Source organism: Castor canadensis, chromosome 6 (assembly GCF_047511655.1).
Source record: "Castor canadensis chromosome 6, mCasCan1.hap1v2, whole genome shotgun sequence".
In the NCBI taxonomy this organism is placed as follows: domain Eukaryota; kingdom Metazoa; phylum Chordata; class Mammalia; order Rodentia; family Castoridae; genus Castor; species Castor canadensis.
In genome coordinates, this window is record NC_133391.1 from 71,319,421 (window position 1) to 71,447,069 (window position 127,649).

Below are 127,649 nucleotides of genomic sequence, written 5' to 3' on the forward strand. Positions count from 1 at the left end.
AAAACCTTTAATTAAATTGTCTGTTTAAAATACCCACACATAAGGATCCATTTTTTTACTTCTTCACTGTAAGTAAGCCTAATTTTATCAACAGAGAACAGTTAAAGTTTTGTAAGGAAAATACTAATGATTAATTAGTACCATTAAGTTCTCCTTATCTAAGTATGTATTTAACACTCATATCCTAGTGTAAAAAAATGGCATTTTATTAGGCAGCAGCCACTGGAGCTGGTACCGTTAGCTTGTAGCAGCAGAAGTGGACTCTGCAGGCTGGCTGGGTGGGGCTGGCTCCCAGGCACACCTTGATGCTGCTGTTGCTGTCTGGGTGGGTGCTCAATCCTCCCAGGATCCAAGCTGAGGCTCCCAGGCTCATACTGATAGGCAGGGCCAGCTACTTGGTGCACAGGCACATCCCGGGTTCCTCTGAGAGGTAGTAGGTAAATGGCAGCCACAAGAATCACTTTAATTTAAATTTCCAACTCCATTAATCTCTATGTAAACTTAGTTATGCAGAGCCCCAGAAGTCATCACAGGAAATTCTAAAGTTAGCCTAAATTCACTCTAAAGCCTAATTCACTTTTTATCCAAGAACAATCCACATCTTAAATAACTATGTTTGGAGCAAGGAAGTTTCACAAGTGAATTTAAAAAAAAAAAGGCAAGCTATGGAAACAGCCAAGATTCCCCACAACTGATGAATGGGTCAAGAAAATGTGGTGTTTATACACAATGGAATTTTACTCAGCCAAAAAGAAGAATGAAATTTTGTCATTCATAAGAAAATGGATGGAACTGGAGAACACCATCTTGTTATGTGTTGGTGTCAAAGTGTTGTAGGCCGGGGTGGAGGTCCTTTCCTTCACAAGCCAGGGAACTGGCTCTTGAGGCAGCTGAATGATGAGCCAAAGCTGGTTTGTATAAAGTGGGATTTGTTAGAGAGAAAGGAAAGGCTATAGCTAGAGCACTGCAGTGGAGCCCAGAAGCTGGTAACTCGCTGCACAGGTGAAGGCTGGAGGTTTTCATGGATGCTTTAACTCCAGTTTAGGGTATAGTTAGGTGGATTTTTTTCTATTGGCCATGTATTTGCATGTGGGCTCTCTTAGATGAGCTGGTCTGTTTGCCCCTTATTGGGGGGGGGAACCTTGAGAGCATTTTGTTTATCAGCCCTGTGGCAGATTTATGAGACCCTGTATCTCTTTCTCAGGGTGTAGAGCTCAAAGTGTTCTCCCTGGGGGATGGGCTACTCACTCATCTGCCTTAGGTCTCCAGACCCAACAATCTTAAGCTAGTTAGTCAGGCTCAGAAGGCCAAAAATTGCATGTTCTGTCTCATATGCCGATTATAGACCCAAAACAAATGCAGTAATATTACTGGACATGGGTCACACACTAAGGGCAGGACACGCACAGAAGAAATAGGGAAAGGAAAGGAACTTAAAGCTTGAATGTGGTTGATGTGCTCCCAGTTGAGGAGCAAACAAAGTAATCTTAAATTGGCAGAGGCCACCGTGGGAAGGTGACCAGGAAGTAGTGAAGATGTCTGGTAGAAATGAACCAATGTGGGTTGCAATACACATATGCATGGAAGCAATGCTAAGCATCTCTGTATAGCCATCTTTATACTAAACTAGCAAAAACAATATGTCTTTCTTATTATCTCTTATGTCTTCTATTTAATAAAATAGGAGAAGAAGAGGGCAGAAACAGGTTCTGCCTAGAAGTGGTGGGTGGGGAGGTGGCACAAACAATGTATACACATGTAAGTAAATATAAAAATGATAAAAGGAGAAAAGAAAAAAAAAAAGCCAAGGAGCTAAGCAGAGCAAAAGCTAGGAATTTCACCCAGAAATTCTATATCATTAGAGCAGGAGCCAATTGATTACTCAGTGTCTCTCTTAACAAGACAATGACCCAAACTCAGAGAACCACCCAGGGCCAAAAGAATTCAAAGCTAAGAGTTTCTTAGTAAATATTTTAACCTTCAAATCTGACCCCATTGTTCTCACTTTAAAGATAAGACCTGAGACTGGTCAGGTGGGGCATGCCCTGTTACTCGCCAGCATGGCTACCATGGCTGGGAATTAGAAAGGGAGCAGAGAGAAGGGAGAAGGGTGAGGGGAAGGGTGCAGATACATGGCAGCCACAGGAAAGAAGAAGCGGCTACCAAGGACAGTAACTTAAGGCCTTATGGGCAGTCCTTACTGCCCTCTCCAACTGGACCAGATAGTGAACTTGTGCCCTGCAGCACTGGCCACCTTTGCAATTCCACCCTTCCCAGCTGTGTTTCTATCAGAACATTGCCATAGCTGCTATGAGTGCAAGAAGGCCCAGCATGCCTCATGCCACACGGGGGTGGGCTAATACAGCACATCCCAGCATCTCCCAGCAGCATGCTCTGGGGGAGATGCTGATGCATAAGGGGCAGAGAGAAATGGCTTGGAAGTTAAAAAAATCAATAATCATAGTGGTTTGTGCTGGTGTTGAGGATGTTACAGGCCGGGGTCGAGGGTCCTTGGCTTCACAGGCCACAGAACTGGCTCATCTGCCTTAGGTCTCCAGACCCAATAATAGCATTTTACCTTTTTAACTCCTTGGCTGGCTTCTCCAAAAATGTTAGGTGTTGGTGCAGTCTGTGATCAGAAGACTTCCAAATTCTTTGTATCCCACCAGGAAGAATCCTGGCAGGACATGTGCTTATAAGTGGAGTTTATTAAAAGTTAGGGAAAGGGAAATGCAAAGGGAAGCATGGTGAGGCCCAGGTGGAAGCCAGAAGTTGGGAGAGCGTGTTTCTGCCTTTCAGGTACTTTTAAAACCTATGATAACTTATGGGAAGGGGAGAAGGAGATTCCCAGTCATGTAAGTCTGGTTCCTGAGCCAAAGCACGCTTAATCTAAGATGCAATGTTTTTTTCCTATGAGTCTCTAATTTAGTCTGCCTCATTTTCTCAAGATAGAATCTTGCTACAACTCTCCAAGATAAGTTAAAGGAACAACAGAATGTCTTTAAGCAGCCCCTGTTTGGAGCAGTCATAAAATCCCCACACTGGACTTAAGGCTTTCAGGAGGTGTGGGCTTATCTTGTGGCTAGAATTATCAGTCTGTCACCAGGGTCATCAAGCTTACCTTGGTTTATGCCTTTGCCTTCCCCTACCTGTCCTGAGTAGCTGAGGATGTAGCTTTTGTTTCCAGAAAAAAATGGTTCTGAAAATTACCTCAGTTCTTGCATCCAGCAAGAGAATTCAAGCAAGATACAAAGATTCAGTAAAAGTAACAGCAAATTTTATTAGGAAAGGAATATACTTCCAACAGGTGGGTAGTGGCTTGTCTCTACAGTGAGAACAAAGGGGTGAAGGGGAGAGAAAGAAAAAGAGACATTTCCTGTTCTCCATGTAGGAAATGGGAATAAAACCTCAAAATGGTGGTCCTTATCTCTCAGTTTTATAGCAGAGAGATGGGGGCAAAAGATAATTGGTCTGGGTGGCTGAAATGGCTGCTAAAACAGGAAGGCATCATTTTGGCCCCTGGGATGATTTCCTGAGTTTGGGTCATTGTCTTGTTAAAGAAATATTAGCTACTTCTTTGAATAGGTCATAAAAAGGAAACATGAAGAACAGTGTCTAAAAACAAATATAACTCAACAAATAATATTTTGTGTTTCATCCTAGCAGAAGAGGATTATATAAAATAAAAAAGTGGATAACTAAAAATAACTAGAAAGGAAAAATATGCATGTAAGTAAACTAAATGAAGACCCACTCCCCAAAAAAATTATAAATCTAACACACGATTTAGAAACACATTAAAAAAATTGGTGCTGAAAGAAAATCTTCACATAAGTTTTTTAGGCAGATACCAAAGCAATCAGGAAATGATTGTTTATAGAAAATAATGTTGCCATTTTGTGAATCTGTGGCCATTTCATCCTCAGGCTTCACTTCTTGAGAAATGGAGCCACCCCAGGCAGCCCCACCCTTAACAGAAATTCCCATGGTCTAAGACAAACTCCACCCCGATGGAGACTTCCGCACATGCGCTAGCTTCCTTAACCCCCCCTTCTATAAAAGCCACACCTAGCCCAGCGTCTGCTCTGTGCCATCTTTCCCTGCCAACCTGGCAGTTAGAGCCTGCCATTAAACTTTGCTCTTTCACATGAGACTTTTCTTGTGAGCTTTCTTTGTGAGTGGCGTTTTTCCTAACATTTTGGTGCCATGACTCAGATCTAGTGTGCTCTCCCACCTCCCCCCCCATCCCGCCCTCTCTCTCTCTCTCTCTCCAAACTCCCATTCCCTTCCTCCAGGATCTGAGCTGCGTTGCCTGAACCCCTGATCCTAGAACATGCCCTCACTGCTCACAGGGAATTTCCTCTGCCCCAGCGTGCCTCCAATCACCATCCACGACTGGTCAATCCTCCCTCAAGGTCCTATCTCAGTGAGTCCTCCTCCCACACAGAGCTGTGATTTCACTTTCTCATTTCCTCAGAATCCTAGAGCAAGGTCTTGGGTTGCTCTCGTCCCTGGGGACAGGGTCCCCTAGGACTATGGGCTCCCTGGTGATGGAGACATCCCTCCCGGGATTCCCACCTCTACTCTCCTGAGGAACCAATATCTTGGGGCTTGTCATATCCTTTCCTCAGTTGAGGCCTCACCATTGGAGTTGGACCATCCCAAATTCCCTCAGACTCCCCAGTGGAATGTCTCTTGGCCAACTTTGGGCCCCTTCACCTCATGCCTGATCTTAAGTCCCAAAAGCTCATTTTTCTCTGTAATCAGGCCTGGCCCCAATATCCATTAGATAATGCTTCCAAGTGGCCAATTAATGGCAATTTCAATCCCAATATTTTAAGGGATTTATACAATTTCTGTGAGCAAGTTGGTAAATGGAAGGAAATAGCCTACGTCCAATCTTTTTCCTATCTCTGCACCAAACCCTCCCTCTGTACTTCCTGTTCCCCTGGGCAGGTTCTATTAGCCTCTAAAGCAGTCTCTAAACAAACCAAATCCTCTCCCGAACCTCCTCCTTCCCCATGTAAGCAGACTTCCTTGCACTGCTTGCCCTGCCTGTCTCTTCCTATCTTCCTGAGGGACTTTCCCATCATGGTGTCAAGCCAGCTGCTCCTTGTCAACTCTGGCCTCACAGTGATTCTGGCTCTGAGGGAGCTCATGCTCCCTCCCCGTGGGCCAAGACTAAGCCTAGGGTTTATTTATTTATTTGGTTACGCCTCATGCTATTTTGGGGGAGTCCTGATTGATTATGGCATTTGATGACTTCTTCTCTTCCCTCCCTGTCTAATGCCCCTTCTGCCTGAGACAGTGACGAGAGAGTGGAGGCTTTGTGTTGCTGAAAGTGTTCCAGTACCAGTCAATGGGAGCGACCTAGAGGCACAGGTGATCGCTAATCCATCAGGCATGTGTCATGCCTCCAGGCTCAGCCTTCCCCTCCCTTACCTAAGATGTCAGGACACCTTTTCTGCTTCCTCCATGGTCTCAGTGCATGTCCTTTATCTCTGTCTGCCTTCCCCTCCCTGGGCTTACTGAGACCCTGGCCTCCCATGAAAAACTTACAGAATGGTACCTTATGACTTAAGTTATTCCCACTAGTTTGTCAGCCCCCTTGGTCTAAAGCAACTTTAAATCAACTGCTAGGCACCAGTGAAGGCAGAAGGGCTTACAAAAAAAAAAAAAAAACAAAAAAACCCAGCAGCCACCACACTCGCCCTAACTCCACCTCTACAAGGGGAGGAGGGAAAACAAACAGGAGCGCTCGTGCACAGGGGTTGCCAGCCCCTGGGCACAGCAGAATGCCTGCCATAGCTAAGAGAACCCATAGAGAGGACCCAACACACATCCTAGGCTGCCAGCCTCACTTCCCCTAGAATAAACATGCACAGGTGTGGGTACACAGGAAGGCGGGAGGGGTGACAGGCTGCAAGATCAGGCCTAGGCAGACAGGGTTGCTTGTCCTGGATGTATGGGGGGGAGAGGTGCCTTGCGCAAGCCCCACTCCCAGCCCCACCTCATGCCTCAGGCCCCCAGATCCACCCCTTGTAAGCCAATTATTAGCTCAAGGTTATAGTCCCAGGAACAGCAAAATGGGCATTACTGTGGTCTCTAAACTTCTCATTTTCATTTCTGGGACAACCCAGATTGGCTCCATAATTGCTATTTAGGTACTCAAATACTGGCCATTCTTTGTAAGCCACAGGATAAACCTGGGGAAGGAGGACCAAAAAAGCCCCTTATCAATGACAAGGCCCATCCCTACTGCTCCACCCTCTGCCTTACCTTCTAAGCCACCCTAATATTCAGAACCTCCTAATGGGTGCTTCCCTCTTCAAAAGGTAATGGTAGGAAGAGGGTAAGCTTTATGTCCCCTTTCAGTTATCAGATCTAAGGGAAATTAAAAACTATCTATACTGATGCCCAGACAAATATATTCAAGCCTTTATCTCTGTGATCCAAACCTTTGAATTGACATGAAAGGATATTATGCTTCTACTAGACCAGACTCTTTCCTCATTAGAAAAGCAATGTGTTCCGGCCCAGGCCACCCAGGTTGGAAATGATTACCATTTACAATGAGCCCCAATACTAGTGGCACCTAAAAATGTGCAGATAAATGTGCCTAGACCTACAGGGGCACAGGCAGTCCCCTTGACAATCCACACTAAAAGGGGCTGGTGATATGGCACAAGCAGTAGAGTGCTTCTTTGCAGACATAAAGTCCTAAGTTCAAGTTCCAGTACAGCCAAAGGAAAAAGAAAAAATATTTGGGTATGAGGATGTAGCTCAGTGGGAGAGTGTCTGCCCAGCATGTGCAAAGCCCTAGGTTCAATTCCCCAGCATTGCTAAATCAAAAACAAAAAAATGGTAAGGAAGATAAATGTCACTTCATCCATCTCAGAGTGGAAAAAGTAGTTTAACCTAGACCAGATCCCTCATTCTTCAAGTGAGGAAACTGAGGCCCAGAATGGTTCAGAGACCTGCTCTCCAGAGTGTCAGATGTCAAGGTAAAATAACAACTTTGCTTTACAGCAATGTCCTGAAAAAAACCCCTTACCTTTCTGTAGCATCTTAAGGACACTATCAGAAAGCATATCACAGTGGACCCAGAGTCACAGGTGAGAGAGGTTCTCCTCAAAGATAAATTTCTAACTTAGTCAGCCCCAGATATTCATAAAAAACTCAAAGCCTGAGGCTGAAAGGAAAAATGTCATTGAACCAAGTAATACAGCTAGCCATGTCTATAAGTATAGCTATGTCTGTATATCTGTATGTTTGGGACCTTACTAACAGAAGAGAAAAAGATAAGAGACATCATGACCTCATTGCTGCTCTCAGAGAAGCCCCCACTTGACTGGGGCTTGCATCCCGAGCTTGCTACCATTGTGGAAAGGAGGGGCACCTCTGCAGAGAATGCTCAAGGGGGACAGCCCAGGAGACAGCCCCGCTCCCAGCTGGGACCCTGCTCTCTCTGCAAAGGTAACCACTGGAGGCCTAAGTGACCCCATCTCCAGATGGAAGACAATGTGCCACCTCCTATGGATTGATGGGACCAGCCTCCTATCCACGTTCCACCTCTTGGCATCAATGTTGAGGAGCCCCGGGGTAGCCATAATGGCAGAAAAGCAGAAGGTCATTTTCCAGCTAGACAGTGAAGCTTATTTCTCTGTCTTACTTTTCTCTCCCACTCCCTGGTCCAATAACAAAAGTTATCATTTGGGGCAAATCTGGCCAGCCCCTAGAGCACTATTTTACCCAGACTCTGGTCTGCTCTTTGGGAGACTTCCTTTTCTGTCATTCTTTCCTCATAGTTCCTGAAACTCCAGTGTCTCTGTTGGGATAGGATTTACTATCTCAACTAAAATCTCAAATTCTCCACCCCCCCAGGCAGTTATCTCTGCTGCCCCCTCCTTCAGGAACAAATAGATTCCACAGTGTGGACTGATGGGGTGAGTTAGGGCTAGCCAGGATGGCCCTCCCTATTCAAATAAAACTCAAAAATCCCTCACAGTTTCCACACCAAAAACAATATCCCCTCAAGCCTGAGAGATGATGAAGCCTTATGCCTATCATAAATTTCCTTTAAAAAAACAAGGGCTACTAATTAGTTGCTCCAGCCCCAATAATAAATTTAAATTCTTATAACAGTTAATTTCAAAATACATGTTACAAAGTAAACAACTAAAAGTATATAGATAGGTATTGAATGTATTTTTTGAGAAATTAAAGGAAAAAGGAATGGTTTTTTGGATGAGAAAGGATTTTGTAAAGAAGGGTTTGTCCTAAAGATTGTTTCAAGTATGGAGAGGAGGGATAAGGACAAACCATCAAAAGGTTTAAAATGTTATATGAAGGTCTGAGTAGTTTAAAAAGTGTACAATAAAAAGCTTCAGTGTGTGAAAAAGTTAAAATTGGCTAAGAGTTGCCCAAAAGATTTTTAGGGTCATGTCAAACTAAAATCAAATTCTCTATGTCTATAAAATAACAAGGTTATCTTAATATTGTTCTGCTCTGAGTAACATCTACAAAAAACTGTTACAGAGAAAGATCTTATCAAATAAATTATTTGTGTTTTTTGCTGATCTTGTCAAGCTTTAACTATTACTAAATCAGAGTTCATTTATGTATTTGCTCATGTGTCTTAAATGACCACCTTGTAATAGTGTTGTGTCTATACTTTATCTAAATATGGTACAAACATTTACAAAGTTATATAAAAAATGAGCTGGAGCTCTCTTTTATCCAAGAATGTTACATTTAACCTAAATCCTGACAGTCAGCCCCTGCCTCCCACAGGTCACCTACCTAGGTGTATTCTTAAAGGGACAGACTCACTCCCTCAGTCATGAGTGAATCAACCCAATCCTCCATTTCCCATTCCCCCATACCATAAAACAGCTTAGAACTTTCTTGGGAGTTACAGGATTTTGCAGAATCTGGATCCCTAGATATGCAGTCCTTCGCAGACACCTTTTTATGCTCCTTCTAATATTTCTCTTTGGGTCTTACGTAATAAATGCTCTCAAGACTGTTTCCCTCACCAATAAAGGTGCAAACCAAACCAGTTCACCTGAGAAAGCCCGCGAATCCCTGGCCAAGGAGAAAACCCCCCATACCAGACCACCCTCTGAAGCCCTTCCTTCTTGAGCCCCTTTGAAATAATGTATGACCACCTATTTCTCTTAAGAAACTTGCCTCCAACAGACCCTGCTCCTCTGGCTGACAATCTACCTTATCTTAGCCTTCTCAGCAAACTTCTCAGACAGCATGCAGACAAGATCCTGCCCCACCCTATAACAATTTCTGTTAAACCGAGGGATCTTGTTCTCCTAAAGGATCTTCGACCCTCTTCATTGGGACTTTGGTGGACTGACCCTCATCTGGTTATTCTCACAACATCCACTCCTGTCAAGATCAATGGGATCCCCTAGTGGCAGCACCTCTCAAGGAACATTTAGAAAAATGGAGAAGGGAGTTGGAGGACTCTTGGAATCCTCTAGGGAACAACATTTCACAGTGGTTCTCCTGGCCAATGCCAATCCTAAAGCCTATGTTTCTTGCTCTCCTATTCTTAAGCTTCCTCCCTTGTATTATAAAAACAGTACAAAGATTTCTCTTAGACCACATGTCTGCTATTGCTAATCAAAAGTTTAACCAGTTGTACCTCCAGGAATATCAACCTCTCCAAAACCATCTGGAGGACTGCTGTGAGAACTCCTACCAGGACACAGGAGTCTGAGGGTCTCACCCCATACAACGCCCCCTCCCAGCAGGGATCAGCTAAGTGGCTGACGCTTTGCCCCAATTCCTGATCCTCAGCCCTACCTCCATCATTATTAAAGAAAAAATTGGGGAATGATAGAACAATAATGTAGCCATTTTGTGAATCAGTGGCCATTTCATCCTCAGGCTTCACTTCTTGAGAAATGGAGCCACCCCAAGGCCGCCCCACACTTAACAGAAATTCCCCCACTCTAAGACAAGCTCCACCCCTGACAGAGACTCCTGTGTATGTGCTAACTTCCTTAACTTCCCTCTTTTATAAAAGCCACACCTAGCCCAGAGTCTGTGCTGTGCCATCTTTCCCCATCAGCCTGGCAGTTCGAGCCTGCCATTAAACCTTGCTCTTGCACATGAGACTTTTCTTGTGAGCTTTCTTTGTGAGTGGCGTTATTCCTAACAATTGTAAACAAGGATAGTCAAATGCAGTGCAATAAAAAGAAGGAACAACACAACAGATAAAGTAGAGGGATTACTCTGAGAATAGTAATGACTTTTTGCAGCAAATCATGTCCCAGAAAAACTGACATGCTAGAATTAGCAATTAAATATGCACTAGTCACCTGAATACACTTAAAGATTAAAAATTAATTATTGCTACTTAAAAATTATTCACCATCTGTAAGAAGTAACATAAGCCTCTATTACCACACTGCATTCAGAGTCTAAGGTAAAAGACTTAACGTATCATAAGAAAGGATTTCACATTTTATACTTAGCCAAGCTATGCTCTGAGAAATGAATAAAACAGAATCATGATTAAACAAAAATAATAATGAAGAGAGGACATCTTAGGTTATCTAGTTAAAGGAGAAAAAATGAAAAATAATGAACAAGACCTATAGTAGTTATGCGAGAGCATCAGCAAAACTAACCATTCCACAGTTAAAATTTCAGAAGGAAAAGAGAGAAGGTCCCTGAAAGCATATGTAAGGAGATAAAAAAACAAAAAAATTTTCAAATATCGGGAAGCATGAAAACATCTGTGAAGCTTGGGGATTTCCAAATTCAATCCAAAGAAGAGTTCATCGAAACAAATTATAACCTATCTACCATAAATCAAAAACAAAACATTCTGAAAGCAGCAAGTGATTTTTATGCAGACTGAAATTAAAGGGATGGAAATATGATATATCATGAAACTGGAAAGCAAAAGGGCAGAAATATAACACTTGTCATACAAAATAGACTTTAAGTCAAAAGCTGTTGAAAGAGATAAGAACGTCACTACATAAGGATAAAGTGGTAAATTCACCAAGAGGATATAATTGTACATATATATGCACCCAAATGCAAAGCTCTTACATATATGAAGCATTTATTATGTTACATGAATGGTGAAATAAACTACAATGCAATAATAGTAGGGCTCTTCAATACTCCATTTTCAATGATAAACATACCATCTAGACAGAAGATTGCTATGAAAACATTGGACTTGAATTATATCTTAGAACCAGTGGTCCTCACAGACATATAGAGAACATTCTGTCCAACAGCATAACAACACACATTTTTCTCAAATATACGGTAGCAGTCCCATAACATAAATTAGCCCCATGACATCTTAGGAATGCAGAAGTCCCTGCAACCTGGGAGAAGCTGAGGAATCCTATTGCCGGATGACCAGGAGGTATTGGAAACCCGCGTGTGCCAATAATGGACGTATAGAATTCCACTTTGAGCTTTTCTTTAGGTTAAGGTGAAAGCCTTATATATATGTATGCATACGTATATGTACTCAGGGGGCACCCAGTTTCTGGATCCTGCTGTGTGTCTTTCCGCTCAGCCTTTCTCTATCAATAAAGTTTCTTGCCTGTAACTCTGGTGCTCCAGCCTCTCATTCTTGAGAGTGTTCTGAGAGCAAGAACCCATTAGCATGTCTGTGGATTCCCCCATGACATCTCGTACCTGTGACATCTTGGCAACCATGAAGGGACCCTCTTCTCTCCAGGGTGAAAATTTGGTATTGGCTGTGCCTAACCAGGGACAGTTTGCCTGGGAAGTGACTGTGATTATCCAGCACCCCTCTGAATTCTGTCTACTGGGAAAGTGCCCTGCTGTGGAGTAGCCAAAAGCAGAACTCTCTGGTCACCCTTTCCCTTCTTCCCTCTATCAATAGGGAGGTTTCTCCTGAAAGCAGAGAGGAATTTCTCAAGTCCATTAAGGCTTCCAGCAGAATCCAGTGCATCCCTCTTTGGAGTGCCACACACTGAGCCTGTCCCGGGGTTCATACTGCCACAGGGGTGAGTCTGAACCCCTCTGATTCCAGGTTTCTCTCTTTCTCTCTCTCTCTGTCTCATTTCTGCACTATGACGCAATGGCCGTTTTGCCCCCAACAACATTGGATGACCTTCCTCAGGGTCATATGGGAGGACACCATGCCTTCATTTAGTATGGAGATAATAAAGCGTCTTTGCCCGCAGGAGCTCCCTTGTCCTTTTTGCTCCCCAGCTTTTCTTGCATGATGTATGCCCCTCTGACTGAGTGCCAATTTTGGGGACTTTTATGACACCTCACCATGCACTGCCCTCCCTTGCACCCCAGCTGCCCTATCTTTCTCCTTCAGGATTGCCCTAGGGAATGTTACACTGTGGTTGTGACACACGCCCTTGGGCCTTCTGTGCCCTCATGTCTCTCATTGAGCTCTTCCTTTCACGAGTTCTCGTTGAGCTGTACACCTTCACTAACTGGAGACATTATAAATATTTGGGCTTTAAGGCTGACAGAATCACATGTGGTTGAGGCCATGCCACTAGGGTAATTACAACCCTGAAGCCTTCTCAGTTTTTCTTTTGGTCTTAGTCACAGATGGCAGAAGAGACAAAATGGAGGGGAGAGGATGTCTCCCCTGGGAGGGATTTCCTTATTGGGACACCTGTAAATGGGAATGCTCCCTCCATTGTAGACCACATATTTTTTTTCCAGACAGGAACTTCTTCCTCTAGAGTTCCTGATGGGTCTCCCCTTGCCTGTAACTCCAGTGTTCCAGCCTCTCATTCCTGAGACTGTTCTGAGAGCAAGAACCCACTAGCACATCTGTGGATTCCCCCATGACATGTAAAGATACTAATGTTCATGAATTAGAAGAGCCAACAGTGTTAAAATGGCCATATTACCTAAAGTGATCTATAGAATTAACACAATCCTCATCAAAATAGCAATGTATTTCTTCAAAGAAATAAGAAAATCAATTCTGAAATTTATGTGTAATCACAGATTGGCCCAAATATCCAAAGCATATTTTTTGGACAGTACTGGAATTTTAACTCAGGGCTTATGCTTGCTAAGCAGGTGCTCTACCACTTGGGCCAATCTGCCAGACCTTTTTATTATTGGGTATTTTTGAGGTAGGGTCTCATGAATTATTTGTCTGAACTGGTTTCAAACATCAGCCTCCTGATCTCTGCCTCCTGAGTACCTAGGATTACAGGAGTAAGATACTCACATGCAGAAGAAGGAAACTAGACTCCTCCCTCTCACCAGTTACAAACATCAATTCTAACAATTAAAAACTTAAATATAAGACCTCAAACTATGAGATGACTAAGAGAAAGCACAGGGAAATGCTTCAGGACTTTGGCATGAGCAAAGACCATTTTGGCTATAATCCCCAAAGTGTAAACAATGAAAGCAAACATTGTCAAATACATTACTCCAAATTAAATAACTTTTGCATAATAAAGGATATAATAAACAGCATAAAGAGATAACCTACACATTGGAATGAAATATTACACTCTACATATCAGACAAGGAGTTAATCTCCAGAATATGTAAGGAATTCAAGCAAATCATTAGCAAAAAAAAAGAGAAAGTCCTTCTTAAAAAAAAAGAGCTAAAAGTTTGCCCAGCTATGTGGCATTGCATAAGTAGGAGGATTGTAGTTCAAGGCCAGTGGGAGCAAAGTTAGTGCAAGATACTATCTGACAAACAACTAAACGCAAGAAGACTGGGGTTGCAGCTTAGGTGGTGAAAGTGCTTGCCTAGCAAGTTTAAGGCCCTGAGTTTAAACCCTAGTACCACAATCAATAAATGATTGATAGATAGATAGATAGACACATACATACATACATACATAGAAATGCTGACAAAGATATGAAGAAGAGAATTCATTTACTTTTGGTGGGAATGAAAATTAGTATAGCTATTATGAAAAACAGTATTAGTTACCTTGAGAGACAAAAATAGAGCTAACATGCAATCCAGTGTGGATGGACCTGAAAGTCATTGTGTTAAGTGAAATAAGCCAGACACAGAAAGACAGATACAGCATGATCTCACTCATACATAGAGCCAGAATGCTGATCTCATAGAAGTGGAGACTTGAACAGTGGTTAGTAGAGATAGGGAGAGAGGGAGTCAACACATACACTATTATAGTTAGACAGAGGAACAGGTTCTCCTATCAAGTATAAAGCAATAACTAGAAATAGATCAAAGACCTCTATGTAAGACTTGAAACTTTAAAAGTAGAAAAAGATGGAAGAAAAGTTCCATGACATTGGACTTGATGCTTTTTTGTGTCTGAATAGTATTTCATCATTTATCCACATTTTCTTTATACATTCATCCACTAGTGAATATTTAAATTGATTACATATCTTGCCAATTATGAATAGTAAACATGAAAGGACAGGTATCTCTTTGATGTGATGATTTCATTTCTTTTGGTTATAATATCAAGTCATGGGATTGCTGGATTGTAAGTTCTTCTTTTCTGAAAAATTTTTACATATGTGTATTTTTTTATATATGTGTGTACACAATGGAATGCTGTTCAGCCATAAAGAGAACTTGTGTCTTTTACAACAACATAAATGAAGCTGGAGGTTATTGTGTGAAATGAGATATACCAGGCAAAGAAAGATAAATTTGCATGAGCTCATTTCCATATGGAATCTAGTTAGATCAAACTCAATAGTAGAGAGCTATAGGCCAGTTACCAGAGTCTAGAAGATGGGCAGTCATGGAGTGATGTTAGAGAGCACCAAGTTTCAGTTAGACAGGAGTAATAAGTCTGTAAGGTCAAGTGCATAGCAATATGATTATAGCTAATACTATTGTATTTCAAAGTAGGTAAGAGTAAATTTCAAAAGTCTCACACAAAAAATAAGTGAAGGACTTGGCTGAGCATGAAGTTACATGCTTATAATCTCAGCTACTCGAGAGGAAGAGATTGAGGGGTTTGTGGTTTGAGGACAGTCCACATTAGTGAATACAATTATGGTTTGATATAAATAAATAAATTTTAAATTAAAGAAAATTAACCACGATGTAGGTTTTTTTCTTGTTTGCATGTCATTTCTAATAACAATGAACCTTTTTTGGCTACCTGCATAAGCCCATACTCAAGTAATTCCTAACTTTTGTTTGGAAAAGTTGTGCAAACCAGTTTATTCAAGTCTATCCCTTCAAATTAACATATTTTTGCTAGTAAAAAGGATTAATCAGAAAAGACAATGAATGCAGAATTAGAAGAGTAATGTTGTATCTATTAGTTAGTTAGTTAGAAACATTCTATTAGTCAGAAAACTTCTGTTTGAATAAAACATTTTCCAACTCAATGCGAGATCTGAGTAACAGCTACACCTGGTGTATGTTAGGCGATTTCACCTTCCTGCAAAGAAGGATATCTGCGTCTTACAGGGTATTAGCAACCTGTCTCAGACCACAGTATTGATAAATGTCAAGCTGGCCAAACATCCTGTCAAAGTTCTTCATCTAAACAATATTTTACTGCCACCTTATGGGCAAATGGGGTTTATTACAAATCCCACAAGAGTTCATTATAGTTGAAGATGCTCCGTAGAGTATCTGTAGAAGATCAAGAAAATGTCTTCCAAGTTATACTAAGATATTAATTTGTATTATAACTCACAAGTAATAGTGATTTTAACATGTATAAATGATTATATAAATGATTATAGGATGGAAAAAGAGTGATGGTTTTAGAATGAAATATAAATTCACTAAGGATGGTCCCCACTTGCTGCTTGAACTGTAACATCTGTGATTCCCAACCCCATACTCCAGTCTCTCTGGTGTTTAACCAGTGGCTCAAGGTGGAGTCTTTCTCACTGATATCTACCTGGATGCCTCCTTTTACTCTCAGGTTAGATGTCTGTGTCAGAGAGGTTTTCACATTGTGTGCCATCTCTATCCCAATTAATGTTCTCTGACTTAACATTCTTTTTTTTTTCTTTTGTTACCTTTGTTTATTTTCTGCTCTTTTGTAAGGTTTTAAGGAAGAAAGGAATTTCTATCTTTTATTCCATAATTTATCTTAAGGCACAACTCAATAAATATTTTCAAAGAAAAATTTTAAATGAATGAATTTGTTTCTCTTTATCATGGATGAGCAAATGGGGCTATTCCTGATGCAGAAAACTTCTGGACAGGGGTAATTCCTGGACCAAGTCTGCATATTTTTCTGCTAGAACTACACCTTTCTCAGGTTTTACACTCTGATCAATGGGTCTCTTGAAGTCCAAGCTGCCCTCCAAAGATTTTTCTCATTATTCAACTCATTTACTTTTTAATGAAAAAAATGGAAAAGTAATAAAGTAAAATTTAAATTTACTAATGAAACACAACTTAAATTGCAAGTAGTTCTAAAGTGAAGGAATAAAATTATATAATTCTATATAAATATAAAAAGAATACTGTCTTGTTCATCCTTGACTTCACTTACCATGCATTTATCAGCGTCCCAATATATGAAATGCTCAGAGGGATAAGCAAAAAGTGAAAAGAACATCTCCACTTCACCTTCATTCAAGTTGCAAACATAACGCCGAGATCTTGTTCTGAAGGTTCCTGTTTCTTTACATTTTCTTGCTTCTGAATCCGAGAGACTGATGTCCCTACTCATAGCTCTTATGGAAATTCTTTGCACATCTCTGCACTTAGCAACATTTGCTTTAGCTATTTCCTCTGAGCTTGAGCTCCTTGAGAGCAGGAATCATATTCACGTCCACATCTATGGAACTTGTCACACCCCTGGAAATTTCTGGCAGTAAAAACTTTTTCAGGCATTTTGGAGTCATCTCTGGTGCATATATGACACTCTTATGTGACTAGACTTTGATGCATGTCATGGATGATGTGCTACAGTAATTTTGTTGTTTCAAAATAACAGAAAAGAATCAGGTTAGAACTCAGTCCTGGAAAATTTAGAAGATAACATTAATAGTTCCATATTCTGGCCACCAGATTTGAAGGTCTAAAACTGGAGAATATATGAAAATAGTTACAAAATCTAATTACCGGTAAATCTATTGGCAGAATGAAAGAATTTTAATTTATTACAAAGGAAGCTTGCAATAATTGAAAACACGACTTTACTAATATACGAATTCATTCATTTTTTTAAAAATGTGGAATAACACTTCTATAAATAGTCATCAGAGAATATCAATTCATCATCACTCTCATAAAGGTTGTCAGCCCAGATTACGAAATAATTTCTTATTAACACTAAACAGTGCATGAAGGGATTCAGAGCTGGTAGCCAATATAGGAAAGAAATAGGAAATGTTAGAACTTTGTGATCTTTGGCCCAGTCCCCATATTTTACAGATGGGGAAAAGATGCTTTGTTCGGTAATACTCAGAAACTCATGGTAGGTATGTGAAAAATCAAGATCTCCAGTCCTTGAGCCTAGGTCTCTTCATGACTCCCTACATGACCTCTTCTCTTGAAGAGTCCACACATATCACGATCCCTTCAAACACATAGTGAAGTATTTTAAGAAGCTCTGAACTCTTGAGGTGTGCTCAGGTGTAGCCATATTGCTAGTCATTTTTACATGCTGCTTCACTGAATTACCCAGGATGTCTTGTGCCCATGAGTTAGACTTATAATCTGCATGTTATAGATGGGAAAACTAAGGCACCTGCTCATTAGTACAGTGCCTTTCGGACAACACTCCATTCTCTTTATATATGTAATGTATATATATACACACAGAAATACAAATTGATATATAGATGTAGATACATGTCTGTGTATGTATATACATAATATATTTATAGGAATCTTCTTTGGTTCAAAGCATTCTCTTTCAGATTATAATGTCAAAGCCCACAGAAACCTTACATCCTAACAGGACTAGCCAAATTACTCACCAGAAGGCAACACCAAATGTACCATGATGAACAAAAGTGATCACAGTACCAGCAAAGATTTACTATATTTCCTACTAGGGTGTCCATGAAATAATGTTCTGAGATATCATTTGCCTCTAATACAGTCAAGGAAGTTGAGGTAATCAGAAGATTAAAATTACATTAAAATGAACAGCTATCTCTAGTCAGCCCATTGTAACCACGGTACAGTGCATGTGGAAAGCTTATTCCACTCTTCCTTGGCAACAAATGTTTGGGAAAAGTTAAACTTTGATTAATCATCTCAAACACTAAAAGACTGAAGTTATAGAGCTCAGTGACAGACCTGTAAATTCTCAGAAAATAAAATAGGAGTTATTCTATGCATATTATTTTATTACTTTAGTGTGGAGATATTTCAGATGTCTTGAAAAGGTAACTCCTTACCTGAAGTTTCACTCCATTTATTTTTGAGAGGATCCAAAGAAATAATGGGACTACTAGTGCTCTTCTCAACAAGGGGAAGTAACTCTATTTGCTATTGAAGCAAAAAGCACTTCCTTGTTTTTGTTTTTGAGTGAAGTGGGAAAATTTATTGAAACAGAAAAGTAGCAAACAGTAGAGTTCTCAGAGCTGGGAGGGGTCCCAAGACAGGGTGCCCAGAAAGCACTTCTTTGGATCAAGACAAGAATTGCTGATATTATAGAAATGCTTGACTTTTGGTTTTTCTATGAATCTTCCAACATTTAATGTTACCCATTCTATGCATCTCATGTGGGCTCCAAAACCATTTTAATATGGACACAGAAAGCGAAAAGTCAGTGAGCAAATCCTCTCAAAGGGGTGACTTTTCTTGTACCAGTATTTCTGACTCCAGACAATGGTGTTTACAGGTTCCAGTCTGTCCAAGGACAACCTTTAATTCTCTGTATTCTTACTCCCGCAACAGTGACCTGGTCTTTCCTGTCATAAGTCTCTTTAACTCTGCAGCATGTCAGTAGGTAATTTATGTAAATTCATTTCTTATATGCTCTAGTGGGATAGGTTGTTATAGAGACATTACAAAGTCTCCAAAATACCTCACTCCCCAGAATGATTGGAAGTTTTTGGCACAATGTCTAGATTGGTTATGCTGACTTCTCTGAGATAATCTGGAACACCCTAGTTTTGCTGAGCACTCCCATCTCATCCCAGCATCTTCCCTAGATTCTTGTAGGAATGGAGCAACCTCAGTAGGAACTAGAAGTGTAAAGCACAATGCCAGAAGTCTCCTCTTCCCTTCCCTATGCTACACTTGACCCACATTAGAGAGAGGGGAACTAGGGAAATGTAATGTGCTCTTTTATGGTTGGTATCTTCTTCTTTAAGATGCACATGTTAGGGCCTCCAGAGAGGGCAGAGGAGCTGCATAAGAGAGAGGAGGCACTGAGGCATTGTATCCTGGGTTATACAGGTCCTGGAAGGTCCATAATTCTGGTTGAATCAAGATCAAATTCTCAGTATGGGGTGCTGTAGAAGACTTGATGGGGTGAGAAAAGGTCATTGGAAGGGATAGCCATTGATAGACATCTGAGAGGGGCAGCACTGTGAAGACTCATGTTATAGTAGGAAGGATAACAGCAGAAAAAACCATACAAGCTCCACAGAGCTAGTGCTTTTCAGCCAGAGTGAGAAATGTGTGGAAATGCATAAGGAAGACTAAGCTGGAATAGGAATTTACAGTGATGCATGAAACCTGTGGATGCCATATACAGTGGGTGCAGCTTCTCCCCTGTGGAAATCCCGAATCTTTGCTGTTTAAACAAGGAAATTCTATTACCAAAGCTGAATTGCTTTGTTACCAGATTTTATTGCCTCTATCTTCCTTTCTGTAAAGATCAATTTTTCTTTTATAAAAGAAGTACATGTTCATTTAGAAAAACTGGAAAATAGAAATATTTTTAAAAGCCATGAAGTCTCACAAATCAGAGACAAATGTTCAACATATATTGAATTATATTATTCCTATTTGTTAAAAACATATACATGTTTTTCTCTGAATAGTCAATCACATTTTTGTAGTATATATGGTTTTTTCTTCTTTTTTGTTCCATTTAGGAATATATCATTACATTTTCTTGGTTTCAACTATGGTGATGTAAAATGTAAATTTAGATAACTTAGGTCATGTTCTATCATATACATAAATTATAATTATATTAATATTCATTTGTGGCTGATTAGAGTAATTCTGATTTTTTATTATAATTAAATGAGGAAATAGTGGGTTTTTATTTATCTCAGTCAATTAATTTTATAGTTTCTTTTTATTAAATGCCTATAAGTAAACTTACTGGAAACTTCCAGAAAGTACATGGTATCATCTAAAATATGAAGGTTTCTCTCTAATTTGTGGGCTCTATACTTGTAATCTAGTATGGAATACTTTGAAAATATCCTGTCATATTTTCCGAGTGAATAATTTGTTTTCTAGTGCATAAAATGTTCTGAATATAAAACATATCTGGATATAATGTTTTGTCAACTTAATTTCTTACCTCTGAACTAGCATTTTCCATTTGAACTTTGGGGTAAACACACCTTCAACAAAGAGATCCTTGGAGGTTTAATTTCATTAACACTTAAACAGCTTAGAAAACTGTCTGACCTATATTAGCCACCATAAATGCTATTTTATTTTGGCTGCTTCTTAAACACGAGTTACTATGCATGTGAGTGTTGTTGACTCAGAGCTACAAACTCCCTTCATTACATAAAAACTAAAATTAAATGTGAAATTGCTTCCCTCCCAAGAACTAATAATTTACATTTTTCTGTTTTGTTATGGATTTCATCAGCAACACAATCATTTGTAGGTGACTTCCAACCACCTGTATAACCTGAGATTCTGATGTTTCAGGAACAGTGACAAGCACTAGAAATACAAATTTGACTGGCATAATCCTTTCTCTAGTGGAACTCACACTACAGTAGCAGAAAGTCATTAAGCAAATAATTACTTAAGAAGGTAACTTCCTAGTTTTTTGAATCTTGTGAAATTTAGGTCTTAATGGTGGCCCTTGTGTTTCTTAGCCACATTGGCGCTGAGAAATCAAACAATAAAATTTCAGAAATCTAATATATTATCTATGCAAAGGTAAAGCAAAATATTATAAGATAAATGTGATTGCGTGTTATTACCACAGGACTGTATTTAATAGGAGAAAAATGTGACAGAAATCTATGAAAATTATTTAATCCTAAAGTACACAGACAGAAGAAAAAGCAAATGTTCTTTGAAAGAAATAAGTTCAAAATACCTTCTGCATTTTCGAACTGTCCCAAATTTCAATTGAGCTAATATTGTAGAAGGAAAATAAATTTGATTAAAGGATCACACATGCCCCCAGGAGATTTTTAGTTTATAACCATGTCTATTACACTCATGAACTGATCCCAAAAGCTACAATATAAAGATTTCTCACTGGATGCCAAGCTCAGGATCTTAGCTATGAAATAATTCAATTTATATGTTCCAATGTCACCTCAAACAAACATGTTTAAAAGCAAAACTCCTCCTCTTATGATGTAATGTAGGTTCTTATCATGTTTCAGGGTGTGAAACTCTTCTAGTATCACAAGATCAAGCTAAGACTCCATTGTCCTCCTGTAGAAAGTCCCATCTCCACTGCCCAACCCACAGTACTTTCACAGTACGGACCATTCTACTGACCAATTGTATTTCCACCACAATACTCAGCTGCTTTCCTTCAGATTCCAGCAGCTGTCTTCTCCCTCACAGAAAAGTCACTGACTACCACAAAAATGTAGAATAAAACCTTTGGCTTCTCAAGGATGCTATGGAAGTCCCAGAACAGCATTAGCCAGACTTATATATTCCTCTGCGCTGGTCTTTACCATTGATTTATATAAAAAGAATTTGTGATTGAGCCTGTTCACTGGAATGACCAAGATGATCTTAATGTCCTAAACATTCCTTTGGGTGGACTAAGTATTAGGCTGGCTTCTTTTTGGTTCTAGGCTTCTGACCTCTTTTTTCTTAGAACATTTACTTTAGAACTTATAACTACATTTTAAAATTTATTTATTCCTTTATCTATTTGTTAGAGTTTTTATCTTTTCATGGACACATGAAAACATAAAAATTGTACTTATTTATGGGATGCCACATGAAGTTTTGATACCTATATATCATGTAATGTTTAAGACAGGCTTAAATGTAACTGTCACCTCAAATATCATTTCTTTTGGCTGAAAGCACTCAAAATTCTTTCTTCTCAATTTTAGAAATACTCAGCGTATTGTCTATAATCATCCACCTGTGCAAGAGTGCATCAGAACATCTTGTTTCTGTCTAACTGTAATTTAGTACCCCTTGATCAACTTCAGCCTTGCCTTTGGCATCTTTCACCCTCCCACACACTTTATGAGACTCTGGTAATCATTATACTCTTAAATTTGAATTGAAAATTCTTTTAGAAACCTCAAGTCAGTTTTCCAACCCAGAAACATCTTTGTTAGGGAAGTGGAAGCCATCTCTTTAAAATGTAATCATCAGTGAAAACCGTAACCCTGTTCTCAGTCTCTGTGGGATGGTATGCACCTGCTTCGCATGGGAGATTGGTTTCTATTCCAAGTTACAAAATAACCTCCTCCCATTAAGATATAAAACTTTTATTTTCCCTTTGCATAAAGCAAATATGGTAACTTATGACTTTTCATTAGCTTACCCTAGCACTTACAAACCCTTTCCACTACCTTCATTTTAGCAAATTGAATTTAGACTGAGTTCTGACCTCTCCCCTATGGCAATATCCCTGAATAACATCTTCCTTGCCTGTTTAAGATTGTTCAGAACAATTTTTACTTTGATAGAACCACTTCACGTCTAAAATTAAGAGAATTTTCTTTTCTCTTTGGGCAGCATCACTATTTTGTTGTTGATCTCTCCAGGTCATCCCTCTTTCACATTCATGTCTATCATGATTGTCATTGTCATCGTCATTTTCAGCCTAGGTTCTAAAAATGAGTGAGAATATGCAATATTTGCCTTTTTGAGCTTGGCTTACCTCTCTTAACATGGTGATCTCCAGTTCCAGTTCCATCCATTTTTCAGCAACTGACATAATTCTATTTTTCTTTATAGCTGAGTAATATATAATAGTATATGTATATACATTCACACATATTATATATATATATATATATATATATATATATATATATTATATATATATATATATTTTATCCATTAGTATTTGGAGACCTCGAGTGATTATGATTACATAGTTCAGCTATTGTGAACAGAGCTGCAATCAACAAGGTTATACTGGAATCTCTCTTGTATATTGATTTATACTCCTTTGGTATGGTGGGGTCATAAAGTAGGTCTATTTTTAGTTTTTTGAAGACACATCATATTGATTTACTATAGTAGTTGCACTAGTTTACATTACCACCAACAGTGTATGGAGGGTTCTTTTTTCCTCTTATTTTACCAGCATTTGTTGTTGTTTGTTTTCTTGATGATAGTCAATCTAACAGGAATGAGATGGAATCTTATAGTTTCGACTTGCATTTCCTTATGGAAGGATGTCAAACATTTCTTCATGTATTTATTAGTCATTTGTATTTCTTCCTTTGAGAATTATTTATTCCATTCATTTTCCCACTTATTAATTGGATTATTTGTTCTTTGCCTGTTTAGTTTTTTGAGCTCTTTGTATATTATGTTTTATCTGTTGAATAGCTGCAAAGACTTTCCTCCATTCTGTAAGTTGTCTCTTGATTCTGGTAACTGTTTCTTTCAGTGTGCAGAAACTTTATAATTTGATGCAGTTCTATTGGCTAATTCTTGCTCTTGTTTCCTGGATAATTGTGTCCTATTCAGCAAATAATTACCTATAGGTCTATAACTTCCAGAGTTTTCCCTATCTTTTTCCTAAAGTAGTGTCAAATGTTCAGGTCTTTATTAAGGTCTTTGACCCATTTGGAATTGATTTTTGTACAGGGTGAGAGATAGAGGTCTAGTTTCAGTTGCATGTAGATAATGAGTTTTTTCAACACCATCTTTTGATGACACTGTCTTTTTTTTCCAGTGTATGTTTTTGACCCCTTGGTCAAAGATCAGATGGCTATTGTGTGGTTTTATTTCTGGAGCTTCTATTAGGTTCCATTGGTCTTTATGTCTGTTTTTATGCCAGCACCATGCTGTTTTTGTTACTATAGCTTGGAGTATAATTTGAAGTCTGGTATTGTGATACTTCCAGTGTTGCACTACTTTGAGCACATGATAAAAACGGGAGCACACAAGGGAGGGGTGAGGATAGGTAAGACACCTAAAAAATTAGCATCATTATGCTATTTATTTTTTGTTGTTTGTTTTATGTAAGCACTTATAGCTATAAACTTTCCTGTTAGCACTGCTGTATTCCATAGGTTCTGGTAGGTTGTGTTTTCATTTCCATTAGTTTCTAGGAACTTTTCGATTTCATCACTTATTTCTTCAATGATCCAGTGGCCATTCAACAACAGTTCAGTTCTCCATGGGTTTGAGTATTTTGTGTAGTTTCTTTTATTTTTGAGTTCTAGTTTGATTCCATTGTGGTCTTAGAGAATACAGGGAGTTATTTCAACTTTCTTATATTTTCTAAGGCTTGCTTTGTGTCCTGAAATATGATCTACTTTGAAGAAAGCTCCATGGGCTGATGAGAAGAATTAAGGAGAGTTTATTGAATGAAATACTCTGTACATGTCTGTTAGGTTCATTTGGTCTACAGTGTCATTTAATTCTGATGTTTGTTTGTTGATTTTTTGGTCTGGATGGCCAATTTATTGGCGATAGCAAGATACTGAAGTCTCCTACTATCATTGTGTTGGGGTCTTTCTTTGCTCTTAAGTCTAGAAGTGTTCATTAATGAAGTTGGTTGCACCGATATTAGCACATATGTATTAACAATTGTTATTTCCTCATAATATTACTTTATTAATATGAGGCAATCTTCTTTGTCCCTCCTGATTAATATTTGTTTGAAATCTACTTTATCAGATATGAGTATTGCTACTCCTTCCTACTTTGGGGGTTCATTTGCTTCAAAAATCTTTTTCTTTTATTTTTGTTGCTCAGATGTGTTTCTTGTGGGCAACAAATCTTTGGATCTTACTTTTTAATCCAGCTCACCATTGTATGTCTTTTGGTAGGGAATTGAGATCATTAACATTCAGTGTTAATATTGAAAGGTATGTGGTAATTCCTGCAATTTTGTTCCCATTTTTAGTGTTTGATTCATCCTGACTCTTCATTTCTTAATCTTCTTGTCTGGTGAGATTTATTTATTCCTATGCTTTCATGACTATACCTTCATCTTCTCTGTGGAGGTTTCTTTTGAGTATCTTCTGGAGTACTGGTTTAGTAGTCATAAATTGCTGGAGTTTTTGTTTATTGTGGAAGTTTTTCCTCCTTCAATTATGAATGATAGGTTTTCTGGGTAGAGTAATCTAGGTTTGCAGTTATTTTCTTTCAGCACTTGAAATACCTCATTCTATATCCTCCTTGCTTTTAAGGTTTCTGTTGAGAAATCTTCTATTATTCTGTTGGGTTTTCCCTTACACATGACTTGGCACTTCTCCTTGCAGCTTTCAATATTATTTCCTTATTCTCTGTACTTAATGTTTTAACTATAATAAGCCATGGAGATGTTTTATTTTAGTTATCTGTTTGGAGTCCTAGAGACCTCCTGAATCCAGATGAGCATCTCTTTCTCAAGATTTGGGAAGTATTCTGCATTATTTTGTTGAATGTTTTCCATACCTTCACCTTGCACTGCTTCTTCTTCAATGCCCATGATTCTGTAATTTTGGTCCTTGAATGGAGTTGCAGATTTCTTGTATATGCCATTTGTATTTCTTCATTTTTATTCTATATATTCATCTGATTTTTCTGTTATATCTTCATCTTCAAACTCTAATATCCTGTATTCCACTTATTTCAGTCCACTAGAGACTTTCAATTAAATTTTTATTTGTCTTAAAAAGAACTTTCCATTTCCTGAAGTGCAATTTGATTTTTTTCAGGTTTTCTACATCTTTATTGAATTCCTCTTTCATGTCTTACACTTTCTTCCCTATTTCATTTAGCTGTTTATTTGTATTATCCTTGAATTCATTCAGTTACTTGTTTGTAACCTCTTGGAATTCATTTAGTTTTTTCTTTGTATTCTCTTTGTATTCATTTAGCTGCTTATTTGCATTTTCTTTGATTCTATTGAGCATGTCTTCTTTCATCTCATTAATTGTTCTTACCATCATTTTTTTGAACTTGGAAATTGAGATTTCACACTCTTCAGTATCAATTGGGGTCATTTGTTGTGTCATTGTTGACTTTTTCAGGAATCATAATTCTTTTCTTTTTCATATTTCTTGTGCCTCTATTTTGATATTTGCTTATCTGTTGTCAATTAGTTGATTGGAGGTTTTATCAACAAAATCTTTCCCTTGAATTATTCTCTATGTTCTTGCAGGACTGTTAGTAGCTAGGTTGTTATGCAATGTCTGACCACTGACCAAGAGATATAACTCAGCAATGAGAATTTCACCAATTCAATACCAAACCAGATATTTATATGGAGTAAAATAACATTAGCAGGATTATATATACATGATAATGTCATATAATATGGAGAGTAGTAGTAGGGGGTTAGAAAAATAAAATTTGTTTGCATAAGAGTTCATATTTAGGTAATAAAAATAAGGGTGTTAGGAAGGAAATAAGGAAGAAGGAAGATGTAGAGAAGAGGAGTGAAGTGTGAGAGCTGTAGTTGAACAAAATTCTAGTGTGTAGGGATATAGTTCAACAATTGTGGGGAAGGACACTATTGTCAGGGGTTGCAAAAGGATAGAAGATTGAGGGTAATAAAAGGAGATAGAATAAACCACCAGTAGAATAGTTTGCAAACGAGATATGAAAAAAGCAATGGAAAAGAAAGGAAAATACCAATATAAAAGAGAAAAATTAAAACTTAAAAAATTAAGTCAATATTTCTTCCTTTTTGTGAAGAAGTGTGAATGTCTCTGGGCTCTATCAGCACACACAATGCTCCCCTCCAGTCTCCATTCTTCAGACTTTTGTCTGCATTTCTCCTGTTATGTTTACTAACATGTCCCTTGAGGACCATGGATTGCCCACGTGTAATCTGGGATGGGAGTCTCTGAGTTGTGTGAGATGGGGTAATTCCAGGCATGTAGTTTAACAGTTGGATATGGGTGGTAGAATCCCAAGCACAGGTAGTGGGTCAAAAGCACTTTGCCAGTGTCAAAGCCTTGCTTTTGCTGTTTAGGGAGTCTAATGGCTGCTCTGGCTTCTCCACGATGAGCTCTTTTCCTGTTTTATACCTGGGCTTCCAGTCTAATGTTTCAGTTGGCAAGTGAGGGGTAAATAGCTTTTGTCACTTGTGTATATGTATTAGATGCTGGGTTTAGCAGTAGGTTAAGTGTTCTAGCTAGCTGGCCAGCTCACTTTGATGCCCTCTTTGTCTTGGGATAGAGACATCCTGTTTGTTCCCTCCCCCCCTTCTTTTTGATAGAGACCCTGGGCTAAGTGGCTAAGTGGCTTCATTTGCCTCTGACAGGACCAGGTGTGGCATCCCTTTATCGGCTTGCTTAGCCAAAAGTTTTCCATGGGGTCAGATGTGTTTATGTGCACTGGACTTGGCTGAGCAGCAGCCCTTTGTGGAAGTACTGGTTGTAGTAAAATTTGAACAGCTGTACCTTCTCCCCCACTGGCATGGAGTCTGGTCTGAGAGCCTTTAATCAGTCTGCTTAGCCAAAGGATTTCTTGTGAGTTTGATGCATTTGCACTCCACACACAGAGCAGACCGTGTTGTGGCACTACAGACTGAAACCAGTTCACCCACCTGGTTGGTCTTCCTGCTCAGGTGGCTGGACACAGACTTCAGTTGGCTTCTGTCTGGTGACCTGGGCATGGCCTGCTGACCTGCTCTTAGAGCTTCATGAAATTTTCTTCACAGGGTGGCCCTCATGAGTGGCACTTGCAGAAATTCAAGTTCAGACAGGAAAGAAAAGACCTAGGCTGGGAGGGTTGTGGGATGGAGCAGGTCAGGTCCACATCTTTGTACCTGTAGTGGATTTGCACTCTTAGCAGTTTAATTAGAGATTGGTATCTCTATCTACTATCTGTCCTTAGACTGGTATACCCATTTTTAGTACCCTAATTTGCTCACTTCTCCTTGCAGCTATGTACCTGATGTTTAATTTCAGATTCATGGAGACATGGAGAAGTGGTGCCTGTCAGCAATTGTTTTACTTTTGTTTCCTGTATTTTTGATGTCTTATCCAAGACTAGAAAGACCAATGTTATGAACCTTTTCTCCTAGGTTTTCTTCTAGTAACCTTACAGTTTCAGGTCTTACATTTAAGTCTTTAATTCATTTTGTGGTGTTTTTTTTTTCTGTGTGATAAAATAAGGGTGTAATTTTATTCTTCTGCATATGGATAATGAGTGTTTCCAAAACCTTTTGCTGAGTGATGTCAAGGAGAACTCTTGCAGGTCACTCTCTTTTTCTATTGAAAATTTTATTCCTTATCTTTTGCTTACTGTCCTAAGTACTCAAACTTATAATAGTATTTTCTTGTCCAACTTTATGCTTTTGCCAAGTTTAACTCAAATATCCTCTAGGGAAAAAGTACATAAATTTCTTCTGACAGCTTTATTATAAGAAGTGAAAAATATAAGAAAAAGTAATGAATAGCTTTTAAATATTGCTTTCATTGTCAATGTTGTGTTACTGTTTCTTATTCAACATACTGATATCAAAATGACTGTATTGAAATTCCATTCTTGAGCTGAGGCATGGCTCAAGAAGTAAAACATCTGCCTCACAAACACCAAGTTCTGAGTTTAAACTGCTGTGGTCAAAAAAATACTAAATCCCATTTTTCCTCTGGGATATCTTACTTCCGGGTAAGACTTAATTTGAGGGTAGGCAGCTCCATAAAAAATCTTTCAGTAATCCTTATATTATGAATCCATCCAGCTGCCAACATCTCTTCTGAGTGTGCAGCAATGTTGTCTGTATGGAGAAGGATGTGATGTTTCTTAGTTTCTCTCTAGCATCTGTCTACAACCTGAGCATATATCCTTTGTTGACACAAAGGATCAATAGCTCACTTCAGAGACCTTGTAGCCTTAAGAGACAGTTACAGAGAAATGAAGAATTCTGTGCTAGTGGAAGAGAAGAAATAATGGAAAGTTTTTCTTTCTTTAGTTCCTGGTTTAGGAATTTAGGGCTGGTTTATAAAGCTTTAATGAAGCGGATCTGGTTTTCTTTTGCCTCCTATCTATTAGGATGGAACTCATGAAGTAATTCAAAGAGTTTTTTATCTGACATTTAATGCAGCTATTTTTGTAATGATTTTTACACACATGACTTTTTATATACAGCCCTAGTTTATGCATCCAAAAAGAAATTAACTTTCAGCCTTCTCTAATCCCAAGTAATGTGTTCAGCACATTCACACTTTTAACCCTGATCCTCACTCCACCCTTAAATTTATTTCCTTTGCCCCTTAGCCCATCTCTGCATTTTCATCTCACTCTTGAGTCACACCTGTGAAGTCCTTGGGCTTCTTCCTATCCCTGTGTTCATACCATTCTGGGCCACCATTCCCTCCTCTGCACTCTGTCTCTGATCCACACTCTATTCCTGGTGCTTAGAATGATTATCACAGGTTAGTTAAGTCTTAAGGGTGGGATAAGATTTTTATGCATATTACACAATACTGTGGAAAGAAATACAAAGAGTTTTTCATTTAGATATCAGCAAAATGTTCAAAATGACATGACAATATATCTATTTCTCAAAAAAGCTTATGTCTTAGTCACGAAAAGAGTGTCTCTAGATTTCCTAGATAGAAGCAGGAAGGAGATACAAGTTTTCCACAGAATCTCAAAACTCATCCCATTCATCCTGAGATTACCAAAGAAAATGGTTCCAATAGTATTTTCTTATTTTTTTCACTAAAATGACTCCATATTTTTCATTCTTAAAAATGATTAACATTTTTTCTTTTTCTTAATGATAACATAGAAAAAATAGCACTTTTTTTTAAACAGCAATTTATGCAGCTGTTGGCTGCCTGGCAATCCATATCATCCCACCTCTCCTTTAGTGCTCCTTTCCAACTCTGATAGCAATTTGAACATAATAAAAAAAGATCAGTCTCTGTCTATAAGTGGGCTTAGCAAGACAAAAGGTACAGTTTATCCAGCTTCTGTGAGAAAAAATAAAAAAGGCTCTTATTATCTAGGTAGTGACAAACAAATCCCAAAAAGGGTGTTCTGCTGAGTTTCTACTTTTATTCAACAGGCAGTTGGACAGGTAACATTATGATCAGGAGACTTTCAGAGCACAGACCGGATGGAGACTTCTCCATTCTCTCAGACCATAGTCTAGGAGGAAAATAGATGGAAAAAAACTGAAAATCAGTGAGTCCAATCCCAACATCTCTGTATTGTTTTCTATAGTAAAAAGACAAGCTCTGAAGAATTCTTTGTATACACAGGTGATAAAGGTAGGTGGTTCAGAATCTTTTTTCTCTCATGTCTTTCACCAATCCTTGCGTCATTTGTCCTGAAAGAGAAGATGTATAGGTTATGTACTAGAACTCAAGGACACTGAAGAGATGTGGCTATACACTTACAGCTGTATAGTAACCAAAGAAATCCATAGAGCCATGCATTTTGCCAAAAGTGGGAACTTTAAATCATGCTCATCACATTTTATCCAATGTGATCTCATAAGTTTGAGCACCTAGTATGTACTATCTATGGAGGCAGAAACAAGAATGAACATGACTCAGCTCTGCTCCTGAATACATGTAGCCCTCATGGTAATAAAAATAAAAAGACAGGTGGCACTAACACCACGAATATCATTTCATAGACAATGACATTGAGATTCAGAGTTTAGTAAGTTACTAAGTTCTCAGATTAGATCAAGATGAATCTGATTCCTGTAACACTAATGCTTTTGTATCATAGTTTGTTTTAGCAATTAGAATATAACCAGCTGTTTTCCTTGCCTGGTTTGCCTATGCTTTCAAACACTCTTTTGAAATCAATATTTAAAACATTAAATCAATATTTACAAATCTTTTAAAAGGGGGCAAGAACTGTAGGAAGTTTTCTTCCATGTAAATGTATATTGTCAGCTAGCACCATCTGGAGTATGAGTAGCACAGTTGTTCCTAACTGCAACATCCATTTTAGTGCCCATATCAACTCCACAAACTTTGATCTGGTTTGAAAGGAGCAAGGCATGGTTATGTTGAATCCCTAAAACATCTGTGTCACAAAGTTGAGAACAGTCATTTATATTGATATTTCTCTTAATATAAGAAATATTTGGGTACAGATGTTATTGATGGGTGATGGAGTAACATTGCTCTGATGACTATTATGGTTGTATATCCTGAGGTTGGAACCTGCTTTTTAATATAGCAAATCTTTTAATTGTGATAATGCCTTTTCTAGAGCCTTTGGTTTTTAGAGTCTCTTAATGATTAAGGGATAACTCAGATATAAGAAATGAAGTCAGAAAATCTACATTGGACACAAGATATAATACTGAATAACTTTAATAATGACAGAAGTTTCCCCAGACTGGTTGTCTGTAAAATGGCAAAGAATCCCTTCCCTAATCACATGACTATTGTGAATATGCAGAGGAGATGCACATACAACTCTAAGGAGCTACATAAATCTTAGTAGTCATTCTACAAGGGTTGTTTTATGATAAAAGTACTACTTAGATAATAAGGAAAAATCTGGGTTTCATATCCTTGACCTACTTTTTTAGGAAAGTTGTGACTGCTGGCTTTGTTCCATTCTTGGGACATCAGACTCTCTTAGAGAAGTACACACATTAGAATAAAGCTCAGGCAATCTGCCCCATCCTCCAGAAGATAAAGCCATAATAGTAATCAGAGCCTTGCTGATCCCTGTGCCACATGTACTACCTGTAACCAAAATCACCACACTGAATTATAGAGAGGGATCTGAAATTTCATCCACCCAGGACATGTTTTGTTTTGTTCCACGAACCAACATAATAAATGATTTCTGTCATTAATAATTCCTTCTGTAGAATTTTAGGGAAAGAAAACACTCAAAAATGGAAAGGAAAGAACACCACTGAAGTTTTTAAATGTGACACCCTGGCAAGATTATTTATTATTTGAAGAACTATATCTTATCAGTACAACCTTAAGGCAATCTAACCCATAAGGTAGTTAGACTAGAATCATTGCTCATAAATGGTCTATTAAAAATCCAGTAAATCATTTAAAATGTGAAGTACATCTCCACATATTTCAGTAATTAGCTTCATAGTAAAAATGTGATTAATTATGAAGTCACCTGATCTTCTATAACTTTTTTAGCATCACCTGGTGCAAGAGAACAAAAACAGAACTACCTACTTCTAACACCATAACTATGAAGATCAGTGTACTCACAGATGCAAGCAGGCCAGCAGGTACTGTTTCTGGAGTACTGTTCTCCTCACAACTCCCTTTATGACGTATGTGTATATTGGTTTGACGCATCCTAAAACAGAACAGAAAAGAGGCTTCAACAATAGGAAAACATAGTTTTAATGAGAAAAAAATGAGGTCAGTGTGGGTGACGCTGAACATCAAACCAAACTCAAAATAGAGGGAGGGCCTGGGATCTACTTTGGACCATTTCCCAGTAGGCATCATTTAAGTTCAGTCTCTGCCTTTTATCCTCTAGTTCTGAATCTATCCATCACATTTCATCCACTCATACAACTGCTGAATACTGGAGATCATCTTCTCCAAGAGCCATTATTTGGTGTATGGGAAAGTTATATCCTAGAGAGAAGTCTGACTAATGTGAGTATTTGCAATGTAACTTTGGGAATAGAAAATATTACAAGACATAATACTATGGCCTGAATTTTAAATTTTGAAATAATCACCAAAATTAAGAATTTTAAGCCAGGTATGATGGTTCATGCCTATAATTCCAGCTACTCAGGAAGCAAAGATCAAGAGGATCACAATTTGAGGCCAGCCAGGGCAAAAAGTTAGGGAGATTCCATCTCACCAAAATGCTGAGCATAGTAGTGTATGTCTGTCATCTCGGTTTTATGGGAAGCTTAAGTAGGAGGATCAGATCAGGTGGTTCAGACACCAGGGAAAAATGTGGGACTGTATCTCAAAAATAATCAAAGCAGAAAGGGCTGGGAGCATGGTTCAAGTGGTAGAGTGCCTCCCTAGCAAGCACAAGGCCCCAAGTTCAAACCTCAATACCACCGTTTCTTATTTCCTTAGCATCCACTTGTTTGCCTATGTTGATGGGAAATTAATAGTCAATTAAGGCAGTGAAATTCATCTTTGGAATTGTTTAAGTTGAAATTGCTGCCCTATAACTTCCTCTAACAACATAGAAACCAATGTTGGTCCTCCTTTCTTGGGACAGTCTAAATCTTCTCTTTTCTCTAATATATACTCCCAGCTTTCTTAGCCAAACAAACTACCATAAGGCATGCTTTTAAAATATTTTCATCATTTGAAAATATAGTTCCTTGGAGTAGAGGATTACCTTTCATGTGTCTACACAGTTAAAGGAAAATTTGATAAAATTATGTTGATACTTTGGTCCCTGACATTTATCACAAAGAGGAGTTAAAAGATTTCTTGCCCATAGTTATGACATATATGATAACTGAATTCCTGGACAGCTAGTTATATTTATTCCTTAAATAAGTTGTGGTTAGATTTCAAGTAGTCCAGGAGCCCATACATATTACATGCACAAATTGTTCATATATCACATCATTATTTTTTCTGTTCTTAAAAAAGGCAACTTTCTTCATACTATCAAAGGAATCTTTGGTCCCACAAATGTACATGGAACCACTGCTTTGGAGATAACAGTAGTACAGTGAGGAAATAAAACCAAATCAAAAGGTTAAGATGCTGTCTAATCTATTCTTAGCTTTGCAACTTTTAACAAATTACTTGAACTCTCTGAGCCTGAGTTCACCCTCAGCACAAAGACAATAATACCACTCCATAGTAGATTGTGGGGATCCACTGATTAGATATAAAAGTGCTTTATCTAAACTACACTTTCCTATAGATGCAATAACATATAAGCACTTAATTCATATTTTATGCTTTTAAATATATGACTTGAGGAGTGACTTTTTCTTTTATGAGTTAGGTCATTCAAAAAGAAATAAATGTAAATTCAAATATTTTTCCAGGATTGAAAGGCAAGATACTAGGGACTCCTATCCTCACATCCTGAACCTTGTTTAAAGTGTTCTAAGAAGGATGGAGTAGTACTTGGACTGCAGTGTAAGTCTGGGGTGTGGCAGGAAGGAAAAACCAAGACTTGTCACCATGCTCTCTCTCATTGAAAACGGGTCACCTGAAGGCTGGGAGAAGGCGAGGAATGTGTATAGAGACAAGGTGAAATTATTACCAAAATCAAATAACATTTGAGTGGAAAATCAACAACAAAAATAAACCAATAAAAAGTCTAAAATAAATTCTTTGTGTTTAATTTAAAATACAAATATTTTCATATCTACACAATAATTTGTGAATTCAGCTGCTTATAAGACTGCCTGTGTTTCCCTAAAGTAGATAGTGAGCCTCAGAATGATGCCGTGATGTGCCCACCCCACGACACACAGGTAGTCATAAACCTGAGAACAGACACCAGATGTGCTACTTATTCTCTTGCACTTTGTTTTGCATGTACCACTTCCCTCAAGAGAAAGGCTTACAGAACACAGGAAATCAGTGACTGTGTTGTAGTCATAGAATATTTTAGGTATGGCTAACTCCATGTGACAGTGGTTCTCAACTGTTTTCCTCTGTTATGTGCAGGATGGGTGATGATCACACTCTTACAAGTGTACACAGATTTGTAGAGATACTCCATAATCATTGTAACTCCACTACTTTTTCCTTTCTCTTTTACTTGGTAAAGTAGATAACAATGTAGATAAGCAAATTTACTAAAGGGATAACATTTAAATCCTTTCTATTTTACATATAAGAAAGATAATTCATAATTCTGTATTTTTAATGGTGGTATTAGTGTTTGAACAAAGGGTCTTGGGCTTACTAGGCAAGTACTCTACCATTTGAGCCATGCCCCATGCCCTATGCCCTTTTTGATTATTTTTCAGTTAGGATCTCATGCTTGTTGCCCAGGGTGGCCTTGCATTGCAATTCTTCTACTTACACCTCCTGCATATATGGAATTCTAGGCATGTGTCACCATGTCCAGTTAATTTGGAATTTTTAATGGTTATGATTAATAAACAATTTGCTACACAGCTCAAACTGATATGGGCATACTACTCTAAGTGATTGTTACAGTTGGGAATCTCTACACTTTGTATACTTACAGGTTTTCATGACAAAGCATGCAGGGATTTCTATATGTCTGGCCATCATCACCACAGACAGGCTCGAAATTCTTTGAGCAAATATAACCCATCCTGGGCAATATTCGGTACTGTTTGCATATCTCAGAATCCTGAATGAGCAAAGCATAAAACAGATTTGTATAACAGCATCCAAAGACATGGATTTGGGAGAACTTCTTGGTTTTCTCAATCACATTTGAATAAATGATTAGGAGCAGTATTGTGATATATGTTATTCAAACTCACACATTTATTTCACAAGATAAGTTTCTAAAGAAAGAAAAAGAACAAAACAATAAGAAAGAAGAAATTCTATAAAATATGAGGTATGATAAGCTGGAGTATGCTTACAGGAAGAAAGTAAGATGATAATTATGTCTGAAATAACATTCATTTTTAAATTAAGGTACTGGTTCTATACATCTTAGAAAGGAAAGACTTGGAGATAAATACTAGTGAATTGCCTGCATTTGGGAGTCCAAACTGCAACAAGTTAGAAGCGTGATTTTTCTTGCTTTTTTGAGGCTTTATCTTATCACAGGAGACACATGAATAATAGTCACTCCTGCATTACTGCCTTTCAAGATTTAATAGTGTAGAGCATTTAACTCCATACTTGACATAGTGTCTACCACATACCAAGTTCTCAGTGAGTGGTAGTTGTCAGTATGTTCCCCTAATTAAAAACTTTTTTTCTAGTTGTGGGCATGGCTCAAGTGGTAGAGCAATTGCCTAGCATGTACAATGCCCTGAAGTCTGTCCCCACTAGCTAAAAAGCAAAATCCACATAAAAGATCAAACATAATTGCTTTTTATAGCCTTTGGGAGTATGAGTTCAATAATAAATAATACAATAATAGCAACTACAACTTTTTCTGATTAATCAGAAAAAAGTCAAAAGGTAGGACAAAAGAAGAACAGATTTGAAAGCAAATAGTATGAGGAAAGTCTTAAAACTAAGACTATCAGGCATGTCGCTGAATATTAATAAATAAGTTCTCCAGTTAAAAGACAGAAATTGTCAAGCTACAAGAACAAAAGGACCCAACTATTTGATTTTTACAAGAAGTATACTTTATATGTAAGGAAGCAGGCAGGTTGAAAGTAAAAGGATGAGTTCCATCTAACTTATGACTCAAAATCATCACAGTAGAGCTTAGAATAAATGACAATGAAAGTTAAAATGACCAGATCCCAGCGGCTAAAGCAGAGGTTAAAGAGAAAGTTGTGAGTATACACATACATGAGAATAGAAGAAAATTCTAAAATCAGTGAGTTACACTACCATCTCAGGATGCTAGCAAGTGATTAAACCCACAGATGACAAGAAAAAGGGAGAAACTGATGAAATGGAAAAAACAGAAGAAAGTCACACGTTAGTTGTTTGGAAAGAGAAATAAGTTGAAAATCTTATTTTCAAAGTTAACCAAGAATGCAGGAAAACACATATCATTAAAAATCAAAAAACATTACTATAGAACTATAGATATTAAAAGGATAATGTGGAAATATTATGACTAAGTATATTCCAATACATTTGACAACTTAGACAAAGTTAATCAGTTCTCTGAAAACTAATTTCTGAAACAAACTCCAAGGAGAAATAAAAGTTTTAATAATATTACATCTGTAAGTGTTCATTTCAGAGAAGTCAAGCAGTAGTTGTGTGCTTGTTCTTTTGTTTAGATAAATCAAATATCTAAATCTACTGCTTCATATTGTGGTGAGTTCCATACTGGTACAAATATCTAAATAGGCAATGGTATGAATCTCCGGCAAACTATGACTGAACTAGGTATGCCAATCATATTTTTCAGGCAAATACTGCTGCAGTGTTCAGTAAGTGCTAGCATAAAGCACTGCAAAGAAGCAGCAGATAGGGCTGACGGAGGGGCTTAAGGGGTAGAGTGTTTGCATGAGGACCTGAGTTCTGTACCCCAAGTACAGAAGAAGAAAAGGAGGAAAAGGGGGAGGAGGAGGAAGGGGGAAAAAGAGGGGGAGGAGGAAGAGGAGGAGAAGGAAAAAGAAGAAGACGACAAATATAGGTGCCAGGTACTTCTCTTTTCTTCACGTAGTATATCAACTCTGGACAAGTTTGATTTGACTCAGCCTTCAAAACAGAACTGGTATGCAACCATCTCTCATGAGCTCCAACACTTCCACTGTGTTCAAACCAGCACCATCTCTTCTGTGGCTCCCTGCATTGCTCATGAGCTGTGGGGTTTCTGCCCTTGCCTCCCTGTGGTTCTTTTCGAAAGGGCTCATCACTCAACTGCCATTCACTTAAGTTTGTGTTTTGAGAGACAACTGAGAGATGACTGGATCATAGAAGGCAAGTGAGTGGAAACTGAGTGATGAACCTTTTAGATCTGCCAACATCACAGAGATTGAGGCATCAGACCATATATTCCACCACACGAGAGAGTCACACTCACCGCACATCCACTTTTTAAAGTTTCAAAATGCACAAACTGAATCAGAGCTAATAATCTCAAAGAGCAGAATAATGTTGACTAGTAACTGATGAGGAGTCCCTCAGAGCTAATAATCTCAAAGAGCAGAATAATGTTGACTAGTAACTGATGAGGAGCCCCGGAGTTCTCGCTAGCATGAACTGCATTTGGTTCTCAAATCACTTGCACTCAACCAACATCCTTCAGACTCCTCTGTATAAACAGAGATTATGGTCAAGTTGATGTGTAGCTTTCAGAAATAGCTCTCACCAGAGAAGAATTGGGGGAATCTGGGCTGACTATCTCCTCAGCAGCTCTAATGTGAGATGGTTTTTCTCGAAGTTTTGCCCTTTCCAAAGCTTCTTTTTGACTAGAGAAGGAAACAAAAAATATTTTAAATAATATTCACAAGGACCAGCTCTATAATTTCCAGTGGGAAGTTAAGCAATCCTAATAAAACATGACAGATCCTTAGAACATTCAATAGGGAGTGACCAGGACAATATGTTAAGAAAAGTACGTAAGTGGTGCATGCCTATAATCTCAGATATAGAGGCTGAGGTAGGAGGATAGTGAGTTCAAAGCCAGCCTGGTCTGCAAACCATGACCCTGCTTTAAAAAAAAGAAAGAAAAAGAGAAGTACACAACTAGGAACTGACTTAGAGTTCTTATCACTTAATTGGTATGTGACCTTAGATAAGTCCTTAAACTCTTTGAGTTTCAATTTCCTATAATATGAAAAGACAGCAGAATTGGCAATTCTTACCTTAAAGGACACACACTATGAAAAGTCAAACACTATTTTTGTTGTCTTCACAGTGTTTTTCACAACCATCCTCATCATCAAATATATTAGTCTCAAAATTTGATTGTACATTAGAATTGAGGCAGGATAGATCAGAGTAAATGAAGCATGGGAAACAGTAGTCAGGAATTCAGAGACAAACATTGCGTTAATAAATAGCTGATTAAAAGCACACATGCACTATCTTCTTTGTTTTAAGTCTTACACACCTCAGCAAGCTGTAACATTTGGTAAAAGGGAAAAAGGTGTGTGGGGTTCTCTCCCTCTGACCTTGCCCACTGACCACATGACTAGCATGCTCTGGAAAGCAGCAAGGATATCTTAGAAAATGACACTTATGCTGGGGAAAAAACACCTAGAAAAATGTGCCTCCAGGAACAAAAAGTGTTTACAAAAGAAAGTACTTATCACAAAGATGGACACTGTCTTGAAGGAAGCATTTGGCAGAACTCATCCTTTGGTTAAAGGAACACTAAAATATCTAGGCAATTATGCTCCCAAATTTAGTAAGTAGGCCAAACTTAAAAATCTCGGGGGCCAATTGATAAGGTAGTCTAACAGCAAGAATGGTGGATTATACCAGGTGTCCAGAACAAAAGAGAGCACTCATCCCAGGGTAAATAAGGGTCAAACCCTAAGTTCACTTTATTTCACTGTAAATATCTTTGATGTTAGAACACTCATTGCACCTGCTACCAGATGTGCCACACGCATGTCTAGGCTGTGTACTATCATTCTACAATTCCTTTACTTTGCTTTACTAAGAAATTTTCTTGGTCTCTACCATGATGCATCTTAAAATTCTTCTTCTTCTTCTTCTTCTTTTTTTTTTTTTGGCAACAACAACACAAACTTGTTACCTAAGAGCAGGTGGAGGCTGCCTACATTTTGGAGACCTCCTCCCTGGATCCTTGCTGGTTCTGGTAACAGAACAACTTAGAAACACTTTCTGGACAACAAATTCTTTAGTCCTAGGAACTCTGATTTATTATATTTTGAGGTATAAAAATCTTTATTTTAAAAAAGACTTTCCTATTGAGTCTGCATACTTGGAACAGGATTTGGAACAATTTCCTCTGATCTATGAAGCTGAAAGTTGATAAAAATTTAAATGACACAGGTAGTAAGTGTCATGGATGTAACTCATGTGGATTCCTGTCTCCAGGTCCAACCGCTCTTTCTACTATGTCAGGTATTCTCACCTGAACAGCCTGGATTATAGAGACTTATTTTATAAGTACACATATTCCATCAGCAGTTTCTAAAAATGCAGATCCCCAGCTTGCTGAAGCCAGAACAGAATTCCGTTACTCACAAGACAGCTCTGCACTTGTAGCACTCGTTTTTATAGAGCTTTCCATCAGCACCACGCACGGGGTCGTTCTCTCGTGTACAGCGGAGCTCATCGTTCCTTATGTACTTTCGAAAGTCACCGCATTCATCCTAGAAAATGAGAAGGGGGAAGTGAACAAGGCGTTTTCCCTTTTTTGCTTGGTGGTTTTCTCAAACTTGATTTTGGGAAGCTCTCTCTTGTCTCTGGGCTGCGACTCACTGACTGCACTTTTGGCAATGGAGGCCAAGGAACTCCCAGACTGTCTAAACTTTGCATCCTCTGCTTCATTCGGAACCTCTTTGCACTGGTCCTAAATGCAGAGAAACAAAACAACACTTGACAGACCCTTCTTGGCTCTGGCTCCATTTTATTCACTGTTCTTTCCCCCCATTTTCCACATGAGGTGTGTTCTTAACCCAAGGACAGTCTCATGACAATCTAACTCTACAAATGACTGAATGAAGATGTCTTCCTTGCAGTTTTGAAAAGCAAATAGAAAAGGCAGCATGATGCATGCAGACTATTGATTTGTTGCTTATGAGAAAATCATCTGGACAAAACAGAAAAAAGAAACATCAAAGAGCAAAGCTAAACAGAAGACTCGAGATTAATTTATATCACCTAAATTATTAAAATTAACTTTGACAAGCTACTTAATCTCATTTCACATTTAAACTGTCAGAGATAAGCATGCAGCTGAGGAGGTAAAGAATTGTTCTATTTGTCAACCCATATTTCTTCTAAAACAGACTGAAGCAATAATCGACACACACTGTAGGAGAATTCTCTACAGAATCAAGAAAAGCATCAAATCCCCAAACCAGAACAACAAAAAAATCTTATTATGAACCAAAGTGACAATGTTAGCAAAATCAATTTTATATAAAATATTAGTATGTTTATTATCTAAAACCATAGAAGAAGGCAAGATTGTGAAGGCAAAAAGTAAAGTAGTTATTTTGGTATCTTCTAAGAAATAACCTTTGCATCATTTGAGGGCTTGGAACTTGACTTTTCTTCATCATTCTTTTTTCTTTCACTAGCTTCTCTCTCACTGCAGAATAAGAAGTGATAGGATTTAATTTTTCTAGGACTGTTATTGAATTGTCTTTAATCATGTGATTTTTCCTGACTTTAAGCATTAACAAATCTAACACTCTTTTCTCATACCTATAAGTCTGAAAAGAATTTTTATTAGTCACTTCTGAATTGCAATTTTCATATTATATTTGAGGCAATGTTTTCAACTTTCATCAATTCAGTTACTATACTGTCATAAAGAATGGCAGGATACTAAAAAGCTGTCACTTTTTTCCTTTTTAATTTTTTCAATTAAACTAGAACTAAGCTCTCATTTTTATAGTTTTTTACATAGTTATTATACTTTAAAATTTATAAATTTAAAAAGTATTATCACCTTGAATCCCCACAAAAACTGTATTATGTAGCTTTTGTAGTTCTTTTACACATAAGAAGAATGGAAACTCTCCAAAGTGAGCTGACCTGTCCCAGATTACCTACTGATTGACTTAAAAAAAAAAAAACTCAATGATTTTGTCACTGTACATTGGCTCTTTTCCCACTCCAAAAGTTCCAGGTAGGATGATGCTTCTTATCATTAAAATAAAAATATTCTTGTCAAAGTGCTTTGGAAAGTAACTGTCTTCTTCATGAACAAAGAGGTACTTATCTTTATGTGTGAAGCCAACTGTCACAGGCTATAAAGGAGCAGGAATAAGGGGTTGGAGGGAGGAGAGAATGAGAATATGATGGAGGAGAGTATGCACTGTATGCATAAATGGAGTTATCACATTGAAACCTCCTCATATTATTAGTGTAATATTTTTGAATAATGCTAATTCAAAAATAAAACAAAATGAATAGGAACTATTTTCTGCAAACAGGCACAAGGTCGTATTTATGGACAAGCCTTTCCACGTACAAGATGCTTTGACACATGGCACACTTGTTGAGGTGCATCTTGCCATATGGGCCTCGAACAGGGTCATTTTCTCTCGTGCAGATCAGCTTTCCATCCTTCTGCTTGCTCCGGAACTCATGGCACTGATCCTGCCAATAGGAGCAAAACAAAAACAAAAACAAAAACAAAAAGATGTTCCTATGACAGTCTAATCTTTAACACCTGAAAACATGTTTGCCCAGTGGAATTTCACTACTGCCGAAAGCAGTCTGTTGTTTTATTTTTTTCTTTTTATCCAGTACTAGGATTGAATTTAGGGCCTCGTGTATGCCAGGCAAGCTTTTCAGACAGGGTCTAGGTAAGTTTGTCATGGCTGGCCTCTAACTTGTGATCCTCCTGCCTCTGTTTCCTAAGCAGCTGAGATTACAGGGATGTACTACCTCGCGTAGATATCCCATTGTATATTATACAGTCCTCTGTGAGGCTGAGGCCCACATCTGTGTCCCTGCAGCTGCACTCATCACTCCTCGCACAGGAAGTCTAATTAAAAAACATAACAAGCATCCCATCCTCCTTGCCGAAAAAACAGAAACAAACAAAAAAAGCATAAATTTAAAATACCCCATTGGCAAGACATACAAATGTGTAAACTCAGCTTTGCTCCTCAATAACAAATTTTAAGAATTAAAGCTTTTTTATCACAAGCCATTTTTATTACATGCCATGAATTTGTTGTATGCACTAACAGATTTCATTTAGCAGTCATACGCAAGTCCTAAGATAAACACTCACTACCCTCATTTTATAGATGAGAACAATAAGGCTCAGAGAGGTTAAGTAGTTAATGTAGCAGCTGACTTGTGACCAGAAGTCCACTTACAACTAGGCTAGTCTTTTTCACTATTTTGCATTTACATGGCAGAGAATAAAGCTCCTGTCCATTTTTAAGAAAACAGATCTTGGCTTCTTCATTGATTGAAAAATCAGGGCCTTAAAAAGAAGCCAGTAAAATTGGCTTCTGTTGAAGACATGAGGTCTGGCCTCTGTGAAGTCTTTGGCAATTTACAGAAGTCTCTTGAGGTTCCTTCCAAAAGAGACTAAATAGAGATATGGAAACACTATCCTGAAAACATATTGCTCGTGACCTAGGTTGTAGCTACCCCTCTTTCTTTAAATTGTGATTACCCCAAAATAATTCTAGGCCTAACTTTTATCTGGTACATTTTTAAAAACTGTGGAATTTAATACCTGATCAACTAACTTTCTCACAATCATCTTCAGAAGTATTTTCCTTTCCAGGTGCCCCCAGGACAACACACATGTAAGTTAATGATGGCATCCATCTGCCATGTAGCTTCAAAAGACTGATCATCTACTCTTCTACTATTACTTATGTGTAGCTATTGGCTCTTAAATTTTTCTCAGAATGTAAATTTGGAGCAACCCATGGCATAGTCTTGGGACTGTTTAAATATGAGAATTTGCAACCTTATTTCACATTGCATATGTAGATAAAACCACAGCTTTATTTTGAACATACACAAAAATATCAGTATTTTATATATACATTTAAATAGTTACGATTTTGCTTTTCTAATTAGAGTTCATAGACAGATTAGAAAAGATTGTGCTGTGTAATTTTCTGTGCTGTTACATTGAATTCTATCTATAGATCCCCAAATTGAACACCAGGTGGCAGTAAACGGCCACATAAAGAGTTTGTATGGTGGCTCATGTTTCGTAATCCTAACTGCTCAGGAGGCAGAGATTGGGAGGATGGTGATTTGGTGGTTTGAGGCCAGTCTGAGTCCATCTCAGCCAATAAAAACTGGGCATGGTGGTGTGTGTCTGTTAATACATTTACATGGGAAAAATAAATATGAAGATCACAATGCAAGGCTGGCCCAGGTACAAATGCAAGACCCTATCCACAGAATAACTAAGCACAACTCAGGTGATAGAGTGCCTGCCTAGCAAGTGCAAGGCCCTGAGTTTAAACCCCAGTACCACCATTAAAAAAAAAAACAACAGAATTTTTCATGTAGAACTCTAAATTTTTGATACTTGCTTTCGTGTTTGTAATTTTTGGCATTTGTTTGCTTGATTATTTAGATATTAAGTGTTACCTGGTCCTACCTGCTGGTGTTGCTCTTAGGGAGCTCTTAGTTGTTATTACTTTGTAAGACATTTCCATGTTTTTCATGTTTATGGTTATATCCTCAATGATTGGGGGAAAGTGAGCATTCCAAAGAACATCTGTTCATTGAATCCCCAATACAACTGTGATATCCAGAATGTATTACCTCTTTGTCATTGCCCTTTCCTTCTCTGTTTCTCTTGCCTTCTTCCTCTTTCTTTTTCTTTTCAGCTGCTTCCCTTTCCCTGAAAGAATGAAAGGCCAGAAACATTTCTACCAAAGTTAATAAACACTTCATTAATTATACATCTGCTTCTGAAACAATTGACTTTTGCTCAAATTGTTGAGAAATGATTATCATATTTTAAGACCCATTATCAAACTCTCATTTTTGGAAAAATACTCACAGTTTTTCCTTACACATAGAACACTTATTGCCATGTGTCTTGCCATCTGGACCTCGGACAGGGTCACTTTCTCGAGTGCAGATAAGTTGTCCATTTTTCATTTGGCTTCTAAACTGATCACACACATCCTGAAAAGAAGGAAAGTTTATGTTGGAAATGCTGTTTACATATAGCATGACTGGATTTGAAAATTAGAAGGTTTCTATCCAAGAGTCAGGCAACCTCTTAATCTTGTCGTAGTAGACAGAATCATGGCCAGAGAAAATCCATGTCTGATTTTCTGGTGTCTGTAATTATGATGCTTTACTTGTCAAGGAGTAGTTATGGTTGAATATGAAAACAAGTTGCTAATCAGCTGTATTTGAAATGGGGAGGTCATTGGGGATTTTTGGGGTGGGCCCGCTGTAATCCCAAAGGTTCTTATTCTCTCGAGAGGGAAACAAGGGACTCAGTGTCAGAATGGCAGAGCATAAGAAAGACTTGAGTGGCATTGCTGGTTTAAAGATGCAATAGACCAAGCAATACAGGCAGTCTCCAGAAGTTAGAAAAGACAAAGAAACAGTTCCCCAGAGCTTCCACAAAGGAATGCAACTTTACCAAGATCTGGTTTTAGTGAGACCATTCAGAACTTTTGAACTCCACAAATGTAAGAAAATAACCTTGTGTTGTAAGCCACTATTTATAACAGCAATAAAAAGTAATATACTTGTAGAATCTAGTTTTGTCTAAAATAATGTTTAGAAGCCTTATTTGGCCATGCTGTTAAGAAATTAAATAAACTATGATTTGTAAATTTTAAGACTGCAGGATTTCCATTTTGTATTAGATTTTTACACTGAACAAGTTGCCAGTGTTGATTACTGCTTCTGACTTTCTAAGTGCAAGATGTTGGCAAACCATGTTGACAATCTCTTTCTACTGTTTTTGATGGCCAAGTGTTGACTGACAGAAAGACCATTCTGTCAAAACCTAGTTAATGACTCACCTTTCTGGGTCCAGTCCCATTTGATCTTAAGCCAGAATTATTTTCTTTTTCTTCAATTTCTCTTTGCCTACAAGAGAAAAGGGTTACCTATCATCTTGTTGGCACAAACTGGGGAATCCAGGGACCTGAAAGTAAGCTTCTTAAACCTCTTCCTTTATGGTCATTAAATCTTCCCCCTCAAGACAGTCAGTGCCATTATTAAGACTCCAGTGCAAAAGGCTTATTCATCACAGGCCACATCACTCAGAAAATTCCAAAGTCTGTGTTACTAGTGTCCAAACTTATCTCCCTATAACCTCCATTCTTTAGTCTTCATTTCCATTTTTGGAACAGCATAGGATACTCCTGGTGAATTGACTACTTCATGACATCATTCCTTCAGGTATTGAAGGCAAGTTTCCTCTGTTCAACTTTTATCATGACTTATGTTTTCTAATGCTCCATCAACTCCCCATTTTTGTTTTGAAGTCAACCTATTAGTCTTAAAGTGGTCTTACCTTTCTCATTAAATATTTATGCCAGTGGTCACATGCATAAGAATTACTTGAGAGACTTAAAAATTCAGATTCACTGATCATCTCAACACTTTTATTCATAAAGTCTGGATTTGGGCTTAATAACCTGACAATCAAGTCAGGAAATTTTTATGAGATTAAGCCAAGATCTAAGTATTACAAAATTCCAGCTTATGTTATTTCTTTTTCAAAATTTCACTTGACTTTTCACACAAAACAATGTGTATATATATTATCACATGTGTACAATTTTAATTAACATATATTTGTTTTGTAGGGAATTCCTTTTGAATGTAAGGAAACAGAGAGGACAATAGAATACAATGAACAATTCAAGAAAATTTCAAGTCATGACATTTTAGTCAAGTAAATTATTGAAAGAAAACCAGATACCAGCAGCTTGTGCCAGTCATCCTAAGCTATATGGGAAGCTGAGATCAGGAAGACTTTGGCTCCAGGCCTGGAGAGACTCTATCTCAAAAATAACCAGAGAAAAGGGGTGAGACTCTATCTCAAAAACAGAGAAAAAAGGGATAAGGTCGTGGCTCAAGGATAGAGCACCTGTCTAGCAAATGTGAAGCCCTGAGTTCAAATCCTAGTATTGCCTCCCCCTGCCCCCAAATTATTGCTAGAAGAGGATGCCTATAGTGACCCAGTTGGTAGAATTCTAATTATAGTCAGAAATCAGTTGGAAAACCTGTAGTGGCATCTGACCACACATGGAATAAATCCCAATGTCTTTCCCATGGTATTAAACAGCCCTACAGTATCTTTTCAAATTCATTTCCTATAATTGTCCCCATGATTTAATAGTCTTGAGGTCTAGTGGTCTCTTTTTGGGTTCTAAGGCCTGTAAATTTTCATACATATGTTCAGGTCTTGCACTGTCGAGAGACAGTGCAAATTTTCTTCCAGATTTCCAAGTGGTTTGCTTTACTCATGTCTTATGGGTCTCCTTCAAATGTCAGGCGTTCCTTGAACACCATAAATAAAATAGCAGCACCATTCTCTTTCTGCAGCCTTACACTGCCTTATTATTATTACCATCTTGTCTTATATTATGTAGTTATTTGCTTATTTATCATCTGTCTGTATTCTATTCTGTTCTATTATAATTTCATAATAGCAGAATCTTGCCCATGAAAAGTGCCTGTTACATAGTATGCAGACAAAAACCATTTAATGTAGCATAATCTTTAAAATACTGTAAAAACTAATTGATGTTATTTTCTGTTAGTGAATCCAAGTATCTTATAACAAATTTTTATCTTTTTTGAGGGGAGTACTAGAGTTTGAATTTACTCCCTCTTGTTTGCTCTTCCACTTAAACCATGCCTCCAGTCATTTTAATTTTATTGTTTATTCAATAGTTTCCCACTTCTCCCCAGACTGCCTTGGACTCTGATCCTCCTACCTATGTCTCCAGTGTAGCTGGAATCATAGGTGTATGCCAACACACCTGGCCTATTGGCTGAGGTGAGATCTTGCTAACTTTTTTTCCCAAGCTAGGTTTGAACCTCAATTCTTCCAATCTCTACCTCCCAGAGCTAGGATTAATATCTTAATAATCTTCCACATTTGAGAATCAATGCTTGTTCTTGATTACACTCTCGTATCTTCAAAGTATTCATTATGCAAAAAGGGTAACAAGTAAGAGACAATAATATTAGTCTACTTATTATTGTAGATGATGTTATCAAGTATTTCACTGAACATTAATGACAACACTGCCAGTGACAGTTCACCCTTGTTACATGTTTACTTTGTACCAGGCAGTGTGCTGAGTTTTGCATGATTCATCTTGCTTAACTCTAACAAGAAACACTACTTGGCTCCTAACACTACTTGGCTCCTGTGATTATACTTGCCTTTTCTACCTTACAAGCATGGCATATTGAAGCCTTGAGAACACAGAACTAAAATAGCTCTCTGATGCTGGACCCTTCACTCTGTTATCCTGCTTCTATTGAAGAATATTAGTAATGTAGAGTAAACATTAAGGACAATATTCAGAAGAATTGGATTCTAACTTGAGCCCTAAAGTTTACTCCTCATGAGGCCTTGAATAAGCCATTTTCAGTTTTGCAATTGGTAAATGCAACATTTGGATAAGATTGCTCACATAGTCTGTATGACCATAATATTGTAAAAAAATTTTTAGGTAGAAAGGTGAGGAATGTGTGTGCTGTGGGTAAGAGGGAACATTATATACTTAATAAACATATAACAATTAATTGCCATAGCTAAGTGCATTGTGGTGAGTTTTAAAACTACAAATACTCTTTAAGGTTATCTAGAACTACCTCAATTTAGGCTTGGCCTAACAACACCAATCAATAGTGGCTGAATTCAGTTCTAAAGCTCTCTGCTTCTATATATTCACCAAGGAAAATAGAAGGAGCAGTCTCTTGTTTGTACAATAAGTGTGTCCTACACATTTGATAAGAAGCAGCTCTCTTTAGCTGCACTGGTAATTTATTCCAAATGACAACCATAAAGTCTTCCCAGGATTCAGGCACAATGAAGAACAATTTTCCAGCATGATGGCACTTACAGGTCACAGAACTATAACAGAAAACAGAGAAGGAAGCAGCCACTTGACCAGTTGTCCTTCTAGGGCTTATGCTCCTTAGAGGGGAGAGGTTTTTTTTTTTTATCTTTTTTTTTTTGGTGCTGGGATCGAACCCAGGGCCTCACGCATGCTAGGCAAGCACTGTACCACCAAGCTACATCCCAGCCCCTTATGCTCCTTAGAAAATACAGGGGAAAGAGATAACATTTAGGAATTAACAAAAAGAGTGGCTTTCATGGAGGAAGCCATACAAAACAGGAAGTAGCCATTAATTCAAGAAGGATATGTGACTTTCTTTTAGACATGCTGTTGTGATAAGAACTTACAGTAATTCTTTACACATGGCGCATTTATTGTTGTATGACTTCCCGTCAGCACCACGTACAGGGTCACTCTCCCGAGTACAGCTGAGTTTTCCATTTTTCATAATTTCCCGAAACTCAGCACATGGATCCTGAAAAGGGAACAGAAAGCAGGCTTCCTGAATTAATTAATATCTTCTCTTTAAATGTGGTAAATAATCTGAGTAAGAAAAGCTATTTTTTATATACCCTTATAAGAATTATACCATCTAATGAAGACCAGTGGAACAGAATAGAGGACCCAAATATGAATCTGTGCAGCTACACTCACCTAATTTTTGACAAAGGTGTCAAAAACATACACTGGAGATAAGATAGCTTCTTCAACAAATGTTGCTGGGAAAATTGGTTATCTGCATGTAGAAAACTAAAACTAGATCCATGCCTGTCACCCTGCACTAATATCAATTCAAAGTGGATTAAGGACCTTAATATCAGACCTGAAACCATGAAGATAGTACAGGAAAGAGCAGGGTATACACTGGAAGCAACAGGCATAGGCAAGGACTTCCTCAAGCAGCTCAGCAACTAAGAGAAAAGATTGACAAATGAGATTACATGAAATAAAAAAGCTTTTGCACAACAGAAGAAATGGTCTCTAAATTGAAGAGGTCACCCACAGAATGAAAGAAAATCTTTACTACCTAGACATCAGACAGAGACTGATAACCAGAATATACAGGGTGCTGAAAAAACTATAAACTCCCAAAGAATCAATGGCTCAATAAAGAAATGGGCAACTAAACTTAACAGAACCTTTTCAAAAGAGGAAGTCCAAATGGCTAAAAAACACATGAAAAACCATTCACCATCCCTGGCCATAAAGGAAATGCAAATCAAAACCACACTAAATAAGATTCCACCTCACTTCTGTTCAAAGAGCTACCATCAAGAACACCACCAACAACAAATGTTGGTAAGGATGTGGGGAAAAAGGAGCCCTCATACACTGCTGGTAGAAATGTAAGCCAGTACAACTACTATGGAAAACAATATGGAGGCTTCTTAAAAAACTAAAAATAGATCCGCCATACAATCCAGCAATACCACTCCTAGGGATATACCCAAAGGAATGTGAGTCAGGTTACAAGAAAACCATCTGCACACCCATGTTTATTACAGCACTATTCACAACAGCCAAGCTATGCAAACAGCCAAGATGCCCCACTACTGACTAATGGATTAAGAAAATATGGTATTTATACACAATGGAATTTTATTCAGCTACAAAGAAGAACGAAATTTTTTCATTCACAGGTAAATACTGGAACTGGAGAGCATCATCTTAAGCAAAGTTAGTCAGGCTCACAAAGCCAAAAATCACATGTTCTCCCTCATATGTTGGTTATAGACCTAAAACAAATGCATAGTATTACTGGACACGGGTCACACTAAGGGGAGACTACGCATAGGAGGGATAGGGTAAGGGAAGAAAATCAAAAACTTGAATGTGGTTGATATGCTCACTGTATAGAAGCAAATATATTAACTTTAAACTGGAAGAGGCCACTATGGGAAGCAGACAGGAAGTAGTGAAGATGTCTGGTAGAGATGAACCAATTTGAGATGTAATACATAAATGCATGGGAACAACACAAGGACTCTCCCTATATAGACATTTTAATCTCAAACTAGCAAAAATGCTGTGTTTTTCTTATTATCTTTTATGTTTTTTCTTCTACAAAATCAGAGAACAAGAGGGTGGAACAGGTTCTGCCCAGAAGCAGAGGGGTGCCTCTATATACACATGTAAGTAAATGCAAAAATGATACCTGTTGAGACTGTCCCGGGAATTGGGGGCAGGGGTACGAAAGAGAGCAGTGGATGGGATGAATTCAAATATGACATATTTGATTCATTGGAAGAACTTTTGCAAATACTCCAATGTACCCTCACCCAGCACAACAATAATAAAATAAAGAAAAAAAAACACTTATGTCATCTAATAATGTGGATAAGGTGGCTATTCACAGAGCAACAGAAGGTAGAATCACCCATATGCTAATTCCAAGGAGTCAGTTGTCTTAACTCCTAATATTCCCTTTAAGGATTTACAAAGAGAAATTATACAGTTGGCTGGGGCTTAACAGCATAGATTAAAAGTCAGAAAACCATAGCTCACAGGCCAAATCTGGTGTTCTGACATGAAACACTTCATTGGAACACATATGCATTTATTTAGGTGCTATTTATGTCTCACTTCCCACAATAATGGCAGAAGTAAATAGTTACGACCACATGACTTGCAATTCTAGAGAATTTACTAAGTAGTTTTTTTATAGGAACAATACTGAAATCTGGTGTGAGTAGGAAGGAAATGCTGTGGGGGGTAAGTACAAGCAATGCAAAATGTCAAGGGAGGACAGGCTTGACTGAATTGTGGAGAAGACAGACAAAATGTCTAAACATGTCCATTTCCTGAGAGTGAGAATCCAGCCTCCTAATGCAGAAAAGGTAGGAAAAACAGAAGACTTGAAAGCATAGGATGATCTTGATAATCCAAGGCCATAGCACAATAAATAAATAAGGTGACTGTAATCTGATGAAACTATTCACTGGCCCAGAGTTATCTTATGTAACATTTTAAAGTATCAAGCTGGCACTTTAAACTGTCTAAGAAACATGCTAATCTTGCGTACATTATTTCATTTTGTCTCCATAAGAGTACTGCTAGATGAGAGAGATAAAAGGATGTATCAATGCTTCCCAAGTCTAAGCGGTAGGTGGAAGGACTGTACTCCAAACTTGTTCCAAAATCCGTGCTCTTTCATCATATTATGCTACCTTGGACCAATAGAAAATATATATCAAAAACTTGGCTCCATCCTGGACAAGAAAGAATAATAAAAGAAAATGAGGAGTATGTGATACTTATGAGAACGAATACGGACTTGAGGGGATACCATCATAATGTTATTTCTAGGTTTAAAAAGTCAAACAGAGCCTTAGAGAAGCTACAATTGCTACCATCTTAATCTTTAACCTTAAAGTGCTCTGTTCTTCTAAGATCCATTCAAACTCATCATTCCCTACATTTTCCTTTGCCATGCCATAGTCTTACTGATAATGAGTCTGGTCCACCCTGGCTGTGGAAATTCTCACCTCAGTTTTCCCTCCTCCACCATTAGGCCTATGCCCCACAGCATTTCTCTGATTTTCCTCTTCTTTTCTCTTTCTTTCTTCATCTTCTCTCTGGCTGGAAATTAGAAAGTGGAAAACAGTTCACAGAAAGTGGAGCACATTTCTATGAGTGTTTCATTACATGACCAACAGAGACTAGTGCAGAACACACCAGCAATCCTTAACAACCATTATACTATAAGTCCTCTTAAGAATAAAAAAAGAATTGTATGAGGTCCTTTGCCTGGAAAATCTCTCACTACAGTAAAAGAAAACCAATATATACATAACTGCAAATAAGACAAGGTGAAAAATTAATTAGCATTTCCTAAATGTTTGCTGGGAATCTCCAGCTGTATTTCTCTTATGTCCCACATATTCAAAAGGCCCCTACATAATTATTTTCTGTAACAAGCATGAACTTTCTCCTGGATTCTCTGTCAAGTGGAATCCACTCTGCTCCCTCTTTTAACCTGCATGCCCATTGCCACATAACATTGATTTTACCTTCACAATGTCTCCACCTTGATCTACTCACCTCCTGCCCTACTCCTGGATTTAGTGGCCCCTCACTGGTTTACTGTAACCCTTTCTCCCCACATATCAACGGTGTTCTGAATTTGAGTCCCTTCCTCCTCTTTTTCTTCTTTTGACTGCTGATATGTGACTCTTCCTAAAGGAACTATATTCCTGTCACTTGCTTTCCTACAGGAAAAAGTTCAGCAACTTCCCACTACATGTAGAATTGACCTCAAGAGTCCTGGGTTTGGCATTCAAAGTGTAAAGTAAGTAGGTTCTAATAAACTAAATGACTTGTTCTTTACTTACTATAGTTTTCTTAACTTATATCTTCAATTATGGTGTTCTCTCATTCCTTCTTGTCATGACTCTATCTCACCCAAATGATAAGGCCCAATTCTGAAAATTTACTACTAGTGGTCCCTGAAGAGCTACAGCATAAAAAAAGCATCGTTTTCATTTAGCAATTTCTCTTTCATGTCATGTTAGTTTATGTCCATGTCTAATACCTAGTGAACTATATGATTTTTGAGAAGAGTATCTGTTTCATTCATCCCTGCCTAGTTACTATGCACATTGTACATTGTGGACATTCTGCAAATTGTTCTTAAATGACTTAAATATTTTAAATGTACTTCCAAACTTTGTGTGAACTACTTTTCATTTTCTGAAATGATAAATTTTCAAAAATTTAGGTATATAAATAAGATTGGCAATAAAATCTGTGTATTTCCTTCCCAATAAGAGTCCCAAAATAATTCCAAAGAAGGGATCCACTTGACAAAGACTTAAAAAATTATCAAGAAAGATGTTATGATTTCCTGGTAGATTCTCTCCTAGAACTAACAGAGACTATAATAACCTAATAATGTATTTTCTGTCCCTGGAACTATGAATATTGGCCATTCTAAAAAGAGTCACCTGGAAATGCTTTACAGATGGTTATTTCTTTATATGTAAGGAAAGGAAAACAAAATATGTACTATGCCTGGCTTTCTGCCTCCCCAACTCTCCTAACCAACACAGGAGGGTTATTTGTGCACTCACAAGACTGCCTTACACATGGCACACTTGTTGCCATGGGTCTTCCCATCTGGGCCACGGACAGGGTCATTTTCTCGTGTGCAGTAAAGATTTCCATTTTGTAAAAGACTCCTAAATTCACTGCATGTATCCTAGAAGAAGGAGATAAAAAAGGAGTTTGAGCATTTTCTTGGATATTTGTTTGCTTGGTTTCTACTAAATAATTCCTAGAAAAAGAAAGAGAAAATGTTCTAAAGATTTTTTTCTCAAGCAATTGAACCATTCAATTCTTATTAAGCAATTAAGCACGTAGGACTTAAAAAAGAAGTTTGTGGCCAGGTATGGCAGCTCAAACCTATAATCCTAGCTACTCTGGAGATAGAGATTGGAAGGACTGTGGTTCGGAGCCAATCAGGGCAAAATTTCTTGAGACCCCATCTCAACCAATGGCTGGGTATGGTGGCGTGTGTCTTTCATCCCAGCTACACAGGGAAAGCACAAATAAGAGGATTGTTGTCCAGGCTGGCCAAAGCATAAAGTGAGACCATACTTCAAAAATAATCAGTGCAAAAGGGCTGACAGAGAGGCTCAAGAAAATATTATTTAGGATGCTTCTATTTTATTTCATCTCTACAGATTGACACCAGAAAATGATCAAAAGTGAAGGAATAAACAAGCACCTAATTGGACCAAATGTGAGAATCCAAAAACACATAGGGTGTTAGAAAGAATGCTGGATTTGGTGTCAGGAAGTCTATTGTTGAGCAGATTACTGTTCTCATTTGTTACCTGTAAGAACTTTGAAATATGAAGATGCAGGTACTAATACTAATATCCCACGAACTTTATAAGCAAGTTCTTCCTTCTCTGTGGATTTAAATCTTCATTTTACAATATGGGGATGGAGTGTACTAGGGGTTGAAAACATGGACTATGAGCAAAATTTTGCCAATGTCCTGTTTTTGTGGATATGGATTTATGGGAACACAGTCATACTACTTGTGTGCACACCATTCATGTCTGTGTTGCAGCTACACTAGCAGAGTTCAGCAGTGGTGGCAGAGGTGGTATGGCCAAAATTATCTACTACTTGGTCCATAAGAAAAAGTTTGCCAAACCCTGGACTAAATGACCCCAAGTTTCCTCATAGCTAAGACATTCCACAATTTCACGAGTGATTTTTAGAGAAATGGCAAAACTGCACCCTTTCATTGTGGTGTAGAGATTCCAGGACAAGTACCTTTTCAGCTTCTCTTTTAGCTTTTGCTCTGGATTCAGCTTCTTTTTCTTTTGCTTCCTGCAAGCTATAAGAGAGGAGGAAAGGAGAGCCATTCCTAGCACCCAATGCAGGTTATCTCAAAGAGAAGAACCTCTCTGTGTATGATTATTCCATGACTTCACCTCTGCCAACTATGCTTGGGAATCAGACCATAAGTGCAAGTACCTCACATCATTGTTCTTCATGTTGCTTAGAAAATATGACATACATGCCATAGTAAAGAAGTCAACACATTTTTATAGAAGATAAAGATATCATTCTTCCTAGAAACCAACTATAGGATATTGACTGGATGCTAATATATTTTCAACCTGTTAGCACCGAATGGTTACACCTTTTCATTAGTCATGGCTATGCCCTACTGTACACAGAAAACAGAAAGCTGGGTTCTTCTATGTGCCATTAACTTTAGATTAACTTGCCATTATGACATGGCCCTCCCTGGATGGTGATTCAAGCACCTTTAACAACACTGAAGTATTAGAAAGAAATGTGCTTTGTATGAGGCTTTATAATAATAAATCCCAACTCAATACAAAGAAAGACAGGCTCCAATATCTACCTGTGGAGCAAGCCTCCAGGGTCATCCTTCTTGCCCACCCAACATGGTTTTTCTTCTACACTCAACAGCAGTGGCTGCAGCTTTACTCACAAGAAGGCCTCACACATGGAGCAGGTATTGCCATGGATTTTCCCATCTAGACCCTCAATAGGGTCATTTTCTCTGGTACAGGAGAGTCGGCCATTTCTCACATGCTGACGGTACTCACGGCAGAGCTCCTGCCAAATGAAGGAGGATTGAAGAATAAAATAATTAAACACTGGAAATCCTCCTCCATATCACCCCTTCAAAAACTATGATATAATGCCCCAAACATAACAGATACATAGAAAAAGTGATAGGAATTCAATATTAGCTGAGATTTCAGAAACCCAAGTCACACATTATTTAGAACATAAGATTGCTGTTATTAATCTCATTAGAAAACCTTCAACTAAAACTGTGAGAAATAAAAAGAATAAATTACTGTCTTTGAAATTGGTGAAGGAATTCATAGTATGCAGAATAAAAGCTCTCACTCTCATCTGTATGTCCAAGTCTTATACCTGGGAGCTGAGAGTATATTATGTAACATGGCAAAATGGATTTCACAGATGTGGACTGGATTAAGAACTTTGAGATAGAAAAAATATCCTGGATTTCCCTAATGGGGTCAATCATTAAACTGAAGAATGAGACAGAACAGAGAATGAGATATAACTGTAGCCAGAGACATGCAATGTTGCTGGTTTTGGAGATGGAGGAAGGAGTCTAAAAATCTAAGAAACAAGGTTGTTTTCCAGAAGCTGGAAGAAGCAAGGAGATGGATTCTTTCCTAGAGACTCCAGGTGGGAATGCAGTCTTGCCAACCCTTTGCTCTTATGTAGTGATATCTTTATTAAACTTCTAACCTACAAAATCAAAGATAATGAACTTATGTTGGTTTAAGTCACTGAGTTGTGATAATTTGTTACAGCAGCCAATAAGAATTTTTACTTTCTCTGGAGAAAATATATAAAAGTCACTAAAAGTTGGAATAAAGCAAATTATATAACTGAAATAAAATTTGAAACCTGGTATTATAAATGATAGAGTTATAAATATATTTGCATAACATATATTGAAGATCTTTAGGGAGCAGCTAACAATTCTTTTGAGCCATGACAAGTGGCCTAATTTTTGATAGATAGAAGTAAGGGACGTTACTGACTAAGATCAATGCCATGTAGAAGATAAGAGTTCATTGTATTCTGAAGAACTGGTGAATTGTCTAATGTAACACATCCCATTAGACCATGAAATCAGACAAATAACAATATGAATAATAAATATACTATTGTATATTGAGGACTCAATATATGGGAGACCTTGTTACATATAGATAAATTTATTAAGACTTAATAAAATAATACATGTGATAATAATATTCTTATTTTATAAGTGAGGAAACTAAGATACACAGGTATTCACTGTCTGACTTTCCTGATAAGAAGATGGAGCAAGGATTTGAAATCTGACAGTGTGAGTCCAGATCCACTTATTTTAGCCACAATATTATTAAATCCACAAACCAAAGGGCCTAGAGATAATTCTTGGCATGTTCAAGAAGCAACAAGATGGCCAGTGTAAAAGGCACAAGAACAATTTGCAGAAAAATAGGAAATGAAGCATGGAAAGTGATTAGGGATTACATCATGTAAGCTACTAGAACTTTGGTTCTTATTCTTGGTGAAATGAGAAGTCACTGGGTGACATAACTGACCTTATGTTTCTAAAAATATATTATTGTGTTTAAACATGAAAAAGTAGATATTAAGGAGCAAAGGTAAGCACAGAGATATATAAATGAGCTCTTCCAAAATAGAAAATAATAAAGGAAAGGAGTATATCAAAATCTGGGTATAGCTTGTAGTAATATTATAAATGGCAAAAGGGTAAATAAGTTCAGTAAGGAAGAAAGCATCTCCTTATATATGAGTATCTAAATATATTTGCTCAGTATGCAGTCACAAAGGATGCTGGGATTGAGAAGAGGGGCTAGGAAACTCCCCTAGGGAAAATGATCTTGAAATTTTATATGCTCTGATGATCTGAAACAACTACCTGTACTGCTTCTCTCTTAACCTTTTCACTCTCAACTTTCTCCTTTTCTTCTTTAGTATTATTTTTCTTCTCTTCTTCTTCAAGTTGGCTGCAATAGAAGGAGACACAAGCTGAGTACAATTTTCCACTAATTCTGGTGGTATGTTTCAAGAAGAAGTAAGTACTTACAAACCAATGATCAGAAATCTTCCAGACAATCATATCCATCCCAAGAAGTGCTATTGCTTTGGCTAATATGCAGATGAATTCAGTAATGTACATTTCCTCCTCTCAAAAAGCAATAATGATGAAACAAGCAGGCACTTTTAATCAGTATGAGGCCTTTAGGTAGTATTACAATTTGCAGGTCAGTGAGTTCAATGATGTATAAGAAGCCACATTTGTCTTGATTTTTTTAATTGTGAAATTTTTCCTATCTAAATGTGTACTATACCAATGAGAAAAGTAAGGGGTGATGCCCAGCTAGATGATGGCTCCACCACCACATAAACCATGTTGTTCTATAAAATTAAAAGTCTAAATGTTATTTTAATGGAGCTAATGTTCATATTCAAATTCGGGTTTTATTCAGGTTGCTTCAAAACTCTTTACATAATAGTCCTATAGATTTCCATCCAACTGACTTTCCTCTAATAGACACTCAGAATCATAAAATATCAGAGTTGGGAGAGAGACCAAAGACAGCATGCAATCCACCCTATGAAATTTTCTCTCTCTTTGTTATAAATGAAGACTAGAAAGTGTTAAAAACATTTAGTGATAAGCTGAGTCTTTATCCTTGACATAATTAGAAGATAGAAGGATAAGTGAATAGAGAATTAAAATGTCACTAGATGACTCAATATTACTTAAATGATTTATCCTCCTGCTTTTAAGATTTTCTAGCATTAACCTATGGTGTATACATGTGTATGAGGAATCTGAGATCAGGAACAAATAACGATGAGAAAATTCAGTGGGAGAAGTGGGGATGGGTACTTACAATACACTTGCACACATGGCACACTTGTTTGCATGCATTTTGCCATCAGGGCCAAGAACAGGATCATTCTCTCTGGTGCATATGAGCATTCCATCTCGTGATTGGTCCCGGAATTCAGTGCAGGACTCCTAGAAAATGAAGAAGATATTCTCCACAGAAGTTTTCTACCTTCCCTGCATTTTTGCTATTATGAGGCATAAAAAATATATAGCAATGTAGGAAAAGTAAAAAGAAAAGTGGTAACATATAGTGATAAACCAGTAAGCAAGTACAAAGCCCCCCTCGGAAACTCAGAATCGTCCTGGAGTCAGAGCAGAGCTGTTCATATTTATCATCACTCTCCTGAGGATGGTTATAAATGAAGCGCAGAATAAGAATGGCGAAAATGGTAGAGATGAATAGAAAGCATGTGCTTGTGTTGTGTTGTGTACTACATTGTGTAAAAGCTTTGGAAGGTTCAGCTGAGGAAGTTCAGGAGGCCTGGAGGAAAAGCCTTCCTGGAGAAAATGATGGAGGATGTGGACTTGAATCAGGAAAATCCAATAGTAGCAAAAAGAAGGAGGAATGGGTCAGGTCCTTTGGGAAGATTTGAAAGGACTTAGAAACTGATCAAGTACAATGAGTTAGACACATTTTAGTACTAAGTTATTCATAAAAATGTAGTTCTAGCTAAGAAAAACAGTTATTAAAAATAAGCCAGTAAACTTTAAATTGTGTCAGCTTTCCTCAAATAATGACTAATTTTGCAGGTGTTGTTAAGAAATAGAATAAATAAAGGTAAATCTGTTAGTGGCAATTAGATGACAATAATCCAACATCAACACACAAACAGATTCGCTTTTGCTATCTTAAAATTATAAAATTATAAAAGCAAGCAGGGCAGACTAAAAATAATCAGAAAATCAAATGAAATAATAATGGTCATCAAGGACAAGAAAGTTAGCTGGGTTGTGACAAAGATTAAACATGATAAAATATGTGCATTTTGACCCCAAAATAGGGTCTTGCATTCCCCATTTGATGTAATATAGGTAGGAATGAGATAAATTAAGACTAGCAAATTGTACAAGTTAATGTTAATAGTCTAGCCTAACAAAAGAAATCTAATAAAAGCCAAGTATGTAGAAATCCCTTAGAAAGAGTTAACACTTTGGAAGTTTTTGTTGGCTTTTATTGAATGAGTCTTAAAATTTGAGTAACTTTGAAATAAAATTGGTACTGTGGAAACATGTAATCAAGACTCCTTTTCAGGTTTAAACTGTTTTTTTTTCTCTTTTCCTTCTTTTTTTTGTGTGGGGGACAGGCCCTCAACTATGTTGTCCAGTTTGGTCTTGAACTTATGAGCTCATGACCCTCCTGGCTCAGCCTCCTAGGTATCTGAGGCTACAGGTGTGTACAAGATTGAAAGTGGTGTGAAATTTAAATAGGAAACATTTATGCTACTGAGATAACTAGAATATGATTGAGAAGAAAAAGTGTCAGGGCACAGCTGTAGTATTTCTGATAAAAATTACCTTCGCAGCTTCTCTTTTAGCCTTTGCTCTTGCTTTATCTTCCTGTTTACTATGAAGAAAAGGGAAAAAAATGAGAAAGAAGAAATGAACCTTAACCCAGTAGCACTTAGCCCACACTTGAAACTGATGTGGAATGCTCTGACCATTCTCAAGCATCAGCTAAGAACCACTCACAGCAGCTTACCATCTGATTAGGTAGGAAATCAGAGTTGTTCTCATCTTGAGAGAATGACATTCAAGAGACAGTCCCTTAACTATGGGGGAAAACCATTAAACTCCCCAGATCATACAGTGCAATAACACTTTCTTATTTCCTGATTCTTTCTTTTCTGCTCTTTTTATTTTATATTTTGTTTTATTTTTGGCAGCACTGAAGTTTGAACTCAGGGCCTTACACTGGTTAAGGAGGAACCACACCACTTGAGCCACGCCCCCAACCCCTTTATGCTTGATTTATTTTTCAAATAGTGTCTTCTGCTTTTTGCTCAGGGCCAGCCTCAGAACTCAATCCTTCTTCCTATGCCTCTTGGGTGGCTAGAATCATAGGAATGAACCACTATACCCAGCTTATTTGTTGAGAAGGGGTCTTGCTAATGTTTTGCCAGGGCTGGCATCGAACACCATGTTCCTCTCATTTCTACCTCTCAAGTAGCTGGGATTAACAGGCATGAACTACCATGCCTGGCATTCTGTGATCATTTTTTATAAAGTGGCAATATTTGGTTTGGGGGAGGCAATATAGCCTGGCAATTAAGAGAAAACACTCTGGTGTAGATTGTGTAAGGACGATAAGAAGAGCCTTAACCTCTCTCTGTCTTCATTGTCTTTATTTCGGGGGAAGTTGTTTAGGAAGGGAGAAGAGATAAGAATACCTTTCTCAGAGAAGTGTTAGGAGCATTAACTGACTCAATATATATGAAGCAATTAGAACATATCTCGTATGTAATAAAGGGATTGGTCTAAATGATATAAGGAGTTGATAGCATCATTGTCATCATTGTATATAAACATTAGAAACAGGCATATGATGAAAATGAAGTGAGAGTGACAGTACTATTTTGAATAACTGACAATACTGCAAATTGAATTTAGTTGCCTGGGTCCACAAGATAATTGTACATGTGACATTGTACCCAGTCCATGAAAATGTTTTAATGTGTTCTAATCAACCTTAATTTAACCATCAATCAAGTGAAGACTTTTGAAAAAGTTGGAAAGACTATTTCCACACACTATGAAAGTATGCAAAATGACTATGAAAAGAGCATTTCTCAAGATATTCAATAACTTTTGTTAACATGTCCATAAAATATGAGCTAACAAAAGCTTATTTTTATAAGAACTTTTTGTATTTACAAAAGAAACCTATTAAAATACATTAAAACTGGGTCTTTTCATACTTCCCTGCATGAGAACTTATCCAAATTTTACCACAAAGTCTGACTTGTCTGTAATGCTTAAGAAGTGCTTTATTTCCTCAATGGGAAATTATCAGTGAAGGCAGCAGAACTGACCACTAGTGGCAGAATTACTTCCTGGTCAGTCTGATGACTGTACAGGAAAAGATAAACAGGTTGACACAACCTAAATATAGGAACATATACCTGCCAGAAATTGATAAAGGCATTGATAAGTGATTATATTCTGTCTGTACATTACAGTGAGAAATAGTATTTTCTTTACCTATATGGCACATATCTTACGTGACTTTTCCACCATACTCAACTTCTCTGGGGCTTAGTTTTATCATCTGTAACTTATGACAATATAGAACTTACTTCATATAATCATAGTGAATACTAAATGAGATAAAGTAGCAAAGTTCTTATCAAGTTCCAGCCAATTATATGCATTCAATAAATGTTGGTTATGAAAATTATATGATCATCATTTTAACTTTCCATCTAATAAATAGTTTAGTGCTCCATGGCTCATAATCTATCAGAGACAGCTAGTGGATTATATCACTGTCTGGAAAGACTCAGCAAGTAAATCCTTCCAGAGATTACTATCACATAGAAAGTGTATTGGGATCTCTTTTTGGTAAAAAATTAAGAGTTCAGATACATCACAGACTCTTACTTGAAGGGCTATGTCATTCAAATCATGCTTTAACCTCCCCATAAATGGCCACCTAACTCTCTTATACCAAAATCACCATTCTTGAGTCTTCCCTACAGTTGCAAGGTCATTCTTCATGTTGAGCCCACATCTGTTTCCCTATACTTTTGATCCATTTTAGTTTTACTCCTCGAGATCACACAGAATTAGTAGGAAGAAAATGCTGAATTGAAAAAATATCTTACAAGATGTCCCATGTACTATAATGACATGTAATCTTACCAATGTTCTTATTTCAGCTAATACTTTTTCAGAAAACTATAATTAGTATGATTATCACAGAATATTCTTTGATATAGGTGAAGGGTTCTAGTTACCTCTGACATGCCATAGAAGAAATTATTCTTCATCTCTTATAAATATTTTAATTGACAATAATTGTATACATCTATGGGTTATGATGTGGTTTTTAATATTTATACATTGTAGAATGATTAAATCAGAGTAATGAACATAGTCACCTCATGTACTTAACATTTTTTAATGATGAGAACATTTAAAAATGTACACTTTTAGCAATTTTGAAATATATGTTGGCTATTGTCTCCATGCTGTACAGTAAGTCTCAAAATCTTACTCCTCCTAACAGAAAACTATAGACTTTAATCAACATCTCCGAATTCACCACTCCCACTCTTAGCATCTGGTAACCTCCTTTCTACTATTTACTGTTCTACTGTTTACTGTTAGACTTTATGAGACTCCACAGAGAAGTGAAATCATGCATTATTTCTTTTCATGTCTTGCTTATTCTGCATCTCTTTACATAATAATGGTCATAATCTGAAAGTTTTCCATTTGCTTTTCTTGTTTTTATTGTTTTTTTTAAGTCTGTTTAAATATGACTTTCAAACTGACTTCTCTATTAAGAGGAAAATACATTAGCATCTAATCTCCATTAAAAACAACAACAGCAACAAAAAATTTCCCATGGAATTTCCCATGTCCCACCACTTTCAGTAGCCTTGGGGTTCCTGCTCTACTCACAAGAAGGCCTCACACATGGAGCAGGTGTTGCCGTGCATTTTCCCATCTGGGCCCTGGATGGGGTCATTCTCTCTTGTGCAAAGAAGTTGTCCATTCTTCCTTGAATTGCGATATCCACTACATAGCTTCTATAACATCAAGGAGGGAAGTAGGAGGTGTTGAAATCAGTTGGATCAGATTGCAAACATGGCTGGAATTGTGAGTTTTTGTTTCTTAAATGGAGATCATCAGTTAGCCTATCTTAGAATAGTTCTTAACTTTGAAGGCACAGACATTTTTAAGTAATAAAAGTCAGTAGACCCTCAAGCAAGAAATAAATACATATGCACATAAATACATGCACCATGTAAACACACTCCAAAGCGCAAATTGTGCAAGTGTCTCATAGGCTTTCAGGGAATTTTTGTGTTTCTTAAATGTCAACCATGACTCCCTAGATGCATATGCCTCCAAGAAGTTTCCCTCACCTCAAAGGAAACTTTATTTTCAGATTGTCTTTTGTTTCTTGATTCACTTTCCTTCTTTTTCTTTTCTTCTTCTTCAGCTTGGCTAAATGAGAGTGATTGAAAAAAAAAACCATGAGAAAGAATTATGAAATTTCTAGATAGGGAATGATCTCAGATGTAATATAATCATTACAGTTAAAATTTATTAAATTCTTACTGCATGTCTAATCCTGTGCTCACACTATGAAACCATCACACCTGCATGTTGTAAAATCATTATTATAATTCCAACTTACCAATAAGAAATTTGACATATAAAGTACACTACTTGTCCAAGGACTGAGTTAGTGAGTGCAGATGAGGTATTTAAACCTTAATCCAGAGGTAGCTTCTAAATTTCCAACTCTCATTGATATATGCCTGATGACTATCTAGCCTTTGTTTTAATCTTCCAGTAATTTCTTTACTTGTGTCATTCTTGACACTCGATGGAAAGCCATTCCATTTTCAAAATCATCCAACTGTTAGGATACTCTTTTCAGCACTGAATGGAACCTGTCTTCTAGAGCTTACACCATCGGCCCAATGGCCTTACTTTCACTCATAACGACAACTTAGAAATAGACCTACTTCCATACTTAAAAATAAAAACTACTTGGATTTTTTAAAACTGTGACTCTCTCTTTGTCTAAGTGTGCCTACATCTTAATCTTCAAAGGAGATGATTTTTATACCTTTCTCCAATCAGGCAGTTTATTTAGATAAGCATTAGTTCTTTTGTTTCTCGGTGAAAGTGAACGTAGAAGAAACAGAAAGGGCAAACTCCTCTCTTAGTTCCCTAGCTGCAGCTCTACTCACAAGAAGGCCGCACACATGGAGCAGGTGTTCCCATGCATTTTCCCATCTGGGCCCTGGATGGGGTCATTTTCTCTGGTGCAAGGGAGTTTTCCATTCCTCAGAACCTGTCGGTATTCATGACAAAGCTCCTGCCAAGTTAGAGAATGGAAGTTGGGCATTTATTTTATTTCTAATAGGAACAGAAGATTTGGACAGCTACATTGGCAGAAATTGTTTTGTCTTTTTAAACCCAGGAAGTTAAATGTGTTTCTCTTAATATAAAATTCAAATCCAACAACAACAAATCCTTTGCTAAGAAATGGGAACCAATAAGGCATAACAGGATGTCACAATGTAATAAGATAAATCCTACTATAATCTAAACAAAATGAAATAAGTACAAACAGATAGGTACAAGAACATATGATAACTCAAAGGTCAGGACCATGAAATGTGATTGAGGAAACCAGGAAAGATGTCAGAAATATTTTAAGTGGGATTGTCAAGAGTAAATAGGATCATTTCTGAGTAAAAAATAAAACAGATTTGGTAGTCTATGTATTAGATTGTGAAAATAAAATAAAAAGAGAGACATAGGTAGGAAACTACATATCACATATAGAGCAAGAATTTCTGATTAGAGGTAAGAGGACAAATTAGAAGAGACAGGAGATTAAAACATATCTTACAGTTGATGATGAGCTATCAATCATGCTTGCTTATAAAATCAGGTCTTTTTTTTTTTTTTTACTTTTACCTCAGAAGTGAAATACATGTGTAGAAACTATACACAGAGAATTTCTCTGCAAAGCAGTTAGCAAAAGCTAACACCACTGCTAATGATGAACTAGAACTAGAACTCAAATTTTCAGACCTCCAGTACAGCAACTTCTTTTCATTTTATAGGGTTAATTTCTGAAGCATCAAGAACAGATCAGTATCCCACAACATTCATCTCAATGTTATCCCAGGTCAAAGGGTTTAGATTTTCTGCTAGGCGCTTTCAGGTGTGTTCTGTTACAGTACCTCACACAATTTGTTGGATAATCACACTCACTGCATATGAAGGTGTTTTTTCAGATCCTCTTTTGTTTCTTGCTTGGGATTTAGCCTTTTTCCTTTCTTCAGCTTCTGCTCGGCTGAACGAAAAAGAAAATAAAAGGCATCTGTTAGAAACAAACTCATGCACTGATTTCTCCACATCTCTGTATTGCTAATCTGTTCTCTGTCCTTATGTATCACTACATATCAGTAAGAATCAACAAAACAGCTTCTAGTGTGGTATGGTACCATGTCTTCTTCATTATTTCTGCTTAACCTTCAAATAAAGATGGCACCAGTGGGTCTAAAAAACTCATATAAATTATCTTTCTTGCCTATGGTAACAAAAAGATCATCAATGTCAACAAAGTAGGTATGAAAATTAGAATCATGGTGACATACATCTGGAGACTGAAAGTGGCCTTAACAAAGCACATCACAGAGGATGTGAGGCACAAATCCTTTGGCTGTACTCTCAGGATGTGACCAAAACCAAGGTGTCCTCTCACAATTCCATGGGCTGTCCACTACATCAGGCATACCCTAGCTTCAATTTAAACTTAAATGTGTTATCTATACATGGCTGTTTTATCTAAAAGACAGAAGGTGTGACAGATGAGTAAAAGGTAAGAAGTTTCATACACAAATAAACCAAATGAACCTCAATTTTTGTACAATTGAATTATATGGTATCTATAGTTAGTTGATGCTATTTTAACCATATGTGGTTATTAATAAAAATAAAAGATAAACCATACATGGTTATTAATAAAAATAAAAAGATAAATTTAGTTTTTAATATTTTAAATATAGTCAAATAATCTAAGTTTAATCAAAGTGAGAACTACTTTAAATTATGAAAGAAAACTGTTAGTTCTAACTTACTGAGAAATATCAACATTTATACAGTAACATTTAAGGTGAGCTTTTAAGAGTTTTTGGTTGTTTTATGAGCAATATGACTAAAGTCAATTTTTGTGTTAAATGCTGACTTGGTTCTCTAGCTCCCATGAAAGGTGAAATGCCTATAAACTGTTATGCTGGGTTCCCATATGAGGTTTCACCAGTGAAGGAGCAACTAATATTTGTAAAAGTTCATATGTTCACAGGAGGTTCCAGTGCTAAGAGGGAGTGTAACAGAAAACAAGGTGTTTTAAAATAAATACTTACTCCCATCTCTAATACGACATTTTCCATGTAACATATTCAACTACGTTTCTTATTTTGAACCACAGTTTCCCCATTTATGAAACAAGCTGGTTCTATTAAGGTATTATAAGGTTTCCTCTTTTCTTTGACATCTTAAAACTCTATACTCACAAGAAAGCTTGACACATGGAGCACATGTTGCCATGCATTTTCCCATCTGGACCCCTAACAGGGTCATTTTCTCTGGTACAGAAGAGTATTCCATTTTTTGCCCGATCCTGATATTCACTGCAAAGTTTCTGAATAATGAAAATGAGAAAGTTTTCACATAGGTCTGTATTCTTAATTTGTAAATTTTGAACATTGCTTTTAAAAGAAATTGGAAAAGAGTAATTGAGGATGAAAAAATGAAACTTTTAAGATTTAGGACCATCCAAAAAATTTGTGATGTTCATTCTCATGATATTCATCCACTTACATGTTCCACAAATATATTAAGTTAAGAGGATATAAATATGAATATAATTTAGGTCCTTTATTAGACCAGTGGAAAGAATAAGTACAACATGCAAAGCTAAGGAATGTACTAGTACAAAGGAAAGAGTGAGTCATCAAAGTTTTAAGAACTTATGAGTGAATTCTATGTACAGGATGTATTTAGGAACACAATACACCAAAAATGGTCCTCCAAGAGAAATTGAGATATGTGAAGTCATAAAGGCATTAAATAGTATATCCTGTTGGGATAATCTAACATTTCCATGAGGACAGTGGCTAAAGAATTAATTGGGTGAAAATAAGAATGTTTGAGAAGTAGTCAAAAAGAAGACCTTAAAAATTATCATACCCCAGAGTACAAAGTTTGAAAGGAATTTGTATCTTCTTTTTATGAAATGGAACAAGATAAATATTTATAGCAGAGACTAATAGAATCAAATCTTTGTTTTTAGAAAGATTACCGCCAACTAGATTTGTAGATGAGTGAATAGGGATTACAGTTAGAGAAACTAATTTGGATTATAGAAAGAGAAAGAAGAAAGGAAGGAAGGGAGCAGGAAGGAAGAGAGGAGTTGGAAATGAAAGACAAAACAATAGTTGAGGCATATTTGAGTACTAAAATTAGTAGAAATTGGTAAGTGGAAAAAAGAAGTTGAAAATGAGGTCAAAGAAATAAGTTACACAGAGTTACAGAGGCAGAAGGTAGACTAAAGAGTAGACTGCTTTGTAAAATTGTGAGTTATATATCATAGAAGACTGATAACTGTAAGAAATATGTTAAATTGGATTTCCACATGCAGTTAAATGGTACAAACATACTCTAGAATATATTCAAATGTTGAAATTTCATAATGACATTAACTCATGAAAATGCCTCCTAGTCTATGAAAACAATACAGGGAATTATTTGATTTTATGGATTGAGGAAGATGGAAATTAAGAGTATATAGATCAGATAGAAGACTAACACATTAATGCAAAGGAAAATTCTTATAGGTCTGAGCTAAGATGATAGCAATAGAAAATAGGCAAATGAAGAGTTAAGAGATTTTTAGAAAGTAGAATGAAGGATGATTTAAAGGAAGCCTATTAAAATTCTACATTGCTATTGCTTTTAAAATGAATAGCTCAACACAGCTACCAGACAGTGGAAGAGTACATGTCATACTATGAATTCAGATAATGTTTTCATTTAAGAAGATTGAATTATTTTATTAGTGGTATCTTGGTTATTTTCCCCTAAATAAATATAGAAATAGTAATGCCATAATTTCCTTTGACATAGAACAATAATTATAAGTTAATTTCCAGAAAACCTATTAGTAGTAAAAATAGTGGTAGTTAAAATATCAACCAATACTGACAATGCATACTAGAGTAATCTGCTTACACACTCACAGTATCCACACAAAACATAAAACTAGATCAGACTAATCCTCACCTCAACTTCTCTTTTAGCTTTAATTTTTTCTTCAGCCTTTCTCAGGTTTTGATCTGCTTTATTCTTTTCTTCTGAAAAACGCCTCATGCTGGAGAAAGGAAAATAAATAAGTGAGTAGAGATTTTTTTCAAATCTTCATGTTACAAAATACTCATTAGGTGTTTTCTTCTCATCTCTCTTTCTTTTAAATCATTCCAGCTTAAATTCTACCTTTTAAAAAGAAGACATCCCAGACCACAAATAGAAATAAACTCTATATCTACCACAGATTGTTCATACCTAAATATTTTTCTCTTATTGAATAGTTTTCATTCACTCTTACAACATATAAACATGTGTAAGCATGTGTGCACATTTCCATGGTTTATTTATGCTATCAATCTTAGGCTCCTGGAGAACAGAGATATTCATTTCTGTATTTACTCAGTAACTCATCATTTATTTAGTAACTAGTTTTTTGGCAAGCATTGGTCTGAGCCTGGGCACAGAAAAGTATACAACACAAACCTATCCCTATCATATTGGAACATATAACCTAGCAGAGTGGTAGTCAACAAATAGTCATAGAAATAATTACATAATTACCCACTATGATGATTATAGCATAGTGAATTATGAGGATTGATTTTCAATTAGACATTTAGGAAGTCTTATCCAAGGAAGACAATCTTAAATTACAGTCTATAAAAAGAGGGGGTATTAGTTGGCCAAGTCTGAGAGGTGTTACCAGTAGGACAACATGCAGAAAAGAGTTTATGGACTTCAAAGATGAAAGAAAGTATAACCAGATCATGTCTGGTATACTGTCATAAATGCCATAATCTGTATGATGTGAGATTTTCTTTTTTTCCCAAATTCACATGTCCCTGATAAGAAGATAAGTATAAGCCAATTAACATGTGAATGTGAATTTTTTGAGTATGTCTCATCAATTCTGTCATAATGAGGTAATTATTGAAGAAAGGCAAAGTTTTGGTACCTGTGTTCACCCCATTATGTATGACTTGTTCATAAAGAGGCTTTAAAAGGTCACAGGGTTTGAGAATGTTCAGAAGTATTTTGAAAATCAGTCTTCCAGTTGGAAAATGGAATCCCTTTGGACTCAGAAATAGACACACGTCATTAATGTACACAGGTGGTATTTGGTTTGTGGAGGACATAAAACTGCCCAAATAATTATTAATGTCAGTTCAACAATACTCTTATTCATCATTTAGCTCAATCTCTACTTCTACCTTTTCAGTAACCAAGAAGAAACTGCTTCTATACTCACAATATTTCAGCACACAAGGCACATTTGTTGCCATGCATCCTGCCGTCAGGGCCACGGACTGGGTCACTCTCCCGGGTACAAAAAAGTCTTCCACTCCTCACTTGACTTTCAAATTCCTTGCAAAGTTCCTTTAAAAAGAAAAGTAATTATAGTTGCCATTTTCTATTCTTTAATCTTTCAAATTTATATGGTCAATTTACAAGCACAGAATGACAAGTCTGGAAGTGTTGGTAAACACGGATGACATATTAATGAGAATTAGCAATTATTTTGTCAAGTTACTTGGCACTTGCATATGTTGTGTGTACATTTATTAAAAGGTAAAAGAGCCTAGGATGGATAAGGCTGAGGAAATACTTCTAAAACTTTAGTTAAATAGTTCTTGTTAACTTTCAAATCTGTAAGAAACAAAAATGGATCTTTGATGTGGTTCCAGTACAGACCCAACAAATACAATAGACAAGGTAAAAAAATGTCACTGATGGGCATTCAAGAATTCAAGATGGAATTCTTGAAATCAGATGTGTAAAAGTTACTTAAGATGGGTCAAGTCCAGAACAAGCCAGCCTTATTTGCAAGGAACAAGGAGCAAGATGGCGCTCAACAACATTATGTATGCTCTGCTTCTTTGCCTGTGTTCATTTCTGACATTATAGGTGAAAACCTCAGACAGAGTGAATTGAATAACTTTCAGTCTAAAAGCCTAAAAATGCTGTGTCTATTAAAGAGAGAGGGAGGGAGAGAGAGAGAGAGAGAGAGAGAAGACTTTGGGTTCCTAGGTTTCCTGATGATTTCTATGACCATGCTATGAACTTTCAGATTTATTTCTGTTTTTGAAAATTCTGCTATTTGGTGAAGGCTAAACTTCACAAAGACCATATCTTAATTCCTCTAGGCTCAGCTTTTTCTGTCTACATGAGCATGTTATGGTGGCATATATTACTATAATATAAAGTATAAACATGATCTTCTTTTTCACTGTGCAATCCTCCTGTTTCCATTTCAGCTAGAAAACATGAGCATAAAAAGGATGGATGAGGAATCAGGATACTTGGGCACTTAGACTGTGGCTCTAAGCCACTAGGAGACAGAAACAAAGTCCCATCACTTTTGGGACCTCAATCTTACCACTTACACAGTGAGCTTCTTTGAATAGATCCTTCCTAGATAAGTATTTCCTGATTGTTTTTTTTTTGCAACTCAAATTTCATCAGAACACTTTAAAAAAGAATCCCAATAGCCTCCTAGTAGAAGATGCTTGTTTTAGGGGGAGTAAAGGGGATGCTCTAAACTTCTGGTGGGAACAATCTAGGAATAATGATGCAGAAAACAGTCACCTGATAATAATAGCATGGTAATAAAATTAATGCTCAATGATTCCTATATGAGAAAGAATGATAATTTCAGTTTATAAATTGTGATTCATCCAGGGAGATTGTGAAAAAGTACTTGTGTGAGCAACTCACTGACAAGTTAATTATAGGGCATGTATTAAGCCATCATTGTAAAGCAGTCCTATTCAACACAATTATGCCTAATGACTCCAGCCACAGAGAGAAAGAGGCAAAGATGGTCCTGACCTGACAGAAAACAAGAGAAAACAACATTTTGTGTTTATGGAGTAACAGATGCTAATTATCACCATATGATCCAGAGTTTTAGACTAAAATTTACCTACTACCACAAAAGAATTTTGTTCAACCATTGACGAGTGCTGAACAAATTATAGATAGATCTGTGTACTTCAGTTTTCTAATTTTAAGTTCAGGCTACCTAATTTAGGTTGAGAACTTGGATTCACTGAATAGCATTATGATGTGGAAAGTCAGCTTTTGATTATCAAAAACTGGGCCTGTTTTCCCACAGGAAAAGCATAAGCCCTGCAATATACAAAAGTAGCATATTTCTATTAATACAAAAGAGTGCCAAGTGCAGAATCACAATTCAACAGGAAGGCAAAATTGAGGTCACTTACCCTACCTGTTTATTTTGCTGACAAGAAAATTAAGGCCCAGAGAGGAGATGGTTTTCTCAGTCTTACACACCCAAAGCATGACAGAATGAAGGCTAAAACTCAGATGTCCTGACTTCCCAACAAAAGGCCAGCCATTTAGCAAAGTAACTGCTATCTCTCTTATTCAAAGTAGGGCTTAATAACCTTGGTGACTTAAGTAGCCCAGGCCACATTGTCTACAGTACTTATTCAATTAATAAAAGGAAAAACTTTTCACATTAGATTGAAAAATTATATTACCAAATAATGTTTGATAAAAGTTTAATTTTAAGAGTATTTTTCAAAACCACCATTTCAGTATTTGAGATCTTCACTTTGGCCTTTATTAATATAGGTCTCACTGAATGTAATAGCTATATGGAAACAACCCATATGGAAAAGTAAATAGTTACAACTGAGACAATGGAATTTTATATAAAATTTACCAGTGGATGTACTGTTTAATAGAGTCAAAGTTATTTTACAGTTATTCCTAATTTATACTATGATGCAATTAAAAAAAATGTACTCAAGGCAAAGTGGCTTACACTGTGCCAGAAAGAAGGCTGATAGAAACTAGCAGGATTTTGTGTGCACAAACTTTCTGTCTTATATCCTCTTTATGGGGAAGAGGAAGGTGGACTGGAAATTACACATTATTAAGCCTTAGTGAGAAATGCTGTTTAAATTTGTACCTAATTTACCTACTACCACAAAAGAATTTTGTTCAACCATTGACGAGTGCTGAACAAATTATAGATAGTTCTGTGTACTTCAGTTTTCTAAGAATACTAAGGATAGTCAATCTGAGGAATCTAATATTAAAAGAAGTCCATGTGGTTTTAAAGGGTAATGCAATAATTTCATTATTCAAGGGTTCAAGCATAATTTTGGTAGTGTTTATGGCTACAAGAACCAAATTGTGTTGTTGAGTTATTTACATTTTCAGTGTCTCTCTGAATTCTGTTTCCACCTTCTCGTTTGGCATTTTCTTCAGCTTCCTTTAAACTGTTAAGAAAAGTAAACAGCTGATGAGTTTATGGCTCAATCATATTCCCTGTGTCTACCCTGTGCTAAGCACTTTCATATCCTCTGCCATAACCTGTTGAAACTTGTCCACTTACAGGAGACAAGAATTTTCCTGTCTTCAATGTCTGTACCAGAGAAATTGCCAAAGATAAGGAAGGGTGTGAAACTGACTCACTGACAGTCAATTATAAGCTTTGTTCTGCAGAACTAGATGGGTGTGCCACCTTAGGTGACAAACAGAAGACTGTCAGGAAAATTCCCTCCAATAGGCAGAACCAAGAGTTTGAAACAATGCTGTGACAAGGTGAAACCAAACTAAGCCTTTGAGGTATTACTACCCACACCCTGTGCTTAACTTTTTAAACCTTGTAAAGTAGTTGTTCGCTTTCATGTAAAAAAGCATGGCTGCTAGTAAAAGCTAAACTTGAATTGAGCTTCTAAACCCTTTCACATATATTACCTAATTACATTCTAATACTGGGGATAAACATTGCTATCTAAGTTCTACAGGGGAAGAAACCAGGAATTTATAAATGCTGGGTTAAATCTGAACCTAATGATACATATACTAGGAATTGTCAACTTGAGGAATTTTAACATTTAAGACAATCCATGTGTTAATAAAAGACAATGCCATTATTGTATTACTTCAAAGTTTCAAGCATACTTCTCTTTTTCAGTTAGTGCATATAAAGAAAACCCTATGATTTAGGGCAGGTTTGAACACTTTAAGTACATGCCTCCTAGGTAAGAAAGTGGAAATCCTACTGATTTCCTGTCTGAAAACCATGAATAAACTATCTTGTGAACCTGATAGAACATGCCCTTGAATTCTACAACAGCTAACTGTAATTTTCAAAGGCAAGTGTGAAGTTTATTAGTCTGGTAAATCTTTTTCTGTCCTGATTTTAAAGATCTAGAGATGTAAATATGGCACTTTGAGGTTGCTGCCACAAGGCCTAGAGTCTATACCTTGTTTAGCAGATAGAATGTGAAAGTCTAATCGCCTCTTACTCATATCTGGGTCTTCGGGCCCAAACCAGTGCCAAGCACTCAGATTAACACAATAGTTCTTCCCTTTCATAATATTCACATTTTACCACTAAGAATGAATTGATACACATGGCAATTATTATCATTATATATTTAAAATATATTGTCATGATTCAGTAAGGGTCTCTCTATACATGCCCAAATGAAGCAATGAATGTCAAATGACTAACCTAGATTATGCAAAAAGAAAATGCTTTTTAAATTTTAAAATATTATGCCTTATAAAGCACTGGGCATTTTCAAGTATTATAATTTTTTTAAAATGAAGAGTCTTATGTTTAATAACTAGCATAACCAACTTATCCTTTCCTTTTTAGGAACTTCAGTAGAAGACATGAAGAAAAAGAAAAGAAGCCACCCTGGCAGCAAGGTCTATTGCACATTATAAAGACAAAAGATTGCATGTTTCATTAAAAGGCCTTCATCTGTCCATGGAGGGATCCTCAGGTCAGGAATCAAGTGCATTCCCACAGGTCCACCGGAAGATGATGATACTTACAAGAGCTCAGCACACATGGCACACTTATTGCCATGTGTCCTCCCATCAGGGCCAAGAACAGGATCATTTTCCCTTGTGCATCCGAGCCTTCCATCTTTCACAAAGGGTCGAAAAGCACTGCATATATCCTGAAGAACAGGGAAAGGAACTTGGCATCTACCAGCATAATTATAATGCTTACGACATTTACAAAAATTGTATAGAAGTCAGTGCCTCTCCCATCATGGTGGGTAATAGCCCCCTTGGGCAGTGCTGGTTATATAGAAGTAGCTCAATGGATATTGTATAAAACTCATCTACTTATTTATTTATTCAGTAAACACTGATAATTGTGCTAGAATTCAGGTGGCACTACCCTTTATTCTCAATTTGCTCACAAGGTCCCACATGATGCAGACAAAGAGATATTTAAAACACTGTGTGCTGAAAGGTAAAATTAGGTGCTCCAAGAGCATCAAGCAAGGGTATCATACCCTGACAATTAGGGATGCTGATCAGCTAGAGAAAGTCAAGGGTAGCATGGATGAGATCCTTCTTTCTTTTCCTTATTCCCACAGGCTCACAGAACCTTAGCATAAAAATTTATTCCTGTGCTATAGTGATTTAGTCTATGTCTCATTTTAGTTAAGTAATTTGCCCAAGGTCTCCTGACAGCAAGTGACAATGCAGCGGCTTCAGCTCAGATTAAATGAATCACGTCTACTGTTCTTTTCATCGCACATGCAGCTTTCTTCAGATTTCTGGGTTTTCTTAACAGAAAGCAGAAATACAGCTGAAAGGTCTAATCATCAGAGAAATCTGATTGAGTTTCAGGAACTATCTACTGCTTTTCCACACTAACAGGCAGTATTCAGTATTCCATGTCAAGTAAAGCAAGAGTTAGCTCCTTTCAAGTACCCCACCTAAGAAGAGCGAGGAAAGCATTTGCTTTCTCTTTTGAAGTCAGTCCCCAGTGTTTACTACCATTCTGGCCCATGTTCTCACCTCTTCTGGACTACTTTTCTCACATTCTCCCTCACTTTTTATGTCAACATGGGACCCAGTTTTCCTGGAATCAAAAGTTAGAAGAGCAATTAGTATGATAGAACTTTCCACCATTAAACCTTACTTCTCTTAATTGTATTGTGTTTTTTTCCTCCTGAAAATAGTGTCAGATTCTATTATTTTCTTTACTTGTTTTGTCTGTCTAATGAGAATCAATATTTCTAAGTTTGAGCCAAATAAATGGAGTTATGTTAGAAGGCCTATAAGATTCAGACTTAGAAATACTATGCCCCAAAATCTTTTTTCTCCTGTGTCTAGAATGGAATCTTCATCAGAAAATGAACAAAAGTTAGGCTTGTAACTATCTATTAGAGGCTTCTGAGGGGATTTTATTGCTTTTGTCATTGTTATGTAAACGAGCTCATGTATGTATGTAGTCTTCAGTTGGATTATACTAATTAGTATTATATTTTTCATGAAAAGTACATAAAGTCCTGATGATTAATTTTGTGTAATCTAATAGAGCTTCAAAGAATAGCTGAAAACACAGAACTAAAATGTAAGCTACTTCCTACTTTCTAAAAGGATAACCTACAATTTAGCAACTGCATCATAATAAAAATATAACTGAAACAATACAAAAATAAAGTAAGTATATAAGAGTGTAAGGAAAAATGTTTTTCAAATATACTAGCTGAGAGAAACTATTAAAATTAAAATCCATTATTACTGTGGAATTTCCTAGAAGCCAGAGCTAAGAAAGAAACCCAAGGAGTGGTATGATTCTCACTGTATACAAAAAATTAAGTACTGGATATTAGAAACTCAGGGAAAGAAACCTTCATCTGGACCAGAGATTCAAAGATAAAATACAGGATTCCCCCTTCAAGACATAGTAAGAATAAGACATACAGTGTGTTAACAACTATAGCTAATAAAATCCTGCATGTTATTTAAGTATATGTTTGGTTTCTATTTCTTTATGTTGACCCTTGGTGAGAGTTGAGACCATAATTTTTTAACATTTTCTGAAAATGCAGTCATGTGAAGGACCAGAGTGATTTAATATTGTTTTATTTTGGTGAAGACAGTGGTTACAGAAAGGATAAAGCTTGAAGAATCTCAAAGGACAAATATTATCCTATTAGTTGTCTGATACATTTGTTGTTATGTCATCAAGAACTAAGGTGCAGATTCTTCAAGATTGAGGTTACATGCAGAACTTGCAAAGCAGGTATGCATCTTGTTGGTGGAAGACAATAGCCAAGCCTAGCATTGAGGGTGGAGAAAGAGTAAGACATGGGCAAAATGTAAGACAGTGAGATGCTTTACCTGTTTGGCAAAGGTTAAATAGATACAAAGAAATTCAATATTAAAAGCTTCATTTACCTATAACAGTATTTTAAATTACTGAACACTTACACATAATTTGCATATAATTACATATAATTCTCTGTTTAAAAGATGCACTAAGACAACTAGACTGATAGGTGGTCGACAGAATACAGATAGGTATAAATAGGTGTGTGTATGTAGCACTATGGGTGGATACAATATTTGTGTACACATGTTGTATATATTATCTCACTATCATATTAATTTCATATAGTGGTAATCATCTCAAATTACACTCAAATGAGCTTTGTAAAATATAAAGTGTTACATACTATATAATTCTTTCTTAACAGTAACAAAAGAATTGGAGTTAGTCATCTATAGTTTATAGATCACCATCTCCTACAAAATAAATTGTCTTAAAGACTATAAGAAAACTGTTGTAACTATATAGACAACATGTTCTAGGGAGAAAGCCTGCTTCGAGAATACTCACACATTCTCGGCACAGAGCTCACATCTGCTGCGATAGGTTTTCCCATCTGTGCCACAGACGGCAGCAACATCACCAGTACAGATAAGCTCCCCATCTTTTTCTCCTTTCTTAAGCTCATCACAATTCAGCTGCAAGAGACATGATCATGGGATGTCAAAATATGTGAGATAAAATAGTCCTTACATGCATCAGTTAGCTGACTTTTTGACCCACAATACCTCACTGTAAATTAAAAAGGAATTTTAAGGAGAGCAGGTAGGTAGTGCAATCAGGTCTGAGAACAGAGATACAATTAGATTTCAAAAGAAAGAAGTTTGGTATGACTTTAGCCATTTGCTGTCTGAAAAGGTAGCCTACACCACCTCTCTGAACTTAGTATATTGTTCCTCTGTCAAATCCTGCCTCTCTTCCCCACAGAGCCATACTGAGGCCCAAAGATAACCGACATGAGAGCTCTCTGTAAATTATAAACTACAATAAAATTTCTACATTGGGATAGTAGATTTATGGGTTCACAGCGTTAGCAATTAAAAGCAAGATCTGGGGGTTCAGGGTTCATAAATTCACTACCTGCATGATTTGGGCAAATAACTTAGTCTCTCTGTGCTTAAGGTTTCTTATTTGCAAAATGGGTATAATTTCACCAGTCTCTCTGTGCTTGAAGGATATTTAAACATGTTAACACATGTATAGTAATTAGAACAGTCCTAACACATTATAACCACCTCTGTTGTTGCTATTTGAAATGTTTTCTCTACCGACAATCAAGACAAAAAAATGAAACATCTTTAGAGGAGGACAAGAGAAAACCCCAAATCTCTGTTTTAACAATATGATGAGTACTTAAGGACAAACCAGTGTGGTGAGAAAACAACTGCACCAGGTAATAACTGAAGACTCTTGTTCAAAAATCAGATGTGCCACCCACTCACTTCACCTCTTTGAACCTCACTGTCCTCACCTAGAAAATAGGAATTCACACCCTACCCACATTCCAGATTTGTGGTAAGGATCAAATAAATATTTATGAAATATTATTTGTCAACCATTATTGTGTCATAAGATAACTAAAGAAGATACAGAGTTAACTTGAATTTAGCTTCCATCCAAAACCAAGTGAATACAACTGAGATTTTTCCTTAGGATATCAGATTGCAAAATACATTTTGATGTTATTTAAAGTAATTTAATGGTAAATATAGAACACTTAAAGTACATACCTGTGATGATCTACTAAGTCACAATTATAAATAATAAAAGTAGCACAGATGAAAATTTATAGTGAATTTGTTAACCAGAAGATAAGATTGGAGGACTCTAAAAGGCCACATAGAAGGAAAATTGATTTTAAAATAGAAAGGACAAACTATATCTCTATCCCATTATTCATATCATTTGTTTAGGAAGAAACATAAAGAGCAAAAATAAGACATGGTCATATAAATTACTTCATTGATTCATTTGCTCATTTGTTCCACAAGATTCATTTTGTGTTTATGAGGCTTTGGGCATTTTACTATACTGTCAGACTGCCATAGCAAAACAGAAATAGAATAATGTTCTAGAAGCTCTAAAGAGCTTGTATGCTGATAGGAAAAAAGACCATACACATAACTATGTTAGAATATTGTAAGTCCTATAAAAATAAACCAAACAATATAATTGTGCTTAGAGTTCTAACAACTTTAAATATAAATATATACAAGCAGAGTCTTTCTGTAAAAGAGATATCTGATGTGAGGTAAGGTTAATGAGGAGGAGGGAAAAACATTCAAGGCACAAAACAGCAATTGCCAAGGATTTGTGGTAGTAATCAGATTGTTCTACTCAAGTGGCAGAAAGAAGTGTGACTGGGACATAATGAAAAAGAAGGAAAGCTGGTGGTGTTCTCTCAAAAAATCATCTCTGGAAACTACGGAAGCATGAGGAAATTATGGCTCAAAAAACCTTGGAACAATCAGTGCTTCTGCCCTCTGCCAGAAAAATCAAGAGCAACATTCTAGGTCACAGGTGTTGGCAGCAAACAAGGAATGACAGGGATAATAAAGAGGTCAGCTGGGAAGTGACAAGAACAGGTGCAAATATTTTCTACTCCACCTCCTTCCCCTCCAAACTCCAAGAGTTGGTGATTCACATTCTACAGAAAACACTTCTTCCTCATGTTGACAATTGCTGAGAGCTCATGGGTGGATTCTGACCCAGTGGAGTGGCAGCAAACTGGAGAGGCAACAGTGGTTCCTGACCTTCCAGCTCTGGGTTTTATCCTTTGCCCTATTCTACACTCACCAGAGCTTGTCCTAGAACATTATCTAACTCACGTTAGCAGGAACGTTAGCTACAGTCATCATGGAATCTCACAGTAAAAATCTCTGCACATCACAGAAAACCAAACTACTAAAGAAAAAGCCAAAACACTAAATAGCCTCTATTAACTGAAGCAGAATTGTTCAAATGAGTAGGAAAATTATTTATCAAAAGTGAAAGTATTCTTCAGAGAAATAACATACTTATAACATAAAACAACAACAACAAAAAACCCCAGAAGTTATAAGGAAAGAAAAAAGCTGAAGATTTGCATTCAGAAACTATTTAAATGGTATAAATAAAACAATATAAAAATGAAAATGTTATAAGTGCAAATATATGATGAATTCATGAAATAGTGGATCAGATCACTGAATTTTCCTAAAGGGCAGTTAAAATGGAAAACTATTTTAAAATAGAAAAGAAAGGTCAAATAACATTCAGAATAACCTCCAAAAGGAAGATATTTCTACACAGGTAGAAATATCTGAACAAATAGGGCAAATTTCTAGAATTAATGAAAGATCAAGAGAAAGAAATGGCCAACAAGTGAATTCTGGAATCTAGCTACTAATAACAAAATTGCAAAGATATTGGGGAGAAAACTGATTCTAATGATAGATGCAAATATTGTCAATAGCAATAAATCACTGAACTATGGGTTTTGAATTAAAGATAGTCATAATTAGAATAAAAATGGGTATGTTACATTTAAATCATTACCAAAGAAAAGTTGGAAAAGGGTAACTACTTTTAAAATAACTTTAAAAAATAAATGTAACTAAGAATGAAAAATTGGGAGAGGTAAGTACTAATATACGGGAATAATAAATGTGAATGGATTAAACTCATAAACTAAAACACATGTGGTGACTGAAGTTTTAAAAAACAAGATCAGACCATATATTAATCACAAAACAAAAATTAAAAAGTACACAAATATTAGCATAGTAAGATAAGAATGCAAGACAAAATGAATAAGAGAGCAGAAGCAATATTAACACTAAAAGTAGACTTTAGTGAAAAAATGTATCATAACTGATAAAGAAAGATATTATATAAAGAAAAAGGAAGAAGCAGGTAAGAATGTATAACAATAAGGACGACACAGTCACAAAATAACACTGACTCTATATGTGTCAAACAATAATTGGTAATATATAATAGCTTTAGGTCAATCAATAACTAGAGTTAGATATTTTAAGGAACATTTCTTAGATACTGATATATTAAAAAAATAATTAAAAATCTCATTCCAGTAGATTTTTCTAGAAAATCACCCCCAAGACAATAAATATTTTTAGAACATATCAAATATTTATAAAAGTAGAATATTTGTTAGGCCACAAATAAAAGTTTAAAAAAAACCCAAATGATCAATATCATATGGTCCACCTTTCTTAATCAAATTTCATTCAAATTAAAAGCTAATCTAAAATGGAAAAATTGCTATATATGTGAAAATTACTATAATTACTATTAATTGTACTACGAGGTAAATTTGAGGGGGATTAATAAATATTTGACAAATAATGACAAATGGAAGCACTTTAAGTACCAATCCTGAGAAAGCTGATTAATAATATTTTTAAATATTGTCAGAAAATTCAAAAATGTCAAAAAACTAAGTATTCCTCAATCAATTTTTCAATGAATAGAGAAAGAATAAAGAAACTGAAATAATTGCCATAGAAGACAAAAGCAATAGAGATCTTTAAGAAAAAGGCTGACAGACTACATTTTAAATATGACTAATAGAAAGAGAAAATGGGAAGAAAAGATATGTTGATTGATAATGGGAAGTAACAGTATGAAGTTGGGATATAAATATAACAAAAGCATATTAGGTCTATATGCTAGTGTATCTGAAAGACAAAATGGATGCATGACTGAAAAGCATGTACAAAATACTGATGCTGGTGCAAAAAGTGAGAGAAATGTTGCTGAGATCAATACATATTAATCCAATTTATAAACAAGCCTGAGATATTCCTCCCCTACTAACACAAATCCAAAGAGCTTTACAATCTAATTTTCTTAAGTTTTAGAACAATATGTATCAAGTAATCTACAAACTGCTCCCCAAATCAAAGAAGTGTATACACTGAAAATAAAATGTTAAAGAGCTTTTTGAAGTATTATTTTCATACAATAAAGTTCACTTACTTTAAGTGTAAAATTCAATGGTTTATGAGTAAATTTACAGAGTTGTAAAACTGCCATTAGAAACCAGTTTTAGGGTATTTTCATCACACCTGAGAGCATCATCTGCACTATTCAGATAATCCCATCTCTAAGATTCTGCCATAGGTGACCATAGAACTTCTTTCTGATTAAATTTACCCTCTTTGGATATTTTGTGTAAGTGAAATCATATATTATTTTAACCTGCTAATTTTTTTGAGATTTATCCACATTGTAACAGTGTCAGTAGTACATTCCTTTTATTGCTGAATAATATTCCATTGTAGAAATATATTTTGTTTTTCCATTCACCAATGGACATTTGAATATTTGAATTGGTTTCAGTTTCAACTATTAAAAATAATGCTGTTGTGAATATTTGTACATCTGATTTTGTGTGGGCATATGAACTTTACTGGGTTCCTAAGTCTAAATTTGTTGGGTCATATGGTTAACCAATGTTTAAAGAAATTGTAAGGGAAGAATCTACAACTGATGAATGGATCAAGAAAATGTGGTATATATACACATACAATGGAGTTCTACTCAGCCATAAGGAAGAATGACACCAATTGGTAAATGCAATTGGAGGACATCAAGTTAAATGAAGTAAGTCAGGTTCAAAAATATAAAGGCCTCACATTTTCTCTCATATGTGGAAGACAGATTCAAACGATAAGCATATATACAAAACAAACATAATCATATGCAAATGTATACGTAGAACATGTTTGAAACAGTGGAACTACACTATAGAACTTAGGGAAGAAGGGAAAGAAAAAGAGAATGATAGAGAGTCAACAAGATTGTAATACATAACATCTGTAAAGGTAGAGGGTATAAGGATAGATATCGAAATCTGTTGAAACATGGTAGGGGGTGTGGTTAAGGAATAAGGGAGAATAATGGAAGGGGCTGAATGGACCAAAGTATACTCACAGGGGCAATACATTGAGAAACCCTTTGAATATCAACATATATTAACAAAAGACAAGACTAGAAAATAAGAACAGTGTGTAAGGGGGACACTAGTGTGATGGGGGGGAAGGTGAATGAAGGAGACTCAGGTGAGGAAATAAGGTTGATGGACTTCATATATGAAGTAGAATGAAGAAACCTCTTGCAATTGCTTGAAGTGGGGCGGGGAGAGGGTTGAAGGGGAGAGACAGTGGGGTGATCTAACCAATGTACAATATAAGCCTATTTGGAATTGTCACAATAAATCTCCCCATACACTGAATATATCCTAATAAAAAATTAATGTGTAAAAATAATATGTTTTATTTTTAATATATACATTCAATGTTCCCAGAAATAGGTTATGTTGATATGTTGGGTACATATTAATTGATCATAAATATAAGAAATCTTAATTCTATTCTTTGCTTTTTGCCTGTCTTTGTAGCCGTAAGTCACAGGTTGACAAACAGCTTTGTAGTAAGTATTGAATTCAGTTACTTATGATTAATACTAAGACCAATTCATCAATTTCAATTTTTAAAAATATGTGTGGATTTTGACAAAGAATAATTTGAATTTTTAGATTTTGGTAGAATTATTATCTTGACAACAATGGCTTTTCCAATTAGTGAAAAAGGACTATCTCACCATTACAGTCATATTTCACTTAATGGTCAGACTGTGCACTGAGACATGCACCATTAGGTGATTTCATCATCATGAGGGCATCAGAGAATATAATTACATAAACCAAGATAGAAGAGCCTATTACACACCTAAACTAGAAGCACACTCTAAAATAGTCATAAAAAGTTAAATAAACAAAACAAGAAATCAAGAAACAATCATTTATCAGGCATTATGAACCACAGGATTGCATATGCTGTACTTTCATATGACAGGGAATACAGTAGGTTTGTTTACAGCAGTATGACCACAAACGTGTGAATAATTCATTGTGCTATGATGTTATAATGCCTATGAAATCACTAGGTAGGAAGAAAAAAAATTTGAGACAGGATTTCACTATGTAGCCCAGGTTGGCCTCAAACTTGTGATCATCCCATCTCAGCCTCCCAAGTGCTCAGATTACAGGCATGAAAACCATGCCCAGCTGTCAGTAGGAATTTTTAGCTCTATTATAATCTTATGAGACCATAATGGTGTATACAGTCTATCACTGACCAAAGCATTCTTGTGTGGGGCATGATTGTATTTAAGTCTTTCATTTCTTTTAGTAACATTTTGTAATTTAGGCCTTGATCTTATTTTGTTAAATACATTTCTATACATTTATGCTATTGTAATGGAATTAATCATTTAATATTTAGATTGTTCATTGCTAGTATATATTGGTCATAGTTTTACCCTTCTCATATTGTGATTTAACTTGCTAAAACTTTAAGGACTTATCTATGTTTATGAGGGATATCTGTCAGTAGCTTTATGTTCTTGTGATATCTTTATGTGGATTTGGTACTAGAATAATGCTGGCCTAAGGAAATGAGCTGGGAAGTGTTTCCTTCTGTATTTCCTGAATGAGTATGTAAATGAGTATGTAAAGGATTGGTATTATTTCTTCTATCAGTACCTGATATATTTGATGGAAATCAACAATGAAGTCATCTGGCCTGGGCTTTCTTTGATTTTCTTACTGGTTCAAGTTCTTCACTTGCCATAGCTCTATTGTGATTTTCTATTACTTCTTGGTTAGCTTTTAATAATTTATTTCTTTCTAGTAATTTTTTTATGCTATCGAAATTATCTAATTGCGTCATAGAATTGCTCATAATATTCTATTGTAATCATTGGACTACTGAGCACATATTGATGTTTCCTGTTTAATTTCTGTTGGTAACTTTTGTCTTTTGGATTTCTTAATCAATTTCATCTTTGTACATCTTTTCAAAGAGCCAACTTCAGTTTTATGAATTTTTCCACTGTATGTTTTGTATTTTGTTGATTTTTGCCTTAGTTTTGTATAACTTTACTCTGCTTACTTTGCATTTAATTTGCTGTCCTTTTAGTTCCTTAAAAAGTGAATGCTTAAATTATTACTCGAGTTCTTTCTTTTTTCTGGTTTAGGTAAGCAAAGATTTTTATACTCCTTTGGCTGAAGCTCATGTCTTTATTATGTTTTTGTTTTCATTCAATTCATATTGCTTTCTAAATTCTCTCATGTATATTTTTTTCTTTGGTCCATTAGTTACTTGGAGGTATGTTGCATAATTTCCAAATATTTGAATATTTCTATAATTTATTTTTCTTATTGGTTTTGTATTCAATTATGTTGAGATCAAAGAACATGATTTGTAGGATTGTAATCATTTAAAATTTTTCTGTTTGTATTTTAGCATACAAGCTACCTTGAGGAACATTCCTCTGTAATTTTAAAGGAATGTAAATTCTCTAATCATTGAAGGAGGACTTTCTATATTTAGCGTAGCTTGAGTGAGTAGCTGATAGCATTGTCTAAATATCCTATATCTTTGATCATATTTTGTCTAATTATTCTATCAAGTTTTGAGAGTAAGTATTGAACTTTCTAATTACTTTTGTTGATTTGTGTACACCTTGAATCATGGCATTTTTTGTTTCATACATTGTGAGTCTCTGTTATTAGATGTATTGGCACTGCACTCTTATAAGATGTCTGTAATAATATTATTTCATGTCTATTTTATCTGATATTAGTATAAACAATCCTGTACTCTGCTGGTTGTATTTGGCCTGATATCACCCTCATCATTTCAACTTTTTGTGTCTTTGAATCCAAGAAGCATTTACTGGATACATCTTGTAGTTGCTTTTGTATCGTTTGACAATTTTTTTGGTTTTTTATTGAATGTTTAAACCATTTAAGTTTAATATGATTGTTATTTTGGTTTTGTTTACATTTTTTATTTTTCTAAATGCTTTAAAAATGCCCTTTTCTACTACTGTTTTCTTTGGGTTAAATCCTTTTAGTGTACCTTTATAAACTTTTGCTGATTTTATAAATTTATACATGTATTTTCTTGGCACTAATTACTGTAGCAATTATAATATGCATATTAATTTATCATGATGCAATTTGGATTAATATTTAATTATTATAAAATATAGAAATCTTGTCCCAACATAGCTCAACTTATTCCTTCCTCTTTAGTGTATTATTGTCCTACATATTAAATATATATATTCAGTAAGGTAGCATTATAAATATTACATTGAACAAAACAATGTCTTTAAGAGAAATTAGGAAAAATACATTTATAGAATATATTAACCCCTAATTTTACCATTTCCAGTCTTTTCATTTCTTTCTATAAGTCAAGCTACCATCTGGTAGTCATTCCATTTAAACAACATGATATCCTTTAATAATAATTATAAGGCAGTTTTCTTAAGCAACAAAGTGTCTCACATTTCATTGATATGGGAATGTTTATTTTGCCTTAATTTTTCTAAGTTTTGGAGAATATAGATAGAATCTTGATTAGTCATTACTTCAAACATGCCATTCCATTGCCTTGCTGCCTGCATTATTTTAGATAAAACAGTCTTTAGTTGTAACCTGTATATACTATGTGTTATTTTTCTATTGCCACTCCCCAAAATTTCTGTTTGTCATTTTACTTTAATAATTTGATTAAAAGTCTAGTATAGATACCTGCATTTATTGTATTTGTGGCTTCTTGAATTTGTGGTTTTCTTGATGAAAATATCATCAAATCTGGAATATTTTAGGTTTTTGATCTTTCAAACAATATTCTATCACTTTTTATTTCCCCTCTGCTTTTGGTATTCTTATTACACATCTGTTAACTTGCCTGTTGTTGTCCCAATAATTCTATGATTTTGTTCATTTTCCTTAGATATCTTTCTCTCTGTGAACTGCATTGTTAGCTTTTATTTATTTTTCTTTGTTTGCTAATTCTGTCTTATTCAACCATAGATCTGCTTTTGCAACTCTTTACTGGACTTTTCATTATTTTGCTCTTCAACTCTAAAATTTCTGTTTTTAAAGAATTTATTGTATTGAATGTCTCTATTTGTTTTTCCCTTGCTGTCATAATGTCCTTTCCATGTTCAAATGTTATTACTTATGTATTACTTAAGTATAGATAATGTATTCTTACTAATTTGCATCATTTATAATTTCTTTTGAAACAGGACATATTAGATAATGCATTATAGGAACACAGGATTATGATTTCTCCCTTAAAGTTCATTTTTGCTGCTTATTACTCCTTTTTGTTTCTTTGACATCTTGCTGTCTCAAGATTTGTAGCTGCTGATGTGTCTGGTAAGAAAATGCTCATATGTTTTATTTTTTAAGCTTGGCTTCTAGTCATTAGCAAAAGATCTGACATAGCTTGTGTTCAAATACCTTCCTTAATAAGGCCTCTATCTTCTATAGATGAACCTCTGTGTATAGAGGAGGACTTGTAAAGCTCAGACCATTTTTATATTTGCTCTCCATTAGGATATTGTATGTCTTCTAATCAGGTCTACAGCCTTGGAGCTGATCAAAAGTTTGTGAATTATTTGTGTATTCTCTAGTCTCTGATGCCCATGTATGAAGACTCAGTCAGTAATACATTTACCCAGCGCATCTTCCTTACTCTTAGTGAAGATCATCAAAACACCTCTGGGTGTGGTAGTCACCCATTACTCCAAAATTAGGTAAGCCCTCTTCAATAGTGCTGCTGCAGCTACTGATGCTTATAGCCTCTCCTGTACACAACTTCCATACCAACCAAGGCAGGAGGCGAGGTGGGAAGAGTCCCTAAGCAAGAGCATCACAGATTCTCATTCCTCTTATCTAAAGTTCGGTAGTTTCCCAAGAATAAATGTTTCTCAGATTGGAATAGGCTGTTAATCAATTTTCAGAGTGCTAACATAGTTTTCCTGGTTAATTTTATCTCGCTTTTTATTTTTATTTGGATTTGCTGACTTCATTCAGCCATTGCCTGAAGTACTACCACTCAAGGCAATTTTATAGAGACCTCCAAACCAAACAGGAATGACTAAAAAGAGAAGCTAAGTGTGGGTGGCTCATGCCTGTAATCTTAGCTACTTGAGAGGCTGAGATGGTGAGGATCACTGTTCTAAGCCAATCAGGTGGGGAGTTTGGGCAACTCCATCTCAGCCAATATTTGGGTATGATGGCACTCACCTGTCATTCCAGTGACCTAGGGAAGTTTAAAATAGTAGTCATGAGCAAGGCCAGCTTTGACAAAGAGCAAGACCCTATCTCCAAAATAACCAGAGCCCAAAGGGCTCTGAATTAAACAGAGTACCTGCTTTGCAAATGTGAAGACCTGAGTTCAAACCCCAGTACCACAAAAAAACAAAGAATAACTAAAAAGAGAGAATTTATATACTCATTTGACTTATACACATAATTGTAAAATCTCTAAATAAAACATTACTGTCTAAATTCAATATATGTAAAAATTTTATGTAATTTTCCCTAAGAAAACAATAATTATTTAGCATCAGCAAGTCTATCTAGAAATTTATTATGTTGGTAGGCAAAATGAGAAATAGCAGATTATTTTAATACTTACAGAGAAGTTATTGGATAATGACAAACCCATATTCAGTAGGCTAAAATTAGAAAGGACTTTCTAAAGTTTAATATTTAAAAGTCCTTATGATAAACATTATAATTAATGGGGAAGCTTTAGAATGAGGAGAGAAGACAGTTTCATGTTCATTATGTTTAAGTTTTCAACCTTTGACCCTTGTCAATGATAAAAGGAAAGACAAATAAAAGAGAATTAAGATTGAAAAGAAATTATAAAACTCCTATTTCATGAAGATGTTGTAATCAATTGCAAAAAAAAAACCTAAACTATAATCAATAAACCCACCAGAATTAATATGAGATATCATTAGGTTGTCTTATGAAAGAACAACCTGAAGAAATCAATAGAATTTGTCTAAATGGATACTAATTAGATATAAACATTGTAAAAAAGCAAAATGCCATTCAAAATAGCAAAAAATTATAATATTTCTAAGTATTAACAAAGCTTATAAAAAATTCTTGGAAATATTTGATAAATTTCATAAAACACATAGAGATTACGTAAATTAATAATAAACTATTCTATATTTTTGAGTTGAACAGTTAGTATCATAAAAAGTCAGTCTTACCCAAATTAATTTACAAATTCTTTATATGTCTAATCTGGTTTTTCCCTATTAAAGTTTGATTTTTTAATAAACATAGTGATTTTTAAATTTCTGTTATAGATGAAAACAATATATCTATGCATAGTTTAGTCAAATTTCAATAAGACAAACTAGCCTTACTAGCTGTTAAAACAATTAACTAATCTGAAAAGAGTAAAGAACTCAGAAATAGACACATACGTTCATAAAACTTAATATTTTACAAAGTTGGCAACATAAATCATTAAATTCATCAATAAAAGGCAAAAGCCCCCATCTGGACCAAAGATGGTTGAGATCAGATATTATGGATGGTGGGACTAAGATGTAGAAATTGAAATGGTGAAAAGTATCCAATTTGGGATCGACTTTGAAAGTAGGGCTAACAAAACTATTGATGGAGTGCCATTCAGGGCTGGAAGGTGAAAGGATGACATCCTAATGAGGAAGAGATCAATATTGAAAGGAAGGGAGAAAGGATTTCTGTAGGAGAAATATTCTTGAAGAGATAGAGCACCTCATACTCAGAGTGACTAACAGGGTTCATTTTTGACGACAGAAATCTAGATAGAGGGAATTAGATTGTTCTCTTTTACAAAGGAAAAAGCAACAAGACACATACTGTAATTTCATCAATCCATTCAAATTGCATGTATAGGTATAATACCAAAGCAAAAATCCCACTGAACAACCAACAGACACCTAAACAATGAAGAACAAGAATAAAAAACAGCTCACATTAATGGGAGGATATTTAACAGAAGGGGGAGTATAAAAAACAAGGAAGTAAAGAAGATAAATATGGCTGATGTACTTCCCATATAAGAATAAACACAGAATACTTAAACCTGTTGAAATCACCATAAGAGGGGACTACAAAATGGAGGGGATGAATAAATTTGGAATATAATACATATACACATGGAAATGTCATGATGAAACTCCCTGTGTAGCTCTCTTAAACAAACAGAAATGTCTTTTTTTTTCAAAAATGGAGGACAGGAAGTTAAAATGGGTCCTGTCTGGGGACTGGTACCAGTGGGAGGGGAAAAGATATAGGAAAGGGATGAAGGAAGGTGAAATGGTGGGAATATTATGTACTCATGTATGAACATGGAAAAATGAGACCTGCTGAAACTATTCCAAGAAGGGTGGAGGGAGTATAAAGGATAATGGAGGGGGTGAATTTGACAAAAATATATTGTAAGTACTTTTGTAAATGTCACAATGTAACCCCAGTATGGCAACAATATGATAATAAAAATGTAATAAGTTCCAGACAGAAATTACTTAAAAGGTACATGGTCAAATAGTAACTGCTTTAAATTATAAGTAAGTAGTTTCCCAGAGAGCAACCCATATAGCCACAAGAATTTTATCTAGAGATTAAAAACCATAACGCAGGCATAAAACATTATCAAGGAGAATTCTATAGTTCTATCTCTTAAAACTCTGATTGAAATTCAATATAGTTGATTCTACAGATGTAAACAGGTGACTAGCCATATTTTTGGTATTTTTAACTAATAGCAGATTTGTTAATATTGGAATGTGTGTATTTTTTTTGTTTGTCATTTCCTTATGTTTGACATTATTAAACACCATTGATTCATCAGTTTGTTTTAATTTTTTTTCTTTTAATCAAGAAGAGAGACAGGGGAAAGGAGAACGGATCTTACAAAATGACTCTATCTCTGAAATGTGGCAGAAAAGGACAAATTTAAAAGTTGCAACCAAACCTTTCTGGATCCCATAGATTTTGAAGCATAAGACACAGTCCTCTTTTATTATACATAAAGGACTTGCTGATATTGACCAACTGAGTGGTGACTGTGTCACTGTTTTTAAAAGTGAGACTTCTTGAAACTAGGACAACAATTCAGTCAACTATGTTTACTGAAAAAGCAGAAGTTCTCAGACATTCCTGAGTAATACAACCAAGAGAGATGGTAGGTTGGTAAGACCATGGACATTGTAAGTAATTAGGGTGTGCCTACCTTGACTGATCATTTTAATTATGTGTTAGGGCCAGGAGAAGAGGAAGAGAAAGAAGGAGTTAAAGAAGCCACATAAGAAGAAAACTAGAGGCAATGTGTGTAGCTGTCAGGAAAGCTGGTGACAGCCCAGTTTTGTCAATTAATTGTGAGGAATTTCCAACTATATGGGTCCATATTTTTTATTTTTAAAATGTTACTTTTATAGTTTATATAAATAAAATTCTGTTTGTCAAGTGAAATGATTGTGTGATTTTCTAAATCTAGATGGTTTCTTTCTTTCCTTTTATTTTACAAATTAGTATTTACCCACTGAAAACTTTTTTCAAGCAAAATATTAGCCTGAGTTTCAGGCATTAAACAAACAACTCAAGCTGAATTAGGAGAACACTCCAGGTATTTGAGAAGATATGCCACAGGAAACAAAACAGGAAAGAGAGAGGAAATAGAATGATTCAAATGCCTGCTAACACATATTCAACACTGTAGCTGTATTTTTAAATTTACATTCTTATTTAACACACAACTCATTTCACAGATTAAAAAAAATGAGACCCAGATAAACACAAATTGCCCAAGTTATATAGACAATATGAATTTTCAAATTTGCTCTTAGTTCTACAGTGCCAGGAAGGCTCTTAATGGAGCTGGACTGAATAGAAGTATGGAAAATGGCCATGAAAATGGTCACACTTCATCCTGTCTTACTCCACCTCTGAGCGTTTGTCAGTGCTTAAAATATTTTCCGGGAGTTGGGTCATGGGTTGGGCCTATCTATGGACAAGATGTACCAGATATTCAGCCCACCCTTGGACTAAGCCACATTCCCTCCCTTATATGTAGTTGCCTTCAAAACAGGAATAGCCTAGCAATTAGAAAATAAACATATAGTGCTAAATAGAGACAAGCATTATACTGAAAGCAAACGTAACAGATGGATTCTAGACAGACTCACCTTTGCTGGGGCAGTAGCCCTAGTGGCTCTTGGTAAATTCTTTTTCTGGAATTTTGCTTCTTTTTCTCTGGAGGAGAACAAGGAAGAACAAGCTCAAACATCATTTGCCCCACTTTTAGGAATAAAAACTTACACAGTGAACTTAATTTTGATTGCCTTCCTGAGCCCAATCTGACATGTCAGAAGTGGAAAAATGTCCTCAAGTGGTATCTTCTCTGTTCTACAAGACACTCAAATATGGACTAGTACACGTAATAATCTCTGCCTTTAATTGCATGTCTGATTACCTCCCATGAATATTTCCACCAATAAGAAGACCATCAACTCTAAAAACTATTCATGGCATTATTTGAATCCAATCTTTGGGAGACTATTTATACTGAATCAAAAATCTGCTGATTCTAGCCCCTAAAATCCCACAGAGTAAATCAACATGGCCCATCAATGTTTGAAGATGATTTTCTTGTATTATACAGACCCCTTCCTTCCAGTTAAGACAACAAATTTATTCCAACATAATTTACATGTGTAATAAAAATAATTCAATGGGTGACTTCAAAGAAATAAACTGTTTTGTAGGTCTTAAGGTATTCTATTTTTATTTAAAGTTATTTGTCAGCAATTCATGTTTTTTTGGTCTATTAAAACATCCTATGTAACTAATAGGAAACTTTACAGTAAATAATATAACTGGTAGCTTAGATTAAGCTCTCAAGAGAATGGGAAAGGAATTTTTATCCTGCCCTGGACCTCTCCTCATCCTAAATCCTTCCCTCTCTTTTTTCACTCTCCCACAGTGTCTTCACTAGAAGCAGCACATATTATTAGAGCTTCATTCTCCCCACATTATTGGATATGTCAAATTAAATCCCCTGACACACACCAACTTGAGTTTTAAAAAGCCAATTACAACATAATTATCTTACATGGATAAGATTAGCATTGGTGTGGTATAACTGTTGAAGTTTTGAAGATGACATCCCTGTTCAAAAACACATTTGGGGATGTAGCAGAGTGGTAGAGCACTGGTCAGCATTCACAAGCCCTGGGTTGTATACCCAGTGCCTTGTAAAAAAATATAAAGGGAATCTTACAAGAAAAATTAGCACAGTCTGGCTTGAGGATTTAAAATTGATACCTTAATCGTTCTACTTTTTGGATGTCATTGGAGAGAAAGTAATCAAGTTAAGAAACATTGGATAGATTCCAACACATTGAGTACTATCCTGTTATACTTCCAGGATACTAATTCTTTCTGAGCTGTAGGGAGTTACAAGCTGCAATGAACAATCTAGTCCATCTCATCCTACATAATCTTACAGGTTTAAAGACACTGGCACCTCACAGTGTCAGGATTTAGTCTGTTTAAACCACTTCTGCTGGCTGGCTGCCACAAGGAAAGTCTGGCATCCTTTTCAAAGTGATCTTCTTGTTCTCTTGGCTACAACACAATCAGGTCTTAACAAGCCCAAAGAATATGATTTCCTTTCTTAAGTTCATTTTCCCCATCACCAGGAAGAACAAAGTAGAACTACTTCCTAACTATAGAGTGCATATAAAGTATTAATTCTGAGATCTCTAAAATTCCTTTGAAATCCCATTTGAGTGAATATTAAACTCATGCTAGATGGATGGCAATTATCCAGTTTTATCTGATGGAAGGTGTCAGAATGGTCTGCTAGGAATTTTTATTTACTATTCCAGGCTTAGAAAAAAATAAGAGTTTAAAGAAAAGAAAAACTGCAAAGAATAGCGGGTAACTCAAACACTTGAAGAAAAAGAGGAAGTGTACTCACAATATTGCTTTGCATGTGACACATTTGTTGATAAATGTCATTCCATCAGGACTTTTAAAAAGTTTATCTTGGGGACAGAACAGTTTTCCATTTCTTATGAATGCCTGAAATTCACTGCATGTGCCCTGAAAAAAAAAAGATAAAACCATGTTCTTTACTGAAACTTCATCAAAACAAAGCTTTCTTAAAGAAAAGCTTCCTTAAATAGCATTATTTAAAGGTGACCAGCTCCTGTACAGAAGCTACCCAGTTACTATGAGTAACAGAAACAAAAATAATGAGTCTGGCTTGCTTGTTGGAGATAGCAAATTCATTTGATATAATTAGCAAAATGGAAAGAATATGGAACTTAGAGTCAAAAGAGCTGAGCTTATATTCTGGGTTGCTGACCTATGACTTCAACGAATTTAGTAAGGAAATTATTCTTTATTATTTTTGTGGCAGTGGTTGTTATTATTATTAGAACCTCTAGTACACAGTAGAACAATAGTAACTGCCATAGAAGGAATATGAAAGATTTGCTGGAGGATTGAGACAAGTATCTGCTCATATTCCCAAAATGTAAACTGCTAAATAAATACCTAGAACTACTAATGGTTGTTAAATTAAAAAGGATTCCTTACTCATGTATTTTTGGAAAACAAATTTTTATAGTGATTATTTTCTGGAAAAAATCCATATCCTTTGATATGAACAATAGTACACTTACTTTAAAGTTAATGAAACTGAAGTTTCAGAGCTCTTTGTTGTCACATCCTTCTTCCAAAGTCTTGGGAGAAACAGCCATTTTGTACTTTCAAATGTGTGTTCTTTTCTTAAATATACCTCCGCTCCCACCCCAACAATAAATATTACCATAAATATTACCAACACTACCACCAGAACGAAGCTTGTCAGTCTATGGAAGCAATATACCTCTGTCTTTAAGACTTGCTTTTCTCTCTCTCCTATCTTTCCCTTTTACATTTGTCACAATCTCTTGGACAACTATTGTATTAATTTGTGCAACTATTTTGAAGTCACATTGAACTGTACTTGGTTTGGGTTTTATTTCTGTAAATGCCGGTGATGGCACTGCACTGAGATTGGGGGGAGTGTGGAATTCGTTCTTGAGTGTTAGAATTCATGAAGGAGAAGACAATGGGATCCTCCTTTAAGGTGAAACAAACCTGTCTTCTCGCTTACTTGCTCAGTGTGTTTCATCGAAGGCTGTTCTACCTGTCACTCACTTTCTGGGAGTGAAGCACATCTAAATTCAATGGTGCATCTGTGCCACCTAGTAATGTACTGATTAAAAATGTCATATTCATTACTAGCTTAGATATTCACTAGGCCTTTAGATCAAGCCTTTGGAATCTAGAGGGTTTTTTTGGGTTTTTTTGCCCAAAATAAATTCTGCTTCAAGATGCTTGTCTGAGAAAATAACTAACTAAAGAAAGAAAGCCTTGCTCCAACTCTGTCAAATACAACCTCGCTGAAAAGACTGACTACAGGATTATTTTATTTTTTTGTGGTACTGGGGTTTGAACTCAGGGTCTACACCTTCAGCCACTCCACCAGCCCTTCTTTGTAAAGGGTTTTTTTGAGATAGGGTCTCATAAACTATTTTCCTGGATTAGCTTTGAACCATAATCCTTCTGATCTCTGCTCCTGAGTAGCTAAGATTACATGCGTGAGACACCTATGCCTGGCAAACTACAGGATTCTATTCAGCCTCCTATATCTTTATAATAATTCAATCAGTCAATAATCACTTATTATGAAATTACTATGCTTGGTTAGGTGCCCCAGGATATAGTATAAAATTAGAAATACCTTTTCCTGAATAGTGCTTATATTCTAAGGGATAAATGGTGTATCTCATCTAGCCTCTTAAACATGGTAGGTAATTGGCAGCATTTACAGAATGATTAATGGTAAAGAATAAACAATATTTGAGACCAACCCTAGGAAACTTTGCTAAGGGTGACCTGCTAAAACACGTCTCAGATTATTGTCACCACCCAATGATCTTGTCTCAGGAGCAAAATAATAATTTCTAGCAAGAGATTAATGACTGGTCTTCTTGATATCTGTGTCTGGTCTTTGATTGTATAATATTTTATTGCAACTTTGCAACTTAATGCCTAGCTTGCCAAACATAAGTGGTTGTATAAAGTCTTGGGGGGGAGAGGGAAGGGGTGGGGGTAGGGGGGAGAAAATGACCAAACAATGTATGTATATATGAATAAACAACAAAAAAAAGCCTGATAGCAAAATGAGAGTAGAGCCTGGTGTTTTGTAAGAAAAACATAACCCTTTGTGAGGTAGACCTGAAACAAAGTATATAGAACAAAGAGTCATGATAATATAGTCATGAAGTTCTAAATAGGTTTAATGGTTAATCATAAAAGAAGAGCATCAATTTGTTTAATTTCCCAATTGGACTTCTAGAATGTTACAATTTGATGAGAGCTTAATTCCTAGAAAGACCCACTGTTTTACAAAAGGCTTGAGAGGTTCAGAGAGTAGATTAAGAAATTTGTTCACAGTGTTTGTTAACAGAAGGCTTAATACTATTTTTCTGAGTTATGAAATAATTCAGTATATTCTCTTTGAACACAGGAACAGACCATAAAAATTGAAAATTGTGTTTCTCTTTGGGGAAAAGAAAGTCATCTTGCAATTACCATAACAGGGCTGGTTGAAACAGGAGCAGACCTAGACCAATAAGTCATCCTGAGATGGTTGTTCAGCAACTATTTACCAGTAAGTAGTTTACTTACTAGACCTCAGTTCGCTTGTGTTATTGTTGCTGTTTTTGTTTGCTCTTCATCTCAGAAAAACTGGATCCCTCTCATGTGAAGCACTCTTTGTTTGCCTCTCTGGCTATGGTCTAGCTGTTGTCTTCAATTTACCATCCACAGACCTGGTAATCAAATCCTTCAGGAGCTGGCATCACCCCATCAGGGTATTAGAGCATTAATATGTTTGCTTTGGCTTCATAAAAACCTTTCTCTGATGACAAATTTTGTCATCTGTGTAAGATCCTTGCAGAGGGCCATAGTTCTTTTCCATGCCGTTCTGGCTCATGTTTATAACATTCAACACGCTTTTATGGTGCTAGAAAGAACTCAAGCTATTGAATTTGGAAAACAACAAAAATTTTAGCACCTTTCTGGCACAATTTGCAAAAAGTGTGATTAGAAACTTTTCCAGAAAAATGATTACTTCTTTGTGTGCTTCTTGCCTTTTATACTTGTATGAGGCAGGTAAATCTGTATTTTAGAAACTTTCTTTTCAGTGAATTAGAATTAAGTGGTATGAAAAAGATCAGTGCAAAATTTGTAATCAGCACCCATCATCATGGACTCTGAAAAAGAAAATGATGGCTTCATGTTCAGTGATATTGGTGCAACATTCTTCTTTCATCCAGTGTAAGACATCCAGTGTAAGGCATATTCTGTCTGGTTCTCCAAAACATCCAGCTATTCTTCTACTCTACCACACTTTCTGCACCTCTCTTTCATCAGTAAATTTGGATGAGGTAATAGAGACTATGATGAAATTTGCTAGGCTATTCCTGACATTGTCTTTTTAAAGTTTCAATAAAATAAAGCAAGAACATATTTTAACCATAGTTCAAACAATTTTGGTATAGAGAAGAGTCATTTCACTTTTTTATTCTTTTAATGTTCATGGCCTTTGAGAAATACAAAAAATTTTGTTATTCACATGACACTGCATTGTTGGTGATGGTTATGTATTTTGTGGTACCGGGTTTGAACAGTACAGTAGTGTGTCTATGTACATACATAAAAGATGTGCATGAGAACTGGCTCTTCAAATAGATAGAAAAATTTAATTTCTATAGAAAATGATCCTCTAATTGCCCAAAGGAAAGGCCTTTCATAGTTGGAACAGCAGCCTCCTGCATCAGGGTCACCCACCAGCCATTCCAGGTGCTTCTGCCTGGTTTGCTATAAAGTGCAAAGATCTTCATGGCTTACTTCCTCATAACCTTCAATCCTTGCGCTAACACTTTCTCTCCAGGAAAACTTTCCTAATTATTCCACTGAGAATCAGTGGGATACCTCTTCCAATCCCTAGAGTTCCTATCCTGCATCTTGCTTTTTCTCCTAGCACTAATTATTAAGGTACTATATATTTTGCTAATTTACTTATGAATTTCTATGTTTTCCTCCATTGAAATAGTTTCAGCAGGGCAGGGTTTTCATCTATTTTGTTACTTTAGAATATCCCTAGTATTTCAAGTAGGATCTGACACATAGTAGATGCTCATAAATATTTATTTAATAAAATTTGTACACCAACTGTATACTAAATACAGACATCTCCTTTGTGTATAATGATTACCTGGAAACATGTGGCTTCTTATGTGGCATATTGTGACTTTATCAGCTGCTTAAATGAAACAATAGTAGTTATTTTGCTGGTTTACTTTGTATTCATTTTTGGAATTTTAGAGCATTCCTTTAACATGGTAGGTTACCCTTTGCAGACATCCATTGCCATTAATATAGGGTGTGTGTGTGTGTGTGTGTGTGTGTGTGTGTGTATGTGAAAGAGAGAGAGACAGGGACAGAAACACAGAGATAGAAAGATTCATGTCTTGATTCATAAAAACTTGTTTCTGTGTTTTTAACAAAAGCTATTAGTACCTATCAGTATAATAGTTCTTATTAACATGAAGGTGTTGGCCACAAATCGTTTTTCTGGAGGGAACTTGGAATAGATGGGTTCAATGAGAAAAAGCAGGACTAACCTGATTTGCATCCTCAGTGGCAGCATCTGGAACAAAAATGCAGGAACCGTGTTAAGGGGATGTAAAGCACTCAGTGAGTGGTGCAAACAATTCACTCAGTACAGTGGTGCCATTGCTTTCATGACAATATGCTGAAAAGCCACATGTTAAGATTTACCGTGGAGAAGAATGTGAGAGTTCTGTCCCAGGAGATCAGTGCACACACGCACAGAGTCACTCAGAAAAGTGCAACTGTTCTGGAGAATGATGCAATGTTGTCCAGTCCCCTCAAAATATCTAATTTCTCAAATGCCATGTACCACAAAAATGTTAATATCTTTTACAATATGACTGAGCATGAAGTTTACATCAAATATACCCATAAAATTCCATTTTCTGAATTCTGGCAACTCTGCCTCCTTATTACAGGTGCAAATATTAGAGATATGGTAAAAAAAAAAAACAAGACTAGTTAAAAATCACAGACTATTACACTCTTTCCTTAACTGACTTTATTTTAGAAAACTGAGCATCATTTGTGTATAATGATCTCACTGGATCTATCTCTGAGATTCTCTCTTTTAAACAAGATTCTCTCTTGCTTAAAGCAAGATAAATACAAGCAGCCTATGTTTTCCTAGCAATAAAATAGCAAATGCAAAAACCTAATTCTACCTCCAATAAAAGTCCTTCACCCTTTAGGAACCATATTTCAAATCCATTTAGAATTTGAAAACACAAAAATCAAATGAACTAGAAGACACAGCTGCTTTAAAACAAGAAGGGATAATTGAATTTAGAAATATTTTATTTATATTTATACATATAGTACATAATTATAAGTTTCAAATGTCTAATATATGTGTAGTATGAAATGATGTTCCTGGTGAGGAGAAGATGAAAAATAGTCTATTAGGTTTTTAGGACTAGTATAAAATTAAAACAAGGATTTCTCATGGTAAAATTCAGATATTCTTACACTATTTGCCCCTTTTAAAGATAATATAGTCATAAATCCATATATATATATATATATATATATAAATCTTCAAAATTCTGCATCTGGCAAGACATTTCAGAATTTTAATATACACATTTAAAAACATTTTTAAGGAGTGGGGGAGAAAAGTCCCTCCCTAGGGCTTTGAGATGTGTATGAGGAGAGGCTTCAATTGTATGCAAATTTCTCACCTTGTATGAGGCAAAGAGCCAGGGTCAGAAGCATTGGCACTGTGGTTACCTTCATTTTGAAGATGATGTAAGTCGGCTACAGGTTTGCTCTGTTCATTGCTCAGCTGGTGCTCTAAGACTGAACTCATGAGATGTAGCTCACTTTTATACATGCTGGCAAGTACTAGTGACATGTAAAACCAGTTGTTCAGGCTCATGCTAGACTTCATATACCACACCACTTCAGCTTCCATCCTGTAGGATCCTGTCAAGGTGGCAGATATGAACAGATAACGTCTGTCTCTAAGGCAGTAATGTATTTTCAGGATACCTCCTCCAGAAGTGAGAGACTGAGTTCAAGCACCCTACTCAAAGTTCAATACTCCATAATCCTAGAACTGAGTTCCTGGACACCAAACATACTACCTTGTAGGCAAACATATTTCTAACTGGGCTCCCTTCATAAAAGGGAGGGGAGAGGAAAAGAAGACAGATTGGTATCCTATCAGTCAAATAAAGATTTAAAGATTTCCACATCTGGAGAAAGCTGAGAGAATATAGGGTTCCTGGTGACTCTGTCCATAGATAATCTGAAGTGTCTAAACTAATTGTCCTAGAATCAGACATACATTTGAGATGAATGATCCTAATAGAGAACCTAGCAAAATTTTAATATTGCATTCTTAGGGAAACAAACTCAGAGAAGGACCAATCACTTTTCCAGGAGAACATACTTGAGATGGAAAAGGCAGAGCTGGTACCCATAACAAACCACAAGTTCACCATAATTCTTTGTTCACTCTACACACTGCCTCACCCTTATTGGTAAAGGAAGAAAATCTATGAAAATAAAGCTTGTGTATAACTATTTTTTTAAATTCTCAATTCAAAGGATTCTTGCACTTGGAAGCCACAGCTGAATCCTATCCAGACATCATACTCATAAATATTGGAGACTCAAGGTTTATATTTCCATAGCCCCATAAGTATCCAAATTACTGCTTGAGAAATATGGCTTAATTTGTTTTGCCCTAAATTAAGTGTAATCCCATACTATGTAGTCTCTCAAGAAGGAAAAAGTAAAATATTAAAGATTATTCATATATAGACATGAAATTTTTCCAGAGAAAATTTCTCTTTAGTTTCTTTTTCCATCCTACAAGAATACCTTTTGTCTATCAGCTTATTTTATACTAACAGCTTAACTCTATTAGCTGAAGAACAGGCAAAAATGAGTCAAGTCAGAACCAAATGGTCTGACTCCAGCTCTGGAGTTTGTGTGAACAAAGACCTTTTCATAATTGTTCAAGAAACTTATCAAGCTGGTTAACTTTAGAAACATCCCAGTATTCTGAGCACCATCAAAGTAAGAATATGTCCTATCTTTTGTTTCCCACCAATGAAATAATTTATTTCCTCTAAAAATATAATCACTGGTTATAAGGTCTTCACTTTTGTAGTAGTTTTGTCATTTTGCAATAATTCAGTAACAGTAGTGACCACAGAGCACAAAGTCATGTTGCTTTACTGTTACAAGTTAGAAAACCAAAGTCCATCACAGCTTAATGGAAAGAGAATGCAACAGGGAGTCAGGAAGTCTGTTTCTATTCCTGTCTTTGCAACTACACAGTGTAATGGAAATGAACCAGGCTTTGGAACAAGGGATCAACTGGGTCCAAAACTTGACTCACCAATTGCTATGCTGCCTTGGGCAAGTCACTTATTTTCTCTGGGCCTCAGTTTCTTAATATATAAAACAAAGATAATAATACCAACACTGTAATATTGTTGTAAGGCTTAAGCATAATCCATATATTGTACTGTATGTGTATATGTGTTTACTGCTTAAAATAATAATAAGTATATGTGGTGAGCTTTATAATTAATGATAGATGATCTCCCCATTATAATGATGTGGTTGTACTAGGTAATTTCTAAGATTTCAAGAAAAGTCAACATCTCTTGAACACAAATCTGAACAACAGATTTAAGTTTACTCAGCATAGAATAACTCCTCAGCCTTTCTGAAGTAAAGTTAAAACAAAAAAAATGTTCTCTTTTTCACTTCATAATTATAATCACCAATTCTTATCTCTATAAAAGCCTTTTCATTTGCCCTGTTAGACCACATGAAGTGTGTCTCAACCACACTCTGTGTTTGGTAGTAGGAAAGTTTAATGCCTTATAGTAGAATTGGTGACTATGTAATGCATTCTGATGATCTTAAATCTAACTCAAATATAGTTTTCCCAGGAGTGGAAGAGGTGCTACAGTGGAACAAAAGAAACAACAGGTGACACCTCTTTGAAGAATGTCTGCTATGAGGAAATGTGGAGAGTTGGTCTCCTTCCTATGACAAAGTGCTCCTCATGGGCAGTCAGAGCCTCCTGAAAGTACAGACAAGAAGTTTGGGACTAATAACATTTTCTAAGAGAAAGTGGCCAATAGAACCTTCAGGGAGCACCCCCAATATTAGAAGGACACCTTAGGTGGACTGTGTCATCAGGGTATTTTCTCCAGTTCATTTAAGGACTGTTATAAATCTGGGGGTGATTTATCACATGCTCTATTAATCACTCCTTATTTATGAAAATCACCAGTTATTAAATTCAAATAAGTAGGATGAAAATTTGGCAAACCAGAGCTTGAATCAGAGTTAGGTTATCAGAGAACTTTTTTCAAACTAAAAATTTCATTCTGGTTTTATGCTCTTTCAGTTAATCAAATATGTAGAAGCTTCTTTCTTCTCATTTGAAAAGAGAGGGTTTGGGTAATAAAACTATGAATTTGGCAGTCCTACACATTTATCAACCAGAATCTGAATTCACAAGAAAGATATTGACACAGAGGGAATAAAAGAGTACAAAGTAAGCAAGATTTTTGTAGACTAGTAATGTTACTAGAAGCAAATATTATTACTAAAATTCAAAGTTAGTTTTCTGTTTCTATGCAGAGATCCTTGATGATGAAAATCAATAATGATAATCCCTTATGATTAGATCAACTTCCATAGTTTTCAAAACAATTAGCTATTCATTAGCTCTCTTGATTTGTCTATGCAGTGTTATGAGGTAGCAAAATAGGTATTATCCTTTCCTAACCTACCAAAATTGGCACCATTAAGGAACCGTAAAATTAGAACTAGTATGAGTGATCATCCCAGCCTACGTGTCTTTTCACCACATACATTTAACTTCTCTAGTCTTTGTGGCTTTGAGGCAGGCTAAAATAGGGAGAGAACAGTACTCTTATTACTTAAAATTATGTTGCAGAGTGAAAAATCTCTCTCTTTGCCTTCTTTCCAACTGCAAATATGTGCAAATTATTCATACCTTAGCCTGGGACAGCTCAAACTACCACCCTAGCACAGGGACTACCTAAATCCCTCCCCACCCAATGATTATTGGTGGTCAAGAACTGCTCAGGTTTTACCACTCCCACAGTCTCGAGGGAACTTTCAAAAACATTTTGTAGGAAAAAACTCTCTGCTTCAGCATCATATCTGGCCCATTATGGCTGTTAGTAACCTTTTTTCCATAACTATTAATAAACTTTTATCAGCCTCACTACATCTACATATCCTGCATGGATGATATCATGGGCGCTGTAAGAATTTATAGATTTTCTGTTTATCACTGATGACAACAGCTTCTCAGTCTGTCACACAGTTCAGAGAATCCAGACATGATAGCATTTTATCACTAATGTAATTCTGTCCTCCATTCCCCTCTCTGTTCTCTTACACACACATACACAGTCACACACACACACACACACACACACACACACACACACACACACAGACACACAATGAGTAGCACTGAAAAGTATACACAATTTAGGAGATTTGACTTGAACTTTTCAACTTTACAATGATGGAAATTTGTACCCACTTTCAGTACAATATCCAATAAATTACATAAGGTATTTAACAATTATAAAAAAGGCTTGGTATCAGATTATTTTTCCAATAGTAGATGAATCTGAGCACATTTAAGACAGGCTAGGTTAAGCTATAGTGTTTGGCAGGTCAGGTATATCAAATGGCTTTTTGACTTGTGATATTTTCAAGCTTTGATGTGTTTGTCAGGAAGGAACCCCATCATTAGTTGAGGTGCATCTGTATTTCCTTATAGATCTTGCAAAATAAAATAACCTTTTCTTAATTCCCTCTTATAATTCTAATATTTCCCCCATGTATTTTGTGTCTAACTGGAAGATACCCTTTACCAGACTTCTTATCGCAAAATGTTAAATTAACAATTAACTTCAGTCCCTCTGAGAATTCCTATCTGTTTGTCTGGAAAGAGTAAGGAACTATAGAGATAAACATCTAATTTCGTCCAATAATAGAGTGGGATGGGCACTGTTTGTTTACTGAGTATACAGACTGCTATTTATAGATATAATTGTTGCTTCTATTAGATTAGGATTAAGAAACAGGATAACTTCAATGTCTGATTTTCAACTCAATTAAGTTTTACACATAGGGCTATAGTATTTGGTTCTTAACTATAACATCCAGCTTCTCCCAAAAGTTGATGTTACTTTGAACCCCTGTTACATACAATATCTATCATCTAGAAATTTAGTACATTCTAAATTGTCAGGATTCATCCTGACAATTAGAAAACAAAGGTTTGTGTCAAAAAAGGAATGAAATAACTTTGACATAGCTAAGATTATATGAATTTTGACAAAAGAACATTATATATTTTATATGTAATATGTAATATGCATATTTTATATGTAATATGTAATATATATATGTAATATGTATCTATGCATATAGTAAGCAAGAACAAAGCTGTTATTTACAAGGAATATTAGGAAAAGATGATTTCCTAATTTGTATTTGCAAAGAAATATACAATTTGTTAATATTACTAGGCATTTAGTGACAGGTACAACAATAAATATAATAGGCAAGAATAATTTCATTATTTTCTTCCAGGTAGGGAAATGAAGGTTTAATGAACTTCTATAACTTTCCTCAGGTCATCCAGCTTATCAGTAGTGATCTTTGCATATGTCATCATGCAACAAAGTCAGTTTAGCTCTAGAGTCCAAGCTCCCAACCACTTACATTGTGGTAAACACATTATCTACACCTGTAGGTACAACTAATATATCTCAGGCACTCCCTGTTTTGAGCTGAATTGTATCTTTCCCTGCCAATCATAAGCTGAAGCCCTAATTCCAGGTCCCTCAGAATAAAGCAACATGTGGAGATAGGGTCACCATGTAGTTATTACATTAAAGTGAGCTGTGAAGGTGGGCTTTAATCCAAATTTATTGAGAGACACCAGGCATGCATACCCAAAGGAAAGGCCTTGTGAGGACACTGGGAAAGGGTAGTCACAACAAACCAAGGTGAGAGGCTAAAGGTAAACCTGCACTACTTGATCTTGGAATACTAGCCTCCAAAAGTATGGGAATACAAATTTCTGTTTTTAAGTTTCCCAGTCTGATATTTTGTTAGGGCATCCTTAGTAAACAACATATTCCCCATATGCATTGATACAGTGGTATGCACAGTATATACAAAGGTATGGACAGCTAATTACACGGTTGAAAATTTAGTTTTACATAGGCTGCTTTCTCTCTACCTCAGCATTATACTGAAGTTAAGAACCTGTAGAAAAGTGCTAAAGAGAAACAGAACTAGACATTTGTTAAAAGTGGAAGAAAGATTTTACTTAAGGTGCTATATTAGGGAAAGAAATTCTAGTTTAAACTGAGCTCAATTCCGTTGAAACAAAAGGTGAGAGAAGCTGTGTTTTTTGTTTTATTTGCTTGTTTATCTCATGCTGGGAATTGAACCCTGAAACTCTACTACTAAACTACACCCCTTGCCTCAGGCAGAAAGCTTTTTATTTATTTGTTTATTTATTTTTGTCCTACTGGGGATTGAATTCTAGACCTCACACATTGTAGGCAAGTGCTCTACCACTTGAGCTATATTCCCAACACTAGTGGGGCTTTTTAAAGTCTGGGGTATGTTAAAGGAAAGTATGGGGGAGGTTGGTCATTGTGGATAGGGCAACAGTGTTTACTAACTGCAAGTTATTGAAGTTAGGTGTCTACTTTCCCAGAGACACTATTACCAGAGAAAGAGAAGCCCTATCTTTCTTTTTATTATTACTGTATATTAATTGTAGAAAATAATGGGTTCCATTGTGACATTTTCACACATGCATACAATGTACTTTGATCATATCCATCCCCCATTGCCCTCTCTCATTCATTTAAAAGTAAGGAATAGATCTGCAGTTCTACACCTAGAGGTATATCCGAAGGAATGTAAGTCAGGTTACAACAAAGGCACCTGCACACCCATGTTTATTGCAGCATTATTCACAATAGCTAAGCTATGTGATGTCCCACTATTGATGAGTGGATTAAGAAAATGTGGTATTTATTTATATACAATGGAATTTTATTCAGCCATAAAGAAGAATGAAATTTTGTCATTTGCAGGTAAATGAATGGAACTGGAGAACACCATCTTAAGCGAAGTTAGCCAGGTTCTGAGGGCCAAAAGCCTCATGTTTTCTCTCACATGTGGAATATAGACCTAATACAAATATAGCAATATTATGGAAAATAGGTCACACTAAGGGGAGGTCACATACGAGAGAGGGAGGGTAAAAGAAGGGGGTTAAGAAGGTGAAAATGATTGATGTGCTCTTTCTATAAGAATGAATATAGAATTTTTAACCCTGTTACATATAAAAGGAAAAATAAGACCTGTTGAAACTATTCCAGGAATAGGGAAGGAGGGGAGATAAAGGAGAATGGTGGAGGGGGGTGAATTCAAATATGATATATTTGATATATTGTAAGAACTTTTGTAAATGCCACAATGTACCCCCAGCACAACAATTAAAAAAAAAGAGCAAATGAAAAATAAATAAAATTAATGAATAACCAAAAAATACCTGAAAATTGAATTCAGCTTTATTATTTATAACTTCCATAATTGTTGTTTTACCTGATCTCAGTTGCTTTAAGAAGTCCAGTCATATGGATGGACACCTCTAATCTTAGCACTCAGGATGCCAAGGCAAAAGGATCATGAGTTTGAGGGCAGTCTGAACTACATGGTGGAACCCAATGTCAGATAAGAAAAGAGAGAAAGAGAGAAGAAAAGTAGCATACTTAAAGTGGCTGAATGACTCACACATTACTTGGAAGCGGTCAAGTTGAAGCTCATATATAGAACTTAAGATTTAAAGATAAAGAAGGTTAAATAATACTAACAATTGTGTTATGTGACAACCTTGATTTATTAGACAGAAAAAATAGCAAGAAATGAATGACTAATACGTATGAAATCAAGAGTTCTCAGCCATGGAGATGAATTACTAACATGTGATTTAAAAAATTAAATATAAAAGCCTAAAGTTAGCAGTGTGTTATGATATACCAGGTGGATTTCATAATACTCTTCACATGAATACAATATATATTTACTAAATGCCTATATTTACATAACCCTGTGCAAGAGCCCAGCACTAATCTTGTGAACAAAACAGATATAATCTCTAAGAGACTGTATTTTCTCAAAAAGACAGGTAAACAGTCAAAGAAATAATCATTCAGTAGAATCTGCAAGAGACCTTGTAAGACGGTGTCAATAAAGAAAAGAGAAAAACTAACATATAGTAGAAAGATTTTACCTATAAAGATTTACCTATGCTCAATTACTTTTTAAAATAACTTCTATTAGTTTGTGGAAACCAGCTGAAAGATAAATAACAGCATTCCAAGCACATATAAAGAGGAAAAAATTACACCACAAGAAACTGAAGTAACTAAAAAGTTGCTGTATCAAGAAGTGAAGAGAATTAGTATGAATTTAATTGTACAAGTTGGTAAAGAATAAGAACAATTTTACATTTATCCTGAAAACAGCTAGAAGTCACAATTAGATACTTCTTTTGAGGTACAGAATATGGACTAATCCTACTAGTGACTTTTCAGGAACCTTATTTAAACCCTTCTGTAATTCTATAATCTACTAATAGATTTATTTTCTTGTGACCCAATAAGTGACCTTCAGGTCAGCCACATAACTAAGCAGAGAAATCATTTATATAAACTGTCATGTGTAGGTGGGGTGTGCAATGTATAGGATACATAAAAGTTAGTTTGGATGCTTAAAAAGGAAGCTCATTTATCTGAAAATTTCAACTAACTGAAATGAATCATTTCTTAAATTTATTATGAGAACCAAAATTTTGCTGTCAATATTTCTTCTATCTGAAATTTTTTGGTTGCTGTATCACCCACTATATGTACCATTTAGCCCACTATCTAACTAGTTAGTTATATAACAGCATTTGCAAGGAAGGAGTTGAAATTAATATTGAATATGGGAATTCTTTTTTCACATAGTGGGCTTTTATTTATTTGAAGTGACACCTCTTATGTGATATGAATGTATTCCATCATTAAATCCCTACTATAAGAACTGTGTGAGTTAAGAATTTTTTTCTAGAAAATAATTTAAGTATTTCTGTCCAAAAAACTATCAGTAGGAGAAATGTACTTGTCAACCACATAAACACCCTTGAAAATGCAATAACTAGTTTTAGTCTACAGTATGAAATAATTATATATTTTTCTTTTATCCTTAGGTATAAAATTCTAGTTGTGCTACTAGGGAAAGTTTAAAATGTATAGGAACTTATTTAGTTACTCTTTATAGTTACTAGCATTAACAAAGACATACATCTGTTTACTATACTTACATAGTACACATGCATTTTCCTATAGAATACATATTTATAGAATCACATTGCACAATACCAATTGGTAAGGAACATGTATATATATAAACAGAGACATCTCAACTTATGACGTGGTTACATTTAAATAGGCCACTGTAAATTGAAATTATCATATGTCAGAAAATCATTTAACACAACTATTTTACTAAACATCAAAACTCAGCAAAACAGTAACTTCAAACTATTGGTTTTTTACTCTTATGATAAAATGGCTGACTAGAAGCTGTGGCTTGCTTCCAACATCTCAGAAGAGAGTCATACCATAACTCACTAGCCCAGGAAAAGATCAAACTTTACAATTCAAAATATGGTTCTTATTCAATGTGTATTATTTTCACACCACCCTAAAGTTGAAAAATCGAGTCAAGTCATTATACGAAGAGGACTGCATTCAGTCCTCACAATAACTGCAAATTAAGCAGAAAAATATTTCCTTTTCCACATCAGGGTCATGAAGATGAAAGATTAGTATGATATGATGATTTGGCTCAAATTTGTTAGCCATAAGTGAAAGAGATGACACCAAACTCAGGTACCCTGACTTATCCTGATATTTTTTTCTACTTTCTCATATTTAACAGAATTATAAACATGAATTCAGAGATACTAGAATAGTAAAGAAAGAAATAAAACATGGAGTGAGAACAAAAGAGGACACATGAAGAAACAAAGAGAATGGAAGGAGGTCAAATGTATTGAAAGAGAAAAATAAATTAGACCAATTCTGATGATGAAGGTAAATCTAATATTTGTAAAAATGAGATACAAATTGTGAGATGTTTTTCTATAAGTGTTCTTTTGGCCTCATAATCTTACTGAAATTTGGAGAAAAACTAGAACATTCTCAAACACATGATAAATAGTAAAACTTGAAATCAGACAAAGTCTACTGAATTAAGATTCTTTTTCTTGTCCTTCAATTTTCCTGTCAATGAGATTTAAAGAAATAACTTTTGCAATTCCATTAGGAAACAAATGATGAGAAGGCTTGAAGAAGGAAGATTAAAAAAAATTAAACACCCTTATATCCTAAAAAGAGAAGCAGAAATTAGTGTCTGAGACATAAGAGATACCAGTTTGTTTTTAAATGACAGTTAAGATTTCTATTCTGGCAAGATGGAGTAATAGGGCAAGAATTTATTCACTTATCTGAAACAATGAAAAATAGTTTTCTGATATTGTACATTATTGTAGGACAGTGATCTTTGGAACAAGGAAAACAAATCAGGTTGCTCCTACATTGCCACAGCTTCCTCTTGTAGAGATTTTTTTAGACATAGCATGGAGAGGGAGAAGACAGGAAGAGCCCAGAAGTTTCTTGAGAAGATGGAAAGGATGACACAGGGCTGAGGGCCTGTGAGACCCAGGGAAGGTGACATTCACATGGCATAGTAATAAGAGGAAAGAATTTCAAAGAAGGACCTTCAGAAATGTGTAGCAAGTAGTCAATGTAGGATCTTGAACTGAGTGCTAATTAATAATGGCATGTGAAAAAGCTACTCAAAGCTGGAGAAAGAATTACTGTAAGAATAAGAAGGAGCAAATCTAGAGCTTACACAGGAGAGAAGATAGCTTTTGTTCCCTGGGTCAGAGGATAAAACCTTGTCATTCTGAGATGTGAGAAAGGCATTACCCCAGCAGTGGACCAGAATTAACCAAAATTTCCACCTAGCAATGCTTAAAAATAAGGCTTGAAAGGGTCAAACTATTTCCAATTCCCTAATTGTTTCTAGAACAAAACTCAAGGAGATTTATAGGATAACAAAATATCATCCAATGAAGTAAATACACAATGTCTAGCATAGAATTAAAAATTACCAGACATACAAAGAAGTAGGAAATTGGTCCCATAAAAAGAATAAAAATCAATCAAAAGATTGATTCTTCTGGCCAAAATGAAGTAACAAGAACCTGTATTACCTTATTGCCTACAACAAGCAAGGAAAGAAAAATTAAGGCAAAATATATTAAATAATGTTTTTTGAAATTATAGACATCAGGCTCTTAAAATAAAGAAAATATCTATGGGAGACAGAAAAAACAAAACAAACAAAACAACAGAGTCCTAAAATTGCTGCAACTTTCTGGCTTGAGATAGTCCCTAGCCACAGAGCATGGAGGAGAAACCCCAGAACAGGTACACTGACTATTTATGGAGACAGGCGAAATTCCAGGATGATTGAGCCAGAAAAAAAAACTGGAGATTAGAGAACTAAACAAGTGGAAACCTCAGAGATCTGAACATTCCCTAAGTATTTGGTAGGCCTCTGTTCATTAGAAGCATGTAGGGAACAAAGAAAAGCCTGCTTTATTTGAAATGATTAGAAAAAACAGCACTCAGTGCTCTCAAGGACAGGAATGGCACCTACTCCTACAAAGCAGGCTGAACCTCCTAAAAATTCATAGGGCATAAGATAGGTAGAGTACTCAGAGGGGCCTCACCTCAATAGGAGATAATTAACCCTAGGTAACTCACTTACCTGTGTCCTAGGAAAAACTCAAGAATATTTTTAAAAATACAAAAAAATACTCACCAACCAATAATGTAAACTTAACAATGTCTGGTATTCACTCTAAAATTGTAGATCATGCTAAGAAATTCAAAAATATGGCCCTTGAGGAAGAGAAAAATCAAGTGAACAGAACTGACTCATCTGTGGATGTTGGAGTTATCAGAAAAGGAAATTAAACATATAAAGCAGACACATGGGAGATATGGAAACAGAATACAAATTAAACTTTGAGCCTAAGATGAAAAAACACTAATGTGATTAACTTTAAATTTGACCCTGCAAAAGAAAAGATTAGTAAACCTGAAGATATACAATAAAAACTATGAAAAATAAAACATGGAAAAAAATTTGAAAAGCACTAGTATGTTATGGGACCACTGTAACTGGAGTAATAAACTGTAATTGCCATCCTTGATGGTGGTCCTTGGGAAACAGAAAAAACATGTGAGGTAATTACAACTAAATTATTTCCAAATAATTCACTGCTGGTTTAAGAGTCTCCATTTACCTTAAGCTTAAAAAGAAAGAAAGAAATGATACAAAGGTACACTATTACCAAATTGTTCATAAACAGTAAGTCAGAAAAATCATAGGAGCAGCTGGGGGGATGAGGAGAAGCCCCATTATGTATAGTGTAAGAAAGATTAGAATAACTCCAGTTTTCTTTTTGAAAACAATATAAGTGAAAAGACAGTGTAGCAACATCTTTAAAAGACTAAAGGTAAAAACTGTCAATCTAGACAGAATTCTATGTGAAACAAAATTTTCAATTTGAAAATGGAGAAATAAAGACTTTCTCACAAAGAAAGTTGCAAGAGTACATCACTTACTGAAGATTTGCACTAGAAGAAATATTAAAGAAAGATTTTCTGGCAGAAGAAAAATATACTAGATAGAAATATGGTTCTACACAAAGAAATCAAATCATCAGAAAGGATGATTACATGGATAAATGCATAAGAAATTGTCTTACTTAAATCTATTTTTAAAAGAATAGACTATTTAAACAAGAATAAAGATTTATAGCTAATAAACTAACAAAGAAATAAAACGATATATAACACTTGATTAATCTAAAAGAAAACAGAAAAGAAGTAAAGGAGCACAAAAATAGTATAAGTAGAGAACAGGTGATACAAATACTATGATATATTCAAATCTAACCCTATCAATAATCCATACAATATATAAAGTTGTTTTATATAAATTATATGTATTTAAATATAAACATATATGTAAATGCAATATATTAAAATGTTTAGTATATATAAATATGTAAATTTGAAAGGCTGAGATTGTCAGATTAAATTAAAAGAGCAAGACCTACCTATGTGTTTCTTACTAGAAATACACTTTAAATATAAAGACACAAATAGTTTAAATGTAAAAGGATGAGAGAAGATAGATGATGCTAATAGTCAAAAGAAAACTTAAGTGTTCATGTTTATATTAGAGATTATGTTATTTCAGAGCAAAGACCATCACCAGGAAAGAACAAAATTGTATCATGATGACAAAGAGCAATTCATCAAGAGGACGGTCCAATTCTAAGTGATTTGTACTTAAAAAGTGAGAGTTAGCCAAGTATAAAATTGAATGAAAGAACATTTTCCAAGCATTCATATAATATACAGAGATTTTATGGTATTTTTGAGAACTCACTGCAATCCAGAATTTTAACCCTTGTCACAGGAAAGACTTGAAATTCTTTATTATCAAACAGAATAAAATGTTAGTTTTACTACACATGATCCACGTAAGCAAAGCTAGAACCTGCCTCAAGTGAGAGGCAGGCATGACATCACTGAAGGAACAAGTCTCTAACAATGCAATCTAGCCAGAAACAAGATAGTGGTTGTCTTAGTCATACTGTGTCTTATCTCTGGAGATGGCAGAAAACTACAGCTGACACTCACAGATCATGGCTACTATCTGGGCCAATGCCCTAGGTAATGGTGGTAAGGACAGAAAAAAAAAAAACCCAAAAAACGATTATTCTATTCAAAGACTCTAGCAACCTAGTGAGCACAAGAATGATAATACTTGTGTAACAAATAAATGATTTAATAGAACATAAGAAATGTCAAAAAATAAGCACAGATGAGTATCTAGGAAATATATATTATTTTATCTGGAAGATGAACAGTGAGTTTTTGTTTTGAAAGATGTGGCCTTTGATTCAGGCCTTGAGGCTTAAGAGTATTTGAACATGTAACAATGAGATACAACTGATATTTCAGCAGAACAGCATAAGAAAACACCACAAACAAAATAATGTGGGGCCTGCATGAAGAAATATGTGGTACCTTTCAACTGCCATGGATAAATGAGAAGGGAATTAGAGGGAAATAATTTTACATGAGGGGAACTTAAGAAAGACTAACACAAAAAAATAGTGGCCACACAAAATCTTGACAAGGATTTGAAGAAACAAAATCTCTCATATGTTGATGGTGGGAATTACAGCCACTTTAAATAGGTTGGCAGTTGTTTGATATTATCAAGCATACAGTTATACCACCCACCTAGCAATTGTACCCCTGGGTATTTATTCCACATAAATGAAAACCTATATCCACATAAAAAACCTATATGCAAATATTTTAGTACTGTTATTGGTAATAGCCAAAAGTTAGAAGCAGCAAAAAATGGCCCCCTGTGCCATGGAATCTTATTCAGCAATAAAAAGCAATGAATTATATATACATGTAAAAATGGATTACATGTTCAGTGGATCACAATGGCATTATTATGAGTGAAAAAAAGCCCATCTGCAAAGGTCACAAAATATATTTCAATTTGTATAACAGCCTCAAAATTATAAAATTATACACAAGAAAAACATTATTGGTTGTTGGAGGTTAAGGATGGCAGTAGAGAAAGGGCTGAGCCTGACTCTACAGTGGTAGGATGATCTTAAGGGTGATGGAAAATTTGATAACTTGAGTGAAAGAGCAAGTATACAAATTCACTCATGCAATAAAATGACATCAAGTATACATGTGCATTGTGTTAAATTCTTCATTTTGTTATTGTACTATAAGTACATAAGGTTTAACTACTAAGGACACTGGATAAAGAGTACATTTTTATAGCATCTTTGGAATTCTAGTGAATCTCTAATGATTTCTAAAAAAGAAAGGTTTAAAAATATATTGCAAAATCCTGTGTACACTTACCATACAAACTAACAGTCTAACTCCTAGGTATTTACCTAAGATAAATTAAAATGTGTTTCTAAACCCAGGCCTGATGGCACACACCTATAGTCACAGCAGAGCTAGAATTGTGGGTTATTCACCAGCCCAAGCAAAGTTAGCATGAGACTACTATCTGAAAAATACACTAAAAGCAAAAAGATTGAGGGCATGGATCAGTGACTCGGGTGGTAGAATGCTTGCCTGAAAACCTTAGATCAATTCTCAGTTATGGTGGGAGGGAGGTATTTCCACATAAAACCTATAACACTACTTATGGCAACATTATTTGCAGTCACTCAAACCTGGAAACAATTCAAATGCATACCAAATGATAAATGGGAAAACAAACTGTGGTACACACCTCACATACACACACAACAGTATTTCTTTGGGATTGGTGTTCATAATACTAGAGGCTTAAAAGTTCTACAATGGGGCATCTGCAAGATGGAGAGGCAGAGAATTTACCAGTTATAGCTCAGTTCAAGAAGCCAGAAATCTCAGAGTCAGAGATGCCAATGGCACTGACCCAAGTCAGAGACCCAAGAAATCCCACAACAGGCCAATGGTGTAAGTGACAGGGTCCAAAGGCCCAAACCCCAGAATCTAATCTAAGGGAGAAATGCTCCCCTATCCAGGAAGAGCCAGAGAAAGAGTTGGGCCTGTCTCCACTTTCCTGTTCCAGTTGTGCCCTCAGTCAGTTGGATAGTGCTAGCCCATGTTGAGAGCTGTTCTCCCCCTCAGTTTGTTGACCCACGCACCAATCTTCCTGGAAACACCTTCACAGATATGCCCAAAAGAAGTGATTTACCAGTTCTCAAGGTATCTTTTAATCCAGTCAAATTGACACTCAAAATAAACCACCACAAGGGAAGAGAATGAGGGCTAAAGCAAACACATTGACTTTTTCTAATTATTCTGTTTAAAAATAAGCTATATATGACCTGAGTACTGCTTTTTTCTGAGCTACATGATTCAACTATAAATGCAATTACTTACTTTGACTAGAAGTAGGGGTAATTTTCATCCCTTCAAAACTCACATTCCATAACCCCAAAGTACAGTGTTTCAAGATTTTCCTGGATCATCTCCTGATGGTGGATCCAGACAGTGTCTGTATGGAGAATAGTTCTCTAACCTTTACCATAGAAGATCAGTGAGTTTTTTGAAATGTTGCCTTGCTATCATTTTGACCACCAGCAAACATAATTAGAGTGTTATGCACTTGAAAGAATGACTGAACAGGTTGAGATGATAGTGTGAGAAAGCTGAAATGACTATTATTATTGATAATAATATTAACAGTTCGTATCATACACAATGAAGCCAACTTGACAAGAAGGGAGTGTAAATTAGAAGTTGAGTGTTCAGCTTTCAAGCAATGCTAATTGTGTTTAAGTATTGATTTACTTGAAACCTTCATCTCAAATTTTTCACCATTTAACTGAGAATTGTAATAGTGATAACCCCAAGGATTAAATGAGTTAATTCATGTAAAGTCTCTTAATGATACCTAGTACATGGGAGCATGGTCATTGCTAGCTATTGTTGGATGTCTTTTATTATTAGTCTGTAAATGACACTGAATTTCAGATCACAATGCAGAAATGAACTGTGGGTCTCATGAAGTACTGAATATTTTGTGGAATGTTTTAAAGACTAGTGCCTAATTTTAGGGATATAATGAATAGCCTGAGAACAAAGGAGTCATTTAATCATTAGTGCCCCTTCCCTTGAATGGCTTTCTGTACTCCAAGTCATGAGGCCTTTACAAACAACTGGGTCACCTTTAGTAAACAATAGCCATACATGACTGGATGGATAGACAAGTCATTTGAACAATGAAAAAGTGACACCTTTTCAAATAGGCCAGAAAATCAAAGAGATCATTCTAAACTGAAATGGTCAAACATTTCCTTTTTTTAAAAGAGGGAAACTATCTTATCCTCCAGTTGGAGGGAAAAAATGCCTTTTTATGCTATTGTAAGTTTCCTTTGTGATCATGAATATAGTCAAAATGATATCTGATTAGCATTAGAGAGTCTGTGTTAATTCCAGTCTTCATATAAAGCTGAAATGACTCTGAGCGTAGAATAAATTCCTAAATGACTCAAGAAGTGAGGCTCATTGAAAATGCAAAAAGGATACAAAAAAGAAGGAAATAAAACTGTACTCATCAAATATAACAGCCAATGTAATAAACGTTGCACAGAAGCAGTTCTAGCATTGGAATATATGTACTGAGTTAACTGACAATGGCGTTGAGCAGTTATATATGGAACAGTTATTAAAAAAAGAAAGAAAACCTCTGAGATTTGGAGTCAATGAATGAAAATTCTGGGCCCCTCAACTTGTCTACATGTTTTTAGACACATAGAGAGAGAGAGAGGGAGAGAAACATGTCTCTGAACCCTCTTTCTCTTTTATAAAATATCTTATTGCCTAGATACCAGTTTTATCATGAAGATGTAATTAAACAATATATGTGGAAGCACCCCATGAACTACAAGGTATTGAGTAAAACCAGTCACTGTTTATGCTATTCCAAAACCTGGTTTGGTGCAAGCTGATATTTTGTGTCAAGATTCCTCAATAGCTTTTGTTCTGTGATCGGAGGACTCAAAAGGTTAGTTCTTTCCATCTTGAAATATTAGGGGTTTAGAGGGAATAAGAAAGAGCTGACAATTTTCTTTTCTGCATCAAGATTAACTGATGCATGCAATTTTGTACTTGTCTTTAAAGAATACAATTTGCTGTCATCTGGGTGTGGCTGCACAGATGCCACACAACTCTGAGCGTGGTTTGCAGCGGCACCAGGCCAAATCCATTGTGGGTGTGGAGACATCCAGAATGCCAGTATCACTCCACCCTCTTGTCATGTTGCCTAATTAGCTGGTGTATGGAAAACAACTCTTGGGAGTCAGAGCAATCTCTCGTTTTAGAGCCCTGATGCAATAGACAAATGGCAGTCTACTTATGGTGGAAATGCTGAATATCCTCTGACATCCATTTTCTGGAAAGAGAAGCAAGTGCAGAAAATGAGCAATACAATTCCCATGGACACTCACCCTCTAGTCCCTGCTCACTTATCTTACATTTGTGAACTCAACAAAAAGTGCTTACATAACCAGAACTGTTTTACCCCTGCTCTCTTTTCCAGGGGAAAAATCAATATCCTTTTAAGGAAAATAGGTGTCTGTGCCAAATTATACCTCTTATTTCTCATAAGACAGTGGGGATGAATACAGGGATGGCACTTATGGGACAGGAAGAAAGAATGAAGAAAACATTTTGACTATGACAAGAAAACATACTCAGCCCTCTTGAGTATACATTCTTTGAGAGAGTCCAATATCCAAAGACCTAGGCATAGATTCATGAATAAGACCTGGAGCTGGTTTGGGTCACAATATAATTCAAATCCTTTCATTTTGTTAATCAGCCCTGACAATGGGGAGTCTTTTTGATTTGAGGACAGACAGCTACAAAGTGACAGAGCTATTCTCCTGGTTCCCAATCCAGTGAAAAACCACAACTTTTTTTCAATCACAGACTCATGCCTGAATTGGGGATTGATTATTTTACCACACTGTCTTCCAGAGAATAAACTCAGACTTATTTCATGACTTATGCAATGGGTTTCATGAACAACATTTTATGTAATGTGTTTAAACTATAAGTTATGTTTGTTGATTTTTTTGGTGGTACTGGGGTTTGAACCTTGAGTCACTCCACCACCCCTTCCCTTTTTTTGGGAAAGGTTTTTTGAGATAGGGTCTCGTGAACTATTTGCCTGGGTTGGCTTCAAACCTTGATCCTCCTGATCTCTGCCTCTTGAGTAGCTAGGATTACGGGCATGAGCCACCAGCACCTGGCTAGGTTATTTTTTTTTAGTAGCTTTTCTCTATTCCAGTGGCTCTCAGTGGAGGCTCTTTTGCCCCTCAGGGAACATTGGGAATGTCTGGAGACATTTTTGTCCATCACGACTAGGGAGATGCTTTAACCTCTGGTGGATAATGACCAGAGATGCTGCTAAACATCTTATAGCACATAATAATAACACAACAAATAACAAGTTCAAAATGCCAGTACAGAGATTTGGAAACGCTGATCAATGCTTTTCAACCAGAACTAGCTTCAAAGCTTTGTTAATTATCTTAGTGATTAGAGAATCATTCTGTGACAAAGAACTCTGCTGTGACACTAAAAGAAGATATGGATACTTACAAGACGAGCCAAATAACACTCAGTTTTGAATGATCTACATTGGCTAGTTTCTTACTTCTGATTTGAAAACTCATATCTTCTATCTACTAAGTACAGGATGTACAAACAAATCCCAAACCATCAATAACCTATTTTGGCAAGAGATAGGACCACTTTCAAGAGAATATACAGAATCTGGAATTTTACATTGGTCTTCTTTCTACCCCTCCTCTCTGTTTTCCAATCATTCTTATGCCATTCATCATCTTTAAGGCTATATTCCTCTAGAGCTAAATTCCAGATCCTTTCTTTTTAAAGATCTTCATATATGTTATAAATAGTAATGTGTTTCATTCTAAAATTTCCATACATACATGTAATATACTTTGGTCGTATTCACCCCATCTATTATTCTCTTTTCCCTTTCCCTTCCATCTCCCTCTTTTCCTGTTACACATCCTTAACAGTCCCCCTTTTAATTTCATGCACCTTTTTTCCCTTCTAAATTCCACTTCTGAGAGAAAACATTTTTCTTGAGTCTGGATTATTTCATTTAACATGATCTCTTATCCTATCCATATTCCTGCAAACCATATAATTTTGTTCTTCTTTATGGCTGAATAATACTTCATTGTGTATAAATACACCATTTTATTTATGCATTCATCTGTTGATGATTCCAAAACTTGGCTGTTGTGGGCAGTGAATCAATGAACATGGGTGTGCAGGCATCTCTAGTGTAAGCTGACTGATTCTTTTGGGTATATACCTATACTAAAACTTTACCATCCTACCCAGAAACTCACCATTTGTCTAAGTTTAAACCTTCTTCTTTTCTTTTTTTTTTTGTATGTCTGACTCTTTGCTTGTGTAAAGCATGGCCTATCTCAAATTTTTATTCCAAGGCTTACATTCCTAATCTCCTCTCTTTTCTACTTAGAAACTTTCTGTGAGACTTTCAATTTTATGTCTACAATATATAATTCGATACTTAATAAAATTTATTCAAATGAAATGATATGTACAGTCATAATATAAATAAGAGATAGGAGTGCTTTTTTTTCAAGTAGAGATGGGAAGAACAGAGTGCCTCATCCAGTTCCTACTTTATCAAGAATGCAGGTAGCATAACATTTTAAATCTCCCATGTAACCAGGAGCTGGTGGCTCATGCTTATTATCCTAGCTACTGGGAGGCTTAGATCAGCAGGATTGCAGTTCGATGCCAGCCTAGACAAATCAATTGTGACACCCATCTCAAAAATAACCAGAACAAAATTCACTGGAGGCATGGCTCAAGCAGTAATATGCCTGTTTTGCAAGTGTGAAGACCTAAGTTCTAACCCTAGTCCTACCAAAAACAGTATCCCATGTATATCCAGAATCTAACACATTAGACATATGCAAAAAGCATATATTGATGTATTAATTTATTGATGAAAAGGGAAAAAGAAAACTCAAGCCAGGTTTGCAATCACAATGATTCCACTACATCCTCTGAATCTCATGTGCTCTGAGGTATGTTGTATCTTGTATCAATTGAATATTTCTCATTTAATGAAGGATTGTATCTTTTCCAACTAAACACACAATTCAGACTTGCTGCCACCTTCAAAAAGTCAACTTTTTTATTCTCTTTCCTCTCTTTCAAAACTACTTATTCGCTCATTTGTTGCCATTACTGAGCATCAATTACACAGTTCTCTGGAAGTTACTGGAGATGAATCAGGCACCAGCCTTGCCCTCAAGGAATTTATAATCTAATAAGATAGACAACACATGTTCTCAGTGTGGCTCTACTTCAAATAAAAAGTTATAACTGCCAAAAGATAAAGTCCTATAAGATTTTAGGGCAGGAAAAAAATATGACAATCAACTGTGAAGAAAGGATTTATGGGAGATATGAAATTTGATGAAAACCTTGAGAGGTTTAGATAACCTGGGTACATGTCTGGATATGTAGGTGAAGCTAAGGAGGAAGATATTTCGGAGGAAGTGAATATTGCAGAGTTTATCTGACTGTATCAAAGGTGAATGAAAATAATGACAGGTGGGATTAGAAAAGGAAGTTGGGTCCAAAATGTGAAGGATGCAATACCTGGATCACAGGTCTGGTCCTGATTCATTCCCATAGGCTTTTTCTACCTGGTGTTTTCTAATACCAACTCTTTCCTTATTAGAAATTAACAAGTGGGGCTTTTGTATTTAAATAAATATCTAAAGTTGTTTAAACAGCAGCTGGATATGAAGCTCAGAGATAGAGCACTTGCTTACAATGTGCAAGGCCCTGGATTCAACCACCAGACCAAAAAGTAAAAAGAAAAAATAAAATAATAGTGCATGCTTGTGGTTTTTATATATATGTATGTATGTCTATTATCTATGTTAACCTACATACATTTATACCTCTCCATGTCAATCTACAAAAACTTTCAGTGATGATAAAAGTCAGTATGATGCAATAACAGATAGGTATTTCTCAGAAAAAGTGTTTGACACAGGCTAGTTTTCCTGAACAATGATCGAGCTGATAATACCTGACAGAGGAGAAACATTGGAAACAGAAATCCAGAGACATAAGACTTGGGTACCAATTCCAACTCATCTGGTTAAGTATAATCTCCATTTCCTCTTAGGACAGAGATCCTTATTTATGCCATGTATAAAACAAACAAAATGACCTTTAATCTCAAATAATGACAGTAATAGCAATTTTGTCTTTCATGACACTTGACAAGTCTTGGGAAGTAACCCCACCTGATTGCTTTGAGGAAGAATCTCTAGGCTGTTCTTTGAGCATGAGGAATCCATGGTCAATAATTGGGCTATGGTGGACACATAGGCTAAGGGCAGTCTATCCATAGGGTAAGGATGCTATGCACAAAGTCTTCTGCTTGATAAGGGCAACGGAAACTATTTTAGCTGCACAATCCTCCCATTAGAATTTCAACAGTATAGAGAGAATCAACAAACTATTAATGGAAAAAGAAATATGAATCACAAAGTTTTCTGAAGCCAGGAGAGTAGTGGAGTCAGAAGAATTAATCCACTGTTCCAGAGATGAAGGAAGGGAAGGCTTCTAAATATTGTAACTATATTGACACATTCCTCCACAAAATATGGAATTCAAAACTGTGAACTGCTATATATCAAGATCTGTGTACAGGAGACCAACACACTTGAGTTCTCCTTTCATGGTTATGAACTAATTGCAATGAAATATCAAAATCTTTTAAAAATTCTGCCAAATATTGTTTTTAGGTCCATAAGCAGATTCTTCATCTGCTTATTAAACCACTGATTTTGGTCTTGAACCAAAGCCTTTCCAGAGTTCCTTTATGATCCTTCTCTCTTTTAATATTATGATACAAAGTACTTGAAATCTACTCACTTAACAAATTTTGAGGATATGGCACAGTATTGTTAGCTGTAAGCACACTATTGTATCACAGACTTCTAAAATATTTTTAAGCATGATTGAGACTTTATACCCAAGGAATAGAAATTCTCCATTTCCCCTTCTTATAGACCTGGGCAACCATGATTCTATTTTCTGTTTCTAGGAGTTGAAGCAGTTTGTACACCTCATGTAAAGAGAGTCATGCAATATTTGTCTTTCTATATCTAGCTATTTCACTTAGCGTAATGTCCTCAACTTTCATCAATATTGTAGCATAATAAAATTCCCTTCATTTATGGCTAACATTCCACTGTGTGTATGTATCACCTCCCCAATCCTTCTGTCTTATCACACATGTTATCTCATGAATCATTCCTATTTCTAGAGGTGGTTTGGGTAAAATCTCTTCTCCTTAGAACACAGAAATTAATTAATACAAGGTTTTGCACTGGTCATATGTTCTGGGGTTAACAATAAACCTATGAGGCATTATGATCTACATTTTAAAGTTAGAAACTGAGACTGAGAGGGATGAAAATCTTTATCACAAATCATAAAACTATAGAAAATGGCACAGACAGGCTTCCAACTTAGAAAGGTGTTCCCCCAAGGCTGTGTCATGGTACTCCCTTTGAGATTTAAAGTTCCATAAGTTTGTGATCCTTAAGTCTCTGAAAATAAGAGAATATGATGTTTGAAAATATTACCATATCTTTAAACCCATATTTTATATGTAAAGACTGTTTCCCATGTTCCTATGTGGGAGGTAAGTAGAAAATGTAATGTTGCCCTGTTTTGCAGCTGAGGAAACCCAAGATCCTACCAATGTCTCCATTGGTAGACTGTCCAAGCCTACAGTGAAGAAGAAAGGGCACAGGCTTTAGGACTGCCTTCTACCTCAAACAGGTGCATTAGGAGAAATAATGGCATTATTTTGTATTAAAAGATTAAAAGTGAAATGGAGTTTGGCCCAATAATTGTAAAACAAAAATATTCAATATATTAATTTTTCTTCCCCTTTCATATGAGAGCTCATTCATCCCAACTTTAAAAAATTAAACAAAATTGTCTTTAATAACCATCAAAATCTCCAAGGTCATATTCTTATGTGAATTATACAAGGTACCATTCAACCTACATGATTTCCAGAACCTCATTTATTCAAGACTACTCATGACTATTTATGCTCTTACTAATCTAATTTCACCCAGCCTTGTGGCCTTGTTCTAACAAGCATTTGAAGCAGACACCTCAATTCTTAAATCTGTTAAAATCTAGTTACTGTTTAGATGTAAACAGTGACATAAACATGATAGAGCCTACTCTTTCAGTTGTCTTCCAAGGAAATTATCAGCTATCAAAAGAAAAGAAGGGCTGCAGTGCAGTGATCTGGAAGCCAGATACATTTAAAATTAGTATTGAACTAGGAATCTCCCTATATAGCTATCCTTACTTCAATTAGCAAAAACCCCTGGTCCTTCCTATTATTGCTTATACTCTCTCTTCAACAAAATTAGAGATAAGGGCAAAACAGTTCCTGCTTAGAAGAGAGGGGGTGGGGGCATGAGGGAGGGGGTGGGGGGAAAAGGAGGGGGCAGGGGGAAGGGTATGCACATATGAGTAAAGGAAATAAAAAAAATTAGCATTGAGTTCATCATTTTAAAAAGCTAAATTCTAGGAAAATTGCCCTCTCTGAACTCCAGTTTCTATATCTATTAAATGCAGAAGAAAGTTGATTCCAGCATTTTATGATATTATGGGAGCACAGTATCAATCAAAAGATCCTCCTATTATCTTAAAATCAAAGTGCAGCAGAGTTCAACCTACTATGAAGAACCACTGCCCTCCTGGCTTAGGGGACCACTTCCTCAACCAACCTCCTGTAGCATGTGCATATCAACTGGGTTACCCATTTGAATTTTATTGACTGAAATATGAATTTCTATTTCCTTTTCCTAGCTGTGTATCCAGTGGGACAGACTCAATATCTTATACACTTTCGAAATCACAGTAACTGTGGCAGTGAATACTTACTGACAAGAAAAACTTAGTTTTAAATTATTTAATTAAAAATTTAACTTAAATACCTAGAGTATATTTAAAATTATGGATACTGCCTGGTAGAGACAAAAAAATCTATCACTAATGTTGGCTCCAGGTATTATAAAATACCTTAAGTGTTTTATAATTTATGTCTTTGTGAGGTAAAATTTTTTTTTGCATTTCATAGCTGTGGAAAGGTGGCTCCAAATAGTTCAGTTTCAGGGTAAAGTCTTCAGGAAATGTGACAGTCAAGGTTAAGCCACACACACTCCAATTCCAGGCCTATATTTCTCTCCCTTCCTACATATCCATATGAGCAAGTGAATTATTTTCAATTCAATATCCACTTTCTTATAACATCTCATTTACATATATTTCTCAAAACCCAAATGAAGTTTTAACACTTTTTATTCTGAAGCAATTTCCTCCTCAGATACATTTCTTGATCACGTACCACACACACATGTGAATGTGCACACACAAGCTCAAACACAAACATAGGTTTAAACATTCTAACTAGGGAACTCAAAGAACTTCAGAATGGCCATTTGTGGCCTTCTCAAGGAAAAAAAAAAGATGAAGAAAGAAATAGTCATTAGATCAAGGGCAAACACAACAAGGGGATTGGACTATGAGCACATGATAAAAGCGAGAGCACACAAGGGAGGGGTGAGGATAGGTAAGACACCTAAAAAATTAGCTAGCATTTGTTGCCCTTAACACAGAGAAACTAAAGCAGATACCTTAAAAGCAACTGAGGCCAATAGGAAAAGGGGACCAGGAACTAGAGAAAAGGTGAGATCAAAGAGAATTAACCTAGAAGGTAACACACACGCACAGGAAATTAATGTGAGTCAACTCCCTGTATAGCTATCCTTATCTCAACCAGCAAAAACCCTTGTTCCTTCCTATTATTGCTTATACTCTCTCTACAACAAAATTAGAAATAAGGGCAAAATAGTTTCTGTTGGGTATTGAGGGGCAGAGGGAGGGGGCGGAGTGGGTGGTAAGGGAGGGGGTGGGGGCAGGGGGGAGAAATGACCCAAACCTTGTATGCACATATGAATAATAAAATAATTTTAAAAAAAAGAAAGAAATGGTCAACCAGAACACATTCTTGTGTGTGAAATGGTATTGGCTCTTACTGCTAACAGCTAAGCACTGTTCAGTCTCCACTACTTTCAAATCTGAAAATATTGTCTGATCTATGTTCCTTTAACATTTACAAGGAGCAAATCAAAGAATCAAGCTTTAGAACTAGATAGATCAGGGTCTGAGTACTGGATCAGCTATCTTCTAGCTATGAAAACATAAACAAATTAAAATTTCTGAGACTTGGCTGTTATATTATTTCAGAGTTATATTAATTAGGTAAGATTTGAAAATTCTTAGGGTTATTACTTCCTGTTTTTCTTTTTTAAAAGTATTATTACTTTTCGCTTTTCAAAGTCCACACAATGGGGTGATTGCCTATTGTTTAAATACATGCAAATCCACTCAAATTCCTTTGTCCTTGACATGATCCATTTGGAATATCTGTCCTTATTCTTCCATTTGCCACTGTTGGAAGAGTGAGGATTTGAAACCAGACACAAACTTTTTGGATTCTGCTCTGCCACTTCATAACTAAGGGATCTTACATTTTTCACTTAACCTAGTTCCATGTGTGAACAAGTGATGGTGATATGAGGATTGCTGCTAATACTTAGAGTACTTATAATTAAGGGCCTGGCACATAGTAAGCTCTCAATTGTTAGTAATGATAGTGATAATGAAGTTGATGGTTTTCCTGGCCACCTGATAGAGACTAAAACAAAGTTTCTCTCTTTCAATACATCAGGTCCTCACTAAATCAACGTCGACTTAGTCAGTTCACATGTATTTTCCCTTAACTATTAGGGTATTTGAAAGGTGAATCACATATACTATTTCATACTCTTTTATTTACCTAAACAAAACATTTTGTCTTGTAGATTGTGAGAAGATCGTAATGACTAGAGGCACAGGTTTTGCATCTGTAAACTTAGGTAAGTTATGTTTCTTCTCCTTGCCTCAAATTATGCATACATACATTCTATAGGCATTATCTTATAATTAAATAAACAAAATGAAATAAGTTAGGACTTACACAAATTGCTTAGAACAGTTCTAATAATCATATGCTCTCAATAAGCATCAGCTATTATTATTATTTATTCCTTATTCTCTCTGATAATGCTCTATGCAACATTCCTTCTTCAGTATGTAATGACTGGGAATAGGACTCAATTTGGTTTCACAGACTTAAAAAAGAACACACCTACAATGTTGGGAGAGTAGGAACCAGCATCACTTATACACTGTAGTGGGAGTATGGATGGGTACAGCCTTTCTGAAGAGCAACATGGAGACCCAGTAAATAATTTTATTTCATTTATTTTTATTAATTTATTTTATCAATACATAATAATTAGATGTGAATATGGGTATAGTGAAGAATCCCAATGCATGTACATTATCTGTATATGATTAACTGGCACATCTGTCACTTGAGATATATCATTTCTTTGTTTTTAGGAACATTCAAAACCCTCTCTACTCAATATTTTGAAATATTCAATTAATCACAATAAAATTTTCCACAGAGCTATAAAATGATAGAAATTATTCTTCCTATCCACCTGTACCCTGGTACACATTTACCATCCTCTTTCTATCCCCACCTCCCCACAGCCTGCCCAGATCCTGGTAACCACTATTCTATTCTCCACCTTTTTAAAGTCAACTTTAGTTTCCACATGCAATGTGAACATGTAATATTTATCTTCTATGCTTAACTTATCTCACTGAACAGAAAGTCCTCTAGTTCTATGCATGTTGCTATAAATGACAGCATTTTATTCTTTTGTGACTAAGTAATATTCTATTATGTATATTTGTCACATTTTCTTGACCTAATTCATCTACTTATAGATATGTGGGTTGTTTCCATATCTTGGCTTCTGAGAATACGGTTGTGACAAATATGCAAGTGAACTTGTCATTTTGACATACTGATTCCATTTTCTTTGGAGATGTACCCAATAGTGGGATTGCTGAATGATACAGCTGTATTTCTAGATTACTGAGGAAACTTCACACTGTTTTCCATTATGTCTATACTAATTTACATTACCACCAGCAGTGTATAGGAGTTCTCCTCTTTCTGCATTGCCAGTGTGTGGGGTTTGTTTTGGGGGGTCTTTTTCATAATAGCCATTCTAACTGAGGTGAGATTCCAACCATTCTCATTATGGGATTTGTATTTCCCTGATAATTAGTGATGGTGAGCATTTTTCAAATGTTTTTGTCCAATTGAACGTTCTTTTTTGAGCAATATCTGTTTCAGGTTATTCATCTTCAATAAATATTTTAAAAGAACAGCTCCTTAATCCTGTAGTTTACTTCTTTATGCTAATGAAATAATAGAACAAGTGTGCTATCCTGAATATACAAGTTCAGTAATTGCAGTGCTCTCTATGAAATAAACTGTGCAACAAAAGAAAAGTGGTAAAACTACACATAGAGTGTCCATGATACAACTTTTTAGGCTTGACCCCATCTAGTCTTCAATAGTGCCCTTTCATTATTACAGCCTATCTTAGGAAGTATCTCCAGCTTCAAGACAATTTCCCAACCAATATCCTATTATTCTTATCTTGTTCCCTTCTGTCTAATCTTTCAATAAATCCTGTCAATTCTTCTTCTACAACATACTGTGAATCTCCCCAGTGCAACTCACTGAACTAAGCTACACCACCTCTCACACTGACTGCTGGTCTGCCTCCTCATCAGTTTCCTTACAGCCATTTGGATACTGATACCAATCCATATTCACACAGTAGCTGGAGATGCTTCTCAGAAAAAATATATAAATGAGAACAATTAAAGTACCTTCTTAGAGACTTCTCATTGCTTCCCATCAAGCCTCACATGTAGATTAGGTATTAACTTCTAGCTGTGGCCTACAAAGTGCTCATGTATCCTTCCAATGTCTATATTTATTCTATTGTTCACAGCCCTCATTTTTTTAATTCACTTATTCACATGTGCGTACATTGTTTGGGTCATTTCTC

The 127,649-nt window shown here is 36.0% G+C and overlaps 1 protein-coding gene across 2 annotated transcripts; it reads right to left on the bottom strand.

The window, feature by feature from the left end:
• Nucleotides 1-30,238: 30,238 nt before the first annotated feature.
• Nucleotides 30,239-99,569, bottom strand: Spink5 (serine peptidase inhibitor Kazal type 5). Of its 2 annotated transcripts, XM_074076699.1 has the most exons (34): nt 99,421-99,569; nt 98,251-98,276; nt 93,486-93,610; nt 91,690-91,756; nt 77,128-77,255; nt 75,297-75,360; nt 74,313-74,440; nt 72,673-72,739; nt 69,739-69,866; nt 68,466-68,553; nt 66,698-66,825; nt 65,394-65,475; nt 64,358-64,485; nt 63,521-63,602; nt 63,054-63,181; nt 59,946-59,994; nt 58,432-58,559; nt 57,450-57,537; nt 55,458-55,585; nt 54,767-54,830; nt 53,551-53,678; nt 51,967-52,060; nt 48,829-48,956; nt 45,416-45,482; nt 44,431-44,558; nt 44,190-44,268; nt 41,908-42,035; nt 40,947-41,019; nt 40,189-40,275; nt 39,948-40,075; nt 38,098-38,197; nt 35,354-35,484; nt 32,418-32,508; nt 30,239-30,532 (listed from the first exon to the last, which is right to left on the bottom strand). In XM_074076699.1, exons 1-34 carry the CDS (start codon nt 99,473-99,475, stop codon nt 30,524-30,526), a joined length of 3,252 nt encoding a protein of 1,083 aa, XP_073932800.1. In that variant the 5' UTR covers nt 99,476-99,569; the 3' UTR covers nt 30,239-30,523. The 2 variants fall into 2 exon arrangements, with proteins under 2 accessions (XP_073932800.1, XP_073932799.1); XM_074076698.1 differs by lacking the exon at nt 40,189-40,275.
• Nucleotides 99,570-127,649: the final 28,080 nt, after the last annotated feature.

What these genes read in the sequence shown, in the direction of transcription:
- Spink5 (XM_074076699.1), bottom strand. Translation starts at nt 99,475, where the DNA reads ATGAAGGTAACCACAGTGCCAATGCTTCTGACCCTGGCTCTTTGCCTC. An exon ending in GAGCTCTGTGCCGAGAATGT is followed by an intron (nt 75,361 to 77,127) that starts GTGAGTATTCTC and finishes TTTTGATTCCAG; the next exon opens with GAAAACTGGGTCCCATGTTG. An exon ending in AGCCCTCAAATGATGCAAAG is followed by an intron (nt 40,276 to 40,946) that starts GTTATTTCTTAG and finishes CTCTGCATTTAG; the next exon opens with GACCAGTGCAAAGAGGTTCC.